The following is a 143,074-nucleotide window of genomic DNA, read 5'->3' as shown; positions in this document are numbered from 1 at the left end:
GGATCAGGGAGTACTTGCGGGGCAACAAGTTTTCAACAGATACAAATTTCTGAAGACGGGACTGGAGAAGAAACAGTCCCCCACGTGGAACTGAGGGCGAAAACACCCAGTCTGTCTGAGTCGGAAGAACACCATTCCCCCTCACCGTGGACTTCGATAGATCTCGACAAGCGAACCAAAGACACAGGTCCTGAGACCAGCAGAAGCTACCAGCTCATGTTGCCAGCAGATTAATTCTAACTCCTCCTCTTGGTGTCCATCTCCTCTTCCTTTCTGTTATGTTTTCTATCACCTATGTGTGACTGAGGGCACAGCGTGGTTTAGATTCCCTTACATCCCTGAGAGGCTTTTGTTTCCAGGCAAGTTGGGCACTTAACTGATTGAATGAAGAGAGAATGGATTGATGGATGGAGGCAAGAAGGTGGTCATGCCTGTTGTTGTCTTTGTAACTTTCGTTTTAAAGATTTTATTTATTTGTTAAAGAGAGAGAGAGAGAGAGCACGAGCAGGGGAAGGGCAGAGGGAGAAGCAGACGCCCTCTGAGCAGGAAACCTGACGTGGGGCTCGATCCCAGAACCCTGGGATCATGACCTGAGTCGAAGGCAGACGCTTCACCAGCTGAGCCACCCAGGTGCCCCTCTTCATAACTTTTGAAGAAATTGGCTTAGAGTCATTGGATCTTAGAACTGAAAAAAAAAAAAAAGGAACCCCAGAGACTGTGTAGTCCAACTTTTCATGTAATGCAAGCATCTTTTCTATAGCTACCAGAATAGATGGCAATTCAGACATTTTTGGAACACTCTGAGAAAGTTAGAATGTCCCGGCTGGTCCTCCCATCCATTTCTCAATATTTTTACCCATTGACCCTTACTTGGCACCTGCTGTGGACCTGATGCGGCGTGAGTCCTTTATGGGATTACTAGGCCATTGATCCAGGACGGTTTTTATCCCTACTTTACAGATGAAGAAACTGAGACACAGAGAGGTTAAGTGACATGCCCAAGGCCACACAGCTAGTAAGTGACAGAGATGGGATTGGAACCCAGGCAGCCTGTCTCCCCAGTCTGTGTACTTAACCCCCAGCTTTGCTGCCTCTCTAAGACATTTCTGGTCATTAAGTTTTTTTGAACCAAAGTTGGCCCCGTGCAGTTACTACCCCAGGGTCTTTCACATGATGATTCATTAAATTATTTTCAGACAAACCATCATGTCTTCTCATTATCTTTTCTTCTCTAGGCTGGCAATCTTTAGTTCTTCCAGCTATTTCTCACGTGGCATGATTTCCGTGCTCCAGGTGCTTCCTCTGGTTGCATGCCAATTTTGGACAGCCTGGTAAAGAGCACCTGAGATTTAAGGTCAGTCGTACCTGTGCTGGGATCTCAGCCTCCTTACTTATTAGCTGTATACACTGGAGCAGATACTTATCGGCCTTTCTGAGCAGAGGGTCCTCCATTCGTGAAGTGGGACTAATTGTAAACACCCTGATTCGTTGTTGGAACTATGTAGCTACAATGGCAACTATATTCATTCCCCCCAGATTGATCTGAGGATTCACACAATCCCAGTCAAAACATAAGCAGCCTAATTTGAAGAAATCGACCAGCTAATTCAAAATGTATATGAAAATGCAAAGGATCTAAAGTGGCAAAATGATATTTAAAAAGAAAAAGTTAGAGGACTCATCCTGATTTCAAGACTTACTGTAAAGCTGTAGTAACAAAGATAGTATGATACCAGCATAAAGACAGACAAATAGCTCAATGAAACAGAATAGAGTCTGCAGATAGACCCACACATCTATAATTAATTGATTTTTGACAGTGATGTGAAGTCAGTTCAAGAAGGAGGGCTTTTTTTTTTTTTAAAGATTTTATTTATTTATTTAACACAGATAGAGACAGCCAGCGAGAGAGGGAACACAAGCAGGGGGAGTGGGAGAGGAAGAAGCAGGCTCATAGCGGAGGAGCCTGATGTGGGGCTCGATCCCAGAACGCCGGGATCACGCCCTGAGCCGAAGGCAGACGCTTAACCGCTGTGCCACCCAGGCGCCCCAAGAAGGAGGGCTTTTTAACAGGTGGTGCTGGAAAAAAAATTTACCTGTTAATAAGATGAACTTTGACCCTGACTCCACTGAACATATAAAAATTAATGAGTTAGATCATAGAATTAATGTGGAAGCTAAACAGAAGACTTGAAGGAAAAAACATAGGGGGACACCTGGATGGCTCAGTCGGTTGAGTATCCGACTCCTGTTTTTGGCTCAGGTCATGATCTCAGGGTCATGGGATTGAGCCTTGCCTCCAGCTCAGCACTGAGCATGGAGCCTGCTTAGAATTCTCTCTTCCCCCTCTCCCCCGCCTTCTCTCTTAAAAAAAAATAAAGAAAGAAAACATAGGAAAATATCTTTGTGACTGTGGATTAGTCAGAGATTAGGACACTAAAAAACATTAATGATAAGAGAAAAACAGAATCTATTGGACTTCATCAAAATGAGATATTTCTTTTCATGAAGAGATGTTATTAAGAATATGAATAGGGACTCTGTAGCCTGGGAGGAAATACTTGGAACACGTATAAATAAGTAAGACTTAATGTGTAATAGGTAATGAACTCCTGTAAGTCAATAATAAAAGACCAACAACCCAATGGTAAACATGGGCAAAAGACTTGAATGGATATTTGACAAAAGAAAATATGCACGTAGCCAGTAAGGAGGTTACATCATTTGTTGTAAGGGAAATGCAAATGAATACCACGATGAGATACTATTCATCACTGCTAGAACAGCTAAAATCAGAAAGACTGGCAATATCAGATGTTGGCAAGAGTATAGGAACATGTAGGATGTTTGAACAATGCTGGTGGGAGTATAAGATGATAGAACTGTCTTGGAGAACCGGTTTGGCAGTTCTCATAAAGTTAGACCTACATCTACTCCATGGCCCACCTAGTTCACTGTTAGATCCTTACGTAAGAGAAATGAAAACATATGCCCGTAGAAAGACTCATGAGAATGTTCACAGCAGCTTTGTTCATGATGGTCCCAATCTGGAATCAACCCAAGTGCCATCAGCAGAGGATGGGTAAAGAAATTGTGAGATGATCTTGGAAAATGGAATAATACTCAGCAATAAAAATAAAGGAAATACAGATACATGAGACAGAATCTCAAAAAATAGTGAGTGAAAAAAAAAAAAGCCAGAATAAAGTAACTTTCTAAAGTACTTCTATTTCAATGAAGTTCAAGAGCCGACAGAATTAATATGTGGTGATAGAAATCATGACAGTGGTTGCCTCTGTCTGGAATGGGTGGGAATTGACTGGAAGGGTGCCTGAGGAGACTTTCAGGGGTATCAGGAACATTCTGTATCTTGATTGGGGTGATGATTATATATGTGGACATGGTCACCAGAACTCATTACATTCATTAAATACTTGTATCTATGTAAATTCCACCTCAATATTAAAAAATAATAGCGATATCTGAAATTGAATATTTTACGATTTGCTCTCAACAGTATAAAGTGCCTTGGAGCTGTTATTCCTGATTTAAACTTTCTAGTTCTAATGTGGCCTGAAGTTGCATTAGCTTTTTTTTTTTCAAGTGGGAACTTCATTACACTCTTGCCATTTATGGAATTTGTGGCTAATGAGAATTGCCAAGCCTCTCTTCCTTTTAAGTGTAAATTGCTACTAAGCCGTTCTTCTTTCTGAAATACTTCCTTTGTTTGTCTAAGTGGGTCTATATGTAGCCCTCCAAGGAATGAATAGAACTTAGATCAACAAAGGTGGTATTTCAGGAGAGTAGTGCTGTAAATAGTAATGATAGCTTACAACTAAATAGTACTTAGTGCCAAGCACTCCTCTAGAACTTTACACATATTTACCAAGTTAATTCTCAGAACAGCTCCATGGGATAGGTGCTGCCATCATCCCCATTTTATAGATGAGCTGATCTGAGGCACAGTGAGGTCAAATGATTTGTCCAAGGTCATATGGTCAGTAAGAGATGGAGCTGGAATTCAATCCTGGTCTGATCTGATGCCAAAATCTGTGCTCTTAGCTCCCATGCTACGTACACTATGCCCTGGTTTGCTGCTTCTGCTTGATGCTTCGGCTCCAATTGACTTGATCTGCCTCTGGTTAATCCTCTTAGAATAACTCAACCTAGGTCACCCCCCTAAGGAGCATCATACCAGAGCAGAAATTTCTTGCGGGACTCCTGTGGGAGAACCTGTTTATGAAGGAGCAGCTGGGCACAGTGAGGGAACGTCTCTCATGATCACCAGGTCTCTTTCCAAGTCCAGCCTTCCAGGTCTCTCTCCACATACCAAAGCTCAAAGAGTTCCTTAAATAGCATCAGTTATCCCTGAGGTGCCTGCTTCTGTCCCATGTATCCACCAAAATAGACATCAGTGGCATAGTCAGATGGGGGAAACACTGCTTGGTAGCAGTTCCTGCCTCAAAGGAAGAGAGGTTTGACAATTACCATTAGCCACCAGTTCCATAAACCACAACGAGTGTGATGATGCTGAAACCCTTCCCACCCCCCACACCTCGGTCTGGTCTCAAGCCACGTTAATAGGAGTGGAATGTTCAGATCATGAGGCTAATAGCCCCAAAGCAGTCATCACTGTTTAGAGTAAATTTTAGCATGTTCAGTTTCAGATGTCATTATTTTTTTTTTAAAGATTTTATTTATTTATCTGACAGAGAGAGAGGCAGCCAGCGAGAGAAGGAACACAAGCAGGGGGAGTGGGAGAGGAAGAAGCAGGCTCCCAGCGGAGGAGCCCGATGTGGGGCTCGATCCCAGGACTCCGGGATCACTCCCTGGGCCGAAGGCAGACGCTTAACGACTGAGACACCCAGGCGCCCCCAGATGTCATTATTATTATTTTAACATTGAGGTAGAATTTACACAGATCTGAAGTATTTAGGTCAATGAGTTTTGATGACCATGTCCACCCATGTAACCCTCGCTTCAGTCAAGACACACAAAAATGTTTCTGTCACCCCAGAGATTTTTCTCATGCCCCCTTTTAATCAGTTCCCATCCACTCTCTCCAAACGCATATTTTGATCCAGAGAGAAGAGGTCATCTGGACCAGATTGGGACTCTCTTACTAACCTTTACCAGGCTTTGTACATATCATGTACCCAGAGGAAGAGTCCCTTAGAAATGGGTGGCACCAGCTGGAGATAACTCACTTCGGAGGCGGATCCAGTCTTACCAAGTACACACACTAGAAGCTGATGTCCATGCCTAATGGCCAGCCCTGGATAATGCTCACCTGCACTGAAACCAGGAATCTGTCCAGCTCATCTTTCTAGACCAGTGGTCCCAGGGAGTCTTGCTAGAGCAAAGCATAGGGAGCACAGGGAGCGGTCACGGAGCATTAATTAACTAGAAAGTTCCAGGTGGCGAGTTATAAGTCCTATTTAGAACTTTTAATGATCTGCTTTTTTAGTAGTCTATGTCAAATTGGCCTTAAAGTCAAACAGAAAGAAGACACGAGAGCATGTTGGATCGGGAGGCACCCACGGGACAGGGTCGCGCTGCCTATGGGGGAGGTGCCTAATACCTACGCTTGTTTTGAGAAGGCATACCTGGGTTTTTCCTGCAGCTCTCTCCATGGTTCAGCATTGTATACGTTGTATACTTAACTTCTCTGGGCTGCCAAGTCCTCATCTGAAAATTGGGATTAATGCTGTTTCTGTATGATTATTGGTTAATGAGAAAATGAAGTCATTAGAGCTCTAAAAATGTATAAAAGGGGTGTGGCATTAGGGAGCACTGCCTTAAGGCCATCCCTGCAGCTCCTTGAAGAAGCTGGGCTGGTAAGGAAAAAACCCAGGAGTGGGGTTTGGGACCATAAAACAACTTTTCCAGTCCCTCTGTGTTTGAAAATTCACCCTAGTCCTTCATCCTTCAAGGCACCCTCCTCCATTCATCACCCCCCTCCCCTCCAGGCTAAAACCTCTGAGAAATGTTAGATCTTGAAACTTGATCTTCTAAACTGACTCAACTGACTTTAATATTAAACACCTACTGCGTGCCAAGCACTGTCACGGTGACAATGAATTAGAAATAGCGCCTGCCCCCAGAAATCACAGCTTGATCACATCTCTTCTCTCAGGAGGAGAATCCCAAACCAATTGTGTGCTGTTTCATTCACTAACCAACACTTCTCACTAGTTCATCTCTATTTGTCTAAATCTTTGCCTTTTTACACATTAAATAATTCCTGGGTTTTCTCTCTACAGTGAGCGATAGCCTCACCAAGAATAAATCTTTTCAAGAACTTCTAAGACAAGACAAAAAAAAAATCAATAATTACTGTGTGTTTTAACAGAGTCATAAGTAAACTTGATGTTATCATGTTATCAATTCATGGATAGCTTTTATTTTAAAAACGTCCATATACCTTTATCTTCATAATTTATGCTTTAAGCTATTTTTTTTTTTTTAAACTAACCAGCACACTTTCTCTGGATTTCACCGGCTTTTCTGTTAACATCTGCTTTCTGTTCCAGGATCCAGTGCAGAATACGGCATCCCACTTAGTTGTCATGCCTCCCCAGTCTCTCCGGTCTGTGACAGTTTCTCAGTCTTTCCTTGTTTGTCCATGACCTTGGCCATCCAGAGAGGTGCTGCTTGCTCAGTACCTATGTGGCATGTCTACCAGTCTGGGTTTGCCTGATGTTTTTCTCATGATCAGCCTGGGGTTATGGGTTTTTGGAAAAAACCCCACAACAGTTAAAATACCCTTCGCATCACAGCATCTCAGGGGGTAGGTGACACCTGCAGACGACATTGATGAAGTTAACCTTGATCATTTGGTTGAAGAGGTGTTTCCCCGGGTATTCTTGAACCCATTCCATTCTCTCTTCTTTGGAAGTGCGCCACTAAGTCTAGGACACTCTAAGCATCACCTCCTGAAGCAGAGAGTGTCTGCAAATATACTTCGGTTGAATCTTTTTGAACAAAATTAATATTCAGCCTCTCTACTCCAGCACAATTCAACCTTGTGCTAAATTTCATCCGTGCTCTGTGCTTTGAGAACATTAGCTAATTAATCCTAATTAGACATTACAGCAGAATCTCGCTAATTCTCACTTCACCGATCTGTAAATAGAACGGTTTTTCTAAAAAACCCGTCAGTCTGTACTTCACTTGTAAGCTGAGATTTATATAGCTGAGAGTGGCCTATCGACGAAGTCTGTATCTGTGAATGTGTTTTTAAAGAGCTTATCTGCAGAGCCTCAGCATGGGTAACTTCCTGCAAACATTTTACTTTGTATTTTCTGCTTTCCTGTGGAGCATTATCCTAAGTCATTTAAAAGAATATGTTTGTGAAAAGAGCCTTGGATTTTAATCTATTTATTGTATTACAACGTCTAATGGAACGCTTTTCTCTAAGGAGCACAAAGCCGATTATGATATGTAATTAGGTAATATCTGCATTCCCATAAAACTCCAGTCTTCTATGACTTGATTTCCAGTAGAACAGAGTTTGGTTTAAGAGGAATCTCTTGGATTTTGTCTGGTAGAATGCATTGTATTCGGTACTTCACATTCATTGCCTTGTGTATTATAATTATCTTCCATTTATATGCATTTATGCTTTTCCCCAACCACCCTGTAAAATGTTTTGAGAGAACAGTCTGTGACTTACAGCTTTGTCTCCAATGGTGACCAGCGTGTGGCATTCGTCGTAAATGTTACTGGTTGTCCGTTCAACATCTCTTTGCCTCTCTTCTGTCCACGATTCCCAGTTTATTCAGGTGTCCTGTGTTCCTTCTCAACAACATATCTCAGGAAAAACTGACCCACCTTTAGCTCCAGGGGGTGGATCTGATTGGTTTAAGGGCATCCGTTCTCCTTGCTCTCATGACTGGCCTAGGATATACATATAGACTGTAAGACAGCCCACTGGGGGCTTCTGATAAAAGTTTCCTTCAATTTAAGAAAAAGCTACAAGGAGAAGTGAGGTGGTTCCTCTACCTAGGACATTGTCATGTGTAACTATGAAGATGGGAGCTGCAAGAGCCATTCATTCTCCTCCAGTGGAAGCACAAAGCCAGGACAATCTCGGGGGAATGGCTGGGCCCGGGCCACGTTGTGGCTGCTGGTTTTGTGAAACTATAAATGTACTTACTGTGTAAGCCACTTTCAGATAAGTGTCTCATTACTTGCAGCCAAAGGCATCCTGAATGATACAGAATTGTCAAATATTTTTATTTGATGGATTTTAGTGCCAAAGGAACTCTCTGGCCTCTTTGGAAGAAGAGGTTAAAATTAAATAAACACTAGGTCCCTTTGGGAAGATAATTTCATACCAGTTAGAAAAATTTAAAGAATATGTGGTTTTTATTCCTATTCATTCCTTTTTCACAAACATATTCATTACATGTGATTTTAAACTTTGGTATTTTTTATGGCTCAAGGATATAAAGGGAAATAGTTGGAGTGCGGTAGACTGGTCTGTTTTGGGGTTTTGTGTTTTTTTTAAGTAGGCTCCACATCCAGGGGGGGCTTGAATTCATGACCCTGAGATCAAGACCTGAGTTGAAATCAAGAGTCGGATGCCCTAACAACTGAGCCACCCAGCACCCACCCACCCCCGTCTGTTTTTTTTTTTCTAGAATGCCAGTAGCATAGGTTCTGGGGTCATGAAATGGTCTGGATTGTAGCTTCTCTTGAAAAACTCTGTCCTCCAAAGGTTCGTTTCCATTCTTTGCACCCTTCCTCTGGGGCATCCTTTCTCTTTCCCTTTCTCCTGGCCATCCTCTGTGGACAGTTGTCCCCTAGGCTGTCCCTATATGCGGGATTAGCCTGCCTGGGTCTTGGCGGTAGGATGCACCTTTCACCAGAGTCTGCCCTCAACCTTTGTCTGACTGTTTCTCAAAGATCCTATTTGCTGCTTTCTGGCATCAACTTACAACTGTCTTATTTCTTACCAAAGTTCTGCATGCCGACACCTGTCGGACTTCAAGCCCCGGCATCTTGTTTCTCACCTTTTCCCATGATTTGCTTGATCACCACACACTTTCTACACTCTGCTCACCTTTCTTTGCCCTACTTGCTGCCCCCACAGGTGTTCATTGTGAAGGGGTTACGAGGAAAGTTCTCTCCATCTCCAGGGACATTCCAATTTTCTCTCGATCCAACAGAGAAGACCCATTCATTTGGTACCTTAAACCTTAACCCAGTAAGTACATTTCTTTTTTCTCTCCCGCCGACAGGCCAGTATTTCCCAGCTTTGTGTGATGCAGCTTTATCCTCCCTATTTTTTTATACTGCATTTTTCAAATTATCTTTCTCAGACTCTAGTTCCCTTGAAGTGCTCTGTAGACAGATGATGCCGTAGATTGTTATGTGAGAAATGTTGCAGCTCTTCCCAGAGTCACTGAGCGTATTAGCACATTATAGTTCCGCATGATCCGGTGTAAAGACCAAAGACAACTTCTTTGGGTTATGACTTGCGCTACTGCTGCTCACCCCTGCCCCCCGTCCTAGCCCCAGGCTCTGTCCAGTAGCCGGTGGAACCCATGGAGTAGAACTTAGAGTTTCCGGAACGTGATCGAGCTTTGCTGCCTCCAAGCCTCCGCGTTGGATGGTAGGTGGTTCCTTGCCTGTACATCTTCACTGCCTGTCTTTCTATCAGAACAACCAACCTTGCCATGAGCCTGTAGCATGGGACTGTCCCTGTGATCCTTTCCTTTAAAAGGTTTCCAGATGAAGGTTGGAGCAAGAAGTGTAGACGCAATTGAACTTCAGTCCACACCCTAGGGGTAAGTGCTTAGCATTTGAAATATCCTAATCAGGAATCAACATTCCATAGGCATTTCAGGTAGCCTTGAAATCAACACCTGAGGCTTCATTAGCGTAAGGTATGTGAGCAAAGATTTTTCCTTGGTCTCCCGAGTGGTATTTGAGTTCAGTGATCTGTTGGGTAGATTGTCTGGGCCGCGCCTCCTGCGTGATGAGGTAGAAGGGTCCCACAAGCCCAGGCAAAGTTGGGTGCCTTGGGGGATCCGAAGGCTCAGCCTCATGGAGGCCTCCTGCTGCTTGGGTCCAGAACAGGCCTGGCCAGAAGATCTCCGCAGCCTCCTGAGAAGTAAAGTGCTGGCCGAGGGCCCAGATGGGGACGTTCCTGAGCTGCGGGAGCCGCTCACGCGGCTGTGTCTGCAGGCTTGCTAATGAATATTAAACAGTTGGCCGAGTTTTATCTAGGACTTGCTTAAATAGTGTTCTACCTGGCAGGGGGGTTGTGGAGAGGGGCTGTGTGGCCCTCAGCTAAACCTGAGGCTGTTGATAGTTACAGTTGAACCTGGCAGATAATAGGGCCTGTCAGCAAAGGGGTCATGGCCCCACAGGCGGTGACAGCAGGCTCCGTCCCCATCCCCGCTGGCGCTCAGGAGGTGATGTTGACCACAGTCACCCCAGAGCTCTGCCAGCTCCATGGGCTTTCATTTCCTTACTCTCCTCTGTCCCAAGGAGACCTCTGAGCGACTAAGGCAGTCAACTGAGTGCGTCTTCTCCTGTGACCACCACAAAGAGGTGTTTCCTGAGTATCCTGTCCTCCTCATCCTCCTGCTCCTCCCTGCCCCCACATCCTTGGGGTTCTTGCAGGAACCATTCCTGTACCAGTAAATGCCATACTGTCACCCCTCCAGAACCCAGTCTTCCAGCCCCTGTGGTCAGTCTTATCTTTTCTGTGCCTCAGAGTCTGCACCTGCAGAATGGGTGTAATAGTAGTGTCCCCCTTATGGGCGTGTTGTGGGGGAAACCAGCTTATAACAGGCAAAGCCCCTAGAACACTGCCCAGCATCTTGTAAGCACTCTTAGGTTCATTATTCCCTCCCTCCCTTCCTCCCTCCTTTCTTCCCCCCCTCTGTCCCTCTGTCTCTGATTGTCAAAGCTTTATCTTAATGGGCAGGCCCATGACACCGTGAGGAATAGATGAACTCCCTCCTGCATGGAAGGTTGTGATAGGCTTCCATCACCCAAGATGGACGTCCGGAAGACCTTGTGCTGACGTTCAGTTGCTTACTCAGACGAGAGTCCCATTGGCCCTTACTCGGAGCTCATTTGCTTTTGGTTTACATGGAGTTCTAGTGAGCACGATTTGCTTTCCTGCTTACAGAAGATTAGAAGCGGCAAATTAGAAGGAATTTGTGTCAGGCAAGAAGTGACGGTGGGTAGTGAAGGAGGAGTCGTATAAATATAAGAATCTGACAAAAGCACTTCTAAATTCTGAGATCATTTGGGTAAGGAAACCATCTCCTACCTCGGTGCTTCATGAATAGTGTGATTGTTCTAAAGCCCAGGGTGATGGTTGATGCGGATGAGGATGGCCCTGAGTGAGTGAGAAGTGAGGAAATGATTTTTAGCATACTCTGTTTAATGAGGCAGGAAAGGATGTGATAAGCTTTCGAACTTCCAGCAGAGTGGTAAATGTTAAAGTTTTGATGCTGAAAGTGATAAATCATCCCTCCGTTAATTGTGAAGGCAGTTGACAGAGCACCCCCGCACCCAGACCATCTGGATAAAGGAGGCTTCCCTTCGCACGGTTACAGCGATTCACGTCGGTGAAATGCCCCCTCATGCACGCGATGCAGGCTCGCCGACTCTGGTAGCGAAGCAGCCCCCGAACCCGACTCCCGCTGGAGTTTCACAGATGCATTTACCCGAGAACACACAGACGCACAGGATTCTGGGTCCGAGGAAGGGACCCACGCCTGTAAATAAGGCTGTTCATGTCTCACTCCTGTTGTGACCATCTGCTTTTTGTGTTGCCCTAGAAGGCCTTCCCCACCGTTGGTTCTGCCAGCTTGGGAGCAGGTGCATTTTAGACGTACTGGGGAAAGGCCTGTGGACCAGTTGGCTCTGGGCTGCAAAGATTGTCACCAGGCCACTGTGCGCCAGTTGGCCTTGGCTTCGCAGCCGCGGCCGGTCCTGAGGGCGGGTGGTCTGAGCAGGGCCTTTGCCTCGCCAGGGACTCAGGCATGACCCAGTGTGGATTCTGACTTACGTCTTCCAAAGAGATACAGAAGTTGGTGAATAGGTTAGGGATTTAAAGGTCTGTGACAAGTGCTGTAGCAAGAGACAGAGCCTCAGTTACTGAGCGTGTTTGCCCATTAGAGAGGAGGATGGTAATGACGGCCAGTGTTACTGCCACAGCTGCCACCATTCGTCAGACTCTGTACGGGGCCCGGCGCACACATCCGCACTTCAGCTCAGATGCTCTCTACCCGACAGAGTAGGTGCTTTATACAGTCAGCAGATCAAGGCTCAGAGAGGTTCAGTGTCTTATCCAAAGTCACACAGCTAACTCGAGAAGGAGACGAAGTTGAAACCCAGATCGGTGTTGCCCCCAGCAGCCATGCTTTAACCATTGGGTCAGCACCAGAGACCTTCTCCTTCCCCCTGGGACCAGCCTAACCTTCGTGTGGAAGAAAGAGCCAAGAGAGGGCTCCCAGGAGTATACAGGTACTGCTCTGAGGGAGGAATGTCGCGGACAGAGATGTGGGTCCATTTGGACGGGGCCTTGATGAAACACTGCCAGGTCATAACACTTCTCCTGGAGTGGGCCCTCGGCTCTCGGTGCCAGAACCAACCAGAGCAACAGCGGGAGCGTCCCCTCCTCCCACGCCAGGGACGCTCTCTGTATTCCTACTCCCATGGCCCACATGTGCTTACTCTGGGTTTTCTCTGGCGTCACTTCTGACTGGGCAGTTGGAGTGCTGATTTTCTTAGAAATTCAGTTCAGGCTTGTTTTTGTTTGGGATGTGTCTCAGGGGCAGCTGAGCTGCCATTCCTCCCAGGAGGAGGAGAGGAGGAAGGACTGGAAGCCCAGGCTCCCTTCTAGAGGCCAGGCCATCCGAAGCAGGATGCCTGCTCTCCTGGGAGACCCTGGCCATCGGTTCCTCCTGTTCCCCTCTGACGTGGCTGCCACTGTGCTTTCTCAGGGAGCATGGAGGCTTCTGTGCCTCGCCGTAGCCTCTCCCAGTTCTTCCAGATCTTCTTGTGTGTTAGGAAAGATCAGAGGGTGGATTTGGACTGTGATCTCAAAGGGGAGGAGAGGTACAGCCGGACCACGCTCAGTCCCAGTGTTCCGAAGGCATCTCAAACACAGGGAATTCTGGGCTGCGCCGGGAAATGAGGGCTTATGTTTCTCATAGGACCCAAGGAAAAAAAAAAAAAAAAGGAAAGAAAGAGGGGAAGTAGCAGGTGTCGTGGGCACACTAGGAGTGCTGTTGAGGGCCGAGTCTGTGCCCCGGAGGCAGACAGATACGGGGAGAGTACCACCTGCCACCGACCATGTAACCGTGGGCCTTTTCTTAGTTTTGGGGGGAGATTAGACAGACAGAAGCAAAGGAATCCTGGCAGAGAACAATGTGGAAATATTTTCTAGGATGGGTGAAAGGGGCCAGCTTTGTGAGGGTCTTGAGTGTCAAGCAGAGGGGTTGAAATTTTATCGTTTCTACTCTAGGGATCCATTCAAGGTTCCCGAGCAGGGATGTCACACAATGAAATAGTGCTCGAGTGAGGTTAGCCCAGCAATATCACGTTCCGTTAAAATCCATGCGTCCTCCTGGAGAAAGCCCCTTCGCAAAGGCTGCCCTCCTGGTAGCCTGGTATGAGTCATGGCGTAGACTTCAGTGCTTGTGCCCCACAGACTTCCAGTTGTCTGCCTGCTGGGAGCACAGTAGGATTTGCGATTATTTCCTGTCTGTCTCAGAGTTAGGTGTGACCGTGACTCCCTTAGACCATTGCAGGAGTCAGTTAAGATTTTTCTTAAAGGAGTAACTAGTAGATATTTTCAGCTCATAGGCCTTACGGTCTCTGGTAAAACTGTTCAGCTCTGCTGTCCCAGGGTGGAAGCAGCCACAGACTGTGAAGAGTTGGGGCAGCCATGTTTCAATATAACTTAGAAAAACAAGCGGCGGGCCTGTGGGTGGGAGTTTGCTGACCACCTGACTAATGCGTTGCGAGTGGAAGTGATCCTTCTGGACAGAAGCCCTAGCTTCTGTGTGCAGTGATCACGGAGCCTCTGCCAGCCTGGCACCCTGAGTGTGAAGGAGACATAAACTTGGCAGTATTAAGCCGGTGAGACTCTGATGTTTCTTCCTGTAGCGTAAGCTGTCTCTGCTGGATGCTACTGTATCAGCTTTGCCTAGGAAAGCGCACTGGGGGCATTCTCTTTGTCCCCATCCTCACAGCTACCATCTAGCCTGTAGCCAAGCACTACATGAAGGTCTTTACCAACTGTGTTTCCAGAGCTCCTTGCAACAAGATGGCGCCCCTGTAATGTTGTAATATCCATTGCTACAGAAACAGGAAGGGGAAGTCCCTGGATGTGAGATAATGTGCCCACGGTCTCACAAATGGTTAAATGTTGGAACTGGGGCTTGAGCCTGGGTCTTTTAATTCTAAATCCCAGGTTCTTAGCTGCTGCGTATCCTGCCTTGGGTTCAGCTGTTGGGATTATTTTTTCTTTTATCCCTGTGCCTCTGATCACTGCTCTTGGTTGCATGTGCTGTTCAGACATGACCCACAGTGGCCCTGTCAGCAGGGAGAAAAGCCCTGGCCTGAGCAGCGGAGCAGGTAGGTGAAAAATAGCCAGAAGGATGAATTGGGCTGGCAGCTCAGACACACATGGGCAGACGACCACGCTGGAGATGGGCAGATCTAGGAATCACCCTCAGTCATGTGTTCGTGTATTTCCATCCGTCACCTCCAAGGCACATTGTCATCTTTCCCTTCTCAGCCAGGTACTTGTCTTTCTTCAAAGGGAAAAATAATCTGTATTCTGGGACTGTTTTGAGAAATTGTGTGACTCCCCTTCCTGGCCTGGCAAAGCATGGAACAAGCTAGAACTATCATCTTTGATAGCTTGTACAGATAATTTACCAGTCTTGTGTTGCAATCACCTAACTCGGTTTGATCAAGTAGTAAGAAGCCCCAAAATGAGTTCTTACAACTTCTGAAGAGCTACCACTGAAGGGACGCCTCATCGTGTTATGCAATATTCCCTATGTAAAGTCTCACTTAATTAAATTTATTTATTTAGTGTCATGGAAAGTTTTTTTGCCATCAAAATAATATGTTCCCCTAATCAAAATGAGAATAACATAAACAATTATGTTTCCCTTTTTACCTTGGCTATTGGGAAACAGGATTTCTTTGATACTTAGAGATCATAATCATCTTGACGCAGGATCAGAGTAGATTATCTTTACCCATGTCCCCCTCCCCCTTCACCTCTGGGTTCAGATCTCTGTTTCTGACCTTAAGTTTTCAATCGTATAACATTCTATTAAAGGTAACTTAAAATCCTTCTTGGAAGTAGATAAGATGTAAACTACAGTTAAAACTTCACGCGGTCATGTTGTAGCAAGTCAGGGAGTGGTGTGGAGTTAAAACTGAGAGCCCGTGATTGTGTCATCCTGGCTGGAGTTTCTTCTTGTGTATCATCTAGGAGTGTGGTGAGAGTTCGAGATGGCTTAAAAGCACAGATTCACTTCCTTTTCCATAATGACAGCTCAGGGCCTCTTTGTTCTGAACTCATTGCATGCATGTCCCAGTGATCTAGAAGGAGACTTTTGGTCCATCAGACTTGATTAAAAATAGTAACAGCAGAGATAACCTTTTATTAAGTACTTGTTTGCTGAACATTGAGCTTGTCACATGTTCTGTCGTGATTCTTACTCAGACTGTGAGATCTGCCTTATGATAGGCAGATGGGTAAAGTGACTTGCTGAGGACATGCAGTGAGTAAGAGACAGAACCAAGATTTAAACACAGATCTTTGTGACTGAGGACTGCACTCTTTCTGCCAAGCTGCTTCTTGATGATGATGGAGATGATGGTGATGATGGTGGTGGTGATGATGCCAGTACTAGTCTACACGCCAGTCCTGTTCTTCAGTGCTTGCTATGTGCTAACGCATCACAACATCCCTATGATGGGTTCTGTTGCCACTTGTATTTTACTGATGGGGAAACTAGAGGCGCAGAGAAGTAACTTGCTGTAGGTCCCACAGCTAGTAATTGGTGGATGCAGAATTTGAATCTGAGTCGTTTGGCTTTAAAACCCATTTGATCATTATGTCTTACTGTCTCTGATCATACTGGTCTGTAGACAGGGTGGATGCAGTGGATAGAAAATTAGGACTTGGGGTCATGAAGCCTGGTTCCTGTTTGCCAGTTGTGCCATTGAGTAACCAACAGATAATCGGGCAGGTCATCTCCCTTCTGTACCAGCCAGGATCACGGTTAGAAAGGCAGAGCCATATCAGTTATTTGAATAGAGTTAATGGAGGGAATTGGTGAAATAGGTGTGGGAGGCCTGCAAAGGTGAAGGGAACTTGCACAAAACAGGAGAGGTGACTGCAGAGGCAGCCACCTGCGGAGCGGGACCATCACTGGACTGGTGTGGATATCGTGGGGCTTGGAGGAAGGCCTCTTAGACTGAGGCTCTGACCTCGGAGAAGTGGGCCCCTGCCCAGGTGCAGGTGTGGTGGAGGGCCATTGCCGGGGGACGCGTCCCAGAGCAGCCTCCTCCCGCTTGCAGTCTCCCTCTAGAACCCCCTGTTGGTGGAAACTGGCAGGGCACGTGTCAAGAGGTCAGTGTGACTTGCATTTTGCTGTTTTCCAGCCCAGCATCACTGAACAGAATACAGAGAGGTGTTTCCGAGCTGGGAGACAAGCGCTTCATAGCACGTACACTTGATCTGTAAAGTGATTAGATGGAACACATGGCGTGCAGGGGGCTGAATGGGACTCCACCTCTCTCCTGCGCTTCTGTCATGGGAAAAAGGTATAGCTGATCAAGTTCATCTCCTCCCCTCTCCCCTTTTAGCAGTGAACATCTTGAGGCCGTATGTGTCCTTTTTTCCTTGTCTCGGCCAAGGACAGTACTTGGGGGGCATTCATTATATATGTTTGAATCGTTTAATTATTGGATTTTGACACATACGTAAGTCACCAAGTATTCAGTGAGCACAGACTGTACCCAGCCCTGAGCCTGGGACTCTGGGGAAGCAGGACACACATGAAGCATGGCTTGGCTATGAAGGAACTCACAGTCTTGTAGGGGTGAGGTAAACCTGATAAGCAGACAGCAGCTTCGTGGGTAGGCTCAGGTGCAGTGTGAGTTCAGAGAAGAGAGAGAGGTCCACATTGCTGGAAGTAGGTTTCAAGAGGAAGTGGTTACTTACCAACCTCCCATGTACTAACCTGGAGACACAGTTTCTCCAAACACATGTGCTTGGGAGAAGCCATTTATTCCGCCATGTTCGTTGTCCGGCATCCAGTGTTGTGCTTCTCCTTGGCATTGTCTTCCCATCATGCACCCAGTAGTGTGCAACTTCCTGTTTTTTTAAATGAATGTGGAGATAGCAAGAGCACAACCAGCAGTTACCTGTTTGTGGCTGCAGAAAATTTGCAACAGAGAAGTCCCCTCGGGAGCAGCCCTGGACGTGGCCTCACACACCTCCAGCAAATGAGCGAGCAGACTTTTTGCCGGAAGGTGTCACAAAGCTACTTATGCAGGCTTGGACCAGAGTGTCCCCTTGCAGTTGTGGCCCCAGGGACAGGTGCATCTCTCTCTGACAGCTGGGACAGTGTTCCCTGGCCTCAGGGAAGGCTGTAGGGAATCATTTAATGAAGCAGTACCTAATCTTCAGGGTCTACAGAGAAGGATAACGTGACCCAGAGGAAATGGTAGCATTCCTCCAGCGGCCCCTGTCCACGTCAGCAAGTCATGGGAACCCAGGGTTAAACAACCGAGGAGGACTCATGCTGGATCCCTTTGAGGTGATCACACCATTGGCACCACTTTCCCATGAAGGACTCCTAGTGAAGTAATGGCGCTGTGCTCTATACCCCTATACAGAGCCCCCGGGTACAGTCCCCTCATCCACTTTTTAGTTTAGATTTTTAAAGATTGAAGTATGCTATGTAGAGTAAAGCTCATAGATCTTACTTGGACAGCTTGATGGATTTTTTTACGTATGTATACACTATGTGAACTGACAAGGCTGGGGACTATTTCTAGCAAGAGGTTTCTTCACACCCCCCCCAGGCAGTTCCTCCACCCTCCCATTCTGACTAAGAATTAGTTTTGCCTGGTTTTGAACTTCCTATTAAATAGAATCACAGAAAAAATATTCGATTATGCCTGGTTCTTTTGCTGAATATTGTACAATTCCATCTTTTGCTAATGGGAAAATTAGAAATAACTTCAGAGAAGCGGCATGGCTTGAACAAGGATTTCACATGTGCAGTCTATACTGTTTACCATCATACAACTCATCTGTTATCATCAATCCATCTGTCCATCCAAACCCATGTGGGCAGATGACTCTATGTCAGGGATGGTTCCAGGTGCTGGACATGTAGATATGAGTAAATCACCCTGCCCTCAGAGATCTTCCAGGGTAATGGGAGACAGGTTTTAGGGGGACAGTCAAGGCGTGGAGGGTGTAGAACTCTGTACAAGAAGCTGTGTTTGTATGTGGATTCCGAGAGAGGAGGAGGAAGAGGTGGAGGAGGCTTTGACTGGAGGGCTCAAGGAGGAGATGACATTAGAATGAAATTTCATTCTTGGACATTCTTCTTGTCTTTTCTTACCAACAGGGCTGCAAACTATAAGAAAACAGGGTTGGGCTCATCTTCTGTGTATGTCTTATAGGACCTTGCAGTCATGGATCTAGCAGGAAAATCAGGAAACTGTTGCTGAATTCATGACCAGAAATATCTTTTCTAAGAGCATGAGTAGTACACCTAGAACTTTCTAACTAGGCAGAGAGCAGAAAATGACTGGTTGCCATCTTGATTTGAGTAGACACCTAGAAGATCTAGGGCAAACAACAACAGGTTTAGCAGAGTTCCTGGTGTGGAATCTTCTAGTTAGGGTAAACATAGGACCCTGTATGAATTTCTGAAAATTGTGTCCATCACCTTTCTTCTCTAGATAGGTACAGCTTTTTTTTTTTTTAGGATTTTATTTATGTATTTATTTGAGAAGGAGAGAGAGTGAGTGCATGCATGAGCAGGGAGGGAGAGGGAGAGAATCTCAGGCAGACACCTTGCCAAGTGTGGAGCCCAGCATGGGGCTCAGTCTCGGGACCCTGAGATCATGACCTGAGCTGAAACCAAGAGTGAGAGGCTTAATTGACTGAGCCACCCAGGTGCCCCAGGTGGGAATTTTTTTCAAGATCTCACCATTTTCCCATATCATAAGAATACACACTTTAGTAGACATATCCTAAAGTGACCCCCCCCCAAGGAGTATAATCCCTTTATAATATCCCTTTATAATCCCCTCCTCTTGAGCATGGCAGAACATATAACTTGTTTCTGACCAACAGAATATGGCAAAGGTGATAGAATGCCACTCCCATAATTATGTTAAAAAAGTCTCTGCCTTAGCAGGTTGGAGAGATAGGGTCACCAGTTGGCCTTGAAAAAGCATACAGTCATATTGTGAAAGAGCCATGTGTCAAGAAACTGTGGGTGGCCTCTAGGACCTGAGTGGCTTCCAGCCAATAGCCAGTAAGATGTTGGGCCCTAAGTCCTTCAGCTGCAAGGAAATGAATTTTGCCAACAACCTGAATGAGCTTGGATTCTTCCCCAGTCAAGCCTGCAGATGAGAATGCAGCCCGTCTGACACTTTGATTATAAGCTTGAGACTCTGAACACAGGATCCGGCTAAACTGTGTCGGGACTCTCGACCCACAGAAATTGAGAGATAATAAATGTGTGTTCCTTTAAGCTGCTAAGTTTGTGGTAATTGGTTACACAGCAATAGATAACTAACCACACTTTCTGCAGCCATTGATTGTGTCAGAACAGTCCCTTAGTGACACACGGCCTACAGACGTTCTGAGTCTGCTCTACCATACACAGGATGTAGCAATAGTGAATGCATTCCTTTAACGATTGCCATTTAGCATCTTATATCACACTGTTGTGGGCTCTGATTTATCCGAGAAGTAAACAAGGGCACCATGCTGTTTAGGACGTAAGTTTAGTGGCTCTAAGAAAGACCCCTTTTCTAACATTTGTTAGACCTCAGGCAAGACTGCAAATGGATGACATACCACATGTCTAAAGAATGAAGTCTCACATATACTATGTTCTCCTGTTTGACAAATACACTTTCATAATAACAAAATATATGTAAAGCCATGGTCTTTATATCATTGAAAGTTGGCAAAATATTAATGATAATGGAATTTAATTATTATTTTGCATGCTTGGGTATTCTGATGGAAAATGTTTGAATGGAGTAATAAAATAGACAATTAATAAATTATTATAGTTTCATAGAGTATATTTTCTTACCTTCATTTAAAAAAATCACTAATTATATTGTTTATCATACCTGGTTTTCAATGGACAATAAGAATCTAAAGGATTAGAGGCGTCTGGGTGGCTCAGTCAGTTAAGGTCTGGCTTCAGCTCAGGTCATGATCTCCACGTCCTGGGATAGAGCGCCGCATTGGGCTGTCTGCTCAGCGGGGAGTCTGCGTCTCCCTCTCCTCTCCCTCTGCTCCCCCTTCACCCCCCCAGCTCGTGCTCTCTCTCTCAAATAAATAAATAAAATATTAAAAAAAGAGAATATAAAGGATTAAAAAATAAAATATGTGTCAAATTTGAATGTATTTTCGTCAAAATGTAAATTTAAAGTAATCAAAAAATTCAAATTATTTTAAAAGAAAGTTTTCAAAACATTTTTACTAAAATATTTAAAAATCTGTTAACATTAAAAAGCAAAAATACAAACTATAAGTAATAAATAATCACGTTTTAAATTAAAATAATTTAAATGTGGCCGAATTGTTACTTGATTTCTTGAACTTCAGTTCAAGAGCTTATTAAATATTTTCATAAAAATAGGGATGCCCGGCTGGCTCAGTCGATAGAGCATGCGACTCTTGATCTCAGGGTTGTGGGTTTGAGCCTCATGTTGGGGTAAGAGATTACTTAAAAAACAAAAAACAGTCTTTAAAAAAAAATCTTTAAAAGAATAAACATAAAACATTGTAATTATAGCTTTTAAAGTCTATCTGGTTGCCAGCATAAAGAATCAGGGTCACATTTCGCCTGTGTCAACTTTAGACCTACATAGATGTGTACAAACTTAAGAGTTACATATATTGGCTGATATTGCACGCATTGCTCCACTTTCATATGCAACTCGTAAATATCACACTAATCCAGTGGTACTGCTGGAACCAAGAATTGGAAGATGAAGAGAAGCAAAAAAAAAAAAAAAAAAAAAAAAAAAAAAGGAGCTCTTCCGCCCTGCTGGGAAGCAGCACTTCTTCCTTCTGCAGAAATCGGTTGCATTGATGCTGTCTGAGCAGAAGGGTTTGATGAGTTAATACCCACGTGCTGGCACAGCTCAGATTCTCCCTGCGCTCGGAAGGCACAGCTGTTCCTGATGCTGGCAGTGGCCAAGTCCCCAGTCTTTCACAACATTTGGACACGGTGGCCTTTTGTTTTGAGGACTAAGGCAAGAGATATGGAGAAATGCGTCCCTGGGGCTTGAATGATGTTAGTTGTGCCAACGGATGTTCAAGGTACCGGTGGCACTGTGTCAGTGGTCCTGAGTGTGTGTGTGTGTTGTATGTGTGTTGTAAAACCCAGAACTTTCTGAAGTGTGGGGCCCAGTGCATATGCTCTTCTTGCCTGAGTCCAAGGGCATGGTTGGTTGCTCCCCCAAATATTAATCGTTTAAACCATATAGAAGTTTATTTTCTTCTCACTCAGCCTTGAAAGCACGATGCTCCATGACGGTGTGGCAGCTCCCCGGTGCCGAGAACCCAGGCTCGCTCTCTCTTGTTGCTCCCCTATCCCTCAGATGTTACCCTCATCTGCCTGGGTCAGGATGGTCCCAGCCGTATGTGCAATGTAGCCAGAAGGAAGGAGAAAGGATGAAAGGCAGGGCATTGCCCCTCTTTTTAAGGGTCACCCCCTGAAATTGCCATCATTAATTCTGCAGACATCCCATTGTCCACAGATGGCTGACAAACGTGCTGTTGCACTGCGTGTCTTGTGGCTTACGTGAGCGAACGTATTTGAGAGGGCTTGTATGTAAGAGTCTGGCATAAAGGACCTGTTTAATAAATGGGGATAATCAGTACCATCGTCATCATCGTCAGCCTCCTCCCTGAGGTTTCAGCTTTGGGGCTCTGAGGTTTTGTGTCTCTGAGCTATGGTGCAAAATGAAGGACACTTTTGTAAAGTGAATCATTACCCGTGGGTTTTTCTCTTTGCACTTGGATTTTTGCAGATTTTCTCAAAATGAGGCACACTAACATTAGCCCATTTTGGGTAAAGCAGTTTAAACATAAGTAACGTGTAGGGTTCTGTAATTTCAGAGGCAATACTGAAATAGTGTTTTTAACAGAGAAAACACTTCCGATCTTTTAAATTAAGGAGAAAAATGATGCCATTTTTTAAAGTGGCACATGGTAGGAACCAGAGGCAGGATCTAAAAGCACTTTATTTTTTAACTTTTTAAATTTTCTCAGTTTTGATTTCTTTTTTTTTTAAAGCTTTTATGTAAGTTTCAGTTAGTTAACGGACACTGTTATATTCGCTTCGGCTGTACAATGTAGTGATTCAGCACTTCCATACATCACCCAGTGCTCATCACAAGTGCGCTCCTTGATCCCCATCGCCTGTTTCCCCCCCACCTCCCCTCCAGTAACCCTCAGTTTGTTTTCTAGAGTGAAGTCTGTTTCTTGGTTTGTCTCTCTTTTTTCCCCCCTATGCTGATTTGTTTTGTTTTAAAAGCACTTCAAATAGTTAAAGAGAAAGATAAGCCCATGGGAAACCCCATGATATTACTTTTTGTCAAACTTGACTTTCCAGGGATTAAACCTGCCCTTGAATTTAGACCCCTGCTTATTCCAGTTTGTTAAACCCTTGACAGACTCCAGTCTGTTCGACTCAGTAGCTCCCCACGAGGGGGCCACTTTTCAGCCTCTGTTGCAGAACTGATGAAGCTTCAGTGCAGAACTCTCTGGTCCTGGAGCAGAAAAGGCTTGGAAGTCATTGATCGCAACTATCCTTGTGGACCCATCCGATGTTACACCGAGAGTCCAATGGAAGAAATGTGACAGGCCTTCTGATCTCCCCGCTCATCTTATGATTTAAAATCCTCTCTAAAACATTCCTGTTAAATCTTTACTCTGACTTGCCACCATAAGCCATTTACCCACTCCCCATCCATCTTGTTTTCCAGCTCTGTAACTATTCTTGTGTATATTATCCTGAAATTGCAGCACCGAGTGCCAGAGTCGTCTTCATACCATCCTGGACAGATCATTGCTTCTCCTTCCCCAGCATGTCCCATGACAGGGAGCTCACTGGTTGGTTAGAAGTCAGCTTTTCCTTTGGAGGAGAGCACCAACTTATTTGCAAACTTTCTTCTCTTGGCCTGAAACTTTCTTTTCTGATATATATGTAAGGTGTGTGTATGTGTATTCCTGGCAGCCCTTTTTACCGTCTGGATCAAATCCACCCACATCTCCAGCCTTAACATGTTCAGCACCCTCTCCCGCCCTTGCCGTCCTGCCTGGTCATCACTCTCTGGGCTTCTTTGGTTTTGAGGAAGGTGTGCTTATTAAAGTAAATAAACCAAACTAGTTATCATACTCTGCACCTGCTCTTACTGTTCCCCCCCCCCAATTTCTTCCCCATTTCACTTTTAAAGCTGTACAGAATACCCTGAAAAAGGGCTTGAGTAACGTTGGGAAAAATAAGAGGAGGAAGGTACACAGGCTCTGGAGTGTTAGTTTTCTTCATATATTTCTGTAGTAAGATGGCTGTTGACAATATTTTTGCCATAATAATTCAGATGTTAATCTGGGGTGCTCTAAGACCCCCAGGCTTTTTCCAGTGGCCATTCCTGTATTTCAGATCTCAAAATGACACCGGGCGTAAATGCTGCATCTTTTATTTATCCCTACTAAATTTCCCTTGTCTTGTGTTTTTGAATTATCTCTAAAATGTATCGAGGTGCTTGTAAAATCTATTTCCATCTTTAGCAGTGTTAGAGACCACGAGCAATTAGACACCATTTACAAGCCTGATGAGAAAGCATTTGCTTGGTTTATAAGACTGTCATCATCATAATAGAGCGAGCCCATGTGGAACAGGTGTTTGAAGGGATGGATCAGGATTTAAAAAAAAAAATCCCAAACCTGGGGAGAAAATACAAAGATTGTGCCCTGCAAAATACTGTCTGAAAGTGAGCGTGCAGGGGCGTGTAGGTAATTCAGTCAGTTAAACGTCTGACTCTTGATTTCGGCTCAGGTCATGATCTCAGGGTTGTGAGATTGAGCCCCACGCCAGGCTCCATGCTGGGTGTGGAGCCTGTTTAAGATTCTCTCTCTCCCTGTCCTTTTGCCTCTCCCCCGCTAAAAGAAAAGAAAAAAGAAAAAAGAAAAGAAAAGAAAAACAAGTGTGCTGGACATTTGACCCCTCCAAGACGGAGGCTCCTGGTTTCGGTAACTGCTTTCTGTAGCACGGCTTTCTGTGCCCCAAGGAAGCTAAAGTCATCACATTTCTTTTTTTTTTTTTTAAAGATTTTATTTATTTATTCGACAGAGACAGAGACAGCCAGTGAGAGAGGGAACACAAGCAGGGGGAGTGGGAGAGGAAGAAGCAGGCTCATAGCAGAGGAGCCTGATGTGGGGCTCGATCCCGTAACGCCGGGATCACGCCCTGAGCCGAAGGCAGACGCTTAACCGCTGTGCCACCCAGGCGCCCCTTAAAGTCATTACATTTCTTATACAAGAAGGTGCATGTAAGTGCAAAATGTGTCATTTTAATTAGGATGTCCCCCTGCAAAAAGAAAGATCTATCTGAAGGATTTTTTATATCGACTCCAATTTCTGTAAACCTGGATTAACATCCAGCCAGAGATTCGCGGCTCAGGGTGTATGAGATCCTACGTTATGTACCAGTTAGTCTGCAAATACGGTATCTGTTACTCCTTCATCAGAAAAAAATGAAATGATCAGCCATGGTTGGTTTTTCTGTGAATCGTAATATTTATTCAACACATAAATTGTCTCATCAAAACTCAGGGGTTTACGTTAAACTGGACTTGGAATCCTTGACTCATCCAAGGAGGTGAGCACATCTCAGTGATCATAGATGACTGCTCCTCTCCCGTGTCTTTTCAGTAAGTCCTTCTTCCTCGGGACAGCCAACACACGCACGCTCATGGAAATCTCCCTTTGGGCATTATTTGTAACCACTGCATCCTTTGACCAAAGCTGGGCGCGTAAGCCAAATCGATGTTTCTCTCTCTTTCTTTCCACAGTCCTTTCTCTCTGCATAGGCTTAGGCCAGTCCGTAGGGCATCTGGCATGAGGAGGATGCCGGGCTGGGCTGCGAAGTTGCCAGCCACGAAGTGGAGCCAGAGAAGCAGAACCCGAGTGTTGGGTCGCCCAAGGAAATGCAGGCTGTGCAACTGCTTTATTTGGGTTGGCAGAAGTAGTCCTGCATTGCACTTTTGCTGAGGCCTGATCACTTGCTGAATATTTATTTGTCCCAAAGATTATTTAGTTATCCTTAGGAATCTAGGCTCTCCGGCCAGCTTTTCTCCCTTCGCATGGGTTTCCAGTGGGGAATGTGAGTGACCCCTTCTCCTTTCAGAAGGGGTCTTACTGCTCATCCAGTTGGAGGTATAGCAGAAAAGCAAAATGGGACCCAAGAGGACATGGGACTTCTGCTAAAAGACAGCATCAGGGCCAAGACTAGAACTTGGATCTTCTGATTCCAAATCCAGAGTTCTTTCTAGAGTCTCTCAAACTTTTGGGAGCACACAAGCCCCTGAGGACCTTGCTTTTAATAAGATGCAGATCCTTCGGTCGCCTCGTTAGAAATTCTGGTGTGGAGCCTGCCTGTGGAGCACGTGTCTATAATCTGATGCCCTGCGTGCACGAGGGTGATGCTGGCTTAGTGACATTTCCTTTCTGTTTGTTTTCACCCAGGGATGGAAGTGGGGCTACACAGTTAGATATGAAGATCACCGTATACCCTTACTCATTTAAAAAAATTACAGGACAAAGAACACAATGACATTAGCATAACTTACAGAAAGAAAAAAAATCCACCCATAGCCCAGCCGCCTACCAAACCATCCGTCTACTTTCCCTCCATCTTTGGAGAGATTATCTATAGGTTTAGGTAACTATCAACCTAACACTTCTGTCATCTTATTTTTACTTCGTTTGAGCCAAGTAGCCTTTATGTTAGGAAACAGGGACCTTGGAAGCTATTAAAGAGGAAAAGCAGTATTTAATTTTGTTAAAGATCTGCTGCATTACTGGGCACTGTGTTCAGTGCTTTGTACGTGTTCACTCATTTAATCACATCGAGGAGGTCCTTTTATCCCCATTTTCCAGAGGGGAAAACCGAGGCTTGGAAAGGCTAAGTAGCTTTGCCAAGTTTCCTGGGTAGTCAGCAATAGAACTGGAGATTCAGACCCTCCGGCTCTGAAGTGTATGCTCTTCCTCACCTGCTTCTCAGAAGACAGAAGACGCCTGACCTTCAGGGCCTCATCCCCATAAGGAAAGGAGACCCAGCCAGACATCAAAAATAACAAGTTCTAGAACGTGTGTGAAAGCTACACGATGCTGACACGGGTAAGAGTAGAAAATACCTGTGGAGCTGGAATCTTTGAATAGCAGGGAGGAAAATGGGACTTTATCCTTCTGGCAGAGATTGCTGTTACGGGTTTGGGGACAAGCGACTCCGTGAAATGAAAAGTCACAGAGAGTGTCAGTCTGCCACGAAGCCATCCATTTTGGCTGACACCCGCCCCTCCCCCCCCAAGACCCTTTGCCAGAACTGCTAAAGATTTTGAGATTTGACTCTTCTTTCTCTCCAGAGCTGTTCCTCAGCACAGCTCGGACCCCAAATGGTAGGAAAGCGGGATGACGAGCTGGAGAATTGAGCTCTTAATAATTCAGGGTAGAGATGCTCCCAGGAGCCAAATTTTCCCCAGAAATGAAATCTCCATTGTCCCCGGTAGGTTGGTGATTATAAGTTTTTCTTACGATTTCCCTGGAGTTTCTTCAATCTCTTCCTTCGCCAAGTATCCACAAGACTTTCTCTGTGTAGCATTCATTTGACACTTAACCTCAGCACATGCCATCGCTCCGTGTGCCAGTGACATCAACCGACATTTACTGTCTTGTGTCCTGCACTGTGCTCGGCGTGGAAGATACAGAAGTCCCTGCCGTGGGGTGTTTATAGCTTCTCTGGGGAGACAGGACATGAGCATAATACCAATTAACCGCCCTTACGGTTCACTGTGGTCTCAAGTGGACTTTATTACAAGGAGAGGCACGATGTCGGCCGCGAATATGAAATCAATGAGATCCAAAGTGAGCCAAAGAGTAGGAGGAGGAGGAGGCCCTGAAGCCTGGGAGTGGCTTGGGGGAGGATGGCCTTGCCTCACCCAAGAAGTAAGGGTGCCTCCAGCAGGTCTGTCTCCCTTCTTAGACCACAGCCCCTGGGAGGGCGCAGGGTCCAAGCACCTCTCCCCTGGGGGCCTGCCCGCCCCGTGCCCTGTACTTGCTCCTGGGAGGCTGGCTGTGAGAGAGAAATGTCAAGGGCATTTGCTGGGGAGGGCTCCTGAGCACAAGCCGGGCTGTGAGGCCGTCCTCGTGATTGGCCTCCTCTGACTTCTGCAGCCCAAGTGGTCCTTCGGAGCTGCCCGAGTTGGAGGCCTTCGTACCCTCATGCCGGTTTGTCCTCGGATGCGGTGTGCGGGGGAAGGGAGCATGGCCTGAGCTTGGTTTGGCAGAGCCGCCCTGCAGCTGAGGCAGTCGTCCTTCACTCCTGCAGGGGGACCTGGCGGGCACGTGCAGGGTCCATGGTGCCGTCTTCGTAAACGCTGGAGTGACAGCATGCCCTCTCGGGGGGCACCGGGTCCCTGACTGGCGGCTGTGACGCAGGCAGAAGAGGTCTGGAACCACAGCACCGAAGAATCATCACCAGGACGGGAGAGACCGTTTCGTGACTGGTTAAGAAGCAGCCGGCATAGACGGTCGAGGGTGTGGGTTTGGCGCTTTAAAGTAAGAGCATCATTCGTAATGAGAGTGACTGGCAGTGTTCCCAAGCCAATTAATGATCTTTGGGGAGGAATTAGTGACCCATACGGTCCGATAAATGGTATCATTTCAGATTCTGTCCCCTAAAGATTTTTTTTTTGCTCGGAGACTGAGCCCTTGGAGTAAGATAAGTACCACCTGTATACACACTTTTAGTTAATTCAGGAGACAGCTAAGGAAGGAAAATGATAGATAGCGTGCCTCCTTTCCGGGAGCTGAAATAGCTCTTTCGGCATCGCGTCTCAGCCTTTAAGAGAGCTGTACGAGTTAAGAAAGGGGCATTTATTCTATTTATTTCATCATGGATGGGGGAAATCTCCATGGAGGGAGGTAAGTTCCCTGCAGCCTCAGGTCTGGAAGGGGCTGATCCCCAGGTGGAGCCTGCACCAGCCGGGTCTCCGTGCTTGAAGCACCAGGCTCCTTGGAACGAGGGAGAGAATGGATCTCAAAAGAATTGTAAACATTGTGCAGCCGTATAGACTTTCCTACAAATTCATTTAGACTCCTCTCAAATCTGCTTGTCCCCAGACTTTCCCATCTGTGTAAATGGTGCATCAGCCCCCAGCCAGTCAAGCAAAAACCAGTAGGAATCTTTCTTCAGCGCTCCCTGCCCTCTTCTCTTACAGCTAATCTGTCAGCAGATCTTTGTTCCACTTCCAGAATGAACCTCGTGTCTCTCTGCACCCCAACAATCAAGTCCAAGACCCCATCATCACCCAGCTGGACCACTTCCATGCCCTCCTTACTGGTCTCCTTGTTTTCACTCTTGTCTCCCCCGCCCCCCCACGCTCCAGTACATTCACATTTCAGGACCCAGCCAGAGGGAACTTGCAAATTAGATCACATCACTCCCCTAGGTAAATACTTAGTGGCTTCCTGGTACACCAGGATGAAGTTAAAACTCCTCACAGTGACAAGACCCTGTGTGATCTGCCTTTTCAGCCTTGCCCCACACTTGTCTTGCTTCAGCCCCACTAGTCTCTTTCCTGAATGTCCCAAACTTGTTCCTGCCTCTGGGCCTTTGCACGTGCTATTTTCTCTGCCTGGATTCCTTTTCCTCCAGCTATTCACAGGGATGACTCCTTATCTTTCAGGCCCCAGCTCAGAGAGACCTTCTGGCTAAAATAATCCTCTCTCCTGAGATAGTTTTTATGTCACCTGTCTCTCTTTATTTCCTTCACGGCCCTTATTGCAATCTGATTTTTCTTTATTTTTTAAATCTCTGTTTTGTTCTGCATTGTCTGTCTTCTCTCACTCTTGTCCAGGTTCCACTGGAGCAGGAACATCCCAGTGCTTACACAGTGATGGGAACATAGTAGGCCTGTAATCAGCACATGGTGAAAGAATGAATGAATATATGAATGATGGGTTCTTTAGAGCCTGTTGTATAAATGGAAGCAGAATACAAGAGCACCAGCCAAACTGTGATTTCCTACTGACGTTCCTAGAGATTGGTCATGAAGTTATCACTAGCCAGTATTGTATTGAACGTTCTAGGAGAGTACACTACTTAAAGGAAACAACGTGAGGAAATGCTAGTACTCTGATTGATGGTGTTCTGGAGTTATTAAGTGATGCACCAGTCTCTCCATTCACAGAATTTTTTTAATAGTGTGTTGCTTATAAAATGGTATATACCGTCTGATTCTATTTCCTTTTTTTTTTCTTTTTTAATGTTATTCTAAATGTACAGCAAATGTTAGAGGGATGTTAGCCAGGATTTTCTGGGGCATTAGGGTCATTCTTTTGTTTTTCTTACCTTTATTATCTGATTTTTATCGAGTGAATTTGTAATTTTTAAAAAAACATCCATTGTTCCTGTTGCTTTTCTTTTTAAACACAACAGTGGTGAATCCTTTTGTGGAGCAGAGAATAAACACCATGTTTTGCCTCAATCCAGGTTTTTATACCTTGGTTTACTTGCTTTTTATAAGTCAGCTTTTTGGAGTTTTAGGAGTTTTGTAGAGGTGTTGGTGTTGGTGTCATTGATGCTAATATTGTCTTAAGAAACATCCCTTCTCATATATGCAGGTGTCCTTCCTGGACTGCCCTGTCTGGAATGCTCTTCTGGTGCGGCGTCCTGGGAAGTTTTGGCCGCCTCTGGGTCTAAAGAGAACTCAGTGTGTTCAGAAAATGACACTTGAGAGCACCCAATGGCATGCTTAAAGTGTGTTGAGTCAGCTGTAAGTTTTGTCAGAGCACACAGCTGGGCCAGAGCGCCGTGTCTTCTCCCGCAGCCTGTGGCACTGAATTCCATCCTAATTCACTCTCGGGGGCGCCTGGAGGATGAAAAGTATCTGGAAACAAACTCATACCCTGGCTGACTGTGCTCACTGCACACCAGTGTGAGAAGCTGAAGTTCAGGCTGCCCTAGAAACTCAGCCAGCTTTGTGCCTCCCTGAGCTGACTTGGGGCACAGGAGAAGGTGCTGGAGAGGGGCAGGGCAGGAGGAACCAAGACTGGCCCTGGAAAATGCCAGGGATGGCTGGCCTCTGGGACCTCGGGAGACTGAGCCTGGGTGCCTGGAATCCTGGGATGCTTAGGGAGAGTGAAGGGGCTGGCATGGAATGTGGCTGGAAATCCTCAAAAAGAGCCACAGTGTTGGCCAGCAGTGTCATTCTTGTACCCAGTTCTCCCTCATGTCCAGGAGGCTTGGTCCCATTTCCCAACCCTGTGCCCAAGTGGCTCTTTGCTCGTGTTAGTCAGTGTGTGGTGGTGTTCATCACATAGGGAAGCCAGCCTCCTGGCTACCCCCAGCACGGATCCATCTGCAAGACAAATGCGTGTTTTCATTAGGCCCTGTGTAACTAAGGGAGGGAGCGGAGAGCATTACCAGCTCAGCACTCTCGCCTCCCGCCCTAGTCTTGGCCGAGTGGCTTCCATTTCAGCTCCTGCTGTGTTTCCTCAGCTGGATCCTGCTTGGACCTCTCCCTGGGGGTACATTCCAAAAAGCAGGAAGCTGACAAAAATCATTTGAGGAGGGTACAATGGATAACAATGGCCCAGGGAAGCCACAGGCACTCCCCTCTGGAACATTCCTTCCCTGCTTCCCACCACCAGCTTCAGTCAGCCTGGGCTCTGGAGGAAGGAGAGCTTCAGGCATATTTCCTACTCCATGTCAAATCTCAGCCTTGAAATCCTCCTGATTTTAAAATGGGGACAAAACACCCTACCACTTGGGTGCGTTCCCACCTCAGTCGGCTGCTTGTCATGGTCCTTGGACCAAAGTCATCTGCTTGTCATGGCCTGCGTTGAGCGCTTACGGTGTTCAACGCTCTTCCTCATGGTAACCTGGCAAGGAGGTGAGGTGAGGCCCACGAGTGCCAGGACTTGAACCAGATCCCTTGCCCCATTCTGCCTGCCCAGGGCTGATACAAGGGCAGGCTCTCATTGGCCGTGAGTTTGGATAGTATTTACTGGCCACACCAGAGACCTGGGTGCATAGGGCGCTCTTTCCCAGTTTCTTGGGGGAACTAATGGAAGAATCTTCATGAGGTTAGTGAAACAAGTCTAGTGATGGCGGCCTTCCCCTCAGGTGTTAGATTTTGAGTGTGAGCACAGGCCTGGGAGCGTGCGTGGTGTCAGCATGAGACGGTGGGAGAGGTGCTACAGGCTGTTCTCTCAGAGCTGTGGAAACAGTTGTCCCCATGTCATCACTGGGGAAGGGGCTCCCACCAGGCCACCCCCACCCATCTGTCCCCTGTGGTGACTTTTGACTCTCACTCTGAGGTGAAGTTCCCGGGTGTGGGGGCTGGGGAGCAGGGAGGGCTGGTTCCCATTGTAGCTCTCCCCAGATGCCAAGTGGCAGCTAGCTCAGCTAATTGGCAAGAAAAGGAGAAGCAAAAATAGTGAAAATCTGTGAATTAATAAAACAGCCTTGAAGCATCCGCCAAAATGTGTGTACAAATCATGAAGTAATTAGAAGTGTGAAGAATTCGATCGGGTTGGCTGTTTCCAAATCCAGCATCTGATTGCGTTAGGAGGCCAAGGGCTGGCAGGCCATGGGGAGTACGAATTCTTTCCATCGAATTTGATCTTGCCTCCCCCAGCTGGGGTTTCTTGAAATCCTTTCAGGGCAGTTTCCTTAGGATCTGCTAGACCTTCTGAAGGCCCTTTAAGCACATGCAACATCTGGGCCCAGTAGCATCTTCTGTTTTAGAATAAGACTTAAAGAGGGGGCGTCTGAGTGGCTCAGTTGGTTAAGTGTCTGCCTTCAGGTCAGGTCATGATCCTGGCGTCCTGGGATCGAGTCCCGCATCTGCCTCCTTGCTCAGTGGGGGAGTCTGCTTCTCCCTCTCCCTCTGCCTCTCCTCCCGCTGGTGCATGCTCGCTCTCTCTCTCTCTCTCTCTCTCTCTCTCATGCTCACTCTCCCTCTCTCTCTCAAATAAATAAATAAAATCTTTAAAAAAAAATAGAGTAAGACTTAAAGGTTTCACAGAGGGCTTTCTGGATTCACGGTCTTATTTAACCGCACTGTCACCAAATATATTTTTTTGAAGATTGATTTATTTATTTTGAGAGGGGGAGGTGAGTGGCGGAGGGGCAGAGGGAGAGAATCCCCAAGCAGACACCACACCAGGTGTGGAGCCCTACACGGGGCTTGATCCCAGGACCCCAACACCATGACCTGAGCCCAAATTAAGAGTCAGCTGCCCAACCGACTGAGCCACCCAGGTGCCCCTCACTGTCACCATGTTATTTTTATGTCAGTGTTTTTCAGGGGAGGAAACCAAGGCCCAGAGAGTAAAGTGATAGAAACCCAACTCTAAGAGCTAATCAGTAACAGAACCAGCGTCTCCTGCGACCCCTCCAGTGTCGCCTTCTCCTACCCCCTCCAATGTCGCCTTCTCCCACCCCCTCCAATGTCGCCTTCTCCCACCCATGTCCTTCCTTTGGACCCTGCACTGCCTCTCGTCAGTGCTAGGTATCTGTGTCTCTTGGTTGTCATGGCTAGCAGCCAACTGCCGTTCTGTTTGCCCATGTTATTAAATGTAGATAAATTGTTCAACCCATTTGTTTGATTAATAAACTAAGGCTTAGGCACAGTTAGCTGTTTGTTGATTTTAATTTCATTTTATATCCAGATGAGACTGGGGAGGAGAAAAAGATCCATTTCCCTTATCTTTTTTGGAAACACTTTACCAGAAGAGATTTCAGAACTTCAGACTAGTGTGGATGGATGGAAACAATGCATGATTAGAGTTTTCATTATTCCGCCTTGTTCTTTCGGGTCCGTGGGGACTTTTTTAAGAGTAGGTGCTCACATTCAGTCCTTCAAGGGAGGGCATTGCTCAGGGCCGGCATGCAGCGTGCTTAGGGTTAGAGATTCTGAGAGCAGAAATCGGAGCAGAATCCTGAGAGAGTCATGTAACGAGCTTGACGTGTGTTGTTAATTCCCCACCCGGTAGCGGAACCTCCTGGGAGACTGAAGTTTACACGGTTTACAGCCAGATTGAGCAAACAACAGTGTGATTAAGTTACACGCATTAGTTGGCTCCATAACCAGAATAGAAATGTACATGTTAATTTGGGATGGAAAGTTTTCAACAAAGCAGTGGCTGCTTGCACAGACTTGTCTCTGGTCCTCAGGTCTGGCCCACAGCAAAGCCCTCTGTGGGAGAGGAGATCGGGGAGTCAGGAGCGGGACTGGCTGTGGAGTTCGAGGGGCCCCGTGCGCAGCAGAGATGTGGGCCCCTTGCTTGGAAAGTATTAAGGATTTCAACACAGCAGAGTGTTAAACCAAGTGCAAGGTCCTTCTGAGTGTGGGCGGGGTACTGGGGGACTGCGCAGGGCAAACACCCTTAAGGTTGGCCCCAATTGAAGTCACTGGAGAAGGGAGGGCTGAGCCGGGGCTCCAGGGTTCTGTGTGCACCACACGCCGCTCGCCTGGAAGGTTGGAGGCAAACGTGATTCAGCTGATCTTCTGGAGCCACTCGGATGCCCCAGCGCCAAGCCAGGTTGCGGGGATTCAGCCGTGAGCAAGCAGGAGCCGCCGGGTCCCTGGTTACGGCCGAGGGCTCTGGCGTCAGACCGTCAGCTCAGAGACTTTGTTTTTTTAATTGAAGTATAATCGACATACAACATCCTATTAGTTTCAGGCATACCATAGTGATTTGATATTTTTATACATTACAAAATGATCCCCATGGTAAGTCTAGTTACCATCTGTCGCCACACGAAGTTATTACAACATTATTGGCTGTATTCCCTGTGTGTACATTGCATCCCCTTTACTTACTTATTTTTTTACTGGAAGTTTGTGCATCTAATCCCCTTCCCCTATTTCATCCCCGACAAGCCCTCTTCTTGCTGGTAACCAACACTGTGTTTCCTGTATGTCTGAGCCTGTTTCTGTTTTGCTTTGTTTGTTTTGTTTTGTGTTTTAGATTCCATGTATAAGTGGAGTCATACAGTATTTGCCTTTCTCTGCCTGACTCATTTCACTTAGCATAATACCTTCTAGGTCCATCCACGTTGTCATGAGTGGCAAAATTTCATTCTTTTTTATGGCTGAATGATATTCCAAGGTGTGTGTGTGTGTGTGTGTGCGCGCGCTCTTGCGAACGTGTGTGTATGTGTGTACAGCAAGTCGCCTTTATTCATCTATCTGACACTTCGGTTGCTTCCATATCTTGGCTGTTGTAAATCACACCATAGTGAACATAGGGGTTCATTCTCTTCCAGTTGGTGTTTTCGTTGCCCTTAGATAATACCCAGAATTAGAATTGCTGGACTGTAAGATAGTTCTATTCCATTTTTAAGGAACCTCCATACTGTTTCTCACAGTCGCTACACCAATTTATATCCCACCAACAGTGGTACGAGGGTTCCCTTTTCTCCACATCATTGCCAACACCTGTTATTTTTTGTCTTTTTGATCGTAGCCAATCTTCCAGGTGGGAGGTGATGTCTCATTGCGGTTTGGGTTTGCATTTCCCTGATGAGCGATGCTGAGCCTCTTTTCATGTGCCTGTTGGCCATCTGTAGGTCTTCTCTGGAGAAATGTCTGTTCCAGTCTTCTGGCCATTATTTTAATCAGGTTGTTTGTTTGTTTTTTTTTTATGTTAAGTTGTGTAAGTTCTTTCTGTATTTTGGATATTAACCCCCAATTGGATGTATGATTTGCAAATATCTCCTCCCATTAGGTACGTTGCATTTTGGTTTTGCCGATGGTTTCCTTTGCTGTGCAATCTACAGATTCAATACAATCCCCATCAAAATAACAATGACATTTGTCACAGAACTGGAACAAGGGATCCTAAAATCTTTATGGAACCACAAAAGACCCCAAATAGCCAGAGCAATCTTGAGAAGAACAAAGCTGGAAGTATCACTATCCCAGATATCTACATGGTACTCTACAAAGCTGTGGTAATGAAAACTGTATGGTCCTGGCACAAAAATAGACACATAGAGCAGTGGAACAGAGTAGAGAGTCCAGAAATAAACCCACACCTACATGGTCAATTAATCTCCAACAAAGGAGGCAGGAATATGCAATGAGGAAAAGACAGTCTCTTCAACAAATGGTGTTGGGAAAATGGGACAGTCACACGCAAAAGAATGAAACTGGACCACTTTCTTACACCATACAGAAAAATAAACTCGAAATGGATTAATGACCTAAATGTAAGAGCTGAAGCCATAAAACTCCTAGAGGAAAACAGATGCAGTAAGTTCTTTGACAGCGATCTAAGCATTATTTTTTGGATCTGTCTCCTCAGGTGAGGACAACACAAGCCAAAATCAACGAGAGGGATCACATCAAACCAAAAAGCTCAGAGAGTTTTAAGAGCTCCACGTAACCTTGTCCTGTTACCTGAGCTGGGTAGTAATAGCCCCCATGTCTGCCGTGAGGACTAAGCAGTTTATCAGGCACATGCAAGTGTCCAGACACATCAGGGGCTTTAGTGAATGTTCGCGAAGACAGGTCAACAGTGATGCATGATGGGAAGCTATGGGAGTGCACAGAGGGGACCAGAGGGCTGGGCTGGGGAAGACCTGCCTGGCTCCCGGCTGTGTTCCTTTCGTCTGGATACTGAGACCTGGAGCTCTTGCACCACAGAGCCCTTTCCTCCTCTCGCTCCCTCTAGGCCAGCCTGTCATCTCCATCCCTGGGGATCCAGAAGTGCCCTGGATGTACGTGCTGACCTGACCTGGCCCCTCTGTCCATAGCAGCCTCTCCTGACCCATCCTCTAAGGTCCTGAATTTCTGCTCTTCTCTGGTCCTGCACCTGCCAGGTTTTCAGTGATTGTGGGTACTATTCACAGCCCTTCCCCATCCGACTGTACCTGCCTTGCTGGCCATGCTCCCTCCTGCCACTCCCTTACGCAGAATCAGCGTCTCTGTCCCATTCCCTCAGCCTCCATATTTGTTTCTGCCACCTGAGAGCCTCGGTTGTGTTTGCAGCTTCAATTCCATTCCACAGACATGGACCGAGTGCCTCTCTTTACATCCCTTCTGGAACAAAGGACAGTTGATCCTCATTATTCACGGATCCTGTATTGGCTAATTCACCCACCCACTAGTATTTATTTCTAACCACAAAGTCAATGCTCATGGTGCTTTCATGGCTGTTTGTGGACATGTGCAGAACAGAATGGCAGAAATTCATGTTGCCCGATGTGTGTGTTCGCAGCTGAGACCCAGCAAGGCCGCGCTCTGCCTCCTTGTTGCGGCTCTCCTACTGTGAACAAGCATTCTTTCTGTGGTCTGCTTAATGCCGCTTTGTGCATTTTTGTGCTTTTGGTTGATGATTTCACTGTTTAAAATGGCCCTGAGTGTAGAGCCGAAGCGCTGTCTGGGATTCCTAAACATAAGGAGGCTGTGATGTGCCCGACAGAGAAAATCCGTGTGTTAGACAAGCCTCCTTCGGGCACGCCTCATCATGCTGTTGACTGTGAGTTCAGTGTGAAGGAGTCACCGGTATGGTGCATCCAGAAAAAGGAAGAGGAAATTCACCCAAATGTATGTGAGGCTGCTCCGTTGTTTTGACCAGCGGCTCAAAGTGACTTAACCCTGTATATTCCCCCGGAGCAGTGGTTCTGTAATCACTAGTTCAGTGTTCATGGAGACTTTAGAGAATATAACTACATGCATACTAAGGATCAACTTTACCAAAAAAAAAAAAAAAAAAAAAAAAGGCAGAGTTTCTGCTAAGTGCTGGACATCATTCAGACCCCTCTGGTGCTTTGTGGCTTCCTGCTTGAGCCAGGCCAGTGCTTTCTCTGTCCCATGAGCTCATTTTGCATCCGTGTCTGCCTATTTTATTTGAGGCTCCATCAGACCCTGCCTTCTGATGCCCCTTAGTTGTCATTTTAACTCTCCTGTGGCCCCTGGAGGGGCAGTGAAGTCCTCTCGGAGCAAAGAACCGTTGACTGTCACAGTGTCCTTCTTGGGGAGGGAGGCAGTGAGGAGGCGCTAAAGCCCAGGCTGGAGAAATTGCTTGAATGGAACGGGCTTGCAGGTGATCGTAATACAACAACCTGTGTCAGCAAGACGGGCCTCAGAGCACCTACCCCCTCGGGGATGTTGTGAGACTCGAGATGTTTGTAAAAGCCCAAAGTGAACTTTGAAAGTGCCATGTAAGTTAGTTGCTCTTTGGTGTGGACATCTGTGGGTGGCCTCGTGAAGAAGGGATCATGGTGGGGGAGGGGCGGGTGCTGCTGGTTATCTCCAGGCCAGTAGGGCCTGGTGTGGCTTGGAGGGGCTTGCTTGTCAGCCAGGACCCCACCGTGTCAAACCCACCAAGTATTTCGTGCTGCTGAGGGAAGAAAGTGAGGCTGCAGATGGCCCTGGGTTAGATGTCCTCGAGGCTAACTGGGACTGCTTCTCCTCTTGGCACCGGCTGTGTGTTTTCCCGTCAATTGTCGTAGGACCCAGAGTAGTAAAGGCTGGGGGCGTCCTTGCCCAGTTACTGTCGGGAATCTCAAGAGCCAGTAGTAGGCTGCCTTGGTGGGCTGCAGAGCACGGATGCCTGTGTTCTTCTATTCATTTGGGAGAAGCAAAGTTTTTTTTCTGGTTTGTCAGACTCTACCATCCCTGGTATTTCCCTTTGGAATGAGTCACTTCGGTGTCCCCTGTGCCTGTGGTATTTCCCTCACCCGCTTCTCCGGGATTCTTTCACATTCTGTCATCTTCTGTCTCTCACTGTGGATGTTTGTGAATAATATTAAGCATCTTCTGGACTTTAATCATTCCCTGAGCACAGAGACTGGGTCTGGTTTGGTTTTTTATATGTATCACTGTGCTTAGCACAATACCCAGGGTGTCATAGATTTATTATTATTATTATTATTATTACCTATTGAACTGATGGAATAATTTCATGAAAGCATTAACAGGCCATAGTTCTACACCTGGGTCTCTGGGGCAATAAGGAAGAGGATGTGTCTAACGCACACTCTTCACCTGTCCCAGGCGTCTCTGTGGCAGAGAAGAATCAGCTCAGCTCTTCTCTGTTCTGTGGAGAGGGAAGAGGCAGGTTGTGACATGGAGGGGTGGGAAGGACACAAGGAAGTCCTTCTCGAGTCTAGAAAATCCTCGAGGGCACTGGGGGATCCCTTTCCCTGGAAATCTTTAGGGAAAAGTGACCTCCATGTGTCTGGAATTGTTGCCTGGAGACAGCGGCCTGCCTGGGATGGGACAGCTTCTCAGGCAGCCATGACTGAGCCCAGTCAGATGGGTCTGAAGAGGTCCTGCTTCTCTAGCAGTGAGCAAGTACCCTAGTCACTTAAATAGCATAACGCACACTGGCTCAGAGAATGTTCTAGTGCCTCTCTAGTATGCTTGATAACGTGGGCTTCTGAGGGTTTGATTCTTGTCAGTGGCCTTCCTTTGTTTAATGGCTTATCAGGCCAAGACACTTGGGCATGATGCTGCCAGATTAATCGCACTGAGACTCCTTGATCCTATCCCTCAGAAACCCTGAGTGGCTTCACACTGACTAAGGGATAAAATCTAACATCTGTAACTCTTAACTTTAAAGTCCTTGAGGTCAGGGACTGCACTGGGTACTGCTCGCGAGTCTCCTCAGGACAGTTGATACGGCCCGTGATGAAATGCCAAGTGGACTTGATTGTGTTTATGGTCACTTCTGGAGAATCGCAACACTGGAATTGCCTGTTAGCCACTTCTCCATCCTACGGGGGAGCGCAGTCCCCCACATTCACGGCGGGGCGTTGCAATGTTTATAATGACATGAGGGCGTTAGGAAGAACTCGGGGAGCCCTGGGCAGTAAACATACAGTCTGAGTTGGGGGCAGGGGTGGGGGGAGACAGTATTCAAGGTTGAAGTTCAGGATTTGTTTTTGCCAGACGCCTGCCACTCCCGGACGGACCCGCCTTTTTGTGTCTCCCAGAAGCATCATTTCTCTCTTTTCCAAATAGGCTTAAGAATCCCGGGCGCCTCCCTTCCCACCGGCCTGCGGTGGAGATGAGCGGGAATGTTCTGAGCTGTGCTGGGCGCTGCTCCTGAACGGGGTGTGGTGTATGCACCTGGCACACTCATTGGAGTGTTGTTTGCCTGGCACAGGCACCTTTTTTTCAGCCTGGCTGTCAGGTTTGTTTCTTTCCAGGAAAATTGTGGAACGTGTGCTCTCAGACTGAGTTCAAGGGCAAGATGAGTTCAATTCTGGGAGGGAGAACTCTGAGCGGTCCATTGTCCTGACTTGGAAAGAGGAGTAAAACACGAAATACTTCTTGCTTCTCTAATATTTCTTGGCGTTTATTTTGTTCCTTGATTATTAGCATGGATTACATCTTGCCTTGTGTTCTGTTTGACTTATCTTGTATCTGAGAGCATCAGCTCTTAGAGAAGGGATCATCTGTCATCCATTTTTCATTCTCCCACAGGAGTAAGAGGTGTGTTTCTATGTATTGTGGAAGAAACTATGATCTGAGACAGCCAGGCTCAGCTCTTAATAAGGGAGCCAGGGGACAAGTAGGAACCAGGAATTACTAAGGATGAATATATTTTGATTTAATATCCAGATAATAGTATTCCTATTATATCCCATGCTTTAGTTTTTCTGTTCTACATCCTTAAGGCCTAAGGTCCTGAGTCTCGCTGCTTCCCCTTTCTATGGGATTAGACGCGGGCCCCCCTGGATCTCGCAAGCTCCAGGGTTCTCAGCCCTGACTGCACCCTAGAATCCCCAGGGGAGCCCATAAACACCCAATTAACCGCGACTCCTGCAGATGGGATCCGGGCATCCGTGGTTGCCAGACTCCCAGGTGAGTCCGGTGCACGGCCGAGGCTGAGCACAAGCCACTTGAGGGCAGGGAGTCTGTTTTGTTCCTTGTTTTTTTTTGCCAGGGCCTCCTAGAGCCCTTGGCACAGGGTGAGTACTCCGCAAACGTCAGGGCCTCCTATCCGTATCTCTTTGTGCAGCTCACGTCGCTTTAGACAGTGTGATTCTCAGACCCAGCCCGGAGCCATCCCTCATCCAGGGATCCCTGTCTCAGTGTCTACCTCCCTGTCTGTCGGGCAGTCCCAGCCAGAACCTTGGGTTCGCCTGGGATCCCCTCGCCTCCCCTCCCCCACATTCCAGGTCTTCGCGGCGTGTGATGTCTTGACGTACAAAGTAGCTCTCATGTCTGGTTTGTTTCCCTGCTTAGCGGCACGTCCTGATCCAGCGTGCCAGGATCAGGCCCCCGGACTACTTCTGAAGCTCCCCAGCCCGGCTGCCTACGTACAGCCTCGCCCCGCCAGTCCATTCTCCACACCGTAGTCCTCTCTGCAAATACGAACATGAGCTCATGGTCTCTTGATTAAAACCCCCCAGCGACTACTGCTGCTGTTAGGAGAACACCCTCCTCAGTCTGGTGGACAGGGCCCCGTGGGCTGGTCCAGGCCTGAACGCCTGGCTGCCTTTGCAGAACAGCCCCAGACTCCTTTGGTCCTGGAGCTCCATGAGCAGGTGTGACTGCTGGCTTCTCTTGTCCCCTCTTCTCTTCTGCAGGGGCTGCCCCTTCTGCCTGAGCCCCCTAGAATGGTTCATAACAGCACAGTCACGCACCGCATTCTGCATGGCATGTCTGCTTTGCCCTCTTTTCAGCAAACTCCTAAAGTTGTATTAATACCCACATCCATCCATTGCTCTTCTAGGAGAATCTTTGGATGTGTCGTAACCTTCTTAATTTGGGGGTTTTGACCTAAGGTGTATCCTTTGTCCTGTCCTTGGGCCCATAAGGATTTTCAGGAGTTGCTCTTTTTTGTTTCGAATCCCATGCCTTAGTGTCCTGGGTCACTTTCACTCGCAGCGATGCTCAGAGGTGGCTGGGTGCCGAGTGTGAGTGTGTCTGTGTGCAGATGAGAACCCGGGGCTGACGGTCACGGCCCCCTTGCCCACCGCAGCCTCCCGATTGCCTTTACTCCACTGCATGCCCTGCTGTCACTGTAAACGCCACCAGAAACTAAACCTTGCAGCCCCTCATTTGTTTCAGTGAGCCTCTGCCGAACAATGGGCAGAACATTGGAGAAGAACCCGATTACCTGGTTTTGTGATCTTCTAACACACTCCCATGTCTGGGCCTCACTTTCCTGATTTTATAAAATGAGAACTTTGGATGAGATTATTAAGGATCTTTCAGTACTAATTATCATGATAGTAAAAATAATGGGAATAGTAATAATGTCAGCTAACGTTTATGGGGCACTTGCCATGGGTCAGTGCTAAGTATTTTACATTGTCTAGGAAAAAATGCGGTGTTTTTCCTTTATTGTTAGTCAACACTTCCAAAGCCAGATGGGGGGAAGGGGTTTCTTCCACACTGACCGATTCTGTAACACCAGTGGGGTGTCCTACAGTTCAGTTCAATTCTGACACCATCCACCTGGAGCTAGGGTCAGATTGCACAGGTTAAGGGCTCGGTCGCACAAGACCACCCCCGCTCCAGACACCCGGTCCAGGCCAGCTTGTCACCTGTGCTCCTGAACGCTGGTTGTCAGCCAGAAGTTCCCATGTCTCCCTACTTGGGTCCCGTTAAGTCTCTAAGAGCAGCTGACAGAACTCAGGAAACCGGTACGAGATTTCTGCTAGTACAAAGGCTAGTCAAGGGTATGAATGAACAGCCAAATGAAAAAATACCTAGAAGGGGGTCTGGAAGGGTCCTGAACATAGGAGCACCTGTGCCTGTGGAGTTGGCCGTACACCAGCCTCTGACACATGGCTGTGTTCTTGTTCACCAACGTGGAAGTGCTCCGAACCCCATACTTGGGGGATCTTTATGGAAGCTTCATCACGTAGGCACGATCCATCATTAACTCCACTTCTGGCTCCCTTCCCCTCTCTGGAGAACGGGGGTGGGGGGTTGGGGCGGGGGTTGAAAGCTCTAAGCCTCTAATCATGGCCTGGTTTTGCTGGTGACCAGCTCCCATTCAGGACCCCACCAAGAGTTGCCTCATTAGAATAAAAGACGCTCCTGTCACTCAGGAAATTACGAGGGTTTTAAGAGTCCTACATCAGGAATTAGGATCAAAGACCAAATATTAACAGGAACTGGGTGCAGAGACCAGTGTATGTATTTCCTATTATTTCACATGTTTATAGCTCATTTTAAAATTCTTTAATCCGCTCGACAGGCATACAAAATAAGGATTTCTGTGGCTCCATTTTATAGATGTTGAAACTGAGGCACAAGTGAAGTGTAGCAACTCGCTCAAAACCACAGAGCCAGGAAGTGACGGAGCTGGGATTCAAACCCAGGAACACTGGCTCCGGAGTCCCCACTCTTCACCAGCTAGAGGAGAAGACAGAGACTGGGCTTTGGAGTCAAACAGATCTAGTTTGAGGACTGACTGTCACGTACCAGCTGTGTGGCCCCAGCCAGGCTACTTCGGTACACCTGTTTTCCTGTATGTGACATAGGAATAAGACCTGCATCAGGATGTATCGGTTTGCTTGAGATGCCATAACAAAGTATTTCCTCACTGTTCTGGAGGCTACAAGTTCAAGGTCAAGATGTCAGCAGGGTTGGTTTCTCTTGAAGCCTCTCCCTGGGCTTCAAATGGCCATTTGCTGCATTCCCATGTGATCTTTCCTCTGTGCTCGTGCACATCTGTGTCCTAACCTCCTGTTCTTAAAAGGACACAAATCATATCCGGTTAGGACCCACCCAGAAGGACTTAATGACCTCTTTAAAGACCCTGTCTCCAAATACAGTCACATTCTGAGGCACTGGAGGGTTAGGACTTGAACTTATGAATGAGGAGGGAGGAGACACATTTCAGCCCATCACAGGAGAGTTCGTGGATCTTCGAGGACATTGTGTTCTGTAAAGTGCCTGACCTGGTGTAGGCACTCTGTTAATTCAGGGTCCTTCCCCTCTCTGACAGTTCTGACTTCGTATCCATCCCTTTATTCCTGGGTGATGATGAAATGTGATGCTGTTGGCAACAGCCGAGTGAGCACTGAGTGGAATCTGTCTGTTTGGCAGCTATTTCCAGAGTGGAAAAAAAAAAAATCTCTCTCTCATTTTAGATCACTTGTGGCATGGTTTATGTTCCTTGAGTGAACACTGGAGGCCTTGAAGTCTTAGAAAAATATTATGATAAATCACAATCCTTCAAACTTGCATGACATATTTTATACAAGGCTGTTAGCCTGCCTTTCACATGTGAATTTATCCTTCTGCCCCAAGTTAGGCAGCATCCTGTTCCCCTTGCAGTGGAAGAGCTGACGCATTAGCACTTCTCATACAGACAACGAGGACAGGCACCCTTCTGCTGTACCCCCGAAGCTTCCTGTGTTTACTTCTGGCCTCCTCTTCCTTCCTGGGAGCCCACCTTTCCAAAGTCACAGAAGGTAAAGGTGAGCTACCGGAGAGGAGCCAGGAGTGTGGAAACATGACTTGAGTGCTGTTGAGTTCATGGAGATGCCCTAGCATGGTGATGTGGACGTGGAAAGAAAGTAGGAGCCTTTTTAGAGAGAGATGAAGTCCTGGAAAGAAGAACCGAGAATCTATAATGGTCAGAGCAGCTGCTGCTGACCGAGTGCCCGTCAGGTGCCAGGCGCTAAGCAAAGCTCCTTACGTGCACGATCTGCAACCTTTATGCCACCCTGAGAGAAGCTTCAAGATCCCTCCTCTTCGGACAAGCAGCTGAGGCTCCGAGATGCTGAACAACTCACTTGTAACTCGCAGAGCCAGCAGCCAAAGCCAGGACTGCTTGTCTGCGGACCTGTGCAGAGGAGGAGACCCGCTCGGGCTGCTGCGGGCAAGCCTGGCAGCGTCACAGATGTGGTGATGGGTGGGGGAGCGCAGCTGCCTCCCAAAGCAGATGGGAATGCCCTGATGCCCAGACCCGAAGTGACATTGCCACTTCAGCTCTCCGGGGAATGGAGGAAAACAAGGCTCAACCTTGGCCTGCAGGTAGAAGTAGCCCTGAAGAGAAGAAAGTTATTCCCTAAGGGCTGGTGCCAAGCTTGATAACTGGAAATGAGAGTGAACCTGGAAAGCAGACGTTTTTTAAACGTGAGCCGAATCAGCTAAAGCCTGAGATAGGAATTTGTCATCTGCTTTTTCCGTGTGGAGTTTGTACCCCGAAGGACTCGATTCCAGAGTTGTTGGTTTGAGTGGGCTCTGAGAGTTTGGTGTTCTATTAAGGGAGGTTGGGGGGAAATGGGGAGAAAAATGTAATCTTAATGTCAAACCACCATTCCTTTATTAATTTTTTTTCTGGTTGTAAAATTATGGTCACAGAAAACAGAGAAAATGATAAAGGAAAAAAAATGTCTCTAATCTACCACTCGCAGATAACCATCAAAATGTGAAAGACTACCCTTCCAGTATCTTTTCCATACAATTTTAAGGTAAAAAGGGGATCGTACCTGGCATCATTAGTAACCTTTGATCACTTAGGGCTATATCATGCACGTTTTCCAGTATCTTTAAATGTCCTTCTCACCTTCTCCCCCATTGGGTGATAAACCATAATCTTATTAGTCCTTCCCATTTGGGCATCAGGAGGGTTGAGAGTTCCTTCCCTTGATTAGCTCACCTGGTAGGATATCCCTTTAGGAACCTCCCAACAGCAGAATGGGGTGTCTAGTTTGGGAAATCTATGCTATTTATATACAGCTCACTCTGTTAATAGTCCTTACCTCTAATAATAATTATCTCTATCTAATATCAATGTTCAGTATCTCTAATATCAACCAACAGTGGTCTGAACAGCGTCAGTGTCTGGCATTTATGGCCACGGCACATTCTTTCGTCTCCCTAATAGAAGCAGTTCACATGTGTCACAAACCTTTTGTTCTGGAAATGAATATTAGAGGAAAAGGATTCACCTGGGGATGGTGGGCGCAGCCCAATGTTATTTATATTCATCCACGTATGTATGTGATCTTTACGCACGCACCTGTGTCAGAGCAAAAAGGCAGGTGCCCCAAAGCACCACACTAGGACTAGCAAAGTGCCTGTAGCCATGAGATGTTGTGAAGGAAGTTGACGGTCAGAGATGTACTATGAAATGGCCTTTTTACCCCCTTGGGGTCCACACTAGCAGTGTGGCCATTCAGGGGCCGTGCTCTGCCACCTAGGGTGTCACACTAAGGAAGCTTGAGTTTGTACCCCAATCTCCATTAATTCTGGTTCTCAGGACATTCTTTTTGCTTACAGAAAAGTCGTATGAATGACCTGGCCATAGGAGCAGGAATTGTGGCTACTTTCAGCTCACCCTTTGGCCTCTTTGGCCTTAATACACACACACACGCTCTCTCTCTCTCTCTCTCTCTCTCTCTCTCCATAACCCATGTGTTAGTAGCTGAACATCCAGAGAAGAGGGGACGATGTCCACACTGATGGAGCAAACTTCTGTGAATGTATCTAAAAAAGAAAAAGGCTAATGTCCTGTAGCACATGAAAATTACTTGCAAATTCATAAATCAGTGTTTTTTTTTAACTTTGCTATTGCCCCAAATTATTATTTGTCAATTTCAGGAGAGTGATATGAGCTGCCACCTGAAAAAAAAAAATGTTGGTTGAGTGGGAAGTCCAGTTTGTGACACAAAATCAGACTCTGTTCTTCATCTTTTCACTAGTTATGAGTTCACAGAAGACCCTGGAGGAGCCACTTTCCGTAAAAAAAAACCCTTAAAGCATCCCCTCTCTGACACATGGAACATAGAAAGTGGTGGGGACATACAATCGGGAGAAATTGGTTGTAATCTCACTCTGTTACCACATCCCTGTGTGGGATTTGGATAAGTCTCCCCACCTTTTTTGGACCTTTATTTCCTCATCTGTAAAAAAGATCACATAGATTTGTAGTTTTTAACTTGGGTCTGAAAAGTGCTTTGCTGTTCTGTAGACAATTGATTTGAACTTACTTTAAAGTATATTTTTAATTTCTTTTAAGAATTATAACCAAAAACACCCCGCCCCACACTCAAATGGGTTGTTTCTCAAATTTTAACATATTGAAACTCTCAATGTGTTAATCTTATTTTTAGCTCATCTGAAAGTTTATTCTGACATCTTTTTTAAACTTAAAAATAACTTGAGGTTGTCAGTGTGAACTATTTAAAAAAAAGCTGCTACACATTTGCCCGAACTTCTCTCTGGGACTCTGGATTTTCTCAATAATATACAATTAAAATTTAGCAATACACTGAATAAGTATTAACATATTAATCAAGTTCAGTGTTCTCACTGATTGTCTTTATAATTAAATGGTTAGAATTTTACTAAAAATGGAGTAAATTAAACAGCATAGTCCAGTGTCTGTCTGTCCTCTAAGTGTTCCGTAATTACTAGCAGTTCTCCACTGTGTGTATTTGGTTTCCTGTAAGATTTGTTTTTAATATTCTAATTAATATATTAAAATATTAATATTTTAATATTTGATATTCTGCAACACTACCTCTGAGAACCCTTCAGACTTGATATTCTATATAAATAACATTTTTACATGTAAAACAAAATATATTCGTGACCCTCCAGACATAATAGTATATGCTAACGACCATTAATGACTTTAGTAAAAGGCAGAGGATTAAAATAATAAAATAAGTAAATGATAACCATTATAGAAGAAATGTAAGCAGTATCCTAATTAATGAGTTTACTAATTACTTTTCCCGCTGTTTGGCTGCTGTTTGGCCATCAGCTGAAACACACTATTGTGTATTTGGGAGAAGACTGGAAAGTTAGCCTACGCACCAGAAGAATTCTACCCCAGGGCACTTTAGGGAATAAGTTTCGGGTGATTGCTCAATTCATCATTCTAAATTAAATTACTAAGAATGACTCCAGACTTGGTTTAGAAAAACTTTGCTGGTATACACATTTCGCCTTCCTTCCTTTATTTTATAAAAAAAACACCCAACACATTTAGCGAAGAAAAGCTTCAAGAAATTGCCTAAACCCAAGTAGTCAGGATTATCAGGAAGTTGTTTTCAGGAGCACATTTACCCTGTAATGTAAATACAGTGAAGCATTGTGTAGAATGCCTTTTTAAGGCTGGGGTCCCTGGGCAGGACAGATGGCCGTCATTTGATTACCGTTTCTTCTTTTTCAGGAGTCAGATGGTGCTGGGTATCTAACATAGCATGGATTGTTGTAATGGATTCAACATACAGCACTCAAAATTCCAGTAGGCTCTCTTGACTAACACTGCCAGGGGTAATCAGTCAGTCTCAGTCCACCCTTTGCCTTGGGAAAGGGGGGTGTCGGCTCATTCTTTTTTTTATGCTGAATAATATTCCACTGTGCAGATGTACCAGTTTATCCACTTACTTACTGAAGGATGACTTGGTTCCTTCCAGATTTTGGCAGCTTGAATAAGCTGCTGTAAACATCCATGCACAGGTTTTTGTGTGACTGTCAGTTTTCAACTCCTTGGGATAAATACCAGGAAGCAGGATTGCTGGATCACAGGATAGGAATATGTTGAGTTTTGTAAGAAACTACCAAACTGTCTTCCCAAGTGGCCGTACCGTTATGCATTGCCACCGGCAATGCAGGGGAGTTCCTGTTGCTCCACGTCCTCTCCAGCATTTGGTGTCGTCAGTGTTCCAGAGTTTGGCCATTCTATTGAGTGTATAGTGGTGGTTTTAATTTGTGTTTCCCTAACAGCAGATGATGTGGAACATCCTTTCATATGCTTATTTGTCATCTGTGTACCTTCTTTAGTGAGGTGTCTGTTAATGTCTTTGGGCCATTTTTTAATCAGGTCATTCACCAATGTGTCTTTTGCAAGTATTTTCTTCCAGTCTGCGGCTTACCATATTCTCTTGAGGCATCGGGATTTTAAATGGGTTCTAATGTGCAACTGAGTTTGAGAATCAGTGGGTTAAGATGTCAAGGGCACCTGAAGAAGGTGAGGATGACAGTGGGGTGGGCGGCAAGGGAAAAGCCCAGTCACTGACAAGGGGCACAGACTCTCCAAAGCTGGTTCCCAGGCCACTGTCACAGAGGTGCCCTCTTTCCTTCCCAGAAGCAGGACTTGAGACGGGGTCTTTCCCTGCATCTCTGGAGCTGGGACCAGGGGCCTGCAAATAAGTAGGTGGCTCCTTGGTCTTTCTACTTTTAATCAACACAAGCCATGGGTTTTTTTAAAAAAAAAAAGTTCAAAAGAAACCTATATTGAAAAGCTGTCATCTTCTGTCTCATTCCTGACCCCGAACTTTCAAACATTGCTCTTTTTAGTTGTCATTGTTGGTTAGTTCCGTATCTCTAAATAATACCCTTTACCCACTTTTCCTGTGGTTCCTTGTTGCTAGTATGGCTCATTTTGCTGCTGTTGTTTAAGAAAAAAGGAACAAGAGAGAGGAGTAATGTAAGTAGGGCCGGCAAATCTGCTTGCATTAAACAATCTGATATTATGTTACACATTTATTTTTTTGGTGAACCCTTAATACCTTCCTCATTACAAAGAAGCGTGGTGGCCAGTGGTGGTCAGCATCTTTATTTGATTTTGATAGTAATCATCATTTCTAAAAAGAGCTCATATTTATTATCCTTTAACTTCAAGTGCTTCTATTCATTACCTGTCCTTTCTCTTTCCATTGGCTTTCAGCAGGATCTCTCAGTTTAGGATGAGAAAATTCTATTTCTTCTGCCTTCCTTCCTTCTCCCCTTCCACCTCCCTGACAACCTCTCTACCGAATCTTTTCTTTTACGTGTCCAAGTTGAGGACATCTGTCTTGTTTGTGGCATGTTTACTTGTAGATTGATTCTAAAAGTTGAAAACTAATGAATAGCATTTACATTATGAATTTGTAAAAACAAACCAAAACCCAAACCAAAACCAAACACCTGTCCTAACTCGTCCCATCCTTCATTCACTATTACACCTCCACAATGTCCTCTCAGAACTTGCAGCTTGAGGAAAGATTTGAAGGCTTAGACACATAGGGTTTAGAGAAAAGGGTGGGAAGGGGAGGGAGGCAGGAACTGCCTACTTTTCTACACACAGACACGCTCCCGTTTCATATGCAAACTTTCAAGTAATTCCACAGTTTGGGTCCCTCCCACCTGGCTTGTGGACCACAACCTGGGCCCTCTCCAGGGGTCTGGGGAGCCTCCTTCTCATCTGCCCCTCCCTGCTCCTGCCCTCCACCCTCACTGTGCGTCCTGGGCTGAGACTCCCAAATTCCCAACCTTTCAGAAACGTCTTCCAGTTGTTCCCTTCCTATTCCCTTCATTGTTACGGTTTATGTTGATTTAAAGACCCCCTTACTATCATTTTAATGCCTTCCAAGTGGGAGGGGAGGTGCATGCCTGATTGGTCCACATCTTAGGACAACACCTGAGTTGCCTCCCTCTCTCTCTGCAGCTACCACCGGCAGGACGTGAGTGCCAGAAGCTTTGGGATTTGTGCACTGGATAGGAGACCTTGCTTAGATAACTTTGCACTTGGGTGGAGGGAAGAGCAGAATATGATAGTGTAAAACAATGTCCACGTTTGGTTGCCTTGGCAACCCTCCCACTGTAAATCCCACCTGGGGAGGTTGAGGGAGAAGAGGAGAGCTGCTGTCAGCAGGTCTGGTGGGGGGATTGATAAGGTGGGAGAAGGGAAGGTGATCACCGGATTGGAACCGCTCAGGAGCTAGGATCAGCTAGGTGGCTGGGAACAAAGTGACATCTGTCACTGGTATCCAGAGGGCCCCAGACTTGTTCAGTCATGCAAGCAAAAGACCTGGGAGTTGTTTGAGCAGGGAGAACAGACAGCAGCGCTTTTGGGGGTGGGGTGCTCCTCTAATTACATTATCCTTCACCCCACTGCTCAGTAGGGCCCCTTGACCATCTCTTCTCCTTTTTCTCAGCAGCCCAAGAAATGACCTCCATGGCGTCATTTTTAAGGTGCCAGGAACCGTTCCCCCAAATAGAGTGATGCCCAACCTTTCCCAGCCAGGGCCCAAGTTCATATTCCATGGTTAGAGACAAGGCCTAAAACAGATCTCCTGGTGGGAGGCGCTAACGGGAAAGAGTACGAATGTCTGAAAAGCAGAGAGGACACTGCAGAGAAAGAAAAAGAACAAAAAATGACCTCAGGTAGAGGTTTCTTCACCCTTTGCCTAAGACGGGCTGTTCCCCCATCTTGTCACCCACTTGCACCCCTGTCCTCTTTTCTAAACTCCCAAGTGGCCCTTCTGAGGGGATACTGTTCCGAGTTGCAAGGGAGGGTAAGGGATGGGGTGTGGATTAGCAGAGGAGAGCCATCTGAGGGAAGTTGGGGGCAGTGGGAGAGAAGGGCAGGAAGGGTGTGGCCGGGAAAGAGTGGGAGGGATGAATGACAGAAGGTAGGATGTGGCAAAAACCCACAGAGCTGGAAGGTGAGATGCTTTCTGCTGAACCCTGAAAGCTGTGGGAGTAAAGACAAGGGATAGATGCCAATTCAAAATGGCCCCAGAATGTGGCAGAGCCATAAGCTTTGGGTCGGCAGAGACTTTGCTGTGTTGGGGTGGGAGGAGGGGTGGGCCTGGGAGAATCCACGCCGGATCTGGCTCTCGTGTGGTGATTAAACACTACATAGAGATACCTGACATGAGCAGCAGCAGCCAGTTCTCTTTTGTGGGTTTTCCTACAACAAACCCATTAATCTGATTGCTGTCTCTGGTCCCAAACGGAAGCAGAAGGAGGTCCAAGGCAATCCCTCGTCAAGGGGCACAGGGCAAGCTAATGGCAGTTGAGCGGTGTCACTAGGCACACCAGCCCCATAGTCTGATTGCCAGGACAGCTCATAGCAAGTGTCCTGGGCATTCGGTTCACTCGGGCAGCATGGCCTAATGGTCAGAGCGTGGAGTCTGGAGGCGCACTGCTGGGGTTTGAAGCCCAGCTCTGCCACTTCCAGCTGGGTACGCTTGGCTGGGTTCCTCCACTATCAGTCTGTGTTCCATTCCCGGCTTGTAAGATGCGTCCCACTCCTGCCCTGTGAAGTTAAATGGCGTAAAGCACGTTGTTACCTGTTATTACGTAGCGTTGTTATTAGTTAGGGTGGTTGTTGGTCAGTGTTGCTGTTACTCAGGAAGGGCTAACATCAGTGATGGTTACTTCAGCAATCCCTCGTACGCTGCTTTTGCCTTACGTACTACCTTCAGGGCTGTTGGTTTTAATTCTCTCAAAAGCCCCGTGGGATAAACATAGGAGGCCTAGTATTCTGGTTAACAGGGGAGGAAACTGAGGCTCAAGGTCACTTCATCTGTAGGTGGCAGAGGTCAGGTGTGAACCCAGAGTTCTGTTCCTAAGCCAGAGGTTCTCTGCTCCACGGCTCCTTCCCAGCTCCTTCTCCCAGAGATCTCATTCCCCCAACCAAGGGCAAGGCAGTCCCTGAAGCCTCCCTCTGTGGGAGACTCTGCCTTGTTCCAGGAAGTTCCAACAAATCTCAGGAGGCTCTTCATAAAAAATTGATGAGAGGGCTGCAGGGATCGTTTACCCATGGCTGTTTGCTGATGGCCAGTGTGCCTTGCTCTGCTCTGCACCTGTGTCCTCTGCACCTGGGAGCACACCTGGAGCTGGCTGGCCAGAGTGAGGGGTCCCCCTGGGAGCAGGGAATGGAGCAGGGTGGGCTGCCTCAATGAGGCCTGAGCCCACCAGCCCAGCTTGGACCAGCCGAGCATGGACAAGGTGGAACCGTGGGCCGTGGGTTTGTGTGGGGGGTGTCAGAGCACCTGCAGGGGACCTCCCTCCCGGGCGTGAGGCTGCTTCAGACCAGGGGCTGCTTCCTCCTCATCACGCTGTGCAGCCTCCTCTTCTACCCCGGCCTCATCTCCCCCCATGCCTCCTGTGGGCCAGCAGATCCCTCCTCCCCGACCGTCTCTTTTCCTCCAGCATCACACACTTCTCAGGGCTTTTCATGGCTCTGACACCACCCGTTCTCTGCATCTCCCCCCTTCACCTCCTGGGGAGCCTCTATACTGCTGCAAGTCTCTGTGTAAACATCATTTCCCCAGAGTAATTGTCTCCTTGTCCCCCCGGGCTCCTGGCATCCTGCACTTCCCCCTCATACATTTATCACAGTTCTGATCACGCACAGGCGCTGTGTGTGCCATTATTTGTGTCACATCTGCCCCTCTGCCCCTGGACTGTGAGTTGCATGGGGCCCCTGCAGCCCCACTGCCTGGTACACAGCGAGGCTCAGTAAATATTACATGAAAGTATTAAATATTAAATAATACTACATGCAAATACTTTGGACAGTGGAAAGTTGCTTTGCAGATGAGTTTTCATCTTGATTTTATTGCTATCCATGGGGCGACCAAACAATAAAAGAGCTGTCTACAGCAGCTGAGGCTTCCAGAAGAATCGGGCTAAACAGTTTATAAGGAGATGTCTCAGCTGCACGTTCTTTTCGGTGTGGCTGTTGTTAGAGAAGGGAGGTAGGCAAGTGAGCCCGAGGAGGTGGCCCGTACCCGGTCTCAGTAAACAACCTGTATTTAGCATCCTGAGTTTGTCAGGGATGATCTGAAAGCTTGGGAAAAACAGCAAGAGATGAGCGCCCGAGGGAACGGTGTGCAGTCGCTCTCGGGATTTATTTTTGCTGAAGCTAGGCTGTTCCCACCGTGTCGATGATGCCCTGCCGTGGGTGATGCCCAGGGGAATGTGTGCTTACCAGGATTCTGCCAGCAAAATCCCTCCTCTGATCCCACTTTCTCTCCGTTAAGCTGGACGCTCTCCAGAGCTCCTAGGAAATCTGCTTGCTGCCTCTGCAGATCTGCTCAGCCTCCCCCGACCTCACCGTCCCTGCACCCTTGCCGCAGTCCTGAGGGCTGCCCCACCGTAGTCGGGAGGCCCAGCCTGGCCTGCGGGGGTTGTACCATTCCACATAAACACCCTGCTCGTGTCCTGGGGAGCTGGCCATGTTTCTACCAGCAGGTCACACTCTCCAGGGGCACGCGCCTTTATGGATCACTTCTGCCAAGCATCTCTTTTTTCCACCGTCAAGTCCCTAGCCCCATTCCCTCCCCCTGCCCTCGCTGGTTCATCAACTGTTTCCTTAGCACCTGCTGTAGGCCAGGACCTGTATAGGGCAGGGCTATACAGGGGACCCAGGCACTAGGCTCTTGCCCTCGGAATTCCCAGTCCAGGGGGAAGGAAGACTCACAGAGAGGTAGAATCCCGTGGGACAGCTGCTGGAGGCATATGCCTTGTGCTCCTTGAGCTCAGAGATGGGGAAGTTCGCTCCGAGCGGGGCAGGGTGACATTTGAGCACGTGTAGGGTTGTTCCGGGAACACAGTGACGATAGTGTCATCAGCAGATGGGCCACATGTGCCTGGGATGGGGTGACTCAGGGATGATCACCCCAGTCTGCAGTGTGGGGTGCGGTTTATGGAAAGCAGTTGGACAGAAGTGGAAAGACAGTTGGAGGTCTGATGTGAGACTGTGCGAGGTGCTTGGGTTTAGTCTCTGGGCAGTGGAGAGCTGTTAAAAAAATATTTTAAACCAGGGGACTAAAGCGATCAGATGTATTTTAGAATATTGGAAGCAGAAAGGGGATGGGTAGGGGGGAGCACAGGGAGTGGCTGGAGGAGCAGCTGGGAGCCGCTGGGACTTCATCCCTTTGTTCACTCTGAGTGGACTCCGTGAGGGGTGCCGCAGGGCCCTCCGCCCCAGAGAAGCACTAGCGGAAGGCACTCAACACCCTGCCACCGCAGCGGCAGGGCACAGAATCCGGATGCGTAGGGACATCCAGAACCTAAACTCAGGCAGTATGGACGAAGAGAGGTGATAGATTGTAATATTTCTCAGACAGGGTCCTACTTCCCTCCCATATCACCTTCACCTGTCACGGCCCTCCCCATGCTTCCCCCGGAGGTGGCCTCCTTGGAGGTGTTGGAGGTGGCTGGAAAGACAAAGAGCACGTCCAGGCTGAGAGAGCATCCTGAACACAGGCACAGGGGATGAGAGGTCATCGAGGTTTTCCCAGTCCCAACTACCTTCTCCAGCAGCCCAGGAAAGATCAGAGCAGATCTGCGCTCCTTGGAGCCGGTGTGGGCACAGCGTTGAAGCCGGCGCTCAGTCCCTTTCTGTGGTTGTGTCGGAGAGAGAGCACACTGATCCACGAGTCAAAGAGCTCACTGTCAAAGTCAGTGTTTTTTCTGCTTTTTGTTTTGTTTCAAAGAAATATACTTGCCTTATAAAACTAAACAGAGGGCAGGGTGTGGGGGGCTAGGTGTTGGCCCGAGACCCTCCACCTCCTTTCCTGATGACCAGAACTCGTGCAGGGGCACTTGGCTCAATCCTGCTGAAATCCTTGCCTTGTATTTCTCTCCAGACTTCTGAGGCCAGGCCTCTTGAGTTGTCCCAAGACCCTCTGTCTGCCTATACTTGGGATTCTAATTTGCAATTTAGGTGGTTGAAACAGATTCAGAACTGAAACCAATTTACATTGCTGCTTGGAAAAAGAAAATGATTTTGTCATTGGTAAAATAAAGCTTTGCTTTAAAAGCAACCTTCTTCCCATCCAGAAGGTTCTCACTGGAAGGTAGGGGTTCTGTCCCCTCCTACCAGCTGGGGTGAGCATCACATCACTGAGCTTACTCCAAGTGAGAGAGGGACCAGTGCTGAAGGAGGCCACTCGCCCACGTTGCCTGGATTCGGCCACCTCTTCTTACTATCCGGCCTTTACCTTCCCCCTCGTGTTCTGGAGGGCAGCTCTGCCCGTGATGCATCTCCAGTCAACTGCCTTCCCTTTCCATTGAGCCCCAATTTTCCCTGGCCCCTTGACATTGGGATGAAGGCAGTATCTAGCAGGTAGCCTTCCGCCTAGCAGGTGGCTTGGAGGCGGGGTCTACGTATGAGCTTGGTGGTGGCGGTGACCCTCTCCAGGCAGCCCCCTGCCCAGACCCGTTGACTGCCCTCTCGTTTCTGGCACACGCGAGCTCTAGGTCACAACAAGAAGACAGAGCCTGGTTTGTGCTATTTCATTTTAAAACCCAGTAAATCCTGAAGTTTGTTTATCTGAAGTGTGCGGGGAAGGGAGCAGCAAAGGAATGCGGGAGTGCGTCACTGTCCAGCTCATTGCTGAGCACACGCTCCCGCTGCGTTGGCCGCAGTGCCAGCCCTGGTCGGGTTTCCAGCCGACTGCACTGTGCAGGTAAAATCCAGTTCGCGCCCCAGGACTCCCTGTACCTGGGAGAGCTGTGGAGCTCTTGGCTGCCGACCAGGATGACATTTGTCCAGCTAATGCACGGTGTTGTGTTGGTCATGCTGCCGCTGTTGTCAAGGTTCCTGCATTTTCTGCACTGAGGACTTTATCGATGTGTGTGTCTAAGGCTTCCAGGCAGTGAGGTTGTCTCCATGTGCCAAGTGCTGACAGCAGCCGAGCAACAAAGAAGGAAAGCAGGTGACCGCCTCTGGGAGTGGGGCTTGGGGTTCCTCTTTCTTCCCTTTACTCCTCCCCTTTCTCTCCTCATTCCTCCTCCCTGACCTCCTTCACTTTCTCCCTAGTTCCTCTTTTTAACCCTGTTGCCCCAACTAGGGCCCACACCTTGAAGCACCAGGGTTCTGAGTACTCGGTTTCTCACTGATGTATATGAGCATAAAACCATCCACATCCCCGTGATTATTCACTGCTTTGGTTATACCTGAAGGGACAGCAGCATCTCTGGCTCCTGGCCCTGGGGGCCCAGCTGTCCTCAGACTAAAATGAAATTGGAACTTTTCTTATGCGTCACACACTGGCTTGCTGCTACAGAGGCTGGGCACCGTGCTAGGCACTGGCCGGCACAGCCTCAGTGGGGACACAGACCGATTCACAATCCCCTGCCCCTCCTTCTTCCTTCCTCTGGGCAGCCTGGCTCCCAGCTCTGCTGTCAGTGAAGGGAGAGGATTCCAGTTTGGAGAGCTGGTAGCGGCTGCCACATGGTCCATATGTGACTTTTATTTCCCTGATACACAGTAATTACTTCATTTGAGGAGGGAGAGCTGCTATTTCCCAGTTGGCCATTCCTTGTCGTGCACAGCTCTTTGCCGGCTAGGTCGGTTCGATGGAGGGAGGCTGGGCAGTCCTTCACGAGGTCATCCTGATGATCTTGGAAGAGTCCTTTCCCTTTTCTGGGTCTCAGTCTTCTTATCTGGCAGGGAAGGGAGCGTTGGTTCCTACTGTAATCAGTAGGACTGACCGGGCACGGATCCACACGCCACGGTGAGGATGGCTGCCTTTATCCAGATGAAATGAAAAGCAGCCAAGCGTGCATATGCCAGCTGGTGGGAAGCCTGGTGTCGCCATCAAGGCTCCTGTCCTTTGCCTTGTTTAAGAGCCCCGGATGGGGGAGGGGCAGGTTCATGGGTCCACCGCCCACCTCCGTGCTTCCCCCTCTTCTGCGGTCTCTGTTGCTTTCTTTTCCGTCCATCCTGCTCTCCCCTCCAGGCGCTGGGGCCCTCTGTCGTCTTCTCCAGGGAGCTGATAATCTGAAGGCTGATCACTACCTGACCTCCCCTTTCCATGCCCAGTGGGGTTTGATGGCCTCCCATGGGATCCTGACCGTCAAGACGTGAGGCTTATCTGTGTGTGGAATCCCTTACAGGCTTGCAGGGGATTCAGCGTTCCTCAGAGACCAGTGACACTCCCTGGTGTCCCTCCTAAAGCAAGCACCCAACAGCACATGTTTCTTCTCCAGTAGGTCCTGTTGCTACAATGGGGTCTCTGTGGCATGTGGTCCTGACTCTGAGGCTCTAATCAACTTTCAGGGAAGGAGGTAATCACAAGGAGAGCAGAAGAGAGGGCATTGGACACATGGCAACAGAGTGCAGTAAGTTAGAGCAAATGGCGTTGCCATAATGAACTTGGCGAGGCACTTGGTGAGTGTCTTAGTCTGTTCGGGCTATTCTACCATAGACTGGGTGGCTTGTAAATAACAGAAATTTATTTCCCAGGGTTCTGGAGGCTGGAAGTCCAAGATCAGGGTGCCAGCGTGGTCGGGTCCTGATAAGGACCGCTGACTTCTCACTGTGTCCTCCCATGGTGGAAGGGACAAGAGAGCTCTCTGGGGTCTCTTTCATAAGGGCGCTAATACCATTCATAAGGGCTCCATCCTTATGACGTGATCACCTCCTGAAGGCCCCACCTCCTACTACCATCACATTGGGGATTAGGATTTCAACATCTGGATTGATGGGGGGCGCAGGGGGGAATGGATATATTCAGTCCATTTCTGTGATTCATTGTAGATTCATTGCTAGATGCTCCATTCTGGGCTGGATGTCGCCGTGTGTGCTGGGTCGTAAGAGAAGATAGGAATAATTCAGCCTAAAGTTCCCGCTCCCTGCCTCTGTCAAAAAAGCCAAAATACCAAGACTTAAAACACGTGTGCAATAGTTGGTGGGCTAATATTTCTTCGCACGTGGGTTGTTCCCACTTCACAGACTTGAAACTCCTCCTGGATCGCGCACAGGCAGCTGCAGGACTAGAACTCAGGTCCCATGGCTTTCCTCCTCAGCTGTGACAGCCCCGTGTGGTCACCTGAGCTGTCAAAATACTTCTGCTTCTGCCACTTGTGAACAGGGAGATGCAGTCGCCGGGAGAGGAAACTTTTTTCTGCTCTACAAATGATTTCTTTGTACCTCCGAGCACAAGCCCGGTAAATGATTAGCCTCTATGAGAACAGTAGGCGGTGGCCATGTGTGTACATTTGCTGGGTAGTGGGCCAGGGGCCTGGGTGAGAAGCAAGCCTTGGAAAGAAGTAAAGAGCTGTCAGATTTAAAGGGACTGAATGCAGGATTTGAATCAGACAAGACTTGTGAAATTCTCATGTCTGGTTGGCATCTCTCATGGGGAGGGAGGAGTGAGCATTACAAATTTACTTTTGTAAACGATGGTCTGGAGGGTGGGACTTTATGCTGCCCAGATGTTATGATTTGTAATTGAGTAGGTTAGGAGTTAGGTACTGGGCTGTAGTGATGAAGAGGATGGAGTCCCTGCCCTCACGAAGCTTCCAGTCAAACATGGAAGACAAGTAAAGCAGAAATAGAATGGAAGAAAAGTGACGGGAGGAGGGATCAAGGGGACACAGCCTGATAAGCTAGTCTGGGGAGTGAAAGGAGCATCGGGGAAGCCTTCCTGGATGAAGAGGCACTTGAACGTAGACCCAGAGGATGAGTCAGAATTAGCCAGGGAAAGAGAGGGACCAAGGCCAAGCAATGGCAGCACGAGGTCAGAGAGAGCCGTGCATGCTGTGAATGTACATAGTGTCTGCTCCGAGAGCCAGCTCCAGGCAACTGGCAGAGGCTCTCGCGGATGCCGGTTTCCCTGGCTCGTCGGGAAAGAGGGGATCACTGACTGCCAGCATCTGTCATAGGTGCAAAATGGGTTGATAGTAATACATAGGATACGTATTTGCCATTTCTGATCTAAAAGCAGCATAACTTCATGCTGAATCTAAAAGCAGCATAACTTCATGCTGGATCCTTTAGCTACAAACCAGGGATCTTTCAGCATCCTGTCGTGGGCCCGCCCTGCCCTGCAAGGAGGGAGTAAGTAGTCCCGTGTATGGACCCAAGAGCTGGGTAGGTAAGGTGAGGTCTGAACAGGGAGTTCCTCAAGGACCAGCAGCTTTGTGCTTTCCCAGGATGGCTTATTAAATCTTGCCTCACGGAGAGTAATCTCCAAATTCAGAGAAGGCACAGTGGCCTGTGGGCACCGTGCGGCGGGTGCTGAAGCAAATGTGGAAGAAATTAGAGATGCAGACACCGCTTTAGAGAAGCTTAGCCCCTGGCTGGGATGTCTGCCCTTCAGAACAGTCCGAACAAAGCAAGCCCCAAGTGGGGCCTCACCTTATTTAGGCACTGAAGTCATAACTGCCCTGATTTAGATTTTGAAAGAAGTCTTCAGCTGTCCCAGGTTTCTTTCCTTAAAAAAAAAAAAAAAAAAAGAAAGAAAGAAACAACTAAGAAGTTTTCCTTTGAATCCACGAAGGTCAAGTGTAGGAGTCGTGTAAATCCAGAAGGGTTAAACGGTGGCATGCACACACTTGTGATCCGTCCTCAAGTTAGACTCCCGGCCTCCGCAGCCAGTGCCACCCCCGTGGTGACCAGCACCCACACTTCGCACGTGGGGACCCACATTGCTCCCCTCCCCAGCTTTGCGCGGACGTGGGCATGGCGCTCCGGTGAGGCTGCCAGAATTTCTCTCCATGCTCTGTCGGTTTCGTTGGGAGGCCTGCAAAGTCTTTGTTCTCCCTGGCTGGTTATGTAATAATTTTCAAGAGAAAAGGCAGAGCAAAGACAACTCTATGCTCCTGCACTTGGCATCTGGGGGAGGAGGTGACAACCCCAAGGTCTGATGTTCCCTTTGCTAACTTTTCTCTTCCAGCCCTCGGTAGCTCTCCTCTTGCTCCCTCTCAGAGATATGAAGACAGAACAGGTTCCCCCTCCTGTTTTTTACTCAGCATCCACACCCGTGTGTTCTTGAGGAAACCGTATAAGGGAAGCAAGCCAGGGTGGGTGGCATCACCGCCTCGCAGGAACATTCAGACCTTTGCACATCCCAGGGGAGGATTCTCACCGGGGCCTGCTCCCCTGCCTGACACATATTTCTAGTGATGCATTTGGCTTGGCTGGGAGGCTGTCCTGCCAGCTGGTGTGCAAAGGCACGTCTCAGGCCCTCGGCGGGCGGTGGTGCTGGGAGCGGGAGAGGCACGGGGTAGGAAATGCAGCCTGAGTCGGCATCACGGGCCGCGGCGTTTGCAGCGGCTGTCTGCCCGTGCACCCGGGCTTCCACAGAGAGGAGAGGCCTCCAGGGCACGGGCAGCTCACTTTGCATGAACTCCTCCAGCTGCCTCACTGCCTGGGTGGAGGGAGTGGGACTTCACTTCAAAACCTGGAAGTCCAGGAAGAGTTGTTTCTCCTAACTCCTAGGAGCATTGCTGCTGCTGCCACCGAGGGTGAGACCCATCTGTGCTCAAAATCAGAGATGACACAGTGCGGACTGCCTCAGGACCGGCCCTTCCTTCCTCGGCAAGGAAATGCCTTCTAGCCATTGTGCTCTTTTGGGGCCATGGGGCATCCTGCTTGAACCCCACCTTTACCCCCCACTCTCCTTGGAGGGATTAAAAAGAGTTCTGAACTGGGCTTCAGGGACCCATTTTTAATTTCTCTTTCCATTCAGGTTATATTTTGTCATAACAAATCTTCCTGCAAGTGTGTAGGCATTCCTGTGTCAACTGGTATTTATTTCTTGAGTCCCTATGGTCTGTCGGACACAGGACAAGACCCTGAGGCTATATCCATGAAAAAAGAGAGGTGAAGTTACCCCCCTCCCCAAGGCTGTCTTGGGCTCTGGAATATGACGAGATCCAAGCCAGGTAAGGCCCAGGACCCCTGGCCCAAGAATTCTCAAAGTCAAAGGCCAAGACTGTGTCTTCTCCATCTTGGAAACGTTAAGAACTGCAGATCTCCAGGTTTCTCCTGAGGCATCGGTGATTTGTTGCCGTATAACAACACCCTAAAATTTAGCTCCTTGTCACACAGTTTCTGTGGTCAGGACGCTGGGCACAGTTTAGCCGGGTGTCTGTGACATAAGATCTCTTCTGAGAATTCATCAGGCTGTCGCCAGGGCTGTCGTCTTCTCATGGCTCACCTCAGGGAAGGTCTGCTTCCAAGCTTGCTCCTGTGGTGGCCAGTGGGCCTCAGAACATCCCTTTGCAAGAACTCACGTGGAGGGCGCCTCGGTGGCTCAGTCGGTTAAGCGTCTTCCTTCGGCTCAGGTCATGATCCCAGGGTCCTGGGAGCGAGTCCCACATGAGGCTCCCTGCTCTGTAGGGAGTCTGCTTCTCCCTCTGCCCCTCCTCCCACTGGTTCTCTCCATCTTTCTCTCAAATAAATAAAATCTTAAAAAAAACAACAACAACTCACGTGAGGTCCCCCTAGAGCTGCCTCATGACACGGCCACTGGCTTCTCTTTGATCACTCAAGATGGAAGCCATAGTCTCTTTATAACTTCATCTGAGAATGGACATCTCAGGAAGTCCAGCTCACTCTTAAGAGGAGGGGATTACTCAGGACCTGAAGCCAGGAGGGTGGGGGTCATTGGTAGCCAACTTAGAAGCTGTCTTGCACACCCTCCGAGAGCCTTCTCTGACTGACCTGTCCTCTGTCGGCGACGTCCTAACTCCCGCACTTGCTGTGGGAATCATGAAGTTAGCCCCCGAGTCTCTTCATTGTGTCTGTAATTGTTATTGCTCTGGTTCCCCTTCCTCAGTAGGACTACAGACTCCCTGAGGTCAGGAGCCCTGTGTTCTGCACCTCTTTATCTCCCACCCCAACCAACCACGTACCTGGCAAGTTACCATCAGATAATCTCCCCTTCCGGTAAAAGGAAAAGAAGATGGTAAAGATGTCTCAGACAACAAGAGAGCTTAGCGACCTCACTTGGCAGGAACGCTGGAGGTGGGCATTTCCAGGTTTGGCCACTGGGCAATGTCAGCAAGTCCGTCGTGCCCTGCCCCTTATCTGCCAGCTCTCCTCTGCTGGCCTTTGTCCCCAGGCTTGTCCCTGTGTGGTTTCAAAGAGGCTGGGATATCACCAACATCACGTTCTCCCACAACTGCGTCCAAAGACGGAGTGGTGTTTCTTCTTGGGAAGGAAGACTTTTCCTGAGCGCCCTCCCCCGCAGCCCGATTTCCTTTAAGTCTTACTGTCCAAAACTGGATCGTACAACCACCCCTAGGCCAACCGCTGCCAAAGGGGGACTGGGTGACCACGACTTGGACTCAAGGCCCTCAACAGGGATGGGTGTGGGATATCCCCTTGCCTTATGGGGTTTTGGAAATGTGTGAGGCTGTCTCAGGAACCAGGAATGCTATTGGCATTTCGTGAGTAGGGAGCAGGGTTGCTAAACTTTTGGCCACAGCGCACCACACAGCCCCATAGAACAACCCTTCTGCTCCGATGCCTGAAATGGCTGCTTTAGCCCCATGGTTCTCAGTCAGGAGTGACTGCGTGCCTCCCCCACAGTGGTCGTTTCAATGTGTGAAGACATTTGGGTTGTCACAACTCGGGGGTGCTCTGACATCTGGTGGGTCGAGTCTAGGGGTGCTACTGAATGTCCTGTAGTGCGTACGTCAGCCCCACAGCCGAGAATGACCTGGCTCACGATGTCGGTCACGTTGGGGCTGAGGGACCCTAGTTTAGAAACATTGTGGGTTATCCGTGGTCGGGCTCAGCAGCCTAATGGCTGACCCAGACCTGGCTGCTGTTCATCCGGAGGGAGTGGCAGTGGTTCCTGGGCAGGTGGCCCGTGTCGGCTCCAGGACCTTGTGTCAGGTAGCTGGGAGAATGCTCAGCTCCGATCACGTCTGGGATGGCCGGTGTCTGCGGCCCCGGGCTCTCTTGCTTACCTGAGGCTTACGTTAGAGAAGAGGTCAAGGACTGGTTGGAAGGCAGCGTGATGGTTGTTTAAACTTGCAGCTTTCTGTTTTTTTCTCAACTCTTAATCTCATGTTAATGTTCTGTTTCTCAGTTTCTATTTCCATAAAGTGGGCTCTGAACCGCGGTCTCTACGCCGGGACTGAACACAGGCTGACAAGGTGGCCTCTTGCTTTCCTTTGAGAGGTACCGCAGGTGTACCTGTCCCCAGATTTGCTCCTCCTTGGGTCTGGGAAGTCACACGGGGCCTCGGCGGTCACCCACTTGGGCTCAGATCATGTGTTAACAGTGCTGAGATGTGTAGCCTCTGGAGACGTCACCTGCTAGTGGGGTGACTTTGGGCAAGTCACTTCCCTCTGGGAGCTTCATGGGAGTGTGACACAAACCGAAATCCTCAGGCACAGCTCCTGGCCCATGGTGACCCCTCAGCCAGGGCGGCTACCCTGTTTTCATCGTGTCCCCTTCTCCGCTTCCCCAGAAAACCTCTGTTAGAAGGCGTGTGGAGGAGTGAGGCATGTCAACAGTACCAAAGAATCACAGAGACAGAAGGTAGCCTTTGGACCCTGAGGCCAGGAAAACTGCAAATGAGCTGAACTCAGCCCAGGGTAGCTCCCAGGGAGGGCAGGCAGGCCTGGGGTAGGGCCACCACGAGGGGCAACAGAAGGACTGAGTCCAGGAGGGAGGAGACCGTGCAGGGGGAGCCAGAAAGGTCTGAGTTACGGCACACTTCAGTGTCACCTCAGGAACAAGCCAGAGAATGTTCCTGCACAGTCTAGAACAGGGGCCGACGGACTGCAGCCCCCTCACCAAATTCAGTCTCCCACCTATGTTTGTAAATAAATTAAAAAAAAAAATGCAGCCGTGCCCTTCGTTTGGGTATTATCTCTGGCTGCTTTTGTGCTACAAGGCGGGATTGGAGTAGTTGCAACAGAGATGGTATGCCCCGCAAAGCCTTAGATATTTACCCTCTGGCCCTTTTCAGAAAAAATTTGCTGATCTCTGGTCTAGAGGACTTTATTCACATGGACTATAGTGATTAGGGTCACGAACCTTAGAGTCAGACAGACTTGACTATAGTGTGAATGGTGCCACCTAGAATTTTGCAGTGTGCGGCCTGTTCAACTGTAAACATCAGCCTTACCCGTAAAGGATTTCCTGCAAGTTTTTGGGTGCTCAGGAGAGAAAAGAAAGCTCTGTGAAATATCAGCATCTCATCGGGGCCATTGTTCCTGCCGAAAGTTGACAGCATGAGGCTTGGGAGGATCTGAACAGGCAGAGTTGAGTCTAAATTTAGAGTTTCCAAAGGCTCTTTGTAAACCAGATCCCCAGGAAACCCAGCAAGGCACACGCCATCTCGTCTCTGGTTTGCCTCTGCATGTTAAAAGGCAGGATGTGTGAGATGATGATTAATTGGCCTCAAATAAAGTATTGCAGAAGAGTCCATGAGAAATCAGTGGGGAGATGAAGCTCCATTGCTAGGAGTCCTGGGGGTAGATATTTCTACTCCTGCGTTTTATTACAACATTCACCGTGAATCACCGGAGCCCGGGCTACCCTTGCAGGAGTTACATGTGTTCTTCTTGCTCATTGTCATTCGAGCACAGCTGAACCCATGACCTTTCCTTCCTTCAAGGTGAATGCCAACTCCCTGGTTTGAAATCACACCTGAATCAGAGCAGCTCCGAGCCACCAACTTCGAACAGAGAAAGGCTGTGCTTTGCTCTGAGAAGTTGCCAGAATCACTCCTCTGAACTGGTGGGCACATCTCCAGATGCTGGGTCTGCCCCTCTCCAGGGCCCATGGGCCCACACTCCCTGGTGTGTCAGGCAGACAATGAACCACTAATCCAAAACATCTTAGTTACTAGGTGTTTTGTAATCGGTCCACCTGTGGAGAAAGGCAAACGGTTTACCATGGAAATTATAGAGGAATTCTAGAAACTGAGAAAGTAAAGAGGGCTGAGAAGGGATGAGTAACAGTAAACTGACACGGGAACAGAGAAACGGTCAGTCGAGGGCTGCGTGCTTAGTGCAGGGATTCTAGGAGAGGCAGTGTTGGAGCAGAAAGTGCTACCGAGAGGGTTGAGGTGTGTCTGGGCGGTTGGGGCTCATCGTGAGAAGAGCCCTCTTGAACAAGTTGTGTTGAGACATCAGACATAGGGAGGGGAGGCTGACCGTGCAGGAAATGTGGGCATGACCACTTTGTCGACATAACGAATGTTCCTCAGGCACTTCCGAGCCACGGTCGTTGTCTAGGTGCTGCTTTGTGCTGGGACCTGAGGAGCTTGAAGTCTAGCCAGGAGATGGACATGTATAAGATGTTAAATAACAGCCCAGATTCGTATATGGTGAATGTCAAAGACGGCATACACACGAACACTGCAGGCGTTTAGAGCAGCGAGAATGTCACCGGGGACACTCCGGGAACGGGAACTCTGGAATGGAAGTGAGATGCCATCTGGATTCTGAGTGATGGGCGGGATTTCAACCAGTGGGGAGGAGGCAGGAGGACATTTCAGGAACCGGGAAGGTGCAAGCAAAGAAGGAAGGCAGGAATTGAAAGAGTGTACGTAGAGGCCCACGAGGAAGGCCAAGTGGCTGGAATCAAGTCTTCCCAAAGTGACATGGTATCTGACCGCTGGAGCCGATAGCGCGTTGGGAAGACCACGGGCACGCTTGCACGAGTACGCGTACGCACGCACACGTACACGTGCACACGCGCGCACAGGGGTGCTGGTCCCTCCCCCACGTGAGAGGAAGAGGAAAGAGTTTTACGAATAAATAAAGCACCTCTTAATTATTCACAGATTATCTGCATTGCAGCTGATTTGGAGCAAATGATGCTCTCATTTGCCGGTGATGTCATCTCCTCCCTGCTTAGGTGCTCAGTCCTGTCTGTTTATAACCCAGTGGGAGCTGGCAAGGGAAGAAGGCTTAAGCCTCTCTTCTCATAAAGCAAAATATATAATTGCCTGTTTGCTGTGCCCTTGGGAACTGGACCAGGCATATGGATAGAGAGCGAAAGAAGCTCCAGTCTGGTTTCTGTTACCTGATGCACAGCGAGAGTCAGAGGAGGTTGGAATGGGCACTGGGGTGGCTCTTGGGTTCCCTTGAATTAGGTATCCAGGTGGACATCACTAGCATGGGCCACTGAGGGTGGCACAGAGGGTGGTCCTGGCACTGTCTCTAATTGGCGAGGAATCCTCAGAGTGAATGGTATTCATTTCTCAATTCATCAAATGTTTATTGACCCTGTCTATGCTAGAATCACTGAGCTGGTGTCCTCTGAACCTCAGTGCCCTCATCTGCAAAGCGAGGACTTGAACCAGAATCAGTCCCTCTCAGCAGAAATGCTGGCATTTGGGGGTGGGTGTCAGTTATTCCTTGATGGAACTGCTTGGCAGGATGGTTAGCCAATTGGGCTCTGCCTCTTAAAGGCTGGTAGTGACTCCTAGTCAAATTAGCCGAGGAAGGGAGCACCATCCCCAGTAAGGAGCACTGAACTTGTTTGCCGTGATTGATTCCCAGTCTGAAATTCTGTAAGACCAAGGTTATTTTGCTCCTGGGACCAATAAAAACATGCAGAGTAGAATTGCTGAAGATCTTGACAAAACATTAGAATAGTAGGTATGTCTTATTCAAGTGCAAGGGAATTTTTAACAAAGGCATCGGAAGCCAACATCTGCTGAACATTTACTATATTCTAGACCCTTGGCAAATCTCTTTCATAAGTCTTTTGAGGGGATCTGATTATTTACTATTTCAGATCATCTAGGTCCCCTAAGTTGCCCCTTTAATTTCAGACATTGAGTTGACTGTGGTTTCACCTCATTTGTCATTTGCAGAGTTGTGCAAAAGTTCATATATGAAAGCATCCCTACAGAGGGCCCGACAGGATCATGAGAACTAAAAAATAGCCCTGCTAGATTCACTCCTTTGTGCAGGGTGCAGTGTTTGTTCTCTGAGTGTCCGTGGACTTAATAAACTTAGAAAACCTGCCACTCCCATAAAAGCTATGACGTTGCCTTTGCTCCAGAGGTCTGATTTTACATTGTTCTGCAGGTTTTTTTCTCCCCGCTTATGTCCTAGGCCTGTAATTTGAGTCAGCAACCACCAGGGGGCAGTCAGGATAGGATTTGAGCCATTGCTTTGAAGAGCTATGTCCCCACCGCCAAAGAGAATACAGTTTATCATGCCAGTCCTGGTGTCTTGCTAAGAAGTCTGTGCCCTGCTTTGCTGGGCAGAGAGTCCCTTTTATAGGGTGGCAATAAAATTTCCTTATTTGGTATGTGTGCTTATGCCTCCTCCGTGAAAAGCAAGAGATACACATGTAAATAAATATCAGCACATGGCAAATTCTCTCAAAATATCCAAAGACATTTGCGAAAGAGGGAAGCAAAGGGGTCCAAGTAGAAACACAAATTATCGATCCTTTACTTACCGTTTGCAACTAGTTACGTTTTACTCTCAATCGTCCCAGCTAGTACTGATGTATGTGTTCAGAGAGCATCACAAGTTACTTTCTCAAAAGTCAGAGTGGATCATTCCCACCCACAATTTGGGTGTGTGAACCTTTGGGGAGCAGGCATTTACATAAAAGGCACACCATTTGATGATCTTATCAAATCAAGCCATCTTCTCTCTCTTCCAGGGGAGCGCTGCACACAGCAGGAGGGGCGGCTGGGCAGTGCAGAGCCTGGAATCCCCTGAGCAAGCAGTGTTTCAGCTGGCTGGACAGATCAAATAACACTTGGGCTGCTTAACAGAGGACACGCAAGTGGGAAGGTGTTGGAAGCTGGAGTGTGGAAATTTACCCAACGTTATTTCTTTGACAGGAAAGGAGACATGGTCTGAAAGATGCCGCATTCCTGCAGCCTCTCTGAGTCCAGCAGCACACAGTCCTGTGCAGGGTGGCGTGGAGGAGGGGGTGACGGAGGATGCTGCCCCATCTGAAGCCTCTGGAGCATCCTGGCGTGGCAGCTGAGTGCCCCTCAGCTTTGGGACCTCAGGTGTAACTTGGTTTGGAGCTCAGGAAAGGTGGTTGGGTTTCTCCGGCTTTCTTCACCAATGCTCATCAGCCTGGCTCGGGTTGCACAATCTAAGGGGAGCCAGCAGAAGTAGAAAGAAGCCCCTGAAGCCTCCAGAATCCACTGCTGGGATCCCTTCTTCCTGCTCAGGACACAGAATAGCTACCAAGCTGCTGGAAGCTGTGACAAAACCGAGCTCTTGACCATCAGAAGTCAAGAAGCACAGCTCAGCAGCAGCTCTGCATTTCACCCGGAAGGAACATCTTTTAACAAAAGATTTAAAGAGGAGAGTTTCTGCATCTTTCATCTTGAGGTCTGTTATGGTAGAAAACTTTACATTCATGTAGGTAATGAGACTGGTTCTTCTCTCCAAGATGCTGCCTTTGAAAAAAGCATGAGCCATTCTAAGCTTCGAGGAGAGTTCAGGGTACAGAGGAGTTGGTGGACAGCCCTCCCGACGCAGGTTAAGAAAGCAGTCTGAGCCTTCGCCTTCCACAGCTCAGCAAGCATGGACATATGCCACTCCTGCCTCCAGAGAGCTGGTGGCAGTGACATCACCACGAGAAAAAGGAGCCCTCAGCTCCGGGGCTCGACAGAATGAAGTGTGCTGGGGAAGCCGCCACCCGGGACTTGGCCAACGTTGACTGCCCCTCCGTCACCCGGGCGGACCCTGACCACTGAGCCGACGATGGCTGAGAAGGGTGACTGCATCGCCAGCGTCTATGGGTATGACCTTGGTGGGCGCTTTGTTGACTTCCAGCCCCTGGGCTTTGGCGTCAATGGGCTGGTGCTGTCGGCCGTGGACAGCAGGGCCTGCCGGAAGGTGGCCGTGAAGAAGATCGCCCTGAGCGACGCCCGCAGCATGAAGCACGCGCTCCGCGAGATCAAGATCATCCGGCGTCTGGACCATGACAACATCGTGAAGGTGTACGAGGTGCTGGGACCCCAGGGCACTGACCTGCAGGGCGAGCTGCTCAAGTTCAGCGTGGCCTACATCGTCCAGGAGTACATGGAGACCGACCTGGCGCGCCTGCTGGAGCAGGGCACGCTCACCGAGGAGCACGCAAAGCTCTTCATGTACCAGCTGCTCCGAGGGCTCAAGTACATCCACTCCGCCAATGTGCTGCACAGGGACCTGAAGCCTGCCAACATCTTCATCAGCACAGAGGACCTCGTGCTCAAGATCGGGGATTTCGGGTTGGCGAGGATCGTGGACCAGCATTATTCACACAAGGTATGTCTGGCTGGAATGGCTGATACGGGTGGTCCACAGAACCCTCAGGAATGCTCGTGGTCATTCAAGAGGGTATTCTTAGCTCCACTGGAGTCAGGGCACTGGGGTCCGTACCTGGGGGAAGCTGGAGGGTGCTAGAAAGATCACTGGCCTGAAAAGCAGTTGTTGGGCAGGCAGGGGGTGGGAGCGGTGGTCTGGTTCTTAGGCTTGGCTCCATCCCATGGCCACGACCAAGAAGTCCTAGCTGCACAAGATGGGGTTGGAGTAGGTGATCTCGAAGATTCCTTCCAGCTCTAAACTCTATGGCTTTAATAGTGTGGGTGGTGAAGTTGCCTCCAGCATCGTCTTACCTCTGCCATCCACCTAATGCCACCTCTCCCTCCTGTCTGCTCAGGCCTCCCGGTGAGGCTCCCCAGCACACCAGCCTATGCTGTGGTTCAGCTTGCCCCCTCTTCCCACTCTGTGTCCGTGGACAGAGGGCGCAAACAGTGAATCTGATAAACTAATCCTCAGTGTAGACTGTCTAGCTAATGGCTCAGCTCACCCAGGTCCTATGATGCTCTGGCCTCTCGGTGTCGTACTAACGCTACAGATGTGTGCACAGTCCTGAGACCCCACGTGTCAGAGCTAAATGCTCTACCAGCTGCAGAGATCAGAGCTGACCCAGCCACACTGATGGAGATCCTGACAGTCGTGCTCAAGGCCCTAGACCTCTTCTTAACGAATCCACAGCTCCCTTCCGGAACTCGGAATCCTTTGAAGTTCTGTTCCCCCCCCACCCCTGGTTCCTGCCACTTTAGGGGAGCCTCTGAGCACATGTCACCAGGCATCCCTCAACAGAGCTGTGGAGTGGGTGTGATTTCCAGCCTTCTGCCAAAAACCTTTGAACCATGAATTTTTATTAGAATGAAAACATTCCCTAGGAAGTAGGTCAGCCAAAGTGGCCGAGGTGGGTCATGAAAGGGGAGGGTAGCTCTGACCTTGAACATGCTTCAGCTTCTTCTCTGAGTCCCTGTTCCTCTGCTCTCCCTTGCCACCTTATTTGTCCTCAGCCAGAAGGTCACAGACTCATAGAAAGGCACTGACCTGTTTGGTGCAGCTGCAGTGAGATGACATCCAGGGGTGGGGGAAGCAGGGCTCCCTGTCCCACACTCACTGGCTGGAACTTTGGCTCCAGCCCAGATTTCAGACCCCAGGTCAGCCCAGCTGGCTCTAGCCCCTTGGTGCTCCTTAACCAAGACCTTGCCCCCTGTCCCCCCTCCTGCGGCTAGGCCATCTGCCAAGACTGACAGTTGACTTTGTAGGCAAGAGTATCCATGGTAAAAAAAAAAAAAAAAAAAAAAAAGTAATGTACCTCTCCGTCTTCCAGATACCCTTTGCTATTTGTACTTTCACTTTATTCTAAGAAGCAATGACTTCAAACAATCGAACTGAAGGTTTTAACCCCAATCAATTCTTATTTGGTAAAAGGACCAGAGAATCCATGACACTTATTTCTGGGATGCACAAAACCACTTTCTGAATTGGAATAAACCGGTATATTTGGGAGTAAAAATGGGACCTCCCTTGATGAAAGGGTCTGATTAAGTGACCTATTCCAAGGAAAGTGCTCTGAACAGCACGCAGTAGACCTTCTTTAAAGTCAGGAAAGGTGATTTGTTGGGTTGAAGATTGGCTGTCATAACAATTCTTCGAAGGTGCATGGTGTGAGGAAGGGAGGAGGCAGGGGTCCAGGCTCCCTTCTGACAGCGCTAGCTGGGGACATGGACAGTCACTTAACCTCTGGGAGCCTTGGCTTCCCCATCTTTGACAGGGTTGATGGTAGATGCCGTCTGCCCCACTGGCTTGTGGTTACGGATCAAAATGTTGCATGAATGTAAAACCCCATCGGAAAGTAGTAAGGAGCCCATCCATTTATGTCATGAGTGTCTGCTGAGCACCCCGGGCCCCGGCCCTGGTTCACTGGCCACCAACTCTAAGTGGCTGTTCTCCTTTTCCTCAGGGATGGGAAGACGCTGCTCTAGTTGGGACTTTCATGTTCCTGATGCAGGAGAATTTAGGTGCCCTGACTTACTCTTCTTAGAGTCTCTTCAATAAAATGAGCAGCGGGAAGTTAAAAAAAATCATTGGAGCCAGTTGCTAGCCCAGTAGGTGTTCGCACGAGCCCTGCATTTGGCACGTGTCCCCCACACCCCTTCTCCCTCATGTATGTCGACCTCCCTCATGTACCTCCTTATTTTTCTCTGAGTGATGACGAATATTTGGGGCTTTTATTTACCCAATGTGCATTTAAATCAGCTTTCATTTAATCCTCATAGAGCTGTGAGGCACTTAGGGCAAATGGTCCATTTTAAGATGGAGAGAACCAGCTGTCTTCAGATGATTTGGCCGACTATGGCATGAGGGGCTGTAGAACTGGGGCGTTCTCGCGTCCTATTGCATGGTCTTTCCAGGTGCCATCTCCTTCTGGAAGGCTTGCTGGTCCCCAGTTGGAATTAGTCTTTCCTTCCTCTGAACTCCCCTGTTGGCTCTTCCCCACCCCATAACCTGGATCTTCTAGCATATACCATTCCCTGCTGTCTTATGGGTATTCGTGTCTGCATCTTCTGTGCTCCCCTAGGCTGAGAGCCCCTTGGTTCTTGAGGGCATGTCGTGTTCTTCTCATCTTCCCCAGGGAGTCTGATCACTGTGCCTGAGACATGGCCCAGCTGATCTTGTTGACTGTGTTGAACAGATGGGAGAATAGTCATTTACCAGCACATTACAAGTAGGAAGCTAGTTGGGTTCATTGATGACATGTGGTTAGAGGGTTTGACTCTCAGGAAGAGAGCACATAATTCTTCCAGCCGGTGGATTGGTTGGGGCCAGATGGGTGCATCTGCTGTCCCCTCTGTGCATGGAGGATGATGTATACATAGGAGCTGCTCTAAACCTGACCCCTCCTAAAGTTTTATGGATCCTGCGCTCACCTTGAAGAAGATTGTGCTCACCTGGACCATAGCCAGCACCTACGTGTGGGTTATAAAAGAGCACTCCTTTTTTTCAGGCTGATTGAGCTCAGTGCCGGGGACAGACTTTGTGACATGACTGGCGGCGGGGCTTGGCCCCTTGGCTGAGCCCCACCCACCCGCGTCTCACTCTCCTCACTGTGACTTCCTCCTGGGTGGACAGTGTGTCTCCTCCACTTCCACATCCCCTCATCTAGCGCGGGGCCAGTCATAGGGTAGCGTCCGCTGAGTTCGTCTGGTGAAGGAGGTGCCAAAGGAAATGGCCTTCTCTTCTCCAGTGAGCAGCTGGCATCACTGGGAATCGAAGACACAGAGAGCATTCTAGGTGTCCCCCACCATCCCTCCCTTAGGGGTCTTGGTCTTTGCCAGGTCCAGAGGGCAACTAGAGTTCCCAGTGAGCCACACGGTCACGGAGATGGCAGTGGGTGGCAGTGGGGGTGCTCTAATGGCTTTCTCAACAGCATGGGGGGCACTTGTCTCTCTGAGTCACTGTTCCTCACCTCACTGATTGCATGACGTCAGGCCAGTTGGGCCCTTTGCACAGCTCATTCCTGAGTAGGAGATCTGTCAGAAGACCTCACCATCACCTTGTCTGTCCCCTTCATTTCACAGATGACAAAACCAGGGCCTAGGAAGGGGAGGAGACCCACTCAAGGTCTCACCATGAGGGGCCAACACACACGGTCCAACTCCACACCCACTGGTTTTTCTGAGCCTCTCTTCTCAGTTGGCTTCTGTCAAACAGGGTCGTTGTTCCCATTCTGCTGACTTCACAGGATTCTGGTTAGAGTCACATGGAAGTTGTCAAGTGCTTTCAGACGTACGAAGGGCGAAATCACTAACAGAACTACTTGCCCAGTAGATGCCATGATGATACCGCGCAGACATTCAGGTATCGGTTTCCCCTCCACTGAAGAACGGAACCAACTCCCGACAGGGCCAGAGGGTGAGTCATGAGGCCCCACCCGAAGGGTGGCTTCCCGGACTCTGCTCCTGTGATGAATCCCTTTTTGCCACCTCCTCGGCCAGCCCGCCAAGGAGTTCCTTGTTGTTTGTGTCAAGAAGAGGCTGCTAAAGGGTCAGAGCATGTTTTCCTTCGAATTTATCCTATTAGGAAGTAGAGGATCTCCAAAGAGGGGAAAAAAAAAGGTTGTTTAAGACCTCGCTGAGTCCTGTGTAAATTCTAAATGGTGTCAGGAGTCCCCGAGAGCTTGCGGCACGCTGACAGCCAGCTTAGCTGTGTGAACACGCTCTGCTCCTGGAGGGGCCGCCCGTGGCTGAAGGGAGGAGCCTCTTATCCTCGCCGGGGCTGCCAGGGCACTGCCAGCAGACTCGCCTTTCCTCTGGGGGGCAGCAGGTGGAAAACACGCAGGAAAGAAAGCAAGAGTCAGAGGCCCAGCAGAATTTGGACAGCCAAGGGCTCTTGTGTTTTGGTGGGTCACTTGAGAAAGTCTAAGTTTATTAGGCTGGCCTGTCTTTGGGCCCTTGACCCCTTTCTGTTTCAGAGCCCTCTGTCTTCATACCGCATTCCGCATCAGAACGCGTTCACGTTTGAGCTACATGTCTCATGACGATGCCCTAGCAACTGATAGTGCAGTGATTGGTTCTCAAAGCGGGTGCCGGGCCAGAGCATCGACTTCACCGCGGGGGCTTATTCGACATGCAGAGTCTCTGGTTCCATCACAGAACTACCGAATCAGAAACTCGGGGTGGGTGGGGCCTAGCACGCTGGGTCTTAACAGGCCTCCAGGTCAGTCTGATGCCGGTTAACGTTCAGGAACCACTGATCTGAAGACACGGAACAGCTTGTCTGTGGACGGTTTGCTGGTGCTTGCGGCCGTGGTTCTCCAACTTCAGCACGATGAAGAAGGCTAAGAACCCCCAGACAGCAGGGTGGTGTTTGAAGCAGCTGCTTTAACCAGCTGGGGTCATTATTGGCGGGGATGTCATGACAGGGAATGGGGAAGGTTGTTTTTGGCAGGACGACTTTCTAGGGTCTCCATCACAGCCCACGGGGAGCTGCCTGGCCTGTTCACCATCACTCAGTTTTGGTAGAAGGCTGCACAAACCAGGAATCGACACCAAAAGGAGCAGTGGTTCTGTTTAGGTGTGATTTTCACAATAGTCAGGTGATAGGAACACAATTTTAGAAAACAGGTACTTTTCATTCTGGTGTAAACTGCCTGGCTCCGCTTAATTTAACGACAGACACTGGCTTCACAGTTCAGTGGGACTGAGTGTTGAGTGAGGGCTCGGCGTATTACCGGAGTTCGTTAAGGCTTGTGGTTCAAGGTCGCAGAGGGGACAGAAAGGTGCACGATGTTGAACACACCCCGACAGCTTCCAAAGGCTCTGCACGGAGCTTCAGTCAGCAGTGTTTATGCTGGTTTCATCTTGTTCATCAACCTCACCTCCTCCTCTCCTGGCCACTGCCTTCCTCTGATGGCTTCTTGTCTGTCTGGGCCAAGGTAACCTCCCCCTCTCTGCCTGGGCAGACACAGAAAGCCCCCTAAAGCCCAGATTCCCTTGAAATGGAACCTCAGAGGAGGAATGTTCATTTCTGCACCTGAAGTAGGGTCTTTGCCACTGATCAAAAGAGTGGCTGTTTGGTGTTCTGTGGGCTTGTGTTTGAATGATCTCCATTTTGCAGATGCAGGGAATGAGGTGCAAGTCTCTAGGTGGAGGGAGTGAGGAAGGGTTTGCCCAGGGTCCCAGAGTAGGACCGGGGTGCACGGTGCTGGCACTGGGAGAGGCCCAGCCAGACCCGGAGGCCAGCGTTTCATGAGAAAATGGGCTCGTGGAAGGACAACTTGCTGAAGGCCCAGCTAGAAGTTCTTAAGCTGCTAAGCGTGTTATTCCAAATCAGTGGAGCTGAAAAGATTTATTTAAAAGGCTATGAAATATCCCTTTTTAAAGGGAAAAACATGACCTAGGGGATTAGAACAGAGGTTGTACCAGAGAGTCAAGTGTCCCGAATACTCAGGCCCACTTGGAAAGCTAATTTCGTTGGCTTTCAGCCTCCCTCCCCCTTCCCACTGCAGGCCTACCCCGAGGAGCAGGGTCTTCACTCTGTCCCTGGCCTCCTGGGGTCCTCTCCTGCACCCTCCCAGAACATCACATCTGGGCCTCCCTTCCTGGGAAGCAACCCCACTTAGCTCCAGGGGCGGTATGAAGAATCCTTAACAACTGGCATGGCCCACATACCGCCAATCAGAAAGGAAGCCAGCCAGAGGCCTAAGGCAGGGTCCTGGAGGTGCCCTGCTTGCCAGGAATTGACCCTTTATTGCCAGATCATAGCAAGATCTAGGAGTATCTGGGAATGAGGCCAAGGTGATGAGTGAGGGAATCAGGGACTTGGAGCAATGCCTATTTCCCAACCAGTTTACAGCGTTTCCTTATTCCACTGTTGGCCTCGCTGCCCAAGTGCGTCCCAGCCAAGCTTGCTGCCTTCCTCGTCATATCAGAGCTCACCGTTTCTCATGTGCCTGTCGGGCTGCCTCTCCATGGGAAAGGGGGTGTGTGTGTGAGCTGTTGATGAAAGTGTAAAGGGATCAGGAGCTTCCTCCTTATTTTCAACACCAGCCTCCTTACTCACCTGGTGCTCACCCACTGGAAGTAGCGTCCTGCCAGCGATGCTGGAGCGGGGCTAGAGTTTCATGTAGTGCAGGCTTGCTGCTGACAAGTTCTTTCTTTATCTAGAAAGTGTCTTTATTTTGCTCTCATGTTTAAAGTTTGTTTTCTCTAGATATGAAATTCCTAATCTGTGGTATTTTTGTCGTTCATTACTTAAAAACACTTTTGCCTTATTTCCTGTCCCTGTTATTTCTGAAGAGAAGGTCTTCATTCACATCATTTCCCTTGTAGGTAATGTGGGGTTTTTTTCCTCTGCTATCAAGACATTTTCTGGGATGTGACCAGATGTGGTTTTCTTGATGCTTATTTTATTTGGGATTCGTTGAGCTGAGATCTGTAGGTTTATTTGGGACATTTCAACAGTTGTTGTTTTTTGGTTTTTGTTTTTTTTCTGTTCCACTTTTTCTCTCTTTTCTTTCTGGGTTCTGATTCCATGTACGTTACTCAGCTTGGTATTACTCCAAAAGATTGTACAATCCTTTTTCTGTCTTTTTTTTAAGAATGGATAAATTCTGTGGGTCTGTCTTCATCTTCACTGATCCTTTCTTCCGCCATCTCTAATTCATCATTAAGCTTGTTTGGTGAGTTTTCCATTTTAGATAATATATTTTTCCATTCCAAAATTTCCATTTGGGTCCTTTTTAATAGTTTCTCTTTATGTGCTGAGATTCCCCATCTTCGTCCATTAAAAATCCATGAAATATTTAAAATAGCTGCTTTAAAGTCTTTGCCAATTCCAAATCTGGGGACATCTCTGGATTGTTTTATTTTGACCCCTTTTTTTCTTCTGAATTTGGGTCACATTTTCTTTCTTCTCCACATTTCCGGTAATTTTTGCTTATTTGTGGACATTGCAATTGATACTCTGAAAGGGAGCCAGAATTATATTGTCTTCCTTTAATGAGTTCAAAACCCAATTTTGGTTTTTGTTCTGGCAGTCTGTTAAGTTACTGATCGTTCTCCTTAATTTTGTTAAGGCTTGGCTTTAGACTTTGATAGCACAGGACTAGAGTAACCCTTACTCTAGAACATGGTCCTACTCCCAGGGCCTGCCCTTTCTATTATCTCACCGAAGTACCTGGTGCTTCCCCTCTGGCTATACTGGAGCTCCTGTGGATCCAGTGTCTCTGCAACCTCTAATATTCTCGCTCTGCTCTCAGTTGCAAAGTAGCTGCTCTCTACCAGCCCACGCCACAGTCTCACCCCGTGTATGTGCAACACAGCACTCACCCAGCGATCTGTGCGAGCCCCACCCCCACAACAAACTTCTGGACCCCCACCCTATTGAAGAACCTTCCTCTCTAGTATCTTGCCCTGCTTGCTCTAGATGCTTCAGCAGCCCCAAATTCCAAATTCTACTTCCCCGGATCAGTAGGACGACCATGGTCTGCTCTGCCCCACCTCCCTGTGCTGTGGTTGGGAAATCTACCCAGGCAGAGTGCCAGGGCGAATATGAAATTCACCTTATGTGTTTCCTTTCCTTCTCTCAGCCTGTTGTCCAGTGCCTGAAAACATCTGCTCTCTCTGTTTGTCCAGGTTTATCCTTGCGTAAGATGGGAGGGCAAATCCAGTGCAGCAACTCCATCATGCATTTAATGATGTAATGCTCTGTGTGGCGGATCCTCCTATGTGCTAGATTGTAAGCACCTCGAAGGAAGTGTTGGTGACTTACTTACCTCTACAACCTTAGGCGCTTAATGAACGTTATTCGGTGGAATCAAGTGGAGAGCCTGGGGGCTGAGTGTGGAATAGTGCACTGCTCCTCCTTCCCTTTATACCTGAGTGAATGTGCAGGTAGGGGAACTCCCTTTCACACAGTATCTTCAGTCCCGGTAGGAGGATCCCAGCTGCTCCAGTCCCTCCACTTGGGTACTCCCGGGGTGTAAATGTCTCAGGCACATGATACTGTCTTACTCTATAGGTAGATATTCCTGTGTTTACACGGAAGAAGAATGATTGGAAAATTAATCAAATCCTTTTCAGTTTTCACCTGAAGTGTAGTTTCTTTAATCAGCTTTTGCTGTGGTTGCTGTTGAAAAGACAGTAGTATAGAAATAGGAGGCTGTGCAGGGGGAGAGCCTACTGCTAGGATTATCCTGACTTCCATGGTGACCTTCCACATGTATTACACTTCTTTGAGCCCCATCTCTAGCTTCTGCCAGCCCACCCACCATGTGCCATAACATCACCGACTTGTCACCATTCACTGGATAATCCCATACTCGGTGACAGCTCTGATCCCACACGCTGTTCCCTCTTCTCCCACATGAACTCCTACTATCCCTGAAGACTCAGCTCAAAAGCCCCACCTCTGCAAAGTTTTGCCCAGCTCCCCACGGGAGAGTTAATCACACCTTCCTCCCAGTTGCCCAAAGCAGTTATTCCCATACTATGGTGATTATCTGTTCACATGCCTCTTCCCCAGTAGACACTGGGACCTTTAGGACCGTTAGGAAAGAGTATGTATTTCATTCACCTCTGTATTCTAGTGCCTAGCACAGTATCTGACCGAGAATCCGTGCACATTACATGCTTATTGACTAATGAAGAGGCTAAGCCTCTACCTTTCCACTGACTTGAGTACGGTCCTCAAGAGCTTCTCAGAATAAAGCATGATTTCTCTTCCTCAGGGCAACTTTCAAATATTTCAAGTCATCCATCATACCCCTCTAAATCTCTGCAGCCTAGAAGCCCTTTGTTTTCATACAGTCATACCCAGGTACTGTTCTGAGTGCTTGACAGGTGTTAACCTAGTTAGTCCTTCTAACAGCCTAATAATAATAATAATGATGATGATGATGATGGTGATGATGGTAGGTGCTGCTGTTGTCCTCATTTTACAGATGAAGGCACTGAGGCACAGAGAGTAACTTGTCCAAGGCCACCAGCTAGTAAGTGGCAGAGTCGGGTGCCAGAGCCTAGCGATGTCTTCAGAGGCCACGCTGCAGCCTCTGAGCTACTGCCTTGTTGGCTGTTGAGATGATGATGCTGTCAGAGCTCACCCTACCCTGACTGTCTTTTCATTGACCTCCTCCTACTTGTCATACACTTTCTTAAAATGTATCTTCCAGAACAGATACTGTGTGATTTAACCAGCAGAGTCAGTGAGAGTGTGACATCTCTGCTCCATAAGTGATTTACTGTACCTGCTGCCCGTGGTTTTTTTCGGCAGTCATGTCAACTATTGTCTCGTACTGAGCTTATTGCCAGCTAATTTCAGTTAAGCCCGGGATTCTCTATTTTACGTTTATACAGTTGATTTTTGTCTTGTTGGCTTCAGACAAATATTCCAACCTGATGAGACCTTCTTGGATTGTTGTTCTATCACACAATTTTATCCCTCACAACGTCATAATTGATAAACCTGTCCTCTAGGACTTCACCTGTATCACTGATTTTAAAATGTGTAAAGGGATTAGGTGAGACGTTTTGACTCATGGCCTCTAGACGCTTCTCTCCAGGGTGACACTGACCCTAAGCTAACATTCTTTGGATTTAGTCGTCCCACCAGTTGTGAGTTTACATAATTGTAGAGTTATCTGATCTGTGTTCCTTCGCTGTCCGCAAAGATGTCCTAAGAGATTTCGCTAAGTGCCTTGTTGGGATTCAGGGACATTGTCTACAGAATCCTCTCCTTCCACCTCAATACAATTTTAAACTCATCCTTAAGTAAAAAAGCCAAATTCAAACTGCATGACCGGCTGCGACACTTTAATTCCTAGATACATAGAACGCAGATGTTGGCAAACACCACCTCTTTAACTTAGAGAGAACCTCATATGTGAACGTCTAAACTTAAAATCTTATTGGAGGATAGGGCGTGGTTAAGTAAACTGGCTTATCCATTACACAGCATGGGATACAACTATTTTCATTGGTGTTTTTGAAGAGTTTACAATAGCATAGACAATGTTGATGTCATAATGATTAAGTTTAAAAAGCAAGATACAGATTTGTATAGATGGTGATCATAACAATTGGAAACACAGAGAATAGAATGACACAATAATTGGCTAGAAGTTAAAAACTGCAAAATCTTAATAAGGGTTAGACATGATAAAGAAAAAGGGGACTTCCGCCACCCCCCTATTTATTTTTCTGTAGTTCCCAAAAATGTGCAGCAGGAATGTGCATGGTTTTATCACAGTAACCTTTTCAGGTAGGAGGTTGGGGAAGTTTGTTGCAAGAGTCCGTTTACCAAGGACATGTTTATTACAAAAGAGTGGTAAGCCCAGATGACCCTGTCCGTGAGAGAGAAGGCGAAGCCCGCCAGCATCTGGCCCAGGAGTGTGCGCACACTGACCCCGACATGTCGCATGTGTCTTACCTCCTCTCCCAGATGGCAGCCCTGCTTCGGCTGCTGCCCCCGTGCCGACCATGGGACAGGCTTTTCTGGGTGCGCCATGCCCCTAGGAAGCAGGGTGATCCTCCTGATTGGTACCAGGTGACCCAGAGCGACTTACTTAACCTGCCGCGGGCTGGCCCCGTCCCCTCATCCTGCTTCCCAGAGCCGTGTGTGCAGTGCATGGCACTAGGTCAGGCATCCGGGAAGCACTCGGTAAATATTAGCTCTTCTTCACTGTGATTATTAATCATGATTGGAGAGGGTTTCTGTGTTCTCAGACACTGGAAATTCTAGCACTAATGATAAATGCTATTGGGGCAGTTGACCATGCTTTAGTTTCTCAACTAAGATACAAATTGAAGGAGTGAAGAAAGAGTGCGAACAAGTCAGTAAACCTTTTTTGGAATCAGTTGTCAGATGGATTGATGAGGAAGCACTGTGCTTGGAGGAGGGTGTTTAATCCAAAAGGAGACCAGACCGCTTAAGTGTTTGGCACTTTTGCAATTTAACCAAAGACCGATGCTAGTACCGAGGTTATACACTGGGGTTGATATTCTAAATATTTAATGATTGGTAAGCTTGGGGACCAACCAATCAGAATAGACATTGGTGATGGCCCTTCAGAATAGATCCCAGCATTGAGCACCTGTCACCCCTACCCTTCCACCCTTCCCCCTGCAAAGACTGGAGAGGAGGGCCTGGCCTCCCCAGAGGTACTCATTTAGGTGTCCGCCACCAACTCCACATCTAGGCATGCAGAGCACCCACCCTGAGGCCCATCCTGGCACGGCTATTTTGGGAAGAGGCAAGCCTTTGTCCCTCAGCTGCCCTGACGCTCATTCTTGCTTCCTTCTCGTCTCTTCCATGATGTTCTGTTTGCCTTTACTGTCCATCACACACCTGACAAGATCCCCTTGTTGTCTGAGGCAGCAGGAAGGGAGGAGCCATTCCTAGTTCTGCCTGCTGCCTGCTCTCTTGCATATAAACCTCTCTGGACCGTGCTGGCCTTTCCTGTGTCCCCAGATGACCTGGACAGCAGGTTTCCAGAGTGTGGGGGACCCTCGGGTATGGTCATGAAGATTGCATTGCACTATCTTCTATGCAGAATGATGACCATCTGCAGAACCACGTGTCCTCCTGGCGTCGAGCTCAATTAAGCAGCTGTGAAATGTGGGACTGACCTTCTTGGGGATGAATTTTTCCCATTTCCCATTTCCCTAGTGGTCCTCTGTAGGCCTTCTGTCTTAGCTCTGTTCTGTGGTCACCAGCTGCCCTCAACCCTGACCCCGACCAATTTGCAAATGCTAATGAGAGAGCATGACCAGCTGATGGCTCCTGTAGCTGGGGGATCTATGTCATCATATCTACCCTGAAATTTTTCCTGGAATTCACAGTAATGTGCTCTGGGAGTTCTTTCCCACCAGTGGTAAGTCTGGATCCTCATAACCAACCCTCGGAGGGAGGCAGGTCAGGTTAATTATTGTCCTCGCTTGATAGCTGAGGACTAGGGGACCCCTGGGGCTCATCTAAAACCCACTGCTAATGAGAAGCAGAGCCTGCACCAGACCTGCCTCCAGGGACCTGGACGGCAGCTAATGCAACTGGACTTGGCCCCAGAACTCAAGGACTCCCGGGTACTTTCTGTGATGAGAAGAGGGGTCTGCTTTCCCCATGAAGAAAGTTAGAGAACAGAACAATTTTGTGATCTTCCCTGGGGCCCACAGTAAGCAAAGATGGGGGCCTGGCCAGGAAATTGCAATCCCTGTGTCCTGGGCCCTTCCTTCTCTCTGTAGGGCCCCACACAGTCTCCCACCTTCCCATGTCCACCTGCCGTCCTCCCCAGCGCTCCTGCACCACTCTTTCCTTCCGTCCCTCCCCACTGGAAACTTATGGAGCCACGGCCTGCTTCACTGCCCCAGCCTGCAGCTATTTGGGAAGAGGCTACCAGCTAGGGAGCTCCTTACAGTAGGACAGTGATTTATATTGGTTTTTAAACTAACTTTATTGAGACATAATCAACATACTATTCAATTCACCCATTTGAAATGTACATTTCACTGGCTTTTAGTCTTTTCACTGAGTTGTGCATCTATCACCATAATCAATTTTACTTTTTAAAAGATTTTATTTATTTATTTGAGAGAGAAAGCATGCACGAGTGGGGGGAGGGACAGAGGAGGAGGGAGAGAGAGAAACTTAAGCAGGCTCCACGCTGAGCTCAGAGCTCTAAGTGGGGCTCAATCCCACGACCCTGAGATCATGACCTGAGCTAAAACCAAGAGTTGGACACTCAAGCGACTGAGCCACCCAAGTGCCCCCAGAATCAATTTTAAAACATCCTCATTACCCCCCAAAAAACCCTCAACCCCCTGAGTCATCACCCCCCAAGGTCTCTATCGCCCTCTTCTCCAATCCTAGGCAACCAAGAAGTCTACTTTCTTTCTTTATGGATTTGCCTATTCCAGGCATTTCATGTAAATAGGATCACGTGGTATATGGTCCATTGGCTTAGTGTATTTTCAAGCTTCATTCATGTGGTAGCAGATCTTACTGCTTCATTTCTGTGTATTGCCAAATGACGTGCCAGTGTTGGATACACGACATTTTGTGTATCTGTTCCTTGACTGATGGACATTGGGGTTGTTTCCACTTTTCAGCTATCACGCATGATGCTGCTGTGAACGTTCATGGACCAGCTTTTGTGGGTCCGTGGGTTTCCATTTCTCTTGCATATAAACCCAGGAGTGGGATTATGGAGTCATACGGTACTCTTTGAGGAACTACCAGAATGTTTTCCAAACTGGCGGCACCATTTTACATTCTTGCCAGCAACAAGGGTTCAGTTTCTCCAAATCCTCAGGAACACTTCTCAATTTCTGTTTTGTTTGTTTGTTTTTATTCTGGCCGTCCCAGTGGGTATGAAGTGGTACGTCATTGTGGTTTTGATTTCCATTTCCCTGGTGGCTAATGGTGTTGAGCATCTTTTCATGCACTTATTGGCCATTTGTAGATCTTCTTTGGGCAGCTGTCTGTTCAGATCCCTTGCCCATTTTTAATTAGGTTGTTCGGGTTTTGTTTTGTTTTTTTACTATAGAATTGTAAAAATTCTTTATATATTCTAGGTATAAGTCCCTTATCAGATAAATAATTTGCAGAAAAAAATTCTGTCATTCTGTGGGTTATCTTTCGCTCTTTTGGAGTTGTCCTTTGAAGCACATGTTTTTTTATTTTAATGATACCCAGTTTATGTTTTCTTTTGTTGTTTTTGCAGTTGGGGTTTAATCCAAGGTCGTGAAGATGTACGCCTATGATCTCTAAAAGTTTTATAGTTTCAGGTCTTACCTTGGGTCTTTGATCCATGTTGAAGTCATTGCTGTAGGTGGTGTGAGAGAGAGGTCTACCTTCATTCATGTCTCTCCTTATGTCAGTACAATACTGTCCTGATGACTGAAGTTTTGTAGCAAGTTTGGGAATCAGGAGGTGGGTCTTCCAATACTCTTTTCAAGATGGTTTTGGCTCTTTGGGTCATGAAGCAGAATGAAGTGCTGGTATGCAGGCTCTACTGTGGGTGAATCTTGAAACGATTATGCTAAGTGCAAGTAACCAGTCACAAAAGGCCACCTGTTGTATGATTCCGTTTCTGTGAGCTGTACAAGATAGACAAATTCATAGAGACAGAAAGTAAATTAGTGGTGCCAGGGTCTGGGAGTTGGGGAAAAATAGAGTATGACTTCCAGCGGGTATGAAGTTTTGTGTTGGGATGATGAAAATGTTCTGGAATTAGCAATGATGGTCATACAGCCTTGCCAATACACTAAAAACCACTGGATGGTGCATTTTAAAATAGTGAATTTTATGGTATATGAATTAATCTCAAAAAAATTTTTTAAAGAAGAAGATAACCCGAATATCCCTATCTCTACTTAAAAAATGAATGTGTAGTTAAAAACCTTTCCACAAACTTTAGGCCCAAATAGCTTCACAAGGGAATTCTACCAAATATTTAAGGAAGAAATAGAACCAATTTTACAAATTCTTTCAAAAAATTGGAGAGAAGGGATTACTTCCCAATGCTCATTCTAAGCATTGTGATAATAGCAAAGCCTGACAAAAACATTACAAGAGAAGAAAACATCTCTCCCATTAACATATATGCAAAATGTCTAAACGAAATTTTAGCACATAGAATTTAATGATATGTACAAAGAAAAATGCCTATTGACCAAGTGCACTTTATCTCAGGAATGCAAGTTTGGCTTAATATTTGGAAATCAATGTTACAACCATTTTGGAAAATGATTTGGCAGTTTCTTTAAAAGTTAAATTTACATCTACCATATGATCCAGACTTTCCACTTCAATATATTTACTCAAAAGACATGAAAGTATATACATCCATGCAAAGACTTGTGTACAAATGTTCATAGCAGCTTTCTTTTTCATAGAGGGAAAATTGGAAGTTACCCAAATGTCTATCAACATTCAGATGAACCAACTGTGGTATGTCCATACAACGGAATTACTACTTAGCAATAACAGGGAATGAACCACTTACAGCAATATGAGATGGATCTCAAAATAATTATGCCAAGTGAAAGAAGCCAAACCAGAATGAATAATGAGATACTGTCAGATTCCATGTATATAGAATTCTAGAAAATGTAAAGTAATCTACAGTAATAGTAAACACCTCAGTGCTTGCCTAGGGATGGAGAGAGGCAAAGAGGCATGGAAACTTCTAGAGTGCCGCATACGTTCATTACTTTGGTGATGATTTCACAGTTGCATGTGTATGTCAAAACATATCAAAATTGTACACTTTAAATATGTGCAGTTGCGTATCACTACACCTCAGTAAAGCTGTTTTAAAATAAAAATATTTATTCAATCAACAAATATTTGAATGCCAACTATGATCTAGCTTCTGAGGACACAAGACTGGAACTCAGTACTCTAGACGAGGTCCCTGACTTCAGGGAGTTATATTTAAGTGGGGAGCTTACATAGACTAGATATATTTTTTAAAGATTTTATTTATTTATTTGACAGAGAGAGAGACAGCCAGCGAGAGAGGGAACACAAGCAGGGGGAGTGGGAGTGGAAGAAGCAGGCTCCTAACAGAGGAGCCTGATGTGGGGCTTGATCCCAGGACTCCGGGATCACGCCCTGAGCCGAAGGCAGACACTTAACGACTGAGCCACCCAGGCACCCCCATAGACTAGATATTTTTAACAGTCTCAGAGTTTACCCAAAAAATTCCTTCGGCCCCCGATGGAGAGTTCCCTCCCTGCCAGATGTGCAGGAAAACCGGCCGCACAGCTGGATGCAGGGCTGTGTGGAGATGGAGCACAGCCACGGAGCAGTGGCTGGATTCCCTCCTCTCTCTCTGGACGTCGCCCTTCAGCAACAGCCTCACCGTCCATGTTCCCACCTTGTCCAACAGGAAGTGGGTCAGGCGTGGTGGCCGCTGTCATCTGAGCAGAGCAGATGGCAGCACAGACAACTGCCGAGCCGGTGAGGTCTACACTTGCACACAGAGAGTGCCCCGCAAAGATGGGGAGTCGGGGGTGGAGAGACAGTGGAGACAGAGCGAGCCTGTCCGATTGCTGGAGAGCTCTCTGGTCAGTATTTCCAGGCCTTAGGAGGCTTGACTCTGCTCTCACCCCTTGTCTGCATCAAATACTCTTGGAGGAGGAGCCCATCTTTTTTGCTTCAACTCCGCTGAGTGGCTTCTGTTACTGCAACTAAGAAGAGGCTTACTCCCTTCATTCCCTTGAGTGGACGGGGAGGAGGAGAGCCCTTCTACCCTTGGCATCACACTGGCGTGATGGTGTGGACTGGATCTGCCCATTAGAGGAGCTCCCGCTGACCTCAGATGAAGGCAGGCCTGGGGAACTGCCCCCTACCCCCCCCCCCACACGGGCTCTTGAGAAGCCATTGGCAGGAAGGCACTGGGATGAAGTTGGAAAGGATGGGGGCTGTTGCAGGGATTAGGAAGGAGGGTCAAGGAAGACCTGTACGGATTGAGGCCAAAAGGCCAGCGGCAAGGAGTGTGTGAGGTGACCTGCCGGCGTCATCTCATTCTGCAGGCTTGGCACCCAGCAGGACTCACTGGCCCCAGCTTTGCTCGTCTGCCATTCCTCTCTCTCCTCTTGTCTCCGCCCCCTCATGCCATCCTGTTGCTGGGCCTCCTTGCTCAGGGCGTTCACGGTGGGCAATTCCACAGCCCACTAGGAATCCCAGACTAAAGACGTTGCTTGTTTGGAAACAAAACGCCGGCCTGAGGTTCAGATGATGTGATTTCTAGCCTCTGTGCCACTCCCAACTCCCAGGTGACCAGGCGCAAATATCACTGCTCTGTGCCTTGGTTTCCCCATCTGGAAACAAACACAGCGGTTGCCTGCTTTTCCTCTCTCCCAGGGGCACTGGAGCAGGAGTCGAGTTAAGGCAGTTTCAAAGACCAGTGGGCTGGTATCCGAGGCCTGGGTCCCAGCCCTGCCTCCTGCACAGTATCTGTGCGGCCTTGAGCAAGTCAGCCCGCCCCATGAGGCTCAGCTTCCTCGCTGCCAAGTGAAAGAGGATATGGGCCCGCATCCCCCGCAGATGGCAGTGGGGAAAATCAGAGTTCAAAGACAAGAAACCACTCAGAGATGGGACTGCGCCACGCACGTGTCAGGAGGCGCCACGGTCACCAGCCGTGGGGTACTTACCAAGCCACTCTTGGACTCCCATCCCAGTATCGTCTTCTGTAGTCCATCTAGGCACAGAGACCCCCGAGTTCCAGATGCGTGCGATTAGAGCAGTGTTCACCCCTGAACTTCCGGTCTTGGCCCTGTACCCTCAGCAACCCCCAGCAAGGCCAGTTCTGTGCAGGTCACCCTCAGACTGTGTTTGGGAGAAGCAGTCTGGTTTAAAGACTGTCATCTCCTCGAGTGGTCCCAAGTAATGGCACTTGCCGTGGGTTCTGTTGTTTCAGTGACGCGTGTCTGCGGCCTTCACGGTGAGTCCTGTGGTGGGAGATGGCATGTTGGTGCTGGATGGCTTTCCATTTCCTGGAATGGGGCATGCTGCAGGTCGCAAAATCCCAGGTTCGGAGGACCTGTCCGCTAACTCGAGCAGCTCGGTTCTCAGAGATGCAGAACGTCGGGTCCGTGTAAGAACTTAGAACACAGCTCATCTCGCTCCCCAGAGGGGCCTCCCCAAAAGCGACCTGCCTGAGGTGGTACCAAGGTCGAGATTTGACTTCGAGAAACAAACAAATGACAGAAGACGAAAAACATTCCTCGCCAGGAATTCCCTTGCTCTCTGGTTTCTCACTTCACATTGGTTCCTAGTCTGAACGTTGCGTAGACAGGAAGCCACATTCTCTACACTTCTGTCTGCAGCCTGGCACCATAACGTATGAAAACTCAGAAGGACCTGAAAGCTCATGAAGTCGTTCAGTCATCAAAAATTGAATTCTGTTCCCTGGGTGCTGTGTACCAAGGCGGGAGATTGAATGGGGACATTTTAGCGATCTTTCCAGCAGCAGGGGTTGAAACAAAAAGTCTTTTCCGCTTAACCCCCCTTTAGCCAGAACACCGACCCGCTTCCTAAATAGCGCCGAAACCCATCCACATTATGTTCTTTGCAACGTTCTGCCTCATTTTGAACAGTGGATTCTCTTCTTAAACGCAGCTGCTGATGGAAGCCAACCAAAGCTGTCCAACTTTGTGCTTGCCGGAGAGCTAAATCCGGCCGTGTTTGCTGACACTACCAAACCATCTCCCGGTCTCCCCTCTCTGCATCCTTTCCCTCATTAGAGCGTCTGCCCACAGTTCGCTGTCCCCCGTCCTCTTTCCCGTCCTCCCTCGTCCCCACAGGAGCGCTACTAGGTGCTTCTTCCTTCTCTCAGAATCCTCCAGGGATCTGGAGAAAAAGAAAGCCGTGTCAGTCAAGTACACTTCCGTAGAATCGTAGCACAAAGCCATACAGCCTGGTAACATTTATATTTTAAGTTTTACTCTCTGCCGTGAAAGGGAAAGGGATTTTTCAGGCATCAGCCCGCAGGTGGAGGTGGTATTTTTCAAGCAACCTTCCTGCTGCTCCAGAAATCAGACCGCCTCACGGTTCCCTGCCTGTAGCCCAGATCTCAGGTCTCCTCACCTGGAGCCTCGGTGCAGGGCCTCACCTGGTCCTGGGTGGCCTCCCCTCTACTCTCTGGAGGAAATCTGTCGTTGCTCCCCGGGGCCTACACGGTACGTGTGAGCTCTGTGGCGCCGGCCGCTGCAGCTTCTGTCGGAGAGAATCTGGTCGTCGAGGATTCAGCAGGGCCTTGAGTTCACTCTGTGTCATGCCCAAGGAGAAGAACTCTGCAGAGAAGCTGTCAGGTTACAAGCCCTGGTCCTATTCCTTAAAAATTGTGGGACCTCGAGCAAGTGATTTATCCTCTAAGCGCCATTTTCTTACCTGCAAGAAGGAAATAACAGAACCCACTTTACAGCGTTGTTCCAAGTACTGGATAAAATAAAGAATGCACAGTGCTTGGCAGGGAAGAAGTCCGCAGTAGACATGAGCTCTTCTTACTGGATGGACCAGAGCCAGGGCATGTGGGAGGAAGGAGAACAAAGGACCAAAGCCAGCTAGAACCTGGGATAGGACAACTGGGGGCCAGGACACCTGTTTCTATGAACTCAGCTTTGAGCCGGTGGTCTCCTCTGGTGTCCATGGTGGGGGAGCACCGAGTAGGCCTCGTTGGCAGGATAAATCTTGGACTCAGAGCAAGGACAGCAGCAGTCCTACTGTTTTGCAGCCTCAATCATCTGAGCCTCAGGCAAGACGGAAAGTAAAGAGATTCTTTTTTTTTTTTATAATTTTTTTTCAAGATTTTATTTATTTATTTGACAGAGACAGCCAGCGAGAGAGGGAACACAAGCAGGGGGCGTGGGAGAGGAAGAAGCAGGCTCCTAGCAGAGGAGCCCGATGTGGGGCTCGATCCCAGAATGCTGGGATCACGCCCTGAACCGAAGGCAGACGCCCAACAACTGCGCCACCCAGGCGCCCCCAAAGAGATTCTAAACTACTGAACAGACGATGCCTCGCCCGCACATGGCGTGTCTCCATCCCCCTTTGGCCAGTGCACCCTCACTGCACACACGATTCCGATACACTTCATTATCTGGTTGTCAAATCCCCGGCACATTCGAGGCAGCAAACTACGGACTAGACAGGCACCTTAGAGCAGAGAGAAGTGACAGCTGATGGTCTGACAGGTAAGGAAACAGACAAAATATAAAGGCAGACATCTGAATTAACGGAAAATCACAGCCAGCAGGCTCTGGAGAGGGGTTTCTGCCTGCCTTTGATATCTGAGAACCACAGCGTGTGAGGACTCAGAATCATGCTGTTCAAAATCCTGACCCTGCAGAAGGGTGTTCAATCACAGTCTATTTTAAGAAGCCAGTTGTACGTATGATGTGAATGACGATAGAAACTTTGGTCGGGGGGCCCTTTCCAGTGCGTGTAGACTTCCCATGCATTTGCTGTGCACTTGCTTATTTGGTCATCGTGATTCCCATGGTAATCCTGTAGTATAGCTAGGGCTGTATTTTTTCTCCCATTTTACAAATGAGGGAAACTAAGACCGAGGGTGGCTAAGATGGCCTAGGCTTATGTAACTAATGAGTGGTAAATCTGGCTTCACTCTAGGGCTTCCAACTTAAGTTCCAGTGCTCTCTCCCACACAGACATTGTCAAACTGTGTTCTTTGGAGCCTTGGAGCCTGGAGTTCTTCCCCGAGGGCTGCCGCAGGGATGCAGGGGAGGCCTATGAGCAAGTCTGTGACCTCCCACCTCTGACTCAACAAGAGGGGCTAGGTGTTAGCCGCAGGAGACTTTGGATGGGGAAACATCAGAAAGGTCCTGCTGCTTGGAAGAAAACAAAAGAATGGGAGAAAAAGAGAGCTTTGAAGCTATTGAAAATGGTGCCCTTAGTATTCGGGGACTGTTCTATCCAAAATGATTAAAATCAAAAGAAAGTCATGGGACTGTATGCATATAGGGCACCCTTCTCCTCTTGGGCAAACTCAGCTAGCCTGAATGACTCCCCCCAAGGGCGTCCCAGTCCTGCAGGACTCAGGTTCCCTGAGGGCTGCCCCAGGTGGGCTCAGCCACTGACCTTAGATGGGCATTTCTCAGGCTCCCTTCTCCACAGCCACCTCCCCACGCAGGCAGAGTCCTTGGGCCACCCAGGGCCATTGGTGCCTTTTACAGCCCCTGTCCCCATGGTGTCCTCACTATCCAGCAGAGCCCTGTTGTCACCTCTTCAAAGTGGGCTCCTGTCTGCATGGCTCTCCCCAGGTGTGAACACTTAATACTCACTGATGGAGTGACAGGTGTCCTTCTGCATTTTTACAGTGGCCCCCTGCACACCCAGAATATTACCCCATATAATTTATTCTGAAGGTGGGAAATCAGGCACGACACAGGACTTCCCAGAAGAGTTACTTGCACAGAGAGGGCTTCGGTGACACCATACAGGGGGCACCAACTCGCCCAGGGAGCTCTGGCCTCATTGCCAACCTCTGGTTCTGCTCCCTCCCTCTGTACCCACCCCGCCCTCACCGAGAGACGGGAACGAATGGGAAAGGGGCATCCAGAAGTTAGTCGTTGACATACCCCCACTGCCGTCAGCAGCAGACGCTGCATGTGGAAAGTCTGTGCTGGGTGTGGTCGGAGGGCCATGATGCCTCCGCTCCAGCTGGTCGTTCTGAGAAACCAGTCTGAATTGAACGTGCTTGACAAACAGCGCTGTGCGCTGTCCTGCAGCCGACGATCGAACGGGAAAGACGGAACAGAGACTAACACCTTGGCAAAGCAGACAGGGCGGCATGGATTACCCGGTGTGAGATGAGCAGCACAGATGGGTCTTTCAGCGAAAACTTTCCTTTCCCTCGCTCCCCTACCCCCTTCTGGTCTTCCTTTCCTTCCAAGTTAGAGGTCCTTTGGAAAGAGTGCATCTAGAGGATGTGGGCGTGAAGGTGGCCTCCTGGTTGTCAGGATCTGGGTAGGAGGTGACAGGAGGCATTGCAGGTGTGGGCAACAGCAAGGGAAAGGTGGGGGACATCTCACAGAGCAGAGCTTGACCCGGGGAGCAGGGAGTGGAAGGCCGGGAGCCTGGGAACGGGGGCAGAGCTGTAAGAACCCGAGAAATGAGGCTGAGGAGTTTGGGCATAACAAACAGAGGGGCACCATCGACGCCTCTCTCAAACTAGAGCTGAGGGCACCTGGGTGCCTCCTTCAGTTAAGTGGCCAACTTTTGATTGCGGCTCAGGGTTGTGGGGTCGAGCCCCGCGTCGGGCTCCGCGCAGGGGTGAGGCCTGCTTAAGATTCTCTCTCCCTCCCTCTGTCTGTCCCCAGCCCCCACGCTCTCTCTCAAAAAAACAAAACAGAGCTGAGAAAGGAAGAGCAGCGGGCCAGTATTCAGAGCAGGGTGCTTCGCCTGTGTTTTCTGTTTCATCCCGACAGCCCCCTTAGGGAGTGCTCTCCTCAGTGAGGTTAAGAAGATGACCGTAAGTCACCAGCGCGTAAGCCGCTGGCCCAGGCCTTGAACCCAGGTCCAAAGCTCATGTTCGCAGCACAGACATGCAGCCCGCGAGGCGTCTTTGTCTGGCAGGGGAGTGAGTGCAGGCTGCAGTGAGACCAGGGCTAAGTCCTCCCACTAAGAAACCCCCCGGATGCTTCCGTGCACCCCCGGTGCTGGGGCACCTGAGCGTCAGGGCCCCCGCAGAGAAGAGACACCCAGAAGGACTGTGAGGAATTTGACTTTTGCTATTTAAAAAAAATAAAATCATCATTGTGGGAAGCGAATTAAACCTCCGTTGGCCTTTGTGTTAGTTCGCTCGGGCTGGCGTAACAAAGCACCACACGCTGAGCGCCTGACAGAACAGAAACCTGCGTCCCACAGTTCTGGGCGCCACACGTCTGAGATCGAGGTGTTGCCAGGGTGGATTCCTCTAGGCGCGGGGCTTTGCTGACAGTCTTCGGCATTTCTTGGCTCGTAGAAGCTTCTTCATCTTCGTATGGCTTCCTCCCGACATGGGTGTCTTGTGTCCAAATTTCCCCTTTTTGATAAGGAACCGAGTCAAACTGGTTGAGGTCCATCCCAGTGACTTCATCTTAACTAATGACATCTGCCATGTCCCTATTTCCAGTTCAGTTCTGACCTGGAGTTAGAACAGGATTCACAGGGTGAGGGCCTGTCCCCAAAGGACTGTCCTCACTTCAGTCATCAGCCGCGAGCTTGGGGCTTCCCCGGGCCACCGGCACATCTGACCAACTGTTTACAAATTCGAGGGCTCTCATACCCCCTCCTTTAAACGATTCACAGAACTCAGGAAAGCCCTATGCTTCCGACTGCAGTGTTCGTATAAAGGATACGAATCACAACCAGCCAAAGGAAGAAATCCGGAAGGCAAAGCCCAGGAGGGTCCCAAATGTGAAGTGTTTTTGGTCACTCTCTCAGTACATAGGTGTGCGGGTCACCAACCAAGGACATTCACTCGACCTCCAGTGTCCGGAGTTCTTATTGGGCTTTCATTATATGGTCATGGTTGATTGAGTCGTTGGCCACTGGAGCGCACTCCATCTCCAGCAGCCTGCCCAGCCCCCTCCCACAGCCCTCTAATCACATGGCCAGACCCTTCCTGAAACTCTCTCCAAGCCCATAGTGAATAACAAAGGCCCTCCTGACACTCAGGACATTCCAGAGGGTTTAAAGGCTTCCTCCCAGCAACGGGGGATGAAGACCAGCCAAATTCTTTATTATATAACGGTAGCTAGAAGTGAATCTAACAGAAGGATGCTGACTGCCTCTTCCCAGACCCCCTCTCTAAACGCCCTGGAATACTATACAGCTGTGAAAATGAAGAAACTAGCCTCACACATCGACTGGTGCTTGTATTACAGTTTTGAAAACCAAGTGCACTCACAGTGCTTTCTCGTAAATAGTGACGCAAATATCACCCCCCTTCTGTGTAACCATCTGCCAAGCGTTGCAGGACCCACCAGGTGGGGTGTGAGAAAACTGTATAGAGGGTGCACTTTATCTTTGGGGCCCACTCCCACCCCCTGTGCCCCTTCCCTCTTCAGAGCCCCGTCTCCTCTAAGTGTCCACGGCTCTTGCATTCTCCTACCTCCTTTAGCTCTCCCAAAACCTTCTAGATGCATTGCTGAGTGTGGAGAATAAAATGCCTGCATACTCTTTTGGGGGGAGGCAAGGAATTTGCTTTTCTAGCTATTCCTCTAAAAGTGAAACCAGGGGTTTTGGCTCTTGGTAAAGCAATTTAAGGCAGCCAGGTGGCAAGGGGAGGAGATCAGAGACCTTTCCTGGTGGCCAATGATCATACCAGCTTGTTCTGTAAGGAGGGAAAGAAACATCCTTCAGAACCACGCTGGCTTACACTGTAACCATTCCGTCCTCACAGACGCTCCGGGGTCACCAGTCCTCTCGACAACCTGCCTCAGGCTATGAGAAGACAGGCCCTACTGTGATTGACCTCAGGGAAGGTTCCCACACTATGTACCTGCTTTCCTATCTTGAAGGTCCTGACAACCTGCCTCCCTGTCCTCCTCAGCCCCTGCCCCTTCTTTGGGCTTTTGTCCTTCTGGTGAGAGCCGAATTCACCACAGAGTTCATGAAGCCCAACTCAGGGCCTCTCGCCATGTGTTCACATGGTTATATATTTTTGTAATATTTGCAAGCTGAGCTGTTTTGGCAGCCATCAGGTAAGAAGTGGTCTGTTTCCATTCTGACTTGCCCTCTGCCATGTCTTCCCTGGTGTTGGGTGGTGCTGGCATGGCTCAGCATTTGGGGCCTCTGGCTAAGAGGAGGTTGGGCTAGGGGTACATTTAGTTTGGTTTTAGTGGGATATATTCACATGGTTGGCAGTTAACTTCTGTATACAGTTCAGTTATTGCCAATCGTCTTGGTGTCAGAATAGCTCCCAGGAATCCTTCTGTGGCCACTGAAACAAGTCATGGGGTATCCTCACACAAAAGAAGCAAATTCCGCCTACAGCCCGTAATATGTGGCCACACCTAGCACATCCTGGTTAAGGACAGCCTAGTCAGTAAGTACCACCAATTCAAAGAATAAAAGTTTAGTCACCGCATGAGAAAACTAGAAATGCCCCCCCCCCAATCTTACAGCGCATATACAAAAGAGTGCTTAGCATTTTTCCCAAACTTTTTTTTTTAAAGATTTTATTTATTTATTTATTTATTTATTTATTTGACAGAGAGAGAGAGACAGCCAGCGAGAGAGGGAACACAAGCAGGGGGAGTGGAAGAGGAAGAAGCAGGCTCATAGCGGAGGAGCCTGATGTGGGGCTCGATCCCAGGACTCTGGGATCATGCCCTGAGCCGAAGGCAGACGCCTAACGACTGAGCCACCCGGGTGCCCCTATTTTTCCCAAACTTGACAATAATCCTAAAAATTTATATGACCTTACCCAGCGAGTTCTGGAGATGAGAGGCATTTGTAAAATACCAATGATCCTGAAATAACAACCATAGTAAAGACTGAGTTAGCTTTTCAGTTATCTTTCGAAGACTGAGTTATCTTTAAATTCTGACTGTGAAAAATTATGTTACAAAATTGCCGTAGAAGAGATGATCAGAGATTAGGCGGTATGCTCACGTGTTTGCTGCCTGCAGTTTGCCAAGCGGCTAATTAGTAAAAATGTTATTTTTGTGAATCGTGTGATGTTTGTGGTATTTGCCAGATTTTTATAGGTTTTAATTTGCTGCAGTTTTCTAATTCAAAAATATTCACTCTCATACTTAATTTTGTGTTCGTAATTTTGTATTTTTAAGACCCCCCCAAACCTACCCCAACCCCCTCTTTGTTTCGTTCTTCACGCAGTGAGGCCCCACTCCCTCTCTCGCCCGGGGTTGAGTGTCCTTGGCTTAATGATGGTCTTTGTAGTCAAACCAGAAAACTCACTGCACAGAATTGGCTTGTAAGCTCCCTGAGGACAGTCCCCCAACTCAGTACCTCACACAGAGCCAGATCCACTGGAAAAACTTAAGAAATACCTGTCCACAAAGCCTCTGAAATGGGACCGGAATTCCCTGGAGCACAGGACCCCAGCGGTCCCTCAGCGTGCCTTTCAGAAGTGGGACATGACTGGGGCCCTGCAGGTTGTTTTGGAAGAGAAGTGTTTCTGCAGAGAGAGGATGTGGTCTCTGATTAGTAGTGTGATCCAGGCAGCCCAGCCATCAAGGAGAGATGACCCTTCTTGAGGTTAGGGTCAGACAGGGTTACTGACCCCAGAGCTGGGTTCGGACCCTGACAGGACCAACACTGAGGAGCCAGGGGGGCTGGTGTTGGTGTTGGGGCCTTTCCGCCTCCCTTGTCTCTGTCCCCACAGTCCTCCTCCATCCCTTGCGTCCTGTGCTTCTTCCCTGGTGGTTGGGGGAAGGGGACAATGGCACCCACCCAGCAGGCCTGCCCTTCCCCACCCTTGAGGCCAGAGCCTCTGTGAATTCAGTGCAGCCAACAGTTCTGATTGCTTCTGTAACATGCAGTCACCCGTGCCTTCGGCCTCGTCCACCTGCAGACCCCAGCCACAGCAGGTGCAGTCAGTCCCTGTCCTCAGGGGCCCAGAGATGAGTGAGGGGCGCAGTGTGCATTTCCATCCACACAGAGCGCATTCAGCAGGAGCCACGGTGACTCGAGTCCTTGCTAATATAACAGAAGACAATGGCTAACAGGTCAGTGTTTCCTCTCCCAGGTAATCGTATGACAAGGACCTTGCCCAGTATTTCCCAAGGCATATCCAGAGAAAGGTTGGTCCCTAAGACACACCTGGAAAATATGCTTATGCGGACAAAGAGCTGTGCCAGGTGGTGCATCCGAACCCCATCTAGGAGAGCCTGAGACTCTACAGATAAACCTGGCTGTTGCCCACCTGCCTCAAGGGTTTGTTCACATGCCATCAGCATCTTTGGGATGTGAGCTCATTTTGGAAAATGCTGCCTTAACTCAAAGTAGTGACTCCATAGGTGAGACTCTCCAACCCCAGGCCAGGGAGGTTGCCAAGTTCAGAAGTAGCAGGGCTTTTCTGGCTCGTTCTTCCCTGTTCTCCCCCCGCACCCCTTCCCCGGCCCCGTTCTGTAGGCGGCTGCTTCCTTTCCTACATACAGGCTGGGCCCTGTCAGGGGCGTTCCCATGGCAGGAGCCCTGCCCTGCCCAATGCCAACTTCCCCAGGCTCCTGCCCTTCGAAGGCCCCCAAGAGAGGGGTTTCTTTTCTTTTCTTTTTTTTTTTTTTTTAAGATTATTTATTTATTTGACAGAGAGAGAGAGAGAGAGACGGCCAGCGAGAGAGGGAACACAAGCAGGGGGAGTGGGAGAGGAAGAAGCAGGCTCTTAGTGGAGGAGCCTGATGTGGGGCTCGAACCCAGAACGCTGGGATCACGCCCTGAGCCGAAGGCAGACGCTTAACCACTGTGCTACCCAGGCGCCCCGAGAGGGATTTCTAACCCCTTCAAGTGAACTGCCTGGGCCCAACGTCGGTCCCCACCCATAGCCATCTGTTTAATCAAGCCACCCCAGGGCTCCAAGATCTGCCCCTCCCTTCCAAGATCCACCTGACCCAGCTTCCACAGAAAAAAGCAAAACCATGACAACGTAGCTCTCACTTTTCGTAGTCTCAATGCCATCTTAGTTATCTTTAACAAAGGCGGTGGTGCATACCAGAGCCTTCTGAGAGAGGAGAGCCCAAGAAGGTTCTTCTGGGCATGCTCTGCAAGCTGAACGGGGGAGAAGTCTTATTCTCTGGGAGGGGACCGTGCATGAGCAGCTGTGGGGGGCAGGGCAGAAATGGGGATGCACCTATCTGCTGTGGGACATAATGTTGATCCTGTGTCGTTGAGCTCCCTGCCATAGAGCAGGGACTGTGACAGCGCCCCCTAGTGAGACTGTCATGAGAATCAAGTGGAAGAGCACGGAGGGCCCAGGGTGGTGCTCGCCAGGTGGGAGGCGGTGGCACAGTTTCCTTACGATTGTGCACATTCCTCCGGAGTGCCCTGGGGGCGGGAGCGTCCTCTTACTTTTAGCGAGTGGAGGTGGAAGGGTTGCAGTAAAGCGCTGAGTCTGACCTCCCCTGTGGCCCCCCAGCAAGATTCGCAGCCCATGCTGCAGCATCAGGGTAACGTCAGAGAGAAATCCACAGCCACAGCCCACATCTGAGGGAGCCCCTAGATTTCAGAGGGCTGGACTTGAACGTGGCTGCTACCCTTGCCCTGTGATTTGAACATGGCCAACCAACTTCAAAATAATGTATTGACTGGCGGTCATTTCCTGAAATTGCGCAATGAGCATATCAGTCATTCCGTTAGCTTACGTTCATTCCATGAATTCACCACATTTAAAGTGAGCACCTCCCCTGAGCAATGCAGGTGGAGATAGAATGTCTGGTCCCTGCCCTCAGGGCCTCCCCTACTACGGTGTTGTGATTTTAGAGATGAAGGGATCCAGGAACACAAAGGCTTGCCCAGGGAGCCAGGCAGAGGGGGTAGGAGCTGCAGTAATTTCCTCGGCTATAAAATGAAAAAAAATAAATATTTATCTTACAGGGTTGTCATGAGGTCAGCTGAGCTAATGCTGGCACGGAATCCCTTGTCATCATACGTGCTTAACAGACGTTAGTTCCCTCCTCCACTCAAAGATGTTCTCGGTTATTTATACCTGGATGTTCATGAGAGATCTCAGAGGAAGGTTTGCTGGAGAAAGTTGAGAGCGCTGCCCTCATTTGGGGGTGTGGGACAGAAAGGGGAAATTTGGGGCTCAGAGATGAACGTCTTTGACATTCCCCACGTGGCCACGTTGATCACTAATGTCCCCTTATCACAGAGGCCTTCCCGGACGACCACCCAATCCATCACTCTGTCTCTTTACCCTGCTTTCTTTTTATTCTTGCACCATCTCCCCTGGGGATACCATGCATTCGCTTGTTCAGCGGTCTTTCCGGCTCACAAGTACACTCTGTCGTGACAGGGACTTTGCTTTGTTCACTGCTGGGACTGAATCTCAGCACCCCCCATTTTTAGCCAGTCTGGCCTTGGTCAAGTTATTCACCACTCTGTGCTTTTCTCATAGAGTCATTTTGGTAATGAAATGCGCTAACGATACAGCAGCACTCGGCACAGTGCCTGGCATATCGTCAGGTTTCAATAAATGGCAGCCATTGTCATGATTGGTTGCTTTCCAGTAAAGTTTTGCTTCCCACGAGTCAGCCGTCCGGAGGAGACCTCTGTGACTATTCAAGGATTCGTCTCCTCCTGAGTGGAGCTAGAAATAGAAGCTGTGCTAATTGGGAAACCTTGAAAATACTGCTTACCTTTCAAAGCCGTTGAACTAACATCTGTAGGACACTGGTTCTCAAGTATGGCTATAAAGTGGGATCACCCAGGGAGTTCTAAAAAGTCCTGATGCTCGGGTCCTACCCCCCGGAGATTCTGACATAATTGGTATGGCAGGTGGCCTGAGAATCGGGATTCTCTTAAGTTCTCTGGGTGCTTCTAACGTGTAGCAGGTGTGAGAGCAGCTGCCCCAGGGTGCCACCCGATTTCTCCCTGAAGGTCAGCAAGACAAATGTCTAATTAGGGCCTGGCAGCCAATGCCTCTTCGTAAACGGAGTCTTTGCTCACAGCCCATTAAAAATGAGTCACTTGGGCCCAACAGGGCCCCTCGTTGAAGGGTTGCTGTTGTGGGGTGGCATCCTAAGACTCTAGTGCCCCACAGAGGAACGCTTGGAGACCAGGAGCACAAACAGATGGGGAAACTGAGGCTGGAGGAGCCAAACAAGCCTTCCCTCCATCCACCTCTCCAACCAGTTCAGCGGCCCATCCCTGGGGAGGATGGGGGGAATAGAGCTGGCGATCCTGGTACATCTCCACACAAAACATTTTGTCATGTCTTCAAACTGTGGTAGAAATCAGAGTTCATGGTTTGGATCCTGTGAGGATAATGTCCAAAGCTTTTATCTATGATGTCAGCTCTACTTTTATTAGAAGACAACCACATTTCAAGAAAGCACTTTTTAAAAAGAAGCCCATCCCATTGCTCCCACTTTCCTGCTGTTTTAAAAGTAAGAGGAAGGGGGTGCCTGGGTGGCTCAGTCGGTTAAGCATCCAACTCTTGGTTTCAGCTCAGGTCGTGATCTTGGGGCTGTGGGATCGGAGCCCCGCGTCAGGCTCCAGGCTTTTCAGGGAGTCTGCTTCACATTCTTTCCCTCCCCCTCTGCTCCTCCCCCCACTCACATTCTCTCTCTCTCTCTCTCTCTAAAATAAATAAATAAAATCTTTTTAAAAAATCAATAAATAAAAAATAAAAGTAAGAGGAAGTACATTGTGCTGAGTGAAATAAGCCAGTTGCAAAAGGACATGATTGCACTTGGACGGGTGGTCAGATTGACAGAGACGGAAAGTAGAAGGGTGGGGCTGGGGGCCAGGCACTTGTTTGATGGGGACAGACTCAGTTTTGTGAAACAGATGGTGATGGGTTGGACAACAATGTGAATGTACTCAGTGCCACTAAATTGTAGTCTTGAAAGTGGTTAAGATGGTGAATTTTAAGTTAAGCATATTTTGCCACAATTGGAAACAAATTATTGTTCAAAAAGCAATTCTATCCAGGCACCTGGCTGGCTCAGTCAGTAGAGCACGCGACCCTTGATCTCAGGGTCTTGAGTTCAAGCCCCATGTTGGGCATGGAGCCTACTTTAAAAAAAAAAAAGCAATTCTATCATTTTTTTTTTTTTAACATAAAGAGAAGTAACCACATGGAGTCTGTCGGCCTGTATGAACTTAACTGGGCTTTGATTGATTTCCATGGAAACCTAGGAAGAGATTGTGTATTTCACTGGCCAGGATCCCTCCCTGTGCACAGAGCAGGGAAGCAGCAGCCCCAGCGGAAGTAGCGGATCAGCGTTGAGGGCATCTTGAAGTTAAGGACAGCTCGGTGCAGCTGATGGAACTGTACTCTCTTCAGCCATGTGGATTGTAGCTGCATAAACAGAATGTACCCGATGACTTCCCAGGGATTGTGCTGTGCACGGGGCTTTTAAGATTGTGCGTTTCTTTCCTCTGCTTGAGAGATTCCCTGCTGCATATTTTCATGGAAATGAGTTTAATAGAATGAGTTTGGAGTCAGCAGTGAGAAAGGCTATTTGGCGGTGGTGTTATTTCTTTTAAAAAAGGTTTCTACCGTGCCTGATAGGAATAGTGGCACAAATAGGAATTATACCTTAGGAGGGAAAAGACTGGAGGAGGAAGGCCATACGTCTGTGCGTAGAGGGGCCTCTGGGAGGGTGTTGTTTTTCTGAATGGTCTTTTGATGAGTGTAACACGAAGAATTAACCCCTATTGTGGGTCAGCCTGCTGCTCGGAGGGGGAAATCTGCCTGGCCTGTGAGCAGGGCAGAGCATGAGTCCTTCGGGCCGGACATGACAGGCAAGATAAGCTAGGGCCCTGCGGGTCCAGGTTCGGCCCCCTGACCGGCAGCATCACTTGTTCACCTGACGACCTGAGTCTGTGTCTGGTCTCAGTCCCCGAGTATTTGAGTGCACACCAAAGTCTGAGGAGCCGGGCTCGTGACGCCCACCAGGAGGGCAGGGGTGGCGCATCTCTCTGCAGGGTCCTTGGTGCTGTGCCTGGACGCCTCTGCCTGTTAGGAGCCCAGTCCCCCCTCGGACAGCCCTGATGTCTTTAGAGGCTTTTCTGATGTGAAAGGCAGCAGCGCCGCCTACTCAGAGGGAAAGCGCTCCGTGCACATGGCCTGGGATGGAATCCCAGCTTGCCGCATACAGCCTGTGTGACCCTGGATAGATTGCTTACCCTCTCTGTGCCTCCGACTCCTCCCTGTGAAATGGCTATAATGAGAGTCCCTGCCTCACTTGCTGTGAGGATGAAGTGAGTTAACGCATATGCAGCAGAGCAGTTTGAGGAGCTCAATAAATGTTAGCTGTTATTAACCTATTACATAGATTTCTGTCTCACGCTTTGGCTCGCATCTGTCCCCAGAGCCTCAGAGAACAAGCTTAACTCCTTGTCCATGTGACAGCCTTGCAAACGTCTAAAGGCAGCTGTCAGGGTGCCTGGGTGACTCAGTCAGTTGAGCATCTGTCTCTTGATTTCGGCTCAGGTCATGATCTCAGGGTCGTGAGATCGAGCCCCGAGTCAGGCTCTGCACTCAGCATGGGGTCTGCTTGAGATTCTCTCTCTCCCTCTCTCTCTGCCCCTCCCACTGTTTGTGCTCTCTCTCTCTCTCTCAAATAAATAAATAAAAACTTAAAGGCAGCTCTCATGCCTCCACCCCCTTTATGTTCTCCAGGCTCAAAGTCCCCAGTCTTTCCCGTCCCTTATGTGACTTCCCTTTGATTTCCACAGCACGCCCACCAGAAGGTCTTCTGGGAACTTGCACGTCTACAAGAATCACAGCATCCGTGCAACAGCCTGCATTGACCCCTAAGGCTAACAGTTTTACTTCTCCATAGCCTGATTTCTTTTTCCCTTGACCTAGTTTCTTCTAGATCAGACAGGGGTGCCTACGTGTGCTGCAAGGAAGCGTGGTGCCCAGGGGCCTTCCGAAGGCCTTCCTGAGACCTGTGATCCCTTGCTCTCCAGAGAGTAGCACCTGGAGGCCAGCTAGGCTGCGAGGGAGAGGGACTGCAGAGCCTGTCGACACCTAGCTCCATAAACTCCCTGCCCTGTAGTAAGAATCCGCAGGAGCCCTACCAGAGGACCAGACCTGCCCAGGGCAAACGGAAAAAACAGAGTAGCCTCTCCCAGCCTCCGCTGACGCTCCCGTCCTACCCACTACCCCTCCTTCCTCACTCTGCAACCCTCCATGGCTGCCTTGGTTCTTCCTGGTGTTCTCAAACTGGGCGGGGGCTCACAGGCTCCCTGGGGAGCTCATTCAAGCTGCAGATGGTGACTCCACGTCAGTAGCTTTGGGCAATCTGTACCTCTCACCAGCACTTCTGATTCTCATCGTTATAGGGGTCCATTAACTTTCAGAACAAAGGTCATTCTCCTCAGCCCCTCTGTCCACATGCCCAGGTGTCTCTGTGTCCCCTGAGCACATTCTAGGTCTTCCCACCCTCTGCCTTGACTCACACTGGTGCCCACTGTCAGCACAGAGCTATCTAAGATGTCCCCATCCATCAAGACCAGCGCAAACCTCATCTCCAGGAAGCCCTCCTGACCCACTGTGAGACAAAACCTGCTCCTCTGCTGAGCAGGCCTCCTCCTCCAGGAAGCCCTCCCGACCCACTGCGAGACAAAACCTGCTCCTCTGCTGAACAGGCCTCCTCCTCCAGGAAGCCCTCCGGACCCACTGCGAGACAAAACCTGCCCCTCTGCGTTCTGAGCAGGCCTCCTCCTCGCTGCTCACCAGGACTCTGTTTGGGGTGCGTGGTGATGGAGGTCTGGCCACGTACAGGTTAGAGCGTGGGCTCTGAGCCAGATACCGTAGGCCACTTCCCAGTCATGGGACCTTGGGCAGGTGGTGTGACTACTCTGTGGAGAACCTGCATCAAGAGGCTGATGGGAGGATTGCAGAACGAATGTGTGTAAAATGCTAACACAGGGGCGCCTGGGGGGTGCCGTCTGTTAAGTGTCCGACTCTTGGTTCAGCTCAGGTCATGATGGCAGGGTCGTGAGATCGAGCCCTGGCTCCGTGCTGAGTGCAGAGTCCGTGCAAGACTCACTCTCCCTCTGCCCCTCCCTCCCTCTCTCTCTTTCTCTCAAATAAATAAATAGATTAAAAAAAAAAAAAGGGTAAAATGCTAACACAGTGCCCAGCACAGAGCAAGCCCCACATAAATGTTGACCGAGATCACTTCCTTCTCCTTCTGACAATCATATTGAATGCTTCATCTCTAACTACATCATATGCTCTTTGAAGACAGAGAGGGTTTTAATCATCATCTGCATTTGCGCCGCACAGGGACAGCGCATGCCAGAGACTTTCTGGTAGAGAAGGTGAGGCTGTCAGAGTCATTCCCTGTGCTGGCCTGGAAGCGGGGGACAGCCCTAAGCAGCCATTCAGGATGAGGGGAGAAACCAGCCTTCGCACCTTGTCACACACCACCCCCACACCACACACTCAGCTACAATTCACTGGGCTTTTATTCTTCAGAGAACGTGTCCCCATTTAAATTCTCCCTATCCCTGTGAGGTATATGGGAGCATGCCTTCTCCCGCAGCCTTCTGTCTCCCAGACACAAGGGATCAGCCTGGGGCGGGGGCGGTGGAGGCAGACGGAGCTGGAGCCCACCCCCTGCTGGAGGCGCGGATCGGTGCCCACCCTTCTGGAGTGAGTTTGAGCAAGGCTGTTCTGCACTCCCTGGCAGGCAGCTGGGACTGAGTGCGGTGTCCCTGCTCCCTCTGCCCAGAGGATGCTCAGAGCATTCATTATGCCTTCCTTCTGATCTGTTGGGGGTCCCTAATTACCCTCCTCCGAGGGCAGCAGCTGCTAGATGATTTCCCAAATACCTATGATGCTTTTACAATCAGAGCCTCCCCTTGGCTGTACTGGGCCCTAAAAGGAAGCAAAATGGGCTGTTGGAGCAGTCACTGAAGAAGGCCCGAAGGCCCCCATGACAGGGTCTAGACAGGAAATCCTGTCCAGCTGCCTCACTCCCCAGGAGCACCTCCAAAGTCAGCTTCTCACCAGGAGCACCAGGGGACAGGGTGGCAGGGGGAAAGGGACCCTCGGGAAAGGGCAGCTCCGGTTTTGCATCTTTCGTGCTGAGAGGGGGCCATGGAGAGTCGTGCAAGTGCTGGTTTCCTGTCTCCTCAGAGCGGTGGTCCCTTATGACTCACACAACGGTGCGTCACATGGAGACCAGGTCCGACGACTGAGGACACGTTCTTCCACATCCAAATGGAGCTGAAATGATCCCTACCCTGCAGGCTCAGACAGGAAAGCCATTCAAAGATTCCTGTGGAACCGATGTACTTACTGATTTGTGAGCCCTTCTGATAAAACTGAGTCTCCACTCCTGGGTGTTCTTTAAAAATATATCTTTTTATTCTAGAAAGTTCTGACTTTTGCCCCATCCACTCCACTGAACCTTTCTTGAATTCACATCACCAGGATCATGTTGTGGGCTCCAGAACCTCTCTTGCTTGGACACCCAGGGCTCATCTCAGCTGAGGGCAGGACCCCTGCCACCACCTCCTTCCCCATGTCTGCCCCCCCTCCACCCCTGAAAGGGAGCCTCCTCTGTTTCCATCACCCCCTTCCCCAGGGCTCCTCTTGCTCCAGAACCTGACAGCAGACACTGCAACTTCCCAAATTCTCCTCTGCCCTGTGGCTTCTGAAACACATCAGTATGTCCTCTGTTTCCAGAAGGGTCTGAGGGACAAGTGACCATAGGGAAGCAGCAGCTTCTCGGTGTTCGTGCCAAAGTAAGGAAGAGCTGTGGGTGAACTTCCTCAGCTGCTCTCATGGTCTGGCCCTTATATCTGGCCCAGGGGCAGCCTTGCCTATGTAAACATCTTTCATTTTACTTTCCAGAAGGACGCCCCCACTGTGTCCTCACTGCAGTCCTCACCTGCAGATAGGCATGTGTTAAGGACAGGAAATTCCGTCCCCTAAAAGACGGCTCATTTACATACCAGAGAAGACTCCCCTTCTGTTGCCTCCCCTCTGGCTGACTCTGCTTTTGTCTTCCTCTGGCCAGCTCAGTCTCTGACTGGAAAATCAATCAAACCATTCCTTATTTATGACCCGCCCACCCAGAGTGAACTTCTACAGTTTGGCTTGTGTCTGTAATTTTTTTAAGATTTTTTTTTTTAAAGATCTTACTGATTTAGAGAGAGGAGGAGAGAGAGAGAGAGTGGGGGGTGGCGGGGCAGAGGGGGGAGAGAATCTCAAGCAGACTCCCCACTAAGCTTGGAGCCCCACGAGGGACTCGATCCTACGAGCCTGAGATCGTGACCTGAGCCAAAATCAAGTCAGATGCTTAACTGACTGAGCCACCCAGGCGCCCCTAAGATTTTCTTTTTTAAGTAATCTCTACACCTGACGTGGGGCTCGAAGTCACAACCCCGACATCAAGAATTGCATATTCCACTGGCTGAGGCAGCAAGGCGCCCCGGTGTATCTGTAACTTTTAGAATCAAACTTAAACCCCTACAAACTACTGCACGTTCAGCAACACGGATGAGTCCAGCTGCTTTGTGCTAAGTGAAGGAATTTAGACTCAAAAAGGGGCTAGGACTCCATGTATATGACATTCTGTACAAAGCAAAACCAGAGGACAGAAAAGGAGGATCGCTAGGGGGCTGGGGGCAGGGGAGGTGACGAGACGGGGACAGGAGGGAATCTAAGGAGTTCATTTGGGTGGGAGCATTGAGGCCGGGGAATGGGTACGCTGTGGTCACTTCCTCTTTCCCCCTTCCCTCTACCAGTGTGGGGCCCTGTTCTGAAGAAATATGTACTGCAGAGGAGAGGGAACTGCTGTCGTCCTGTAGGGCTCTCGGAAGGTTTGAAACACTTAATAAATCTTTGCCGAACAAATAAAGAGATTCTGGATTAACCGATCAAAAGCTCCTGAGTTTTTGGGTTTCTTAACTTTTCATCTGCTTTAGCCTGGGTCTGTGATAACTTCCTACATCAGTAAAAAGGGCAATTCAAATGCTAAATGGAGAGTTACATCAGCAGATATCAAGACCATCCCTAGACTCTCCCACTGGATCCCCTCAGTCTGAATTGTCTCACCTTAACCCCCAAATGGCTCTGCCTTCTCAATTTAGAGAGACTGTTCCAGGTCATCCAAATGGACACCTCCCAAGTGACACTGTTGGGCCAACTTCCTAAATTATGTAGAGAACAATTTCCAAATTGCCTGGCTATATTTTCCATTCTGTGCAAAACCACTTATGTCACCCCCAAATCTTGGAGGGAAGGATTCTGTCCCAGACCTCAAATCCTTGAACAGTGGCTGAAATCAGGTAGGACATCTATCCCGCCCCCAAAAGACACTGTGGAGCTCCCAGAATCCTCTGGGCCAACCAAAGCTGCATCCACTCTGCCATTTAGGGCTCTTTCCATACGCCCTTCGCCTGTACCTGTTATGAAGCTGGCCTCACCCGTTGTCAGCAGGGTCTTGGCGTCTCTGGCGTTGTAGCCACATTAACTCTAATCCTCAGCACGAACGTAATTGGCTTAATTTCAAATGTATGGCTATTCCTCAGATTCAGCTACTGGATCAATGGAATTCCATGTTCATCATTCCTCTGTTGATGGTGGTAATGAACTTGAGTTTGGCTCCTGTGTGTCCATCTTCTGACTAGATGAGGGCGAATTTGTTTTGCATAGTTACATCAAGTTGGGGTGGAAAAGGCTTCCTCCCAAAATACTGGTATCTTGCCTCCCCATCCCCAGAGGAGAACCCCTGGGCTTCAGGGAAGGCTCCAGAGTGGAAGGATCCTGGACAGAATGCTGTCTTCGGGTGGAAAGAAACAAGGAGGCACTTGGGAGAGAGGGTATATCTGCACGTGGCTGACCATCGGAACCGGGGGTTTTGTCTTCCAGGGTTATCTGTCGGAAGGGTTGGTAACTAAGTGGTACCGCTCGCCGCGTCTACTGCTCTCTCCGAACAACTACACCAAAGCCATTGACATGTGGGCCGCCGGCTGCATCCTGGCCGAGATGCTCACGGGGAGAATGCTCTTCGCTGGTAAGACACTAACCATGCCATCTTCCTTCTCCTGTGGTGGTCTATAAAAAGAGAGAACTGATTGAAAGAAAAAAAGCCCCACAAAAAAAACCCATGCTAATCACAAAACATCCTGGTCTTTCTCTTTAAAATGACCTGTAGGGCTTTATGGACCTACTTGGAGGCCCCTTATCATTTCTGGCAAAATACTGGAAAGGCTAAAAATAGCCTTTTGAGGGTAGAACTTTCAAAATCAAGTAACTACTTCTATTTAAGCACCTTGAGATTGATGCTGGAAACATCCATCCTACATTTTCAGCTCCTTCCCCCTCTCTCCCTGCCACTGTGAGCACTCAGTCTGGAGTGTTCATTTGGAGCAGGGACCCCACGAGGGGCTCCCAGAGTCCCTGAACTGACCCTCCATGAGCCCACACAGGGGAGGCTGAAGGGACCACTTCAGAGCAGAGCCTGAGCTGCTGGGGGCAGCGTCCAGCATTCATGTCCGCTTGGTGCTGCACAGGGAGTCGTTGGGGGACACGGAGGAGCCCCACCATAGGCCACCAGCTTCTGGCAAATTGGAATTGGTGGTAACGGGAGGGCATTCTGAGCAGTTAGATGAATCTGGGGACTTCTCAAAGATAGGAAGTCTTGGTTAAGGATTTAGACTGGTAGAAGTGGAAAGGCTATCAAGCAAAAAGGGGAAATGGAAGCAATGGGAGTAAGAACAGCCTGGAAGTCGAGGTGGACAGCGGGGAGAGACCTGATCGCCACCAGCAGGGCCACCGCTGACACAGCATCCGTGCTCGGGCAGCAAAGACAAGTTGCGTTCCTGAGACTCATAAAGACTAAAGCATCTTATGCACGAGTGTCCAGCCTGCTGCCCGGCAGGGAGACGGTGCTCCGTAAGTCACGATCTGGGGAAGGAATGAAGGAGCAAAGGAGTAAATAAATGCCTGCCTCCGTCCTGTCCCAGGATGCTAATTCTGCAGACCTGGCATAGCCTGTCCTGCTCCCTCTGCCCGAAGGAGCACAGGATGCATTCCAGAGCCGGTTGGTTATTTCTGATTGTCCCCCTGCTCATGACGAGCCTCCTGATTGGAAACCAAAAGGTGAGGCTCGGTCCTGGTTTTAAAATCACTTCCTTTCCCAGCCTGGTAAAGAACACGCGGAGAGGCGTCTGGCGAGGAGGACTTGGGAAGTCTTGGGCCCAGCTGTTGCTGTCCCATTCGCTCTGGCTGGCTCAGTCTATCAGATGGGTCCATTCCAGAGGCAGAGACATTTGACAAAGCCAAGCCCCAGAGGTGGCAAGCACACTGCCTACGGTCACACAGCAAGTCAGTGGCAGAGTGAAGACCAGAACCCAGGTCCCCCGGCCCCCAGCCCGATGCCGTTCCCACCGTCCCATGCCCCCCCCCCAGGCCCCCAGAGGCTTCCACCACCCCAGCCACGTGGGCAACACACTTAACCATCTGGTGCTTGGCTCCCCAGGGGCTCACGAGCTGGAGCAGATGCAGCTCATCCTGGAGACCATCCCCGTGATCCGGGAGGAGGACAAGGAGGAGCTGCTCCGGGTGATGCCTTCGTTCGTCAGCGGCAGCTGGGAGGTGAAGAGGCCGCTGCGCCAGCTGCTCCCCGAAGTGAAAGGCGAAGGTACCTCTGCCCGCAGCGGGCCGGCGTCCGCGAGGCCGCGCTCTGCCTTCACCCGGGGGCCGGGCGGGAGGTCCCCCCCAGAAGGACCGAGCACAGTTCCTAGACAGAGAGGCCAGGCCGCTCCACTGCGGCGGAAGTTGCCCTAGCTACTTCCAGACAGAGCGACGTTCGGCCCGGAGTTCGGCCGTCAGGCAGCCCTCAAGGCAGTGCGTGGAGGTCCGCCAGAGTCCGCCCCTGTTATGCTTCCTCTTCCTCCTCGTCTCCTCACTTGCCTTCCTCCCTCTCCTCCTCCATCTCCCTCTCCCTTCTTCCCCTTGATGATGTGGTGCAGAGAACATGAATTTTTTGAGCTTGAGACCCAGACCCAGACTCAATTCCCAGTTGCACTGGAGAGTAGCTGTTGGGTCTTGAGTAAGTTTCCTAATCTCTCTGCACCTCAGGTTCCTTAACTGTAAAGTGGGTACAGTGATACATGTCACATGGGGACATTGTGAGAGGCAAGTAAAATAGAATGTGTAAAGCCCTGGGCGTAGGATAGTTGCTCTGTCGTCTTATATGTTAACATTACGGGCACCCAGGTGGCTCAGGCGGTGAAGCACCTGCCTTCGGCTCAGGTCGTGATCTCAGGGTCCTGGGGTTGAGCCCCGTGTCACGCTCCGTGGGGAGTCTGCTTCTCCCTCTCCCCCTGCCCCACTCCCTGCTCATGCTCTGTCTCTCTCTCAAATGAATAAATAAATAAAATCTTTAAATAAAATGTTAACATTATCACTGGGCCTCATACCTGCCAGAGGCTTCTTAGGAGACCCTACCTATATTAGGTAGGATACAGGTTCAGCCAATTTTAAGAGAGACCCAAATTCTTAATGACTTAAATAAGATTTATTTCTTATTCAAGAAAAAAGAAGAAGTTTATTTCTCTCTTCTATAATAATCACAAAGCAGACAGTCCAGGGCCAAGGCAGTGAGCCTGCTGCACAAAGTCGTCCAGGGGCCCAGGCCCCTTCCGTCTCATTGTTCAGCCGTCGTAGGGTACTGCCCTTACGACCTGGAGGAAGGTGGGGAAGGAGGGCAGGTCCGCTTGCCCTTAAGGTCGTGAGCCGGAATTTGGACACCTCACCTCCACTCATGTTTTGTTGGCCAGAACTTAGTCCCACGGCCCCAGGTCACTGCAGGAGGCAGTGAAAAAGGTATTTATTCCACGCCACTTTGTGTCCATTATTACAAATGAGACCATCAAGAAACCAAGAACTTGGACCACCAGTGTCTTCTAACAGTGTCCTTAGCCATGGTCCCCACTCAATCATAAGCTGCCTCACTTTTCTCTTCCTTAAAGGGGAGGAGGGATCATTTGATTCACCACCAATTAAGACTCAGCCCATCTGTATTTGAGTCCTAGGGCCCTGTAGAAATCCCACCACGAGACAACAGGTGCATTCACCTCTCAGGAATTCTGGATCAGGGACGTGTCACCCAAGCAACCAGACACACAGCAGCCCCTTGGCGACTTGGCTGTCAGTCAGAGTGGTGCGCTGTGTCTCGGCAAAATCAGAGTTGGTCCTGATAGGAGATAAAGCTCCTCGCTGTCGTCAGCAGCATCCCCCGACGTGTATTAAGCCACCACAGTGCTCGAGATGGCATTTCAGAGACATGAGAGGTGCTCTTGCTGGGAAGATGGGGGAACACCGACCAGGGGTGAGAACAAAGACTAAGGAACACATCCTAAGGGGCCAGTGAGACCTCCTGGTATTTAGGGGAGAGGGAGGGAGCGGAGAGGGACAGAAAAGCTGGCCGGGGAGACATGGTGAGGACCCAGATCAGCAGGACACGTCCTGTTGGTAGAAGGTGAGGCTGGAGAGGTGAGAAGGGCTAGGAGGCCGATGAGTTTGGACTCGGTCCTGTAGCTGAACAGGTGTTCACTAAAGCCAGGCTTGCTCCGCCCTCCTGATGTGCCAATTGAACTCCAGCCAAAACTCAACTCCAGCCAAAACTCAACTCCAACCAAAACTCAACTCAACCAAAACTCAACGCCAACCAAAACTCAACTCCAACCAAAACTTAATTCCAACCAAAACTCAGTTCCAACCAAAATTCTCTCACCAGCCTCTGGCCTTGAAAAGTTGGCCTTGAAAAGATGTCTCCAGCTGACCTCTGGCTTTTGGAGAATGAGGGGTCCCTGAAATGAAATATGGGGACCCATATTTCTCTCCCAGGAGAGCCGGCTGGTGACCTGCAGTCCCTCCCTCTGCTGTACATCCAAGGCCCCACAGGCCTGGGAAGACGCAGAGTGTCTGTCTGGCTGTAGCCCCCAGAAAGGCTCAAAGGGCAGCCTGGGTGACTGTGTCCCTCAGCAGCTGACATAGCCGTCAGGGCAGGACGAGGAAGACAGGCCCCGAGACTATAATGTCAAGGCATCAGTTCTGAGCTCCATTTACTCTACGAAGTAAATGTGTCACAAGTGACAAATCTGCTGAGGAAACCTAATATGGAAACAAGCAGAAGGAGTGCTCTGGGTGAAGCAGGGTTGGGGACCTCAGGACCCTGCCACCTGTCTCTCCATCTCCAAAGATGACCCTGAGAATCCTTCCAGAAGCCCGGGTGCTCTGGGAAGTCCCTTTGGAGTCAGTGGGCCACAGGAAGGTGACAAGATCATACGGAAGTCTCATTGTATTAGAAATGCTTTCAGAACATGTGGGGAGGTTGAGCCCAGAGACGAGGAGCTGGGGGGTGGGGAGGGTATGGTGGTTTCTGTGTTGAGGAAAAACAAAGCTAGTGCTGTGGCAGATAGATCTGGAACCTCCAGGATGACCCTGCTAGCTGTGTATGCACGGCTCACCTCCAGTCCGGACAGAGTCGGGGAGCCTGGGGCTCTCCCAGGACCAGGCTGTCAGAGAAGCGTCTGCCATCTTCAACACACAGCTTTCAAGGTCCCCCTTGGATACCCACTTCCAGCCGAAGCCAGGGGAAGAGAGGATGGAGTCTCTTGCAGGAGGCTTTTATGCAGCCAGCCTGGAAGTGGGGTGCACACGTCACTGCCTCCCCCCCCCCCCCGCTCCCCAGGCCCCAGTCACACAGCCACACTGAATGGGGGGGAGGCTGGGAGATGCAGGCCAGCGTGTGCAAGGCAGAGGGGCCTTGCACAGGACCTGGCTGCTGCCTTGAGACCTGAGGGGACCGGTCATGGGGAAGAGAGAACATGCCGATGTGGGGGACCCGCAGAGGGCAGAGCTAGGCCCCAGGGGCGGGGGGTAGAGGTGACAGGGGGCAGATTTAGGTTAGAGACAAGAAGGGATTTGCTAATATTTGGGCTTCCGGAAGTGTCTGGGCACCTGCTAGAGACGAGCTGTCAGGAAGAGGAACGAGGAGACTTGTTTTTACTGGAGTCGGTGGGGTGGACAGCTTCAGGGTTCGCCAGATTTTTGTTAATAATAGTGACACTGGTGATGATGCCTGCCCACGTTCAGAGCTTCAGCTCTCTCCTGTCCTTGTCGGAAGGTCCAGAGTAATAGGTCGGGCCGAGGGAGGGAAGCAGCGCAGAGAGGGAGAGGCTTGCTCGGCCTGGAGCCAGGCGGGGCCAGAGCAGGCTGTGCGCCACGGAGCCCGAATCTTCCCGGCCCTGGCGATCTGTGAGGCACTTTCAGGTCTGCAGCCCTGACCCAGACCCTGAGCCTCAGAGCTCTTGGCAGTGATCAGAGTTCCTGCTGCTTTACTGATCTTTCGGTCTCGGCTGACAGAGCAGCACCACATCCTCCCGGGAGCCCAGTGACCTTCTGAATCCATCAGTTTCCCGAATCATTGATGAATTTTCCTGCGAAGAGACCCAGGGCTGGTGTGAGGGGCAGGGTTGCGGCACTGGCCGAGACGCTTGAGCTCGGCGGCCTTTCTCCCTTGCCACCTGGGCAGTAACACGATCGGCCACGTTGTGATTGAAGTGGAGCCTGCCGCGCTGGGAGAGAATGCGAACCTCCAGTCTAGACCGTGCCCTGAGATAACCCAGGGCAGAGCCCACAAGGCAGATGGCTGCCCCTACCCCGCTCGGGAGAAAGGACGCCAGTCCTGTGTGCAGAGCTGTTGTGTGGCCAGGGCGCACCCACGTTGCCCGATTGGCTGCCGAAATTTTGATATGCTTTGACGCTGGTTGGCAACCAGCCACAGCACAAGGCTTCGGACTGTCCCTTTCTGTCCCTAGGTTCCAGCTGCTTAGGACTTCCCCTTGACCTAGACCCTAGTCCCCAGGAGGGCTTCAGCTTGGTGGCTAAATATTTTAATATCAAGCCCTCCTGCCCTTGTTTGGCAAACCTCCAGGGCAACCTGTGGTAGGAAGGCTGGATGCGGGGGTCCTGGGCTGTCAGGCCCTGTCCCACCTGCCTCACCTCGGTGACTGTCTCACAGAGGCTTGTTACCGCCGGCACCTGGGAGCCACACGCTCCTCCGTCCACCCCAGCAGTGTGCGATCCGCAGCAAACAGGAGTGCGTGCAGAGACACCTCAGCTCCCGCCGACCCCATAAGTGGAGCCACCTCTGATGTGTGTCCCATGCTGTTTCCTAGAGGAGGACCCCGCCCCAGTGGGGCCGAGCTCCAGGTGTCCACAGGAGGAACCGGCTCGTGCACACATCCCGTACGGGCTTCTTCCCCACTCCCCTGCCGGCGCTTCCAGGGCCGGCCACCACACAGACCACCTACAGCCCGAGGAAGACTTCTAGCCCCGCACCTGCTCTGAACTAACAGCAGCTCAAGCAAGTCACTTTACCCCTCTGGGCCTCTGCGTGTTCATTTGTGAAGTCAAAAAAGCAGTATCTGCTCTGACTTTGTCACATGAGAAAGGAGAACGGCTAAAAACCTTCTGACAAATGGGAGAATACAAAAAAATGTCTCTGCTAGGCAGGGCAGTGAATGACCTTCATGTCCTCTTTCGCTCCCTGTAGCCATCGACTTTCTAGAGAAGATCCTGACCTTTAACCCCATGGATCGCCTAACAGCAGAGATGGGGCTGCAGCACCCCTACATGAGCCCATACTCGTGCCCCGAGGATGAGCCCACCTCACAGCACCCCTTCCGCATTGAAGATGAGATCGATGACATCCTGCTGATGGCCGCCAACCAGAGCCAGCTCTCCATCTGGGACAGGTGCGGGGACAGGGGCGGTGCCAGGGGCCTCCAGCCCTGGAGCCTAGAATCCATGTTCTCATCCTCCCGTTTCTGTTTTGCCTCTAATCCTCCATGACCTTTCCCCTCTCTCCCAAGTGCTATAGCCCACGGGGTGCTCTCCCCCACTTAGCTTCCTGCCTTTCTCTCCTGTCCCCAGGCACTCTCAGTAGATGAGCATGTGTGGGTCGGGGGCCTTCCTTTGTGCAACACAGCCACCACCGCTCTCCTCCCCACCCTGAACATATTAGAGCCAGGGCTCAATACAATGTTCAGCGACTCCTAGCAGACTGGGAATCTATCCTAGAAAAGTGGACTGCGCCAGTGCCCAGCAAGGAGACAATGTGACATTTATTTCTGCATAACACTTTTGCATGGTCCTCATCGTTGGCACCTCCCAAGAGTGCCATTAAGGGGGGGGCATTTTATTACTGCCCAGTGACACATGATAAAGCCACGGCTCAGAGATGGTAAAGTCTAGCATCTGGCCACACAGCTAATGCCTGCCTCATGTGGGACCTCCTGGATCTGCACTATGTCAGACACTGCTGAGCAATCACAGTCTGCCTGCCAGACTCAGCTCGGCCTCTGAATCCTTCCCAACCCAGTGTGCCCGGAAGTCACTACCATTGATTCAGTGTTGGGTAGAACATACGTTTTTTAACAATCTCTGTATAGGCGTGTTATGATGTCTCGGGTCCCTTCCTATTCTGACGTTGAAATCAGGCAACTAAACATTTGGGCATCACCATCTGCTAATCCAGGGAGGGAGAGCCGAGAGCTGCTCAGTTTAGAAGTAGAAGTCAAGGGCTTAGCGGCTAGGACTCCGAGGGGGCCTAAGTGGGAGCCCCGCTGTTGTGGGAATGTGACAGCTAGTTACATAAGTGACAGATGAGCAAGTTCTCCTTTTCAGTCATTTGACAGATGATAGGTTTCAGAGTAAGGAGGCACGGAGGGAGGGCCAGGGCAACGTTGCTATTTTTGGACAGGTTTGTGGGTTTGTTGTGGTCGGTTGTTGTTATCAAGAGTTGCCAGCAAATGGAGATTAATGAAGACTCTTCCTTCTGCCGCCCCCATGCTTTCCCGCCCTTGACTGTGGTCCCTGCAGCCCCTCCCCTCCGCTCCACCGTGCTTGAGGGCACAGAGCGCAGGCCCGGAGAGGCCCTTCCCGTGCTTATCATGGCTGTGGTGCAGGGCTGGGACCAGGAAAACTGTCGCAGGGTTTCTTTGGCCACTGCCCACCCACTCTGACCATTTCTAAGCCTGACTCCGTTCTGCTCCTGACTTTCCCATCACACCCGCGTGATGGAGATGGGCAGTCCATGGCGGACTCCTTCCCACAGGCCCTCCTGCTTCGGGCAAATGGCTTAACCTTGGATGAGCACCAGCGCCCTCATCTGTAAGGCAGCGTGATCATACTGACCCCATAGGGTCTCTGTGAAGGCTTCCGAGAACCAACGTATGGCCTTTGGTGTGTAGCAGCCAGGGATTAGGGTCTTCGCAAGTTCTTCCTCCTAGAATTTCTGCGATGTCAAGGACCCTTGTGCGAGGAGGCAGTGTTCGCCTCTGGGAGTGACTCCTGCCCTCGTGGAGTCCCTGGGAGAGAGTGGCGGGGAGTCCAGGGGCCTCCCTGTGCCTCGCAGACCACGTCGTGTGGACTGCTACTGTGTGTCTGCCCTTTCACAGCCAAACCTGCCTGTCCTTGGAGCGTCAGCTGTTCCTATGTGAGCACTGGGCATCCTATACCATGAGCAGCTGGCCGTTGGCTGCTGCCTCCCTCCACACAGTTCTGCGGAGAGCACCTGGCACAGGGAGGAGAGGGCCCAGCTTGAGCTGATGGCCTGCACACCTGCCCTGCATTTGCTCTTGGCTACCCGACTTTGCTGTCCGTGGCTGCAGGGCCGTTGACAGAAAGCAGAAGTCCAAGGATCCTTGGCCTCTCCTGAGGGTGTCTAGAATCTTTCCATAGACCCCACCTGCCCTGCGTTGATGCAGAGGGCTGGGGTGGGGCAGCTTAACCAGAGCCACTAGGGCAAGAGTTCTTCGCGCTGGCCGTACCTTCGCATCACCTGGGGATGTGTTACAGCCATGTGCCGCAGAGCCCCAGCCCAGACCTCCGGAATCCGGGCGGGGGGGGATTCTAATCCGAGCCAGGGCTGAGGAGCACTCATTAGGGCTCTGCTGCTCCGAGTGTGGTCCCTGGACCCGCAGCGGCAGCATCACCTGGGAGCTTGTTAGAACCACAGCATCTCAGACCCACCTCGGAGCTACTGGATCCAGAGCTGCAACGTAACAAGGGCGGCAGGCGGTTTGTGTGCACGTCAGAGTTTGGGGAGCACTGCGTTGGTGGGTCTATTTGAAAGGAGGCTCCGTGAGGACAGGGAGTTTGTCGTTTTGTTCACCGCTGTGCCTGGCACATAGTAAGGTGCTCAAGGAATGTCTGTAGGGTATTGAATGAGTACAGAAGAATACGAGGGTTAAGCCAAAAAAAATCAGTCCCTCCACCGGCATCCTGGGGGGTCACAGGACCAGAGGGACAGGGAAGGAGTGGAAAGGCAGTCTGTGGGTGGCAGACAGGGATGAGGGGGCTTGGCCCCCTCGGGGAAGGCAACTCACCCGGGGGTCCAACCACCGTTCCGTGTGTGTGCACCCTTGCAGGTACCCCGTGAGCCTATCGTCGGACCTGGAGTGGAGGTCGGACCGGTGTCAGGACATGAGCGAGGTGCAACGCGACCCGCGCGCCGGCTCGACGCCGCTGGCGGAGGACGTGCAGGTGGACCCGCGCAAGGACTCGCAGAGCAGCTCGGAGCGCTTCCTGGAGCGCTCTCACTCGTCCATGGAGCGCGCCTTCGAGGCCGACTACGGGCGCTCCTGCGACTACAAGGTGGGCTCGCCTTCCTACCTGGACAAGCTGCTGTGGCGCGACAGCAAGCCGCACCACTACTCGGAGCCCAAGCTCATCCTGGACCTGTCGCACTGGAAGCAGGCGGCCGGGGCGCCCCCGAGCACCGCCGTGGCCGCGGACGCCGGGCCGCGCGAGGACGAGCCGGCCAGCCTCTTCCTGGAGATCGCGCAGTGGGTCAAGAGCACGCAGGGCGGCCCCGAGCGCGCCAGCCCACCCCCCGACAGCCCGGAGCGCCGCCTGTCTGCCTCTCCGCCCGGCCGCCCGGCCCCCATCGACGGGGGCGCCAGCCCCCAGTTCGACCTGGACGTGTTCATCTCCCGCGCCCTGAAGCTCTGCACCAAGCCCGAGGACCTGCCGGACAATAAACTGGGGGACCTCAATGGCGCGTGCATCCCCGAGCACCCCGGCGATCTCGTGCAGACCGAGGCCTTCTCCAAAGAAAGGTGGTGAGGGAGAGGGGGAGCTCCAGCCACCCCCCCCCCAACCCAGCAGAGGCCACCCGGAAAAGCCGGGCCCGGCAGGAAGGGGCTGGCCTCCCCGGCACCTCCACCGCCCCTTCCACCCCTCTCTGCTGCCTTGGGGTTAGCAAAACACAGGAAGGATCCGAGGAGGGAGAGGAATGTCCATTTCTTAAACTGCCTTAATAACTAGCCTTTAACCTCTGGGAGCAGGTTTGAACAGGAGCCTAGTTTGAGTGTTGATCATTTTCCCAGCGAAAAGGGTCCCTTGCGCTTTATAGGTGGCGGTGTAGGGGGGGAGTGAAGTGTCTTAGACAGCAGTCTGCAAGCCCTACCACCAGGCTGGCTGCGGAGGAATCTTGCTGGCATAGTGTTGAAATCATCTGGCGGAACTAGCCTCGCTGACAGAGGAAGGACAGTGAGGCCGGGAGAAGCCAAGTGATGTGCTTACCCTCAGGAAGCCCAGTCTCCTAGGCCAGTGTCTGTCCACGCTAAACTGTCTTCCTCCGCTGGGGTCACTGTGGCTTTCCAATCAGAAAACTCGGTCCAAGATGTTTCTTCCCTGCCCATCACCATGTGACCTACTCTTTTTATTCAGAGCAATGTTTCTTATATTCCAAAATGGGAAACTGAGCCAGTTTTACCCTACTGACCGACCAGATATTCTCTGGTCCCTCAAATTCGTCAGTAGTTCCACCTTCCACGCCCCTGTATGTGCCGCACCCCTGTGTGGTCTGTCAACCTCGGTTCAGATCAGACCAGGCTGGGGTCTGTGGGTACAAGAACCCATCTTTCAGGCCTCCAGAACTCCTTCCAGGCCTCCTCCAGAACTCCCTATGCACTTTCCTGACACATGAGCGGATGTAAGGTCACAGCCCCAGTTCCCCAGGGGATGTCGTACGCAGGTGAGTTTGAAGACAGCAGTTCCAGTAACGCCGCCAGCCCAACACCCAGCCACATACACGGAGCCCACCCCCAGACACATACAGAACTCCTCTCCTAGCCTACCTCGGGAACTAATGTTCTTGGCACGCATTGCTCATTTGGAGTAAACCAGGCCGCGAGGTGCCCGCCATAGAGCAGATGTGTTAGGAGAGAAGATTTCACCTGTCATGCTTCATGAATACTAACCTTGATTTTTTGATCACCCATTGAGCCCTGGCAAAGAGCGGTCCCTAAAGAAATGCACGGAAAGCAAGTGGCCTTGGGGGCAAGGAATCCAGCAAGGTAGGGAGATGGGAAAGGCAGGGTGCCAACAGCAAAAGTCCTCAGGGGTCAGGCACCAGCGTAGAGACCCCAGGACACAAGAAGGGCTTCCAAGCAGCCATGCCCCTCATAACTTCAGGGTGAGTTTGGAGCATGCGTACCGGAGGTGTCCCAGCACAGAGCCTGGGGTGATGGGAGCCCTCTGCGGAAGCGTAGTCCACCCCCTGGAATGCTCTACCATTCCCGCCACTGGTATTCCACTCCCCCCAGCACCCCAAAAGATACCCATGGGAGGTCTAGCCGGTCTGTAAGCAGAGGACTCCCCAGCATTGGCCTTGGGCTGGGTTCACCCTGACCTTGACAGCACCTCAAACCTGTCAGCTAACTAAAGAGTTGTACATTGAAACCTGCAACACGTTAGAAACCTATATTTAAAAACAATTAATCACACTGACCATAATTTTTAATGGAAAATGTGTAAATATGAAGTGTTTGGGTTTCTTTTTCTTTTTTTTCTTTTCTTTTCCTTTTTCTTTTTTTAAGGAAAGGAAGTCTACACCGCTCCTCATGTGCCATTTGTCCTCAGAGGGCGGCTTTACTTTTTTGGTAAAGGAACAAGCTGCTGACCTTGACCAGGAGTTCATATATAATTGTTATTATAGAGGAATTGTTATAACTACTCATGTTTAAAAAGATCTATTAAACCTGATCAGGACGGGCCAAATAAAGTTTTATTGGAACACAGATGCCTGTATTCATTTACATATGCTCTCATTCATTTACATATTATCTGATCCTGTCTTGGGCCAGCGGTGGCGGTTGATGGATGGGAGCCTGGCTGGCTTCTCCCTACATCCCTGAGGCCACGGTTTTGAGGGGTTGCCGTTGGAGGGGAGGGGAGTGGAGAATCTCTACAGATTGGTAGCCAGGAAGTGATTCCAGAACCACCTGGGGCAGACCCAGTGTCTGTACGATAGATTTCAAACCAGATCTCGAGTTCACTCCACTCCTTCTGAGCAAGGCTGAGCCTTTCGCCCAGTCACAAAGGTGCCCACATCATGAGATTTGGGGAACCAACACCCACAAATAATGTGCCTGAGCCACACTTCACAGGAGCCTGAGAGTCCCCTCCACCGAAGTTCACCCCCTTTGTAAGACCCGTCAGGCATTAGCCCTGACCTTATCTGTTACTCAACAACGATAAAATAGACAATAGAGAGGGTTGTTAAGATTTGTTTCTGTTGATTGGGACTTCCGGGGGAGGCCCTTGCATTAAAAGAACTTTCTACTGGTGAGCTGCATTTGAGCCAAGAGGAGCAACCCCGTTAAGGGAACTGTGGGATTCTCCCCAACATGTCAGCGGAGAGCACGCATCTCTCTGCAGGTCAAAGGTGAGTGAAGAGAGTGCCCAGGGCCGGGCCAGTGTCCTGGTGGAAATCTGTTGGCTTTGAGGCCCAGTTTGAGGTGCTGGTAGGTAGTGGGAAGAGGGGGGTTTGAGAAGCCCCAACAGCAAACAGCACGAAAGGAAAGAAAAACTAAGAAGAAAAAGCCGCATGGAGCAGCCCGGTGTGAGCAGCGCAGGCCTGCTCGGACACGGATTTTTGACAGCGCGATACTGTCAATGCAGTTTCTCTTATGATTTTCTTCATAACGTTTTTTCTCCAGCTGACTTTAAAAGACTGCAGTATATGGGGGCGCCTGGGTGGCTCAGTCGTTAAGCGTCTGCCTTCGGCTCAGGGTGTGATCCCAGCGTTCTGGGATCGAGCCCCGCATCAGGCTCCTCCGCTGGGAGCCTGCTTCTTCCTCTCCCACTCCCCGTGCTTGTGTTCCCTCTCTCGTTGGCTGTCTCTCTCTATCAAATAAATAAATAAAATCTTAAAAAAAAAAAAAAGACTGTGGTATATGATATGCATAACATAGGAAATACGTGTTAATCAGCTTTATGTCATGGGTGAGGCTTCTGGCCGACAGTCGGCTATTAGCAGTTAAGTTTTGGGGAGTCAATAGTTATATACAGATTTTCTGCAGTGGGGGGGGTAGGCACCTCCAAGCCCCGTGTTCAAGGGTCCACTGTACGTCCATTCAGTCACATACTGTCTGATCCTCTCTCCTGAGATGGCATGTTTCTACTCACACCACTTCTGACACTAACTGTGAGTTTTGCATGCCAGACGGTTCTCCAGTTCTCCGCACACAGACGTTGGATGTGGTGCTCTGCCCTCCCAGGTAGCCTTTGCCCAGCTTGGGGCGTGATCTGCACAGTAAGGAAAGTAGGATGGGGCACTGGCTTCGTTTCCTTCAGAGGCAAATCCTGAGACAAAAAATCAAGTGTGAGTAATTCGGGGGCGGGAGAATAAGCTCAGAAGACACCACTAGAGTGATGGGGAGATGAGGGGGAAGGGAAGGAAGCCGGTCAAGGTGTAAGTCACCACTGCGGGAAGGAGGAAGCATGTGAATAACAAGCTTGTGGCTAAAAGCAAACCTCCTCTTCAACAATTGGTTCACCTTCGGCCTCTCAGAGCTGCTAACAAGTGGACCATAAATGGTTTACATCTTCTCGCCTTGAATTCATGGGCTCAATACTAAGAGTTTTAAATGACTGAGAAATGCCTTTGCAGAAACAAGGACACCGGGAACCATGCTGAGTTGGTTTGTGCTGTTGGCATGGTATCAAACATGGTTGTGGGGTTCCAACAGCCATGATGGTTGGGTCATCACTGTCTTGACTTGGTTCCCTCAAATCAGTCCCTGAGATGGGGGTTCCTCAGCAAGTGATGGATGGAGGGAATACCCTAAGAAGAAGGGGAGGGCAGGAAGCAGATCAAGGTTGGGGAAGCACGTAGTCTGGGTTCAGTGTCAGCCTGATGCCACAGAGAGCCTGGGAGCATGAATTGCATCAGGGAGCTGATCCCTCCTTGAGGAAAAGAGGACAGCCTTTGTGCCCCCATAGCAGCCATTGGGGTGGGGTGGAGGGACAGAGCCCATTCAGCCAAAGCCAGTTCTCCTAGGAGGGGCTGTGAGCCACTTAGCCCCCAAAACCCACAGCAGCTGGGCAATGGGTACACTCCCCTCACCTGCTGAAGGGGCCCTGGGCAGGATACCGTCTGCATTGCAGGACAGTGCGCTAGGCACTACGGGGGTAAAGTGGTAGAAGAAAGACCTGCCCCAGCAGATTTTTATGGTTTGGGTGGATAATGGGGCAAATACATAAAACGTCTGAGGTGGAAATGAGAGACTGCCAAAGTTGTCCCCTAGTGAGCCCTCCATGGCCCAGTTCCAGGCCTTTCATTATTAATTTCCCGCCATTAACATTCCCCGAAGTCACTTCTCCACCACTGCTCCCCACCCCAGAGTCCTCAGCCAAGTAACTGTGTTTGGGGGGCGGTCCCCAAGACCATCTCCAGCTCCAATAATTCACTAGGAGGGCTCACAGGGCTCAGAAAAGCTGTCGCACTCAACAGTTATGGTTTATTACAGTGAAAGGATACAGATCAAATCAGCAAAGGGAAAAGGGGGGCAGCCAAACTCCAGGAGAAACCAGGTGCAAGATCTCAGGAGTCCCCTCCCAAGGAAGTTGCACGGGGACATGCTAATTCTCCCAGCAACGACGTGCAACCACCAGCGGGTCTCACCCCAGCCTTGGCATCCAGGAATTTTATTAAGGATCAGGTCAGTTGGGTAGCACCATGTGACTCATGTGAATTACGGCATGTCCAGCACCCCACCCCAGGTCAAACCCAGACACTATGGCCTTGGCCTCAGGAGAGGAGAACCCAAAAGCTCAGGCATCACTCCCAGGAGCCGGTCAAGGGCCAGGCCTTCTGAAGATAGGCCTTCCTTTGGAATGGACAAGGTTTGAGAAACGAGGGCCTGGGAGGTTAACCCTCTACTACATGGTGAATATATCTGTGACATTGGATGTATTGGGCCTCCTGCCATTCTAAAGTCATGCGAGAGTCTGTTTTATGCAAACATGATAGCAAAGCTGAAGCAACACAGCTACGTATCGTGGAGATCTTAAGAATATGCAACGTCATTAAAATATAATAATAATAAAAACATGGATGCTGAGGCAGGTGTTAGGCAATCTAACACCTGAGATCGCTTTTCTTGTTAAATCATGGTCTGCTCACAAGAGCCAAGCCTGCTGACAGATCTGCAAGCTAGCTAACCACTCATTCTGTCAGCGTGGTTATTACCACTGGGGTAATTGTGCCACAGGTGTGATGGACTGCTTTAGGAAGCATGCCATACCAGCTCTCCCAGAGCCACAGATCACTGAGCTGAGGCCTCCAGAGTTCGGCGGCCGAGAGAGGTCTCTGAGGAATGGCCACATGAAGCAAGAGGCAAGACTGGGAACTGAGGATTTCAACAGTCAGGCCGAGCCACTTCCAGCTCCAACCCTCAGAAGATGGTTTGTTTTTTTTTTTTTTTTTGGGGGGGGGGACTCCTCCAGAGGTGAGAAGGAAGGAAAAGATTGAGTCCTCACCTGTGGGCCCTAGTAGGTATGATTAGAGGATATGATGGTTTCTTTTATGTTCCAAGCTGATTAGACCAAGATGCCCAGATATTTAGTCAAACATTATTCTAGATTTTTCTTATGAGAGTGTTTTCAGATGAGATTCATGGTTCAGAGCTGCCTGGGTGGCTCAGTCAGTTAAACGTCTGACTTTGGTTCAGGTCATGATCTCCGGGTCCTGGGATCGAGTCTCGAATTGGGTTCCCTGCTTAGCGGGGAGTCTGCTTCTCCCTCTCCCTCTCCCCCTCCCACCCTGCTCGTGTTCTCTCTCTCTCTCATGCACTCTGTCTGTCTCAAATAGATAAATAAAAGAAGAAAAGTTGCAGAGATGCCTGTCGGTCTTTGCTGTTGCTTGAGCTGAGGACAAGTCAACTTTGGAACTGTGGCGTGACCAGTGTAATCATGTGTTCCTAACCACAGAGGGAGAAGAATCAAGCAGGAGACAGACAGAAACTGCCCAAGTGCTGGTCAGGTTTCTTCCCATCGCAATCCCTTGTAGGGACCTGATCGTACCCCCTGCCCGTGGTTCTCATCACATCCCCCATGACCGTAGAATAATTCCCTTTGTGGGCATCTTCCCTGAGTGGACTTTCCTACTTGCAGCTGAGAAGAGCCTTGACTTGCCTGCCTTCCTCTGCCCCGGCCTTGCCTGCAGGAGCCGTGCATTAAACCCCTGTCCCTGACCTGTATGTAGGGAAGACTTGTCCCCTCAGCAGCCATTCATACTCTGGCGTAACATCACAATGGCTCCCTTCCAGCAGTGCTTAGAGAAAAGGGAGGGGGCTGAGTAGTTTCATGATGTGAAGGGCTTTGGGAAGGATGTAGATAAAGCCGCCGTCTGGGCCAGAGTTGGGTGAACCCAAACTTGAGAGAGAGTAATGAATGCCAGGTGGGAGGGGAAGATGTGCACCCACCTCAGGGGGCCAACCTCATCTCCGCTGACCCAACCAGGGCAGGGCCGAGGTCAGTCAAGGCCAGGAGAGGTCCCTTTGGCTTAGTACACACACAGTAGGTCTGACATTCCTACCGGGAATAGATACTCAGAGACCAAGGACACCAAGATGTTGGTATAATTAAACTTCCATCAAGATCTGTGAGCGGGAGAGTTTATCCAGCCAACAAATGTCCCCTGACCACAGGAAGGAGAAGAGCCCCAGCTGTTTTCTACCAAATGGATCTCATTAAATTAATTACATTACCCCTGGACAGTTCATTCAACACCCTCAACGAGTTTTAATAAAACCAGAAGTGTTGTAGCAGAAAGAGACCATCTAATGAATCCAATTCTTCACCGTGGAGATAAGGTTGTAGGTTCAGGGAGGCTAAGTGGCAAGGGCAGGTCACATAGCAAGCTGGTGACACCTGGTTCATAATGTACTGCTCTTCCTTCTACGGCATGACACCTTATCTTGGGACCTGAGGCATTCACTATAGTTGGCTATCCAAAAACCATTTCCCTCCCTAAGGCTGCAAACCTTGCTTTCCCCACCTTCCTAGAAATGAGCCACAGCCGTGTGACCCAGTTCGGGTCAGTAAGAGATAAAGGGATGTTTCCTGGGAAGCTTCTCAATACTTAGGTTAAAAGGACATCTTGAGAAGAAAATCTTTTATCCTCTGCTTCCTATTTTTGAATTTGGATGCAATGCTGGAACTACAGCAGCCATCTTGAACTCATGAGGCAACAAGCCAAAGGCCAAAAATTCAAACAGACTGTGGAGGTGAAAAAAAGGAATCGAATGAGCTCAAGTCCATGATGATGTCATTAAGCTGCAGATCCAGCCCCAGAACTGCCTACATTCAGACTTTTTTTTTTTTTTTTTTTTTTACATGAGGGTGGAAGGCGCAGAGGGAGAGGGAGACACAGATTCCCAGCCGAGCAGGGAGCCCAAAGCAGGGCTTGCTCTTTGCTTGGCAGGGAGCCTGCTTCTCTCTCTGTCTGCTGCTCCCCCTGCTCTTGCTCTCTCTCTCTCTCTGTCAAATAAATAAATAAATAAATAAATAAAGGTTTTATTTATTTATTTGACAGAGAGAGAGAGACAGCCAGTGAGAGAGGGAACACACGCAGGGGGAGCAGGAGAGGAAGAAGCAGGCTCCCAGCGGAGGAGCCTGATGTGGGCCTCGATCCCAGAGCACCGGGATCATACCCCGAGCCGAAGGCAGACACCTAACGACTGCACCACCCAGGTGCCCCAAAATCTTTAAAAAATAATATTTCACTTCAGTGAGGTCTTCATCTTCTCTAACTAAAGGAGTGGTCCTCACAGAACTTCTGGCCCCCGCGTGTAGAGTTTTTGTGGTCAGGTCACTTTCAGATCAAATCAGAGATGGTTTGCAAACCCACTTAAACTGCCCTAAACAAACAAACAAAAAGGAGCGTTTATTAAACAGATACAATAGTGTCTCTCAAATTCTGAAGTTGAGAAGCAGAGCGGAGCCTCGGGAAGGACTCAACAGAAGCCCTTGGGGAGCCAGGAGTCACGGTTCCTCTGTTCACCTCCTTTTGCAAAGAGTTTCATTATCTCATCTCTTGGCTCAACCACTTTCATTTCACTTGAAGCCCTGAACCTGAATGTCCTTCTGCTTCATCTGAGTTTGGCAAAATCAGTCACTGACGTCACCAGAACAGAGTGGAGGGTCAAGATGGCCTGCTCCCCAGATTACAGGTAATCTATTATCCCCGGTGGTGCCGGACACTGCAGTTTACATGTGGGTCCCATGGCTCTGGCTGTGATTTATGTGCTAGACTTGACAATGAGATGAGTCCGTCTTGTGCGTGCAGAAGACATTTCAGTCCGAATCTGAAAGGATGGCCCCTGCTTCAATGAAGGCCAAGCCCCTCACTCTCAGGGAGCTTAGCTTCTGGCTTGCAGAATTAGGTCAAAAGGAATGGAACCCTCTTATGACAACTCATCATTACAAAACCTTGTGTATGTGGAGGATTGTACGGACAAAACCTCATCCCTTAAAACCTAATGGGACCTGGTCAGATGAAAAGGCAGCCAGGGCTAGACCTCTCATGAGAGTGGCAGATGTCCCCCAGGTGGAGTGAACACAACTCCACATGGTAGACGCCTCCCCTGCCCTCCCACTCAAGCCTGTCCCAGAGCCCTGACATCTGTCCCATCTCTACAATTCATTATCACCTGCCACCATGTTACCTGGAAGGAGCCACATGTTGTCCTCGGCAGAGATCCTTCACCGGCTTACCTTGACTGAGAGCAAAGCCTGAAGAAAGGGGCAGAGAGCTTTCTGAGGCTGGCTGAGATGGGCAGTCACAGTGTAAGCCTGCGACAGAATGTAGGGTAGCAGAATTAGGCCACCCCAAAATATGCCACTTCGAGTGGAAGGCAATTAAGAAGCAGCAAACATGGGAAAGTGCTCTCTACCTTTCCTCCCTTCTGCCTAATTGTCCTTTTACTGCAGACAGACTCTTCTCAGCCCAGAGAAGTCACCAGAGGAATCCGCAAACAAACTACTCCATTCGTTCCCTCCCACTCATTCACCTTTCCCACGGTTCACCGCCCTTGGAAGCCGAGACCCCTTGCCTTGGTCCTGCCCTTTCTTTACCGATGCATCGCTCTTTGTCGAAGCTGCTGGCAGCCCTCACCACTTTGAGCTACTCTTTATTTTAGGGTTCTCCTGCGTGATGTCACCACACATGTTAAACTCTTCCCTCTTGGTAAGCTGTCTCTTCATTAGAGTCCCCACTGAAATCCTAAATGGGTAGAGGGAACATCCTGCCTCCCCTAGGAGAACCTCTTTTCCAAGAAAGAGAGATGAAAACCAGGGCGGGGCGGGGTGGGGGGGAGAACCCAAGACCACTCAGGGAAGGAGAGAACGAAGGGGTGAATTTCTGTAGGGAGAAGTAGGAAAGGGCCCACTGGGGAAGTATTTCTTTTTCTGGACAGAGAATCTGAAATCCCTCTTCAGGGGAGGGAAAGTCACGTAGAGCCTTGCAGGAGGCAGACCATGTGGATGTTGGTAAAGAAGGGGAAGGAAGAGTATTCCGATGGGAAACCCCAGGCACTGTGGGCCCCAGAGCTTGACCTTCCCTTTTCCACACCAGGAGCCTCCAGTAGCTCGGATGTTGCCTCCCTGGGTCGGGCTGGTTACTAATCTGAAGCCCTGTAGTGGCTCTTTCCTTGGTAGCAAAGCCTGAGTGGATTTCTCCTTCTAAAAATTTCGTCGCCTCATTTCCCAGGCCCAGTAGCCTGGGAACCAAGCTGGCCTTGCAGCACGAGCAAAAGGACGGCATTCCTCTGTCTCTTCTCGAGCCTGGTAATGCAGGACTTCTAGCCTTCATCAAATTCTCCACCAATAGCTTCTGTGGTCACCGAGAGGCACACCTGCGTAGGCACCAAAGAAGCCATCTTGGCCACCCATGACACCTACCATGTCCTCCCCCTCAGCTCCGGCTCTGCAAGACCATGTTGGCTACGGAGTCCACAGGCCTAACGGCCAAGTGGCAGCTGCGGGGGCTGTGGTAGCTGCAGGAAAGTCACGGTGAAGCCCGATCAAAGCCCCTTCTGGGGACTGCCTGAGTCGCTCATAAATTCTGTAAGTGCAGCCATTCTATCCTTGCTGCCTCTTCCTAACCGTGTCAAGGCTCCCTCCCCTTCGACTGCGAGAAGGAGAGGGGCTTGGTCCCCTGAAGCAGACGGACTGCTAGCAGGGCCCTCCCCACCAGCCTCCCCCTCTCTGGGGCTCAAACCAGAGTCTCTGCTGTGCAAGTGAGAAACAGGTCACCCCTTGGCTCCTCTCTTCCAGAAAGAAAGTCTATTGACTTAAAAGAGGGAGGGGGGAAAGCCTGCTAGGGTTATAGGATTAGGCTCTGTGAAGCCGCTATTAAAGTTTTATGAACCCCAGCCTATCTGTGAGGGCAGTTAGCTGCAGCCCACCAGCTGCTCAGCCGCCCGCTCCATCCTCCCCCTCTGCTTCAGAAAGGCAAAGCTGGATTCTGGCCTCCAAGCCCCGAGCGGTTCCTAGTGGACAAGTCTCACTGTTAACACCTCTGGCTGCTTGCCGGGAAAGCCTCCAGATTGCTTTGTGCAATTTCTGTTTTCCTTTCTCTTTTCACACCCTGTATGGGGGCTGCTGGCCAAAATCCATCACTTTGGTGTCTCCCCATCACTTACTTCCCACCTGCTTCAGCCCAGCCTGGGGGAGACATTTTGTTTGCACAAACCAGCAGGATGACAGATCGGCCATCAATATGCATGGCCTGGAATCCCAGGAAAGGGCTCTGCTAGGGGGAGGATTCCTGAGTAGGCTGGGCTGACAGATCAGAATCAGCTCGGCTTGGAATTCTCTCCTCTCAAGTGTGGGCTCAGCCCTATCTTCTGTCAAATGGGTCTCAGCACCACCGGAAAATCCTGGCTAGTGCCCCGATGTGGTCACGTTGCCCAAGAGCACCAGGCTTTCCACGGTCTGTAGTAACAGGTCACCGACAAGAGGAAGGACCAAAAAGGACTGCCACAGGGATGAACTCGGGCATGCTAACGGGATTTCCGTTTAAGGGGGTTTGTTTAGGAGGTAACTAGCCCTGGAATAAACCTATGAGACAGTTCCACCTTCCGGAGCCCCTGATTTGCAATGGAATGTGTCATTCTTGGACCAAAGTCCAGGGTGATGCAGTAGAGGAGAGACTTCCAGAGATGGCCCACTGCTCCAGCATCTCACCCTCCCCAAGGCCACCACTCAGGCCACTGTGGCCACTATGGTGTGGCCAGCTCTTGATCTCCCCTGGAAAGTGCCATACTTCTTTTTAACTGTGTTTTTGTGACTTGTAGCACTACAGGGGTTTAATGGGAACCCAACAAGTGATGAATTAAAAACAATCAGACTGGGATTTGGTGACAAACCCCTGCTTGTGAGAGGCCTTGATTTTAACAGTGTACTTCCAGTTCAGGGATGCTGTGAAAAATAATGAGTATGAGTAAGGGTTGTTGTGTGTAAAGATTATAAAGCAGAAAGTTTAAAAAAAATTATATATAGATCGACCTCTGTAAACCTTTTCAGATGAAGGCTGAATATATTCACTTTGGGGGCTGAGATAATGGGCAGAAGAAGATTGTGTTCTTCTAAGTGAAAATCATCTGCAGGTGTCCACAGTGAGTTGAGTGCCTCCTGCTGCAGACCAGACACCTGCCAACAGGGAGCGGAAGCCAAGCCGCTGGCTGTCACCATCCACATCACGACATGCAACTGTTGGGGAGGAAAAAATTTTCCTCTCCCTGCTTAGGTTCTGTATCTGGGGTGTGTGAATTAAACTGACAAAAGACAGATTAACAAGAGGACAAGGTTTATTTGTATATATATGGGAGCTGACAGAAGAAGTAGCTGACTCATTAAATAGTTGAAGTTAGGAGATTATGCACCGAAATCAGTAGGAGAGAGGGTGGGGAAGAAAAGGCTTTTAGGAAAAAATAAAGGGGTTTTTAGAACACTTAAGAGATAAAGTTTGTAATAGCATTTTTTCTATACAATTATGAGTGAACTTTCCGTTTCTGTCAGGGCCTTAAAACCACCCTGAAGAAGGGATTTGAGTAGATTTTATTCACATTCTCCCTTCTGGGAGTAGGTCTGGCCTGAAGAAGGAATTTATCACAGCCTTATTTCCCAGATTTTATTGCTTTTAGAGTCGGATGAGGGAAGCTCTGAGATGGTTGCTCTCTGCATCTTTTGATTCTCGATTGCCTACAGCTCAAAATGATCTTTATGCCCAAGTGGTATATTTTGTGGGAGGCATATTCTTATCTCCTTCACAACTGAGAGGGGAAACTTCCCAGCACACCACCTCAGGATGAAGCAGCCCCACCAAGCAGTCACTCTAGATTTCCACTGGGAGCACCTTGCCCCCATGGTGCACTCACCTGTCCAGAGCATCCTTGACTTCCAGCAACAGTGCTCCCCACTCCTCTCCCCACTTAGCTCCCTTCTGCTGGGTGTCAGGAGAAGAGAGGGTTAGTGGAAGACATGATGACTACTGTTAAAGGAACTACATGCCTCTACCTTTGCTGCTGTTTTTTTCCTAGCCAGCCTGGGGCAGGGTAGGGGGAGGTGGGGAGATGAACTATGAAGGAAAGTGAAGCAATTTTAATTAGGGCTTTGCAATGCAAACCCTAACACACTGAGCAGAGAGGATCATGTCTGAAATAGTCAGAGGAGTACATTATTTTTAGATATCTCAAGAAGCTAAGAGGTTGCTGGAAAACTGCCACTAAACCAGTGTTAAAGGGAAGGGGTGGGGGTGGTGTGAAGGGCCCTGAGATGGCCTTGGCCATGGTGAGAGGGATGTGAGTGCAGGAATGGGAACCCTGGCTGAGACTGAGAGGGGCGCTGGTCCACATTTGTGGACTCTGAGCAGCTGGGACAGGGGAAGCGAGGGCTGGTGGAGATGTGGTGACCAGATGAAGGGCCAGGCCGAAAGCCAAGGGACTGGACAGGACAGAGGGAAGGAGAGTGGATTCCCTTCCCGCTGAGGTGGACCGCAGGGAAGTGGAAATGTGGTGAAGAAGGCTTGCACGGTAGCAAGCAAACTTCCGGGCCGGGGGACAGGAGTTCTGGGTCCTTCCCCTGCCTACCTGCATCATGGGGAATGTGCACCCCGCTCTGTCCACATGGCACAATTAAGATGAGATGACGGGTCTGGAAGTGCAACATACCATGTGGTCCTGTACACATGTATAATCGTTTAATGGGAAGGATTCCCTAAAAAGGAGGAATTCAGGTGGACACTGACACCTGGTTGGATGGCTCTGGCAATTGCCAGAGGTTTCTTCTGAGCAAGTCTCTAAGCAGGAGCCCCAGACAAGACCGGACATGGTTAATGCACTGACACGCCTGATAAAGTGCCCATTGGGCACAGTGCTTTGCACAATGCAAAGTGCCCACTGGGGGTGCAGCGTGAACAGAGCCGACCCACTCCTGCCCTAAAGGACCTCACAGCACGGCAAGGGGAGTGGGAAACGTATCCACCATGGCTATTCCTATGCTTCGAGCATCACCCGTCTGGCTCCGGCAAATGGCTCAAGCCGGCTCTTCATTTGCGGATTCTGATGCCTTCCATCTGCCATGCGTGGTAAGCTGTGCACCCAAAATTAGGTCAAATGCCTGGTGATGGAATTACCAGGAAGTACAAGGAGTATTGATTGGGGGTGTAGGGAGAAGTAGAGGGGTGAGCAGCAGGCAGGGGAGGGGGAGAGCTGAGGAGAACGCAGCCAGCAGCTGCTGCAAAGGAGAGGATAATGAGATCTGACTCGACTAAGCGAAGACAAAGCATCCTGTCCATGTCTGCTGAGCACCTGCTCCAGGCTGGAGGGGGCAGTGAACAGTCCCACAGGCCCACGCATGGGCCAGACTTACTTCTGAGCCAAGCTGACCTTGTGCCTTCCTTTCCCACCCCCCCAAATGCTTCTACTCAGCAGAATTTGCAATTTGCCACCCTTGTAGTTCGGATCTGTAGGATATGATTTCAAGGACTCCAAACGAGAGCCCCCGAAACACCTCACCCACTCATAAGGTGTGGAAGGAAGTTCCACTGTTCGCGACCCCTTCTCCCTTGGGGAGGGGACTTTGAGATGCTTATCACCTGTCCAAAGGCCAATATGGTTCCCTTGGAAACCAAGGGATTTGGTACCTTATCAGTGGCTTGCCCCTCACTGTTAAAAAGAGTTTCTTTTAAAGAACTGGAGATAACTTGCTGGGGTCTTGTCAGAAGGGCTCTGGGGAAGGAGAGAAGATGCCCCAAGAGAGCAAGGAAGGGAGTGGATCTTGAGATGAAAGGAGTGGGGAGAGGGAGGGGGGCAATAAGGGACAATGGAAAGAGGAGACACAGAGAGAAGGGGGGGGCGCCAGAGAGACTCCTGCCTAACAGTGACATCATGTTTTTCCATTTACCTCATCTGGTACAAGCTGCTCGGGGGCTTGTTTTCCTACGAATTAGAATGTTACTCAATTTGGTTTTTGTGTATTTACCCCCACGAACTATTTGTCCTAATGAATGTCCCTAATAGCACAGCTGCCAGCTCCACTCTTCACGACCTGCCCTTCTGGAGGCCAAGAACGGAGATCTAGCCGGACGCTGCACAACACAGCCACCAGGCGGGAACACTGGCTGCCGCGGGAGAGTCGTGGAGAGAGCCTCGCGTGCTGTTGGCATCGGGCCCTCACAGGGGAGGTCTGCACCGATCGTCTTACTTCCAGCAGGATGGTCTCTGCTCTTCCCTGCACTGTTAGGCCAGAAATGTCCGCTCTGCCTCCTCGGCCCTGACTTACAGACCCAGCACCTGGAGCCAAACCTCCCTCAGAATCCGGGAAGAAATTAAATGAGCAGGAACTGATTGAGTTTCGGAGAGAGAGATGCTGAGTTTATAAAGGTCGCGCTCCGTTGCAGCCAGGGTTCGAATTTGATCCTTGGGCCTCGTTGTTCCAACTGACGCGGACAATGGGAAATGAGGACATCTGGAGGCTGAGAGATAATTGGCAATTCGGCAAGTGTCAGTCTGAAAGTTTTCCTGCCACTCCGAGCTGAGGTCATCCTTCTGTGCCTCTGTTTCTTGACCTGCAAAATCTGGACAATTAAAAATTACTCGAAGGGCCTCTGGGTGTCTTAGTCTTAGGTCAGCGTCTGCCTTGAGCTCAGGTCATGATTCTGGGATCCAGGCATTGAGCCCCGAGGGCTCCCTGCTCACCCGGAGTCCGCTTCTCCCTTTCCCTCTGCTGCTCCCCCTTCCCCTGCTCCTGCTCCTGCTTTCTTGGGCCCAATCTCTCTCTCTCTCTCAAGTAAATACAAAATAAATACATAAATAAGTAAATATTTCAATTATTCCTTAAAATCAACAAATATGGAGTGAGGATCTACTATAGCCCAAGGACTGGGGCAAGGGCTGGGAAAACAGATAAATATGACAGCCGTTGAAAAACCAAAAGCATGTGCACGCCCTCCCTGTGAGAAGACTTCAGAGCTTGCAGAGAGAGCATCCATTTTATGACCTCAACCCAGCCCAAGAGAAAGGCAGGAAAGTTCCAGATTAAACACCAAGGGAGGGGAGCTTCCCCACTCCGTCCATGACCTCACAGCTGGTCTGTGGTTGGACTGGGGTATGGAATTGGACCTTAAGGTCGGATGCGCAGAGTTTAGGGGTAGCCTATGGTGTGGGTGGGGGGAGGGTAAGTAGTATAGACTGGATGTTTGTGTCCCCCCAAATTCATACATTGAAATCTTAACCCGCAAGGTGATGGTGTTAAGAGGTAGGGCCTTCGTGAGGTGATTAGGTCATGAAGATGGAGCCCGCAGGTATGGGATCAGTACTCTTTTTGTGGGAGGGGGGAATCAGTGCTCTTATAAGCTAGATCCCACAGAGCTCCTTCACCCCTTCTGCCGTGTGAGGACACAGTGAAAAGACAGCTGTCTATGAGGAAGTGGGTTCCCCCCCAGACACTGAATCTGCTGGCTCCTTGATCTTGGACTCCCTAGCCTCCAGAACGATGAGAAATAGATGTTTGTTGCTTATAAGAGATCTTGTCTATGGTTTCTATAGAGCAGCCTAGACAGTCTGAAACAGAAATTGGTCCCCTAGGGGGGGCTCTGCTATAACCAATACCTCGAAATGTGGAAGCATTTTGGGTAGAAGTGGGTGCTGGGTAGAAGCTAGAAGGGTTTCGAGGTTCCTGTTAGGAAGAGCCTACACTGCCGTGGAGGGCTTGTCAGGGGCTGCCCTGATGAGGGAGGGCCCAGAAGGAAAGAGGGGAGCTGAAGAGAACGCCGTTTTGGCTGATGCGCTCCTGCTTTGCCTCTTCCTCCTCAGACTTGCTTTTTTCTGCTTCCTCAGCTGGTTGGAGCCTAAGGAGGCACCAATTGCTTGTGGGACCCAAAGCAATGAGGAGAACGCAGAGCCCTTGGATAAAGGGCTAAAGGTGACCTGCCCCGTGGAATCAAAGCACTCGGGTGGGGGAGAGCGGCTCCACTACCTCAGGAAATTCCTGGTAACTACCTACGTATAGCCCTTCTTCCCTGACGGACAAAGCCGGGCTGAGCTGCAGCAGCTGCTTTCACGTTGGGAGCATTGCAGCAAATTCATTCATTCATTCATTCATTCATTCATTCATTCATTCATTCACAACTGTTTGTGGAGCACTTGCTATGCGTCGAGCACCATGGGGATATAGCGATGAAGAAAACATGTGCAAGGAGCTTATGGTCTGGTGCAGCAGACCCCGACTTCTTCTACCTCGTGTACACCTAGGAAACGAAAACATGCATATTGCATATTAGGGTGAATGATGAGGTTGCTCTGGCTAGAGGGGACCAGCCCAGATTCTCTGGCTGACCGCCCACCCCCCCCCCCCAGGGCTGCGAGGATTCGTGTTGCGGTAACCCACTCGCAGTAGCACACTGGCTAGGGCATTGCAGGTGTAGCTATACCAAATGGGGCAGTGGAGCTTCATGGAGGACCGTGAGTGCCTCCTCAGAAGAGTACAACACTGCTAATTCTTGATACTCCCCCCGCGAAGGGGCAGGGTCTGCATCCCTCCCCTTGAACCTGAGCAGGCTTGTGATTGCTTTGACCAGAGCAGAAGTGGAACCTGTGCGCTTGAAGAACCGAGCCTCCATGTGAGAAATTCCACCACCCAAGATGGCATCCCAGAGGGACCACACACACACGTGCTCTGGTCAGTAGCCCCTATGGAGCTATCCTGCAGTTAGGCCCCTGATATGGGAGCAAAGAAGCCTTCAGGGGACTCCAGAGTCCAGCCATTTGAGTATTCCCAGACCTCATAGAGCAGAGACAGCCCTAACCTCCTTGCCCCATCTGTACTCTTGACCCACAGAATCAGTGACATGATGACATGCTCGTGGTCTTACACCACTAGTTACCAGGCCATTGTTCTGCAGCAATGGAGCAACCAGAACGAAGCCAGGGCTGGGGCTGAGGATGCTGGGCTGGCCCCAGGTGGTAAGAGACTCTCCAATGCATGCCGGGAGAACATGCCTTGACCGCAGGTCATTCTGGCAGCAGGAGAGACCTGTGGGAGACTTAGATGCTCTGGTCCTCCGAAAGGCAAGGCTGGTGGGGGAGGAAGGACGGCTTATAGGACCCTCGGACTTCTGGCAGTGACAAAGTGAGTGCTTCCTGAGGAGGTCAGCCTTGTGGTCTACAGCCCCTTCCTCCAGCCTTTCATGAATTTGGCAAGCACTCAACTCCCAGTATTAAGTACTCTTGTCAGATAGCAGCCAGAGCGGCCTCTGACACCTGCAAATGAATCTGCCTAGGACAGAGTCCACACACCCTGCTTAGACTCCCAGGGCCGACTGGATGCCTATCCATTTCAGAGGCTGGATCTCAGCCTTCTCATTAATTCTCTGAGCTACCCGGATCCTTCAAAAGATTCCCTTTGCTTTGCCAAAATTGATTTTCCTTGTTTGCAGCCAAAGAACCCCAGCTGATACAAAATTTAAGTTGCAAAATAAATGGATATCTTGTATTTATGCCACTTTTAAAGAACTCATTTTTCAGGAGGAAAATGATTTCCATAGCATTGAAGGTGTAATTATGAAATTTTTTGGTCTTTAGTAGTAGCTTATTTGTATAGAAAAGAATATTCAGGAGCTACTTTGGGATATAAAGTTAATATTCAAATCATTCAAAGGCCTGTTTTCCCTAAGTTTTAGAGTTCAATTTAGAGATGAGTTCTATTTATAAATTTCACAAATGTTCATGGTAATTTTTAAGGAGCCTTGTATAACTTAATTAAATTCCTTTAAATATTTTAACTGTATTGATAAATCCAATGCACTCAATTTCCTTTTTGAACTAATTCAATTGTCTGGCAAAGCAAATAGTTTTTGCAACCACTTAAACAATTCTTACAAATCTAATAAATCAAGTTTATAAATATGATGGGTCAGTTCCTCTCAATGTTCCAGTGCTCTTTATAGGCTAAAATTCTCTGGCACTTTTTAGCTTAAAATCTAAATGAATTGCCCAATTACCCTAATAAGACAAAAGTCTCCAAGTACTTTGGGATGACTCTCCTGTCCTAGCCACAGCCTCTCAGCCTGTGCTCCAGCCACGGCTGTAGCCCGCCAGCTCCGCTCAGGTGAGCCTGACAGCCCCCTGCAACCCCACCTCTCTTGCTTTTCGCCCTTGTCTCAGACCCATAGCAAACATGCCTGGGAACCGATCTGCATTCCCACATGCACAGACCCCAGAGCGTAAGGGATGTGACATCATGGAGAGGAAATCCAGTGGGAAAAAGACACCAGTGCTTTTTTTTTTTTTTTTAAGATTTTCTTTATTGATTTGAGAGAGAGAACGAGCAGGGAGAGGAGCAGACTCCCCACTGAACAGGGATCTGAACGTGAGCCAAAGGCAGATGCTTAACCCACTGAGCCACCCAGGGGCCCCCCACCCCCACCCCAGTGCTTCTTTCAATGCTTCTCTACTCTTCCTTGGGCAGATGGTTCCATGGCGCATTCCAAAATGTTCCTCAGAGGTGCTGGCAGGATGGAGCCTCAGTTACCCATGGCAATTGACCAGTTCACTTGTGCACCCAGTTCTATTGTTTTACTCCTAGACCCTGGGATTCCTTGTCAAAATAAATGACCTGCCCCAAAGCCATCATTGTAGCTCTGCTTTCTAGGGCGGGATGCAGGCTAAGACAGATACCGATGGCACGCCTCATTCCCAGGTTTCACACAGTAGTAATACCGTGGGTTTGGTTCGCTTCATAATCTCTGTTCTCAATTCTGCATCATTCTCAGTTCTCGAGGATCCAGAGAGCTGCCATATTAAAGTCCCACAAACTGGGTAGCTTAAAACAATGGAAATTTATCCTCTTCCATTTTCAGAGGATAGAAGTCTAAAATCAAGGTGTTGGCCGGGCCATCATTCCTCCAAGACTCTGGGTGGAATCCTTCCTGGCCTCTTCCTAGCCTCTGGTGGCCACTAGCAATGCTTAGAGCTCTTTGGCTGGTAGCTGCCTCCATCCATCTTTGCCTCCACCTTCACATGGCCTCCCTGTGTCTTCACATCATCTTCCTTCTGTGTGTGTCTGTGCCCAAATGTCCCCTTTTTATAAGGTTACGACTCATATTGGATTAGGGCCCACCATAATGACCTCATCTTTACCCGGATAAATCTGCAAAGACCCTGATTCCAAATAAGATCATATTCTGAGGTACTGAAATTAGGCCTTGAATTGGTCTTTTTTGGGAGGATACAATTGTATCCTATACAATCTATAACATCCACTAAGGGAACAATGACGTAATTCTATTCAATTAGAGGATTTCCAAGCAAACTCTGAGGATTTCTTTCAGCTGACCGTTTTGCAAGTTGACCGGAGACTGTGGCAGGATATAAGAACAGGAATTGTCGTTCTCCAGGACAAGGAGAGACAGAGCCATCTTCCACAACCATGGCGCCAGTGTGAGTCTGAGTCCATGCTTTCCAAATGGGATTGTGAAACTGATTGTACACCACAAATTCTTTCATTCAGCTTTGGCTAGAAAATGCGGGAGGCAGCAGAATCCCTAAGACCCAGTTAGCTGTTGCTGAAGAAGAATCCTGGAAAAATTGCAGATTGTTGATACAGGTGCTCTGAAAAAACAAGTCTTGAGGTAACCATTAAATCTTATTAGGTAGAAGAAATAATAGTGAATATTTATACACCTGTGAACAAATAATGAAAGCAAATTCTATCCACTTTCTGCATCTTGTCATCAGAATTAAATCCTGTCTAGTTTGCTAAAAAAGTGCTGAAAGTTTTATTCTTATAGTTCAAGGATTTTGACTTACAGTCTTAAGACTAATATGTAACTACATTTGGAAGAATGTTTGTTGTAGAAAATGGTGTCTGTTCACTTGGAGTTATGAGCTACATTGGTCACAGGAAACTGATAATTCCCAACAATCTCGGTGACAAATAAATTCACTATGACATTACTTGTGTGGCTCAAACTAACTCAAAAGGATTGAAGCAGTTTTCCTAATGTTAGGAAATAGCTAAAGGGATCATTTTTCTTACAATATGCATTTATTTGTAAAGTGGTTCTGACAGAGTAACATTAACCATAATTTGACAGGGTGATCTTAGTTAAGTTGCTTGAATTCAAGTTACACAAGACCACATTCTTAAGTTGAATGACTGTGTACCTAACTCATAGCCAGGCTGGCAGCCACTTGATAGGATTTGACTGACTATTTACTTGATTCTATTATGAATTCTTTTCATAGTCTCCCTATAATCCATGAATCCATTTGGACCCATCAGAATTTGATTGGATTCCGCAGATCTCTCTGACTGTACCTAGCTTACTAGTCATAACCTCCAAGGTCATATGAATGACGGGAGAGAGGTTGATTTCTTTTTTTTTTTTCTTAAGATTTTTTAAAGATTTATTTATTTATTTGAGAGAGAGAGAGAGAGAGACTGGAGGGGCAGAGGGAGAGGAAGGAGAGACGCAGACTCCCTGCTGAGTGCAGAGCCCAATGCCGGGTTCTATCCCTTGACCCTGAGATCATGACCTGAGCGGAAATCAAGAGTTGGATGCTTAACTGAGCCACCCAAGTGCCCCGAGGTTAACTTCTTGAAGAAATACTATCAGATGAGCACCCACTTTCACTGTTGCCATAAGAAATTTCCAGGTGAAAAATAAGTAATGAACTGAGAAGTCAGATCCTTACAGGGAATAGTTAAAACCTCTTAAAGAAAATCAGTGCAATGTTGGCAAACATTGTGTATTTGGGTTTTATTTATATTAAAAGGAAAGCACATATTAAATTATATCAGAATAAATTATACTAGAAGCTTCAGAGAGCTCCCTGCCTCTAGAGCGCTTCGAACCAAAAGGCCCTCTCTCTGGTCTCTGGAAGTAATGAAGCAAAGACGCCACACATTAGATTCTGGCTGAGCAAGGCAAATATTGCTACGTCAGCCTGAATTACTTGGGCTGCCCCCCCCCCCCGCCCCCAGGGCCATCTGATCAGCAGAGAAGGCCTCCAGCCCAGGTCTCATTCTTCAACAGTAAAATATATCTTAGTTATTGACATGAGTCTAAACTAGTTAAAAAATCAAGCAGGGGGAAAGCGGCCACTTCCAAGACACAGACAGCCGTGCCACACAGAAACGGATGCCCGTGGCTAGGTAGAGGGGTGACAACTAAGCAGGTGTCAGTCAAGATGGCTGACCCACCTTATTTCTTTGGAACTACGCTCTGAACGAACAAAATAAATACGGGCGAAGAAAGCACAGGGAAGTTGAGGGGGGCCGATGCCTCTCTTGAAGGTTTTGCTTTCCCTGATAGAGTCATTTCCCTCCCCTTTCCCCAGCCTGCCTTCCGTGCACGGAGCCCAGGGCCTCCCACTGCAAGGGCTGTCTGGAAGTAGTCTGGACTGGGAGGTTCCTGGGGCTCCAGACTTGGAGTGGGAACCACATCTGTGAATTTGACACAGACCACCTGACAGTTTGGTTGATTGTGGGGGCTTCTTAGAACACTTGGGTTTCATCCTCCAAACCAACCAGAGGCCCTCCTGGCCCTTCAAGTCAGATAGCACTCAATTTACTTCTCAGGACAGAAACCCAGCTCTTAGGCTACCCAAGTGCCCCTACTCCCAAGCCTTCCTGCTCCTGAGGGCAGTTCTGGACCCAAGAGAACTATCCTTGCCCCTTCCCATCACATCCTCGTTCTGCCCCTTCCAGTACAACTAACAATTTTTCCTGGTCTCTCAGATCTACCACTGTTGACAGCTGGACATGGGCTCAAGGCGGACGCATTATCCACTAATAGGACTCATTCAAGGACTCACGAGGCACCGTGGGAGTTACAAGTCCTCATGCCTTTCTGGGAGTCTCACTGTTGCTGCTTCCGTTCTGTCTCTCTAGGTTACCGCACGCACATTCCAGTGGCCCTCAGATGTCCGATGGGGTGCAAAGAAGGTGACATTCAATTCGCCGCCTGGTTTCAGTTCTTCCCAGCAAATGTGATCCCCCAAAGACTCTCATTCTGCTCAAAGGTTATCTCAAGTTTTTGAAATAGGAAAATGGGTTTTCATCCCCTTCACCTTGGGAAAACCCTCCAAAGTCATATCCTTGTGAGTTACAACCCAGCCACACCCAGGCATGGAGACAATGTGGAGGAGCCCACACCCAACTTTTCTGAACAGTCTGGGTCCCTGGATCCCTTCCTGTGAACCATGCTTAGTGAATGGGAAGATAATCACACAGCGACACCACTGACCACTGAGCAACCCCTAGGACAAATTCCAGGCCACGTGGCACCAGCCGTGAGATAAACCACCTGACAACACCTTCACAACTTCCTATAATAAAGACAGCTATTAGTAGTAGAAATAATAATTATTACAGCCAATATTTATTGTCTGTCTACCATGTCTAATGCAGTTCCACTGCTTTCTCTGAGCTTAGCAACTTTAAACATTATCTATTGACTTCCTATTATAGTATATAAAAATTTGAGGGGTGGCTGGGTGGCTCAGTGGGTTAAGTGTCTGACTTTGGGTCAGGTCATGATCTTGGGGTCCTGGGATCAAGCCCTGCATGGGTCTCCCTGCTCAGTAGGGAGTCTGCTTCTCCTCTCCCTCCCCCTCCCCACCCTCCCTGCTCATGCATGTGCTCTCTCTCTCTTAAATAAATAAATAAATAAATAAATAAATAAAATCTTTAAAAACAAAATTGAGGACCTCATACCCCATTGCTTTCTGCTCCTTCCACCTCAATGAAATTATGATTTTGAATTCAGTCCCAATTTAGAATTGATCACTCTGGGGCGCCTGGGTGGCACCGTGGTTAAGCGTCTGCCTTAGGCTCAGGGCGTGATCTTGGCATTATGGGATCGAGCCCCACGTCAGGCTCTTCCGCTGTGAGCCTGCTTCTTCCTCTCCCACTCCCCCTGCTTGTGTTCCCTCTCTCGCTGGCTGTCTCTCTCTCTATCAAATAAATGAATAAAATCTTAAAAAAAAAAAAAGAATTGATCACTCTGAGAGTGTTTATTGCTTAGCCAAGTGGTATTCTATGATTACATTTCCTTTCTTATATTTTGTTTTTCTTGGAGTTAACAATTGTCTCTTTTTTAAATTCAATCATTCTCTTAAACCTGTGGCTAAGTTTTCCCACAAATTCCAACCACCCTGCAAAACATCTCAGACCATTTTATCAGATAATTTGTCAGGTCCGTTTTCTCCTTGGGGTCCCTCCTAGAGCTCCCCATTCTCCTGCTCTACTCTGCACCAACATTCCAGACTCTCTGGACCTGATGCCTGGCTGTCATCCTCACACATCCTCCTCCTCCTCTCTCTGGAGTTGATCCCTAGACCCAGCAGGGATGCGGCATTTATCAGACCGGGAATTTGAAACAACTATGATGAATGCATTAAGGGGGCTCTAAGGATGAAGTAGACAGCATGCAAGAACAGATGGGCAATGTAAGCAGAGAGACGGAAATCCTAAGAAAGAACCCGAAAAGAAATGCTAGAGATAAAAAATACTGTAACAGAAATAAAGAATGCCTTTGGTGAGCTTGTTGGTAGACTAGATACAACCTGGGAAAGAATTTCTGAGCTTGAGGCTGTCTCAACAGAAACCTCCAACACTGAAAAGCAAAGAGAACAAAGACTGGAAAAAAGACAAAGGAAAGAAAAGAAAGAGAAAAACAGAACTGAATATCCCAGGACTGCGGACACCTGCAGAAGTCGTGCTATTTCCCGGCCATCGCAACTCAAAGAGGGAAAGAGAAGTTCCTGAACAGAAACAGAAATACTGTGGAACGGCACTAATGACCTTTTTTGCAGGAGGTTAATTTTTTTTTTTTAAGATTTTATTTATTTATTCGACAGAGATAGAGACAGCCAGCGAGAGAGGGAACACAAGCAGGGGGAGTGGGAGAGGAAGAAGCAGGCTCATAGCGGAGGAGCCTGATGTGGGCCTCGATCCCGTAACGCTGGGATCACGCCCTGAGCCGAAGGCAGACGCTTAACTGCTGTGCCACCCAGGCGCCCCAGCAGGAGGTTAATTTTTAAAAACAATCTGCATTCCCCAAAATGTCTTTCTTGAATTTCAAAATCAATAGTGTCTGGAACCAGAACTCCAGACTGGAAACAATTTTCTCCCAGAATTTTGAGGAGAAAGTTCTCGCGCGTCCAGTAGCTTCTGGAGGCAGAGAAGTCTCGGGCTTGTCTGTGAGCTGACACTCTGCAGCGGGCCTGTTGTTGCCGGGGTGTGTTCTCTTTCTTTCCTTGGTAGTTTATAGGATTTTCTTTTATCCCTGCTGTTACAGTAGTTTATAGCGGCCTGCCTTCACACGGATTTCCCCCCATTTATCATCTAGGCTCTTAATGAGCACTTTTAATCTGACACTTACTTCCCTTCTGGTCAATATTGCTGCGTTATTGGGTAAGTCCCTTCTTCCTGTTCTCTCCCATCTCTCTTTCTGGAGTGACTCTTAGTTGTCAGCCTCCTGGAATGGTCGTTTATTTTATCTTCACTTCCTCGTTGTTCTTTTTGTTGCTGTACTTTGGACGCTTTCCAACTTCATCACCCCATCATTTGACATACTTTTAGTTTTATTTCTAAGATTTTTTTCTTAACTGGTTCTTCCCGTAATGTTGCATTCTGCACCATTCTGTATGTAGAATTTTCCTTAGCCTCTCTCTTTTCTTTCTGGCATCTCAGCCTCCACCGAGTCTTGGTGAATACATCTCATGACAATGCCATTTTCTCATGGTGCTCCGGGGGAATTGGGTGCCCGGCTAGTGGTTACACTCACCCCACCTCTGTCAGGACACAGTTCCAGCATCTCTTCTCATATCTCCGACACCCCATTATTCCAGCCTTTTAGGCTGTTCCACATTCAAGACAATTGGAGCCAGAACCCCACTCAATGGAAATTCCTGATCACTGCACTGAGAATAGAAAGAGGCAATCAGTCACTCAATCAATCAGCCAATCAATATTTTTAAAAAACAGAACAAAAAACAACTCTTTAATATGGATTTTCTTTTTCTTTCCTTGTGTGTCTTAAAAAAATTCAATGTTCCTGGGGTGCCTGGCTGTCTCAGTTGGAAGAGCATGCGACACTTGATCTCGGGGTCGTGAGTTCAAGCCTCAGGTTGAGTGTAGAGATTACTTAAATAAATAAAACTTTTTAAAAATTCAGTTTTCCTAACTGTAGATGAAATCATCCAAGTATTTATTGAACATCAGGTCCTAGTTTGGGTACCCAAGATACAACACTGAAAAAAAGTGACA

The 143,074-nt window shown here is 49.2% G+C and overlaps 1 protein-coding gene across 1 annotated transcript; it reads left to right on the top strand.

The window, feature by feature from the left end:
- The first annotated feature begins 67,717 nt into the window (after nt 1–67,717).
- On the top strand, nt 67,718–119,019 carry MAPK4 (mitogen-activated protein kinase 4). Its single transcript, XM_057313280.1, has 5 exons — nt 67,718–69,228; nt 106,802–106,946; nt 108,414–108,575; nt 113,499–113,700; nt 116,377–119,019. The coding sequence occupies exons 1-5, from the start codon at nt 68,683–68,685 to the stop codon at nt 117,071–117,073; spliced, it is 1,752 nt and encodes a 583-aa protein (XP_057169263.1). The 5' UTR covers nt 67,718–68,682; the 3' UTR covers nt 117,074–119,019.
- Nucleotides 119,020–143,074: the final 24,055 nt, after the last annotated feature.

The sequence above is a fragment of the Ursus arctos genome, unplaced genomic scaffold (assembly GCF_023065955.2).
Source record: "Ursus arctos isolate Adak ecotype North America unplaced genomic scaffold, UrsArc2.0 scaffold_17, whole genome shotgun sequence".
Classification (NCBI taxonomy): domain Eukaryota; kingdom Metazoa; phylum Chordata; class Mammalia; order Carnivora; family Ursidae; genus Ursus; species Ursus arctos.
Note: the sequence above shows the minus strand (reverse complement) of the source record. Positions and strands in the feature narration are given on the sequence as shown.

Bases quoted from the DNA above. Each gene is read 5' to 3' on its own strand.
- MAPK4 (XM_057313280.1), top strand. From the start codon at position 68,683: ATGGCTGAGAAGGGTGACTGCATCGCCAGCGTCTATGGGTATGACCTT. The intron at 106,947-108,413 runs GTAAGACACTAA...TTGGCTCCCCAG, and splicing joins GGGGAGAATGCTCTTCGCTG to GGGCTCACGAGCTGGAGCAG. The intron at 113,701-116,376 runs GTGCGGGGACAG...GCACCCTTGCAG, and splicing joins CAGCTCTCCATCTGGGACAG to GTACCCCGTGAGCCTATCGT.